Source organism: Drosophila teissieri, chromosome 2R (genome assembly GCF_016746235.2).
Source record: "Drosophila teissieri strain GT53w chromosome 2R, Prin_Dtei_1.1, whole genome shotgun sequence".
In the NCBI taxonomy this organism is placed as follows: Eukaryota; Metazoa; Arthropoda; class Insecta; order Diptera; family Drosophilidae; genus Drosophila; species Drosophila teissieri.
This window is the reverse complement of record NC_053030.1, coordinates 5,828,322-5,966,100: the sequence shown is the minus strand read 5'-3', so window position 1 is coordinate 5,966,100 and position 137,779 is coordinate 5,828,322. Positions and strand designations below refer to the sequence as shown.

The window sequence follows — 137,779 nt, the reverse complement described above, 5'->3', positions numbered from 1 at the left end:
ACAGATGCACTCGCCAACACACACATAAAGACAGTCACACCGACACTGGCACGTTTTAGAGCCCATTAAGGAGCAATTGCAATTTAAACTGGATCGCTCAGTTAGCAATTTGGAGCGTTGCTTTTATGCAACACACAGCATCGCAGTTGCAGCCTCTCCTGGTTGCAACCTCATCCCCGCACAGCCCCACTCCATCCACCCCCTCTCCCTTCAACCACCAAGCTGGCATTTTTTGATATTTTGGACAAATGTAGATTTTTTGCAGTTGTGGTTGAGTGGCCTATGGGTCCGGCGAGCATCGCATCGCATTTTTTAGTTTTTAGTTTTAGTTTGACTGGCACTGTTTGCACAGGAAAAAATAAACCCATAATTGGCCATTAATTTGTACTTTTTGTAGATGGTATTGGAAATAGATTGTTGAACATAAAGGCAATGGAAGTCTTTTTAAAAGCTGGATTATTACTTAAGCTGATTTCGTTATTTGACTGCCACTTGACACTCCTTATAAGCAACTTATTTATTTAATGAATTCTTTTTTCTTTCGTCTATGATATATTTGGGTAAAGAGAAGCAATTTTTAAAATTATTCTGTCTTTTTCAACGTACTACTACTTCTACGGGTTTTTACTTCCAGTCCTGATAGACTTGGTTGATGATCGAATTAGGTTTCCTTCAGTGGTCTGATGCTTTAGTTCTCCATTTGTTGGAATATTGGGCCGCTAAGGCTGCCGCCCCGAAAGTAACGCCACTTACGTGCAACTGCAACGGCGGTGGTGGTGCCATGGTGGAACGGTGGTGGTGCGGTGGTTGTGGAGGTGGCTCACAATGCATTTCATCAGAAGTCGGAGCAGCTGCCCGGCTGCCCGGTCCACTGGCAAGGCAATGTGCCTGGTGGCTCTGGTAGCCCGATGCCTTACCATGGCTTAGACACACTCTTGATTTTGCACAGCCGCCGCCGGAATTTTTTGCTGTGCTGCCTCCTAGATTATACGTTACGTTTCTTTGCGTTTGCCTGGACCAGACTCAGATATAGATACGTCTGCGAATGCACTGAGAAAACAGTTGGATGTACTTCTTAAGAACTGCCTTCGAAATAAGAACCATGCTATTTAAAAGCAAGCATGAAATACTTAAATTGTCTTTCAGGGATCCGCTTGATATATTTACTTCAGCAAAGCATTAGTTTCATAAGTAAGATTTGAATATGATTCCCCATATGATTTTGATCCCCTTTTTTCCGCGTGTAAGAGTGTTTAGTATTTCTGTTGGTGGCTAATAGCGAAATGTTGGCTATATGGCCCTGCTTCGTAAGATATAGATAGCATTCGATATTCACCCGGTGCCGGCTGCAGTTGCAGTTGCAGTTTGCAGGCTATGTGCGGCCCCTCCTGCCGCGGAAACCCCCCGGAGCCCCCCCGGAACTCCCCTCCGCCAAAGTCTGGCATGCCTTCCTTGAGAGATAATCAGGCAGCAGCCTCAGACTTGCGATTCAGTTGCTCTAAGCTGGCCGGATGGCAGTTGTTGCTGGTGCGGCTGTTGCCGCTGCTGCTGCTGCTGCTGCTGCTGCGCCTAATGCAAAAATTCGATCAGCTGCATTTTGCAGATCTCGACCCATATTTTTGCTATATATAAAGTTAGCTGGCTGTAGATGTTGTTGTTGCCGCGGCTTAAACTGGTTTTGATTTGCATACACGTTGGACGCAGGAGTGCGCGATGAGTGTGCTTAGTCATATTGGGCGGCCATTAGAATGCACCAAAAAAAATGTGCTGCAAAAAACGCTGGAAAAATCAGCAAAAAACTGAGGCAAGCTTCAGCTGAAGTCGGCGCAACAGTTGCAACAAAATAGCAGTAAAAGAATATCCATTGGACCCACCTAAACTAGTTTTATATATCGTTGATTTAGAGCAGCAGAGCTAGCCACATTCGTTTCGCGTTGATGTTGTTACTGTTGTAGCTGTTGTAGCTGTTGTTGCTGTTGTTGCTGTTGCCGTGTTGCATGTTGCAATCGATTGCGAAACGAAATGTGCGACCCACTGCGACTAATCTTCACGGAGCCTGGGCAGGCTCAAAATCTTAACTTTGCCCGACTCTTTGTTTTCCCTTGTTCGTAATTAAGCATACGCCGTGTGGCACATGCGCCGGTTGATTGTAGCCAGTTTCTAGTTGGCAGCTGAACACTGCTCAATGGGCACCGGGATGCCGACAACCCCATCCTCCGGCACTGGTGTCCATAGGTTACTTTCACAATCCGCCGATGCAGTTGGCCAGCTTCGGGCCAACAAGCCACTGCCGCCATTGTCGACAACTTCAAATTGTAACACACAAATTCTAAGGTGTGTCAAGACGGCCATTTAGATTGTGAACAAGAATTATCTGCCAGCCGAGAGTCCAAGAGACAGGGAAGGCCAAGAATTTGTCGGCTAATAGAGAACGGTGTGTGCTGGCACTTAATGATGCCAACTTGTGTCGCCCCGGCAAATAAATCAATAAAAGCACACCAAATCCGAGTGAACTCCACCACCACAGCGGACACAGGAAAATCGCGGCCAGCGTGCAAAGGCATCTGATGAAAACGTGCAAGCGATTCTTACACCCTTGCCGGTGGGAAATGGAAGGAGAGGCTCATAATCACCGACTTGTAAAGCCGATCACGCAAATACCCTGAAAATCTCCTAGATATTCAATTGAAAATAAAGAGTCAGCTCTGTTGGTTTTCCCATTGCCTAACTGCTTTTACTAATATGTGCAAAAGACTCCAAATATATAACTTTTAAATGTAAATCACAGCCTAGTGGGTGTTGAACATAGCTTGAGTGTTGAAAAGATAGCAATAATTAGACCAAAGTGTTTTGAAAGGTAAAAGAGCATAAAAGAGGCTAATGACCAACAATTAACAGTAAATCTCTTTTTAATGGGATCTTAAGAAATAATAAGCTATATCCTAGGAATTCTTGTCTCTGTCAGTTACATTTTTGACATAAACATAAAAAGCATTGTTTGGAAATAATTGTATGTACCACGTTCCGAAATCAGCTTACTGCAACAGCGATAGAGTAATAAAAAAAGAGAGTGAGCCAATCAAATACTCGTAGTCATAAAGCTGGCTCGAAAATACCTGCAATCAAAATGTGAGGTAGCACACATCGAATGCATTATTTGTATATATCAGCCCGATTCTCTGGCGGCCTAGGAATGCCTTTCAGCAGGTGGGCTTATATCGCTCGGCATGTCAGACCTCGGAAGGTTACGTGTATCGAAAAGTAACTGGCATCTCATTACAATTTACAAGCAATCTACGGTGGCCAGACGACATCTCCCCCAATAGCGGCCCAAAAATGCTCCCAACTCAGTCCGAATTGAATAGAGCAACTGATTTCAGTTCGATCCGATTTGATCGCCTGCTTATAAACAAGTCATAAGCGCTTTTTATGAGCTCCTCTCAATTAAACGAGCTCGCGATCGCCGGGGTCTCGAGCAAAGTGTCGCCAGACACCGCTGATATATCCACATCTATATCCCCACGTCTATATAGATACAGATGCATCCCTCTCTGTCGGCGATCTGCTCCCCTCTCTTTCCCTCTCTTTCCCTCCGGCTATCGCCGCCAATCGAACGCTGCGTTTGACGCAATTAAATTGTCACTTTTCGTTTTGTTGGGCGATATTTTTTGCTCGCCACTTTTATTTTTTGTGCGATTTTTGTTAAGTGCACTGGTTTTTCTTGAACCACCTTGTGTTGCTGTTTAATCTGTAGCGCGACATCGTCTGATCTAATGTTGTCCACATATACATATCTATATATATCTATGTATGTATGTATATAGCACTTGCCGCCTTCCTGGCTTCTTATCGGCCGTCTTCGGTGCGCCTGTGCATTTAATATATGTGCAATAATTCTCGCGCAATTGGCAAATTCTTGCTAATTATTTAATCACTTTATATTTCAATATGGTGGAGTTGGCTGTAGCAGAGAATTAATACCTTGTTTTAGTTCATATCTCAGTCGTTGGATCTTTAGTGTGCATGGCTGGCTGCTTTTATTGAAATGCTATTCAAAAATAGTTTATGGGAGCGGGCTATGTGGAATAGGACTTCTGTAGAGCTTTATACGAGCCATGCATGAACGACCTTCTTTTAAAGTATGTATAGTATATAAAAAGTAATGTTTCAAATAGTTTATTTCTTTATTTATATTACTTCTCACTACTCATGTTAAAATTACCCGTGATTAGCTTTCGGAACCCACCTCCCTCGCTTTACCTGGAAATCACCTGCAGATCAAGTCAATTAACAATCTCCAACTCCCACTCCGCTTTTCTCCTCCTTTCAATCATTTCGGTTATGTCACTTACTTTCGATTTATGGAGTCACCTACTTTTTTCAGCTATTCTGGCCCGCGGCTACTTAGCCATCTCAGTTACCATTGCTATTAACAAAGCCCTAAAAACCAACGCAGCCCGAGGCGAAGAAAAACACGCATAGCCAAAAGTTATTACTTGGCACCACATGGCTATTTAAAATGCCGTCGGCAGTTTTAAACGCCAACCGATCTTTTGTAGTCGCTTTTTATGGGCGTGCAAGATCTGTGTGGAGCGGTTTTACGATCACCTACAGAGCTGAAAACTGAAGCCGAAAGATCGCTCGACTTGGGGCTGAGGTTGCCTTTGGCTGCTGATGGCCACTGGTCCAGGGCTTAACGACTACCGAATTCTAAAACGAGCATACAGAGAAAAAAAGTATGTATTAAATGGTAAGAGCAAAGGACATTTTAATTCTAAAGCATGGGTTAATAGGATATGTAATAAGTCCCCCGACTGAATTTGTGTAACATAGAACTGCTTTTGTACTTCTGTGTGCGGTTTTTGGGCCTACATATACCATAGATTTTTCTTCGGGTGAGCGGCAACTTTGAATGGCAGCCTGCTGGTTGAGATGGATGGAGTAGGAGCAACTGACACCGTGACACCATGAATCATCCGTCGACGGGCGCGTGGGTGATTGGCCTGACATGGTCTGTGTCTCAGCCCGAGTCCGAGGCACTCTGCTCAGCATGAAGCTGTTAAAAATTTGCACGAAATTAAGTTGGCCTAATGAGTCGACAGAGGCTCGCTGGAGCAATTACACAACCAGCTAGCAAACAGCAGCCAGCAAACAAACAAACAAATAAACATATAAATGAACAAACAGATAAACACAACGCTGGACTTTCGGGCGGCAATCGCCAAACACGTGGTCGATAAGAATCGTCAAACAAATTTGCGTTACGTATACGACACGTGTGCAGCCATTGTATGATCGCTCCCTTCCCCCGTCTCCCCTGCCATTCAGTCCTTCACTCTTTGTGTCAGCCTATCTGAATATGTATAACGGACATATATCAGGCCAAAGCCCACGGATTACTCATTCATATCCGCAATTGTGTAACAACAAGCATCGGACTTTAGGGGGTGGTGGTCGGAGGATATCTGGAGCTGGAGCTGGACTTGGAGCTGTTGCTGTAGCTGGATCTGAAACTGGAGCTGCAGCACACCACGCAGTCATTAAAAAGTGAATCCAGCTGAAGCCAGCTGCCCCACAGAGCCAAACCAATTTCCACACAAAATATTAGAGCAACAATTAATGGCCACGGTAAATAGAGCAAAAAACAGATGGGAAGACATGAGAGGCATAAATGGCTGGAAGTGGGAATACCCTGGCAGGTGGGATTTTATGGATTTCTAAGCGGGGAGCTAAGTCTACTAATGGTGAATGGTGATTGGGGCTTAAAAGAAAGCATGTGAAAGCCTTGTGGGCTGGAAAAAGGTTTTACGATTTACGATTTCAGGAAATTATTAAAAAGTGATTTTATTCTTGTGGGAATTGGGACGTGTGCAGTACTATTTAAGACATATTTAAAATATAAAAAAGTAGCAAACTGTAATGCTATTTCAATTGAAAACCATATTTAATTGACAGCATATCGAATGACATCAATTTGATGCTGGCAAAAAGTGCTGAAAAATTCGCCAACATGGTTTTTGTATCTATTACATAAACGAGACTACCCTCAACTCTCTAGAGGGTATAATCAACTACGCCTGGCGACTTTCAATTAAAAAAGAAGCAAGCAAAAACAAGAATGACAATCTGATGTCGTCGTTGTTGTGGTCCAAAGAAAAGCAAAAGCTGTCCCAGCCCGCTCGATGCATCTGTGCACTCCACACACAACCACAAAACCAACCGCCACACACAGCCGCACACACCACACCGCATAACACACACCAAATACTGTCTACTGTCCACCGTCTGATGTCCGATGTCCGATGGAAGCCAAGCCCGGGTTTTCGCGTCCAGCAATACAATTTACTAGCTTAGACGCTTTGCCATGAATAAATAAAATAGCCGAGCCACATTAACGCCCCGCTGCAGCTGCCATCTGGGGGCTGGATCCGAAACTCGAATCAGCCCAGAAACCGAAACACACTGAGAGAAAAGCCAAGGCACTAGCCGATATTAGTAAGAACACACCAAGGATTATTTCTTGAGTTGTGATGTAGGTTGAATGTAGCAGTCATTTCAATTTGATTTTAGTAAGTAATTCACAAGTGATCCTTTTACCAATTCATTTTGAAAAAAGGAGGGAAACGATTTAAGTGATCTTCACTTTACACACTTCGGAACTATCTAAGGCTCACTGTACATTAACTCACTGTACAGAATGAAGTCCGAACCGGACCGCTGTGGAATGGCCCACAGACCCCTCCGCGAAAGAAAAGGCAGAAAAAACAAGGCTCAGAGTCCGAGGCTGATCAAAATAGCAAAGGCACAATTACAAAAGGAGCAGCTGCCCGGGAAGGGGGCTATCGAGGGGGGCGGGCGGTGGTGGTGCTTCAAGGCGGTGCTGGGTGGTGCAGCCTCTGCGGTTTCGGCGCGAAATGGCTAAAAGCAAATTGACGCCGCAACAAATGCCAGATCTGCAGCAAAAGCAAAAGCAAAGCAGCAGCATCTGAGGAAAACACAAGACCAACCACGCGAGTGGACCAAGGCGATCTTGGCTTCTAATACTCTAATGGGTATAGAAACTATAAGACGCGCTTTCCACACAGAATTCTAGTGAGATTTAGGTATTCTGCAATAAAGTAATTGCAGATCTCCTGCAACTAGACGAGCCATTAATGCTTTCATACTGCCAATTCAGTTATCACCTCTAAAAAAGAATCTATACATATGTATGTATGTGCGGTATACCTTGTTCTGCTCATATCGTCCTCAGATAATCTCATTCTATCTTTTCCCCTAATAATTTCTCGCCATATGCAGATTCGCGGTAGGGTATTCTTGGCTTCGCTCTGAAAACCAGTCCTCCGCTCGCGTTTTTCCTTTTGGTCTGTAAGTTTTTTCCACTTTTTTGCAATCCAGTCAAGGGTGTGGTGGCGTCGCAGCTGCTGCGCAGCCTCAGTCGCCGTCGGGAATCTCGTGCAAAATAAGAAATAGAAAAAAGGAAAAAAGCGGCTATAAGAGCCACCAGAAACGAGTCACGCTCAAAGCTAAAGACAAAAGACTGGCGACTGGCGGCTGGCGGCCTTTGCTACAATTGAGCCACATTTATGGTGGTGCTGCGGCCACGTACGTATACGTACAGTGGTGCTGCGGTGCCTTGGTGGTTGGGTGGCTCGGTTGTTCGGTGGTGTGCTGCCCGTAGTGGTGGTGTGGTGTGCTGTGGTTTTCTTTGGTGTGGGCACCCGCCCAAGCGGCTACTGCCCATAACGGCTTTGTTAGTAAGCCAAAAGTCGGGCTTTGCGCATGCGCAGACGCCGACGTCGACGTTGACGTTGACGTTGACTGCGCAGCCGATTACCGTTAGCGCCAGTCGCTCGCCTGTGTGTGTGTGCGCGCGTCTATGTGCATGTGTGCGTGTATGGGTGTGGACTTCATTGGTGACCGCTCTCCTTCACAATCGAAAATGTTCTCAGCGCTCTCCGGAAAATCAGTACTTCCCTCTCCTTTTTGGACTATTAAAAGCAAAAGTTCGCAATTAAGAAGAGGTGGGGGGGGGGGGGAATGGCGGGCACAAAGGGGTTAAGGTGGCCAAGGGGCCCATATCAAATGTGGCTCTGTAGCTCTGTGGCTTTTGTATTTATGCAACATGACATATAACATGAAATATTAGCAATAAATTTGTTCAAATTTTTACCCAGACGAAAAGCCATGTGGGCTGGCACTTGTTACAATTTAATCAAAAAGCACAAAAAAGAAAAGCCCGTATTTTAAAAGATAAATAAAGTTTTGTTTTGTGGGCTGGTTGCGATGTGTTGAGATCGGGTCTGCAGATTAGATGATATACGAGTGTGATCTGCACGTGGTTGGTTGGCTTTGCTTCACATTCGCTTCAGTTAGTTAGGGGAAGTAGTAGGTTTTTATGATCTTTTCATTATTTTCGTTTTAATGTTTCCACTAACCATATGTACCTATGTATGTAGCCTATATGTATATTGGGCGTGGGTGGTAATTTATGCCAATGTTTGCTTGCCATTAATCGATTTGCATGTTTAACATTGGCTTAACATTTATTGCTTATAAAATAATGCGCTATATTGTTTTCTATTCTTTTTCCAACTGAATTCCATGGTGCAGGGCGATATTTATTACTCGATTTTGCTAATTAATGTAGGGAACGCTTTATTGCCCGACAATTGTTAAACGGGTTATTTGTTTACTTATTTTTATAGGGAAATCAATACAAAAATTAAGAAAGCAAATTACTTCATTCAAACAGTTTTTCCAATTGTTATCATTAAATTCGAATTAAATAAGACATTTACAAACATTTCAACTAAATTTAACTGAAATAAATATTATTTTAAAGCTAAATGGCACACCTACTTCTGATTGCAAAGTGGGTTGACATCCGAACCTTCTTGATTTTCCAAATCAGCTCTTGTGCTTCCATTTAATTAAAAGTTTTATGAGATCTAATAAGTAGTTGTGTCTATATTTTTCCTTCTCCGTCTGCCCGACAATAGGCAAATTGAATTAAGACTTGCCCCGGCGCGGCGGTCTGAGCCTGAAAACGTGGCTGCTAATGCAACTGCAACTGCAACTCCGGATCGGAACGGAACGGATCGGATCGGATCGGTGGCCATAACGATGGCTGGCGGCCAAGTCAGGGCTGATATCGTTTCTGCACAGCTGTACGACTCGTTTGGGCGTGTTCGCCGCCGGTCGTGGTGGTCCCCGTTTGCATTCAAGCCCCCGAAAGCATCCACGAAAATGGGGAATGGGGGGAGAGACAGAAACCTAGAGGTCTGCAACTGCAATTGTTGAAATTGGGTGTAACTGGGGACTCTGGGTATTCTGGGGGTGGGGCTGCTCTATCAATGCCAAGTCAGCGGCTACTTTATAGACGCAATCTGTTATCTGGCCGGCGAACGCATCATGAGATGGAAAACCTGGCCTAGGAACAAAAATTATATGGAGAACACGACCGGAGCGACGCATAAATAAATTAGAAAGTCCACGGCGACCTCTAAACTTTGTGTCGGGGCTCTCTTGCCGTATTATTGCATATTTTATGAACTATACAGCCACAACTACAACTACCGACAAACAGGCAAATGCACAATTGCGACCACGCCTGTAATTTAAATTAAATTTGTTTCGCTATATTAGGTGCCGCCGCATATACCCATGCAATATGTGTATGTGGTACGATATAGGAATATCCGTAACTAGGCGTTGTTGGAGCATTTTCTGTTTTGTTTTTCAATTTACTGACCGCTTCAGTGATGAGTGGTTGTTGTAAGACTGGAAGCGAAATAAGCGAATAAAATAAATCTATTGCCATTTGCATTCCTATTCCTATTCGATTTTTTTCCGGCTTAGCGGGCTTTGTTTTTCGGTTTTTCTAGACGTGTGTGTCTATGGCAATTTATTTATGTAGAAATGCTTCACTTTAATGGGCACTTGGACACGAAATCCGACATCGACAAATGATTTATATCATTTTGCGTAAAGTGCGAAATCTCACAGCTGATGTAATGCAAGCCGAATTGATTGGCTCGACTTTTGTTGGGGGAGTTTAGCCGGAAAGTGATCGCTCAAAGGGGCCTCAGAGATCGAGGAGGGGGAAGCCGGGGTATCCACTCTATATACAGCTCCGTATGTGGGCGACCCTGTTGTCGGATCTAGACGGATGCAGGAACTTGACCACCAGTCGTCAGTCAGAAATTAGCATAGAGAATGTGTTGACTGCTCGGCCCTATGACAGTGAAAAATGGGAAATGTTTAGGTGGACAGGGGTCAGTCAGTGTGCTGCTTCATTGCTTAGGAGGATGTAAGATTGACTCAAAATGGTCTTCGATCTAAACCTACAGGTCCGCTCATTATTCGTTGTCAGGGATGTGGAATAACAATATTGTTAATGTTTCCAGGAAAGAGTTCAATAAGTTATTTATAAATACATTAAAGGTTTAATTAAGATGGGAGGATCAATCTGGTTTTATTATAGTTAGGAATTGAACAATATTTATTTTCCTCCTAATCAACCGTTCGGTTTATTCACATGATGTAGCATAATAGAGCCAGAGAATGCACATCCATATTTGCATGCAGAAGAAAGGAAACCTTCAAGTCGAATTTCCCTCCCGATCATTTACTGACCACGTTCATTAGACCTTCGGATCTCTTTTTCCCAATATCAGCCACATCACCGCAGTCCAGATCGGGAAAATAGAACTCCAAAGTGCGACCCAATTGCATGGCGAAGGCATCGGCCGAAGAAGACTCAAGACGTTCAGTCGTTTCCATTTCCCATTTTCCTATTTTTTGTGGCCAGACCAGGGCAATCAGGTGGGAAAGGGGGAATCGGGGGAAAAGAGATCACCACGTAAGTACTAGACACACACAAAAAGGAAAGCACAAATTGCCAATTCGATGCGATGCGATTTCAGGAATTTAGCATAGTTTGTGGCTTTCATTTGCATTCAATTTGGATTTGTTGTTGCTCGGCTTGCATTTTATTGTCGTTTTACGTTGTCTGGCTGCAGCGAAGGCAACAACACAACCAACAACAATCAAGGCATCGGCCACAAAGACAACAATAATCGACAACAATAATGGTAACAACAACACACGAATGCCACGCGCCTACTTATGTTTGCCATGTGGCATGTGGAGTGCAGCTCTACAGCTCCAGCTCCAGCTCTAGAGCCAAGACTCAAGATCCAAGATCCCGTTGCCCTCACACAGCCTATAATATCCCCCATTCCCATCCTCAGCTCTCTTCCTCTTCCTGGCCCAAAGACGGATCCCCGTCCACCAAGTTGCAATGCTCAAGTTGAGGTTTCTGCCTCGGCGTTGCCAGTTAAATTGCAAAACACCTTTGCAGCCACAGCTGAAGCTGAAGTTTTTCGGATGGTCTTTTTTGGGGGATCCCAGGAGGGGATATGGGGGATATGGGTGGTTCGGGGAGCCAGTTAGGCGATGTAGGGGGCTCGGAGCGGGTGATCAGCTCTCTGAGCCAGAAATTGCACTGGAGCCTTACATATGAGATGCGGGGTTTGGTATAACATGGTATGGTATCGGATCTCTATGCTGGTTTGTGGGCCTTTTGATCCGTTTAACTTTGTTGTAGATGCTGTGGGCCAAAAGATAATGATGAGTGGGTGGATCAAAGATTTTTAAAGATTGTGTTATGAATACGTATCGATTAAATCATTGAAATGTACTTTAAAGCGATGTAAAATTCGAATATTTATGTGTAGAAAACATTAACCAAATGTGTTAACATATATTATTTTAATTACCGCAGTTAGAAACAATTTAAGTAGTGAGTTAAGCTGTAATTTGAATGCTTTAACAGTTGTAATTAATGAAGAATAATTCTTTAAGCTACCCAATTCCTCTATGCATATGGCCAGATATATGTACGTACTCCTCCCCTTCGCCTCAACCTGGCTCATTGTCATCATCATCGTTGTCTGTTGTTTTTGGCCTGGCCCGCGATTCGAGCCAACAGTGTTCCAGCCCCCAAGTCTGCAAGCCTTTCAGTCTTCCAGCCTCCCAGTCTCTGGCCGCAATCTGCGCGAGATCTCAACTGATAGAGCAATGATGTGTAGCCTGGATGTGGGGCTCATACCCCCAGATGGAGCTCCTCGGCCCGGCCGATTCGCATACTCCAGTTTTGGTTTCGTTTTTTCCTTTTCTTCGATCTCTGCCCGCTTTTGTCTTGAGCTGTTGTCTGTGAGCTGCAAGCGCGTTACCATTTTTGGAGCTGGCAGACGTCGCGTCCACAAGGAGAGTGTGGCGTCTTTCCAGCCCAGGCACAACATGTTGGTGAAAATTTATGTCATCCCTTGTTGTCGTGTTGAATCTTACGATGACATTTCCAACATAATTTAGGCCCACGCATGGAGAGATCGCCGAAGAGAGAGTGTAGATTGGGATAGCCGACTGATTTCGGAGGGGAGTGGGACAGGAATCTGGTGGGGACATCCGCATCCTCATCCCAGCCATCATGAGTCTTCGGTAATGGGTGTTGAATGGCGAGGCACATCTCCACCGGCATTTGATATCCATTACTAATGGGTGTATAGAGCTTTAATGAAGCTTTACATAGCATCAGTCTATGGCATCGAATTGGCCACATTAAGACTTATTTTCAATTGTAGTGCACATTTTAGACTTACGACGTGTATTAACAATTTCAAAATCCAGCTCCATAAAAACATGACTTAAATTAAATTGTATAAATGTCGGCAGCAAATTACAGCAGCATGTGGTGTCGGGAGAAAATTGATTAAATCCAATAAAGCCATTTAAGATTTATGACAGCCAATAAAGACGTAAAGGTGCCCGACTAGCGGGTATCGTTTAGCCCAATAACTTGCCTATTTCCCAGTCGCCTCGATCTTGTCTCTTGTCTGCCGTTTGGCATTTTGGCAGCGTTGACGATGACACCAGCTACGGCCACAGCTACGTCCTCAGCTCCAACTTCAACTTCAGATTCAGGTTCGGATCGGGCTTTAGCTCTGACACGGCGATAAATTTGCAGCGTGCGTGGATGGCTGAGGCTGCGGCTGATGTCGGATGTCGGATGTCGGATGCCTGATGTCTAAAGGCTGATCTCCAGGTGACGCCGAAGACGAGGCGTGGAGTCGTGTACAAATCGTTGGCATTGTAATTTAATGTATCAATTGCTTTGATTTGCCAATTTCAATGCTTTGCGAGTGCGTCGGAGGCGACGAAGGCACGAAACTGGCACGAGCAGAGCGGCATATCTGGGCTGCACTGAGCCAATAAGTGACTCCCTTTGAATAGTACAGCCACCTAGGCGCATTGAAATCCCACCCTAAAGTGTTACTTTAATACCTTTGTACGTCTGAATTCTTTCCATAAGGTAAAACATTAATTAAATGCTTGATTAAAATCAATAATCTTTACAAACAACTTTCCCAACTCCAGGACATGTTCGTCTCTGTGCCTCATGATGTTTATGGACTTGGCTTGCCGCGCTTTTGGGCAGTAAAATGTTTCGAGTGCACTCGAAAAGCAGCACTTGGGGCTTGATTAGTGTGATTTAGTTACAGGCCGTGTGCCAGGCGCATGACACAAGCTCCTCAGCTCGGCTTCGAAACTATCAAACTACCAGGCTAGCAAAAAGCTGCGGAGCCCCGACTGGCAGATACAGATACAAATGCGGAGCTGACTCGTCTGACTTACATTCAACATCCCGTTGAACGTTCGATGCCCCTCGGATGGCTCTTGTAGTTTGCACAATATTTGATTCCATCAGTGGCAGTCGTGGCGAAGAAGGGGGCTTGAGCGGGGGCGGTTCGGGGGCTAGGCGCCCGGGGGGTGGCGGGCGTTTTGCTGGGCCCACTGTGCGCAATTTGCTACACGAAACTGTGCCAAACATCTGCGCCTTGAGTACCTTCGGCTGCTTTTCGCCGCTTTTTTCCGCTGCCGATGCCGGAGTAGGAAATGAAAACATCTGCTGACTGATTGCCCCCTGGTCGCAGATTTGCAGCCGCAAAAACGCCAGGAAAGGAGGATCATCCGCTTCACGACGAAGATCCAATGCACTCTCAAGTCGGTCTCTGGGGAATATTAAGTTATCTTATTGAAATGGCAAGGATTTGCAGTTTAGTTAAATGCTAAATCTTATTTTACAATCGAGGCTGATGCTCGAAGATTGATTTTCTGTTATGTACAGATTTAAAAAGATTTATTTTCGTAATTCAATCTTTGACTTCAGAGATTACAGTATAATGTATAATGAATGTGTATAATGAAGTATTTTCAACCACTTTTTATGTTCTCAAAAAGAGGAATTTTCTTTTTTAGACTTACGAGTTAATATTCCGTAATACTACCTATTCGATATCAAAAAAATCCACTTTTTATAATTATATTTCTTGACGCCATTTCATTTTCTTAACCACAAGCATTAATAAATATCGTGTAAATAAGCTTATTTCGTTTTTATTAAGAATAAAGAGTTTATTTGGCGGTTAATTAGGATATAAAGCCAATAAGCCGACTCGCAGTAAGAGCATTTGAAAGCCAAAAGTCTGCCCAATCACTCAGCCAAGTTATGAACAACAGTTAGTCGGAGTTAGCCTGGCCGAGTGCCCGGCAATCCGGCAATGTGGGTCTTCATGGATCAATGGGATACGCGTGATGTCCTTCGGCTAGATTCTGTTTGCTGCTCTGCGCTTTGCACGTCTTCCGTTCGCCCGATTTCGTTGGCCATAATTGTGCCATTAACGTGGCCGACTGCAGTCTGGGCCTCCCTCGCTCCCTACCCCTACTCCCTCTTTGCTCCTTTCCAACCCTTTCCCCTTTTTGGCTTGTGTCTACATTTGCATCCGTTTAGGCAAGCATTTCCCTGCCTTTCGAAAGTCGCATTTAACGGTCCCTCCTAATGTGCACATTGATGCGCTTATCCACCCACACTTGAAAATATTTCGTTAAATGGACTTAAATGGTTTGGAATTCAATTCGACTGGATCTAAAGCTATTCCACATAGATTAAATTAACATTCTTTCAAAAGAACAGTTTCTAACATTGCAATAGGAATCATTTAATGGGGGTTATATCATAGAATTCTCTTTCTACTAAATTTCTTTCGTGTCTATTATAAAATATTTTTGTGTTGTCAAATGAAATATGTTTTACATGTTAAAATATAAAATAAATATAATTAAATGCTTGTAGGATGCTTTTTGTGAGTTTTAATCACATGATTTTGTGACTTGATGATTTTTAAAATGGCATGCTTTGTAGAAAAACAGTTTCCTCTATATATTTTAGAAACCATCTAGATACATGGGACTTGTCGATTTCAAGGAACACTTTTTTCCAAGTGCCGGTCACATACTAGCGGAGGACACAGACCCGATTCGATCCGTTTTGGGGCGTGTAACTGGGGCGCAACAAAGCCCATTTGCGCAACTGGCACATAATCAACAGTTGCTTAGTCAGGGCGTTATGGATCGCGTTCCTCCGAATTTCCACATTTCGATCCAGGCCGCAGTCAAGGTTTCCTGCGCTCTGCGGCTTTATCCATGCTCGTTATCATAATGTGTTGGCTCATTTGGACGGGCTGCCTCAGATCCCCGGATACTGAATGGACTCGACGAGGTGGGTGGATCCATGTGCATCGGGATCGGGATCGGGAGCTGGCGACTCTGTAATCAGCGAGGTGTGAGTGACCTGAATAAGGTTGGTCAGCGGCGGGAGTTGGAGATGGGGAGGGGAAATTGCTGGGCCGGCTTGCCTAGGAGAATGTTGGAAAATATCTCGGCAAAAAGCTACTTGGTCCTCTCATATTAAAAAAGCATTTATATCAGCCGCAAACGGTTAGAAAGGTTGAAACTAGTAGAAACCACTTGCCACAACCGCTGGGCGGTTGGATGGCATTCCTTGACCTCGGTGATTGCATTGGGTGGCTATCTGGTTTTGGAAGGCGGAAAAGTATCTTAAGGAAAGAGTCGGAGATAAAAGTGAGTCAATTTCCAACAGTTACCTCTAAGTAGATCGTATAAGCCATCATGATTTAGGTTTCTTTATGCTTATCCAAGTTAATAATTCAAGGATTTATCTTTGATCAAAAATTCATCTAAACTTACACAAGTGGCCTACTTATAACTTCATAGAATGCTCTAATGATCACTCTCGTATTCCTAACTTGGTAATTGGCCAACATGTTGCCCAAGAATTTGTTCATCTAGTCATGTAGCTCCAGTCCAAATTATGCCTTCTTCAATTAACGCCCCGAGATCAATGTTCAGTCACAGACTGTGACCAAATAACCGGCTAATGCGCCTCGACAAGAAAGAATTCTGGCCGAGATCAGGGCGGGGCACTGGATGTGTAGCCAATTACCAATTATCTACTGTTTTCCACACAAATTTAACATAATTTGGCCAGTTTTGCGTTCAAATTTGTGGCACAATTTGTGGAAGTTGGCTGTGGTCAGGGCCAAGAAACGGCTCCATGGCCAAAATGAGATAGGCGGGCAGAGGGAGCTGGCTCCGGCTGACTCCAATTGTGGCCGAAGATTATTATTTTGGCTACTGGCTGACTGCCAAGCGTATTTCGCATAATCGAAAGTGACCGAACCGCAGCTATTTGAGTGATCTTTTGTATGCCAGTCGGGCGGGTAACGGTCGATCGTCGGTTATGCACAGGTTGGGGAAATATTGAAATACTCGTACGTAAAATTGGACTGCAAAAAAGTATCCGAAAAGGCTTTGGCAAAAAATGATTGATGCCAATGGCGAGCGCCCCGGCTAATACAATTTAAAATTCAGTTAAAAACAAAAGACCAAACAGAAACGAACGGAATACGGCTTCAAAAAATATAAAAGAAGGAAAAAAATGAAAAGTATTCATGGATAGATCGCATAGTTTTAACCGCATTTCGCCGAAGGCGTAACACACTCTAAACCGGAAGGGTAATTAACTCGCTTGCCGATCACGCCTTTGCATTCAGATCGGAGTTTGGAGTTTTCAGTTTTGAGTTTTGAGTTCGCAGTCTGGAGATCGGACTGGAGATGGATGGCTGGATGGATAGATGACTTGGGCTGGGTGCCCAGATGGATGGCCGGGTGTATTAAAAAGCTATAAGTTTCGGGTTTCGTTTCGTTTTGGACTCTTTCTGATCTGTTGTTTCTCCCATTTTATTTTTGCTCTGCGCCAATGATTAATAATCGGGCGAGTTGGTTTTATAGGCAAATGCGTTCACAATTATGTTTCGGGTTTGCGGCCAGGATTGATGGGTGTATAAAGGCTTCTTTTATGCGGTAATTGAGTGTGGATGAACCAACCTCTTTCAATGGCTTTATTATGCCCACAAAATTTGGCTTGGCTTGTGCGGTTTTCACCGATTTGGATTGAGAAGACATTCAGAAGACGTGGGCCAATAAACTGAAGAAACTATAAACTGGAAAATTTAAATGATCTTTTGCTTTTATGCTGGGTCGTTCAGGCAATTACTCCAGTTTATTCTTAATTTGCCCCGTCTTTAATTCCAATTTAAAACCCATAGCTTGTATGCGATTGTTTCTTTTATTGATTTTTCATGTTTCATAACGATCTTTTCTGGTTTTCATATATTTAATAATAATAATATAATTAAACGTTAAGTAAATGTTATAAAATTGATTTTGTTTTTCTGGTTTTTGTTGTTGAGAATTGCAGTAATTAGCTCTATAAATATGTTAAACTTACGGCATACGTTACAAATCGATTTACACACTCAGATTTGTGTATACATATAAAGCCTATACACGTACACAATCAAAATATCCATATATATCCATATATTTATATGTATATAATTCACAGAGTTTCGAAGTAGTTTAAATCGACCCAGTAAGTTAAGACCTTTAAATGTCTATGTACAGTTGTTTAAATTAGCTACACGTTTAAGGTGGTTTTAGAGTGGTATAGTATGTTGTTTATAAAGTTTTTGCCTTTAAGTTGTATTTATTGGTATTTGTATTTAGTTTAATGTTTGATGCTTCACCGTCTTTTTCCATTGATTGCATAGCTAATGTTTAGAGTTCCGTTTAGTACAAGTTGTGTGGAAATGGTAACTACTTAAAGATAGATTTCCCTCTCGGAGGCACGCTTAAGTAAGAGTTAAAGTAAGTTTATCATTTAACAACGAGGAAAGCAAGCTCCCTAATTTCTTACGATTCCTAAGAGCTTATTGTAATGGCCTTGGGGTTGTTGTTGTTGCCGCTGCTGCTGTTGTTGTTGCTGATGTTGCTGCTGTTGTTGTTGAAGCTGCCGCTGTCCTTTTCCAGACTCACGGACTGGTCGTCGCTATTGGGATACTCCTCGGTGTCGCCCTCGTTTCCGGCCAGACTGTTGGGCGTGTAGACGCGGTTCATGAACTTCCTTATGTCATCGAAGTACTCCTCCCTTTCGGCAATGCCACTGGAACTGGGCGAGTCCCGGAAGTTGTTGCCCTCCGACTCGTGCTTCTTCACGTGCCGATCGAGATTCGTCTGCTGGCCAAAGGATCTGTCGCAGAGCTCGCAGCGAAAGGGACGCTCCTTGTTATGGATGTTCCTCACATGCCGCTGCAGGTTCGATGATATACTGAATGCCCGATCGCAGTACTTGCACGGATACGGCTGCTCGCCCGTGTGCGTCCTCAAGTGCCTCGTCAGATTGGCCGATCTGGGAAACACCTTGCCGCAGAACTTGCAGCTGTAGCGATCCTTCGTCTTGAGTCCCACCACACTGCCCGCTGAGAATTTCACGGGCGGAAGCGGTCGCTTTGGGGCAGCTACACTGGCGGCTCCCGCCAGCAGCGCCTCAATGCCGCGCCGTCCGCCCGGTTGGCATAAAAAAGGAAACCCCGTGCGGTAGATCTCCTCCAGCAACAGCGGGTGGAAGGTGGGATGCGTCTGCGAGTGAGTCATGTGGGAGAGAGCTCTGAGGTCCGCGGCGCCCGGCGCTGCCGCCATCGTCGGTACCGCTCCGCCCTCGGATGTGCTGCTCAGCTCGCCGCCCGCACTGGTGGGTGGCGACGGGGAAGGGGTGAGGCCGGGCGAAGCGGTGGGCGTAGGCGTGGGACTGCTGCCCTTGTGCGACTTCTGCGAGGTGGACGACTCCGCCGAGCTGTGTGATTTCATCATTTTCAGCGGCGGCCCCCTTTCGGCTTCGAATTCGTGTAATCTTGGCATGAACCTATTGAGCATCATGGTCTCTTCTGCCGGCGCGTGAAAGAATGATTTCGCCGAGCGTTTGCGGCAAATGGAAAGGTCCAATGGGCCGTCTGCTCCGGAGGGTGTGTCTGCGGGCGGAGGTGTGCTCACGATGTCAATGGATTTCTACGGGTAAAGGAGACACGGGTTAGAAAAATGGATAACAAAAACAAATTAAAGTAATTAACTACTTTGAAAATCAATACAATATTGAAAAATGTATTTGGATTTCGTTCCATGGCTTGATTATTTGAAATTAATACTTTTAAGTTCCAATAATTTAAAAGTATTAATTTCAAATCAATATCAAAAATAGTAACTATGTTAAATTCTAAAATACATCTGCGTATCTCTTTCGAACTTACCCTATCATCCTCGGCCTGCTGCTGATCGGGACTGCTGACCCTCTCCGGTTCCTGCTTCATCTCGTCCTGCTCCTCAGATTTTGAGTCATTTCTGACGTCCTCCGATTTCTCCTTAATATCCAGGGAGTTTCGGCTGGCGTCGTCTTCGCCTTCGGAGACGTGCACAAGTGGCTCCTTCTTCAGCTTTTCGTCCGTCTTGAAGGCCAACTCCTCCTCCTTGACTTTGTCATAGACCTGCGATTCACTGTTCTCCCCATTCAGAAAGCCAAATGGAAGTTTCTGATCAAATGCGGAAACGGGAGAAGTGATTTCGGGACCACCGCAGCCCAAATCCATGGGATTTTTCGAGAAAAACATTGGAATGTTTGTAGGATGCAGTGGATTTTGTGGTAGAAAGGCGGAAAATCCGTAGGGCGGAAATCCGGCAAAGAAAGGCGGTGCAGTGCGGAACATGAGGAAAGGATTCGGTGGCGTCGACATGGCGGCAACTGCTGCTGAGGGCGAGGACTCCGAAGATTCCCTAAGTGGCGCTGGACAGGTGGATGTGGCAGTGGCGGCCAAGTGGGGCTGATGCGGAAGTGGGTGCTGGTGCGGATGCGGATGGTGGCGATTCACGTGCTGGCTCCGATACGGTCCCGGACCCGTTGAATCACAGAACTTTTTGTGCTTGGTCAGGGAGGTCAGTGTGCTGAAGCTCTGGTTGCACTTGTCGCACTTGATCTGCATCCGACATGTGGCGTGCATCCGCTTGTGCCGGCACAGATTCGAGAATTGCGTATACGCCTTGGAGCACACCTCGCAGGCGAAGGGCTTCACGGAGCTGTGGATGTGCTGGTGCTGCTTCAGGCCCGACGAGGTTCCGAACGTTTTCCCGCACTCCGGACACGGATGACAGCGAGCTCCGACGTGGTAGGCGCGAATATGCCGCTGTAGATTCGAGGGGTCACAAAATACCTGCAAAATACGGATCACAGAGCAAAGCGAGCGGTGTGAGTTGCGATTGGTTGTTGGCAATAAAACAAAAAATGCGTACACAGCTCGAAATACCGCAAGAAATGGTATAAAACTCTTAATAAAAATGGTGCAAATTATAAGAAAAGGGTCATACTTTTACTTTTTTGTAATAGTCAGTTTTAATGGGAAATTAGAAAAAAGTCATTCTCCTTATTTTAAGCTGGCATTTTTCAAATACAAGTTTCTTCCTGTGTACGAAATAGTGAACTCGTCGGGTGATCTGGTTCCAAATCCAAATGAAACGAAACTGAAATTAATCAATCATCTGGTGGTGCTGCTGCTTTTGCCGCTTAAACGGATCTCTTATTTGGGCTGGACAATAACCGACGCTCTCCGAGATTACGCAAAGGTAACCAGAGCAACGGCGGCGAATGGCGAACGACGAACAACATCATCTCCACCCACTTGGCAGCAGCCAAACACCTTCGTCAATTATTAACATCAATTGCTACAATTGTCATTGCCTGGCCCGAATCATCCATCACCCCCTGTAAGGTCTCCAAGCGGAGATCAGGGCTGGACAATAGAAGTACCCACCAAATGTGTAGCGAAAAGGGAAAACAGGGTAGCACAAGGCTAATCATGAAAGACACAAAGTAAAGTAGCTTTGAGTTTGAGATCATATATTAAATACAAAGGAATACGGCTCTTTTTTTGTTAGTTTCATATAATCATTGAGCAATATTCAATATTAGTTTTAAAATTTTAAATAAATTATTTAAGCCATAGCATTTTTAGGGAAATTTTTAAATTTTGAATTTAGAGTAGTAAAAGAAATGTTTTGTAAAATATTGCGACAAATACTGCGACCATCCACCAGCCCTAAGTCAGAAGTACTCCATCTGAAGCTCGCACATTTCGTATTGCGGAGGGGCGAAGGCAATGACAGATCGGGCATTGGATTGGGTGGGGGCGGGTGGGGCGGCGGGGGTGTTTACGTGGGGCAGGGGATCCAGGTTGGCATCCAGTTTTGTGTACCCACTTCAAACTTGATTTCGGTCAGCCGTTGCGACTCCCCCGTCGCCTTTTTACGAAACTGTTATGCCTAATCATGCTGTCATAATGCGCTACGAATTCATATCAAACGATGATCGAGGCAGCCTTTTTTGTCTATCTCTATGAGCCACACAAAAGGTGGAGACTCATGGGGCGGGGGGATTGGTGGGGATAAGTTGGGGCATCCAGGGAAGCCAAAGATAGAGAGAGAGAGGGAGAGGCGACATGCAAGAATAGCTCGTGCTATAACTACATCAAATGGATTAGATTCAACTACTCTCCAAAAAGGCGAAAAACGCCACAATAGACAACGACAACTACAGAAACATTATATGTATATATATACATATATATAAAACGACAACGACGATCTGTGTTACAGCAAAAACAACCACTGGGGAAAAAACAACTATCAAAATAGGGAAAAATTCAAGGCTACCATTTTTCAAGGAGCATATATAACTTAAATCATTTCATATATAACTCAATAACCTATATTCCTCATTGTGACTTTATTAACCCACAGGACCAAAAAAAATGTTTCATAGCTGCACATTTTTTTCTGTGTACTGAAAGATGAAAAGCAGTCGCAGCTTCGTTGGGTTAAGTGTAGGTGTTTTGGCATTCGGCGGTGCAGAAGTGGAGAAGGGGAAAGGGGGAAAGTGGCGCAGGGGCTCCGACGAGATCTCTGTTTTTCTGTGGAATGTGCCTGGGCTGGGGGTATTATCAAGGAGGTGGGCGCCAGGGGCTGGACGGGGCTGTGAGCCGAGATCTAGGAGCGTACGTGGGGTCAGCCAAGACATCAGTGCCTTTGGGCACTGATGGCCTGAAGATGGGATCGGACTCTGGTAGCATGGTAGCCTAATGGAGTTGGAACTTCTGGCTGAAGTTGCATGGAAATAAACTAATGAAAGCCTGATAAAAATGCAGGCACTGACTTGAGTTTCATGAAAGATGGTTATTTTTAATTGATTTAAATGAATTAAATTCAAGGCGGAAAAGAAAGTCACTTGGAGATGATAGAATATATAAAACTTTTATATAGACCAAATTCCTGGGCGTCAGATATCCCCCCAAAGACTTTTCAGTAATCCGCCCCCTTAACACCATTGTGCACTCAACTGCCTCATCACGGATGCCAAGCTAAGCGCTCGAACAAAGCCTTGTAGATCCGTGGCAAATCCCTTTGGAAACGCCTTAAGCCCGCTGCTTAAAACAAACAAAGCTGACAGCTGCAGCTCTTTTTCGGGCCTGTCAGAGGGCCCACAGAAGAGGTTAACAAAAAAAGCTCGGACCCCAGCGAAAGTCTGGCCCAAAAGATCGATCATCATTTGCTTGGGGCCGAGTGGCTCCCGTTTAGGGATGGGTTAGGGTTTCTTCGTAGAGACATGGATGAACTGAGAGCTGGGGAGCCACATTGCGTGCTACTTACATGCCACCGAAACAATTACAGAGCGCTAAGTAAACCAACTGTAATGCTCGATGGGCATTGAAATACCGTTCGATTTGGATTGGGATTTGGATTTGGAAATGTAAATGGAAATGGGAAAAGCCAAGAGAAAAGGCCCAATTGCGACCACAAGATCGTAATCAACATGCCATTAAAACATCTTTGGAAGATGTCGAAGTCGCAGTGCGACGATGACAATGACGCATGAAACGAATCGTTCGATGGATGGATGCCTGATTTTCGATGGCTAGATGGATGGATCGAATGGATGGATGGTTGGATGGTTGGATGGGATGGTGGGATGCCGATGCCGATGCCTCCACTCCAAGCCCTTTTGATTTCGCTTTGGCATTCAAATGCAGCCAGCGAAGATGAACTCCACAAAGAGCGTGGCAGAGGGGGGCAAAGGGGAGCTGCGACAGGGTTTCTTCATTACGGGTCGCTTAAGTGTTTCTGCTTTGGATGAGTACACGCCCTGATTTTCAGCTATTGCAAGTAAGCCGCTCAGCGCGTGCTCAAAAGGTGGACCAGGTGGATGAGGTGGTGCTGGGTGTGCAGGGGGTACACTCCTAAGAGCCAAGTTAGCAGCCCGCGGCTATTGATCCGCTTGAAATCAAAAGTCTTTTTGTGTTGCCAAGCCACCAGAGCACCACGAGCTGATACAATAATTAATGACGGCGTAAGTTTTGGCCCGATCGAAGGTTGTTGGTAACAGAAGCTATTGCCGAGATGCTCTCTCTTTATCTTTACCAGATGTTCATACCTCTCAGGGATATCTATGCCACGTTGCGTCAATTTTAACGTGTAATTTTCACCGTAATACAACTAATATTTTTGAAGGGTTTCAATGCTTACCTTGCTGCAATTTTCGCAGGAGTATTTGCGTATATTATTGTGGGAGATAGCTTCGTGCTTAATCAGCAAAGGACGATGGCAAAATCGCAGAGCGCATTGCTTGCAGGGAAACTCGTCCTGCTTGAAATGGTGAGTGCCTATCAGATGATCGTCCAAGCTGGAAAGGAAAGAAAAGAGAAGAAAATGCTTAGAAGTGGAGTTCTAGGAAAAGTCCGGGCACCAAGAGCCACTCTACCGCCCTTATCTGACTGGCTGTCATCGCAAGTAGGGAAATTAGCATTGTGACATTTTCGTGAGGCTCTCTCCGCCAAATCGCCGCGGGTCAATCAAAGTCATGTGCGCCAGTTCACACGCCTTTGTTTGCCGTCCACCTGGGATAACGCCCACCTCGGAAAATCCCTCCCCCTTTCCCGGACGGGCGTCAATTAGTCAAATGATGTTCAATATTTAATATGCGCGGCCAGCTGATAAGAGATCTTATTCCGAAAAAGGAAACAGCTGCGGCCAATGAGCAGAGGCGTCCTTGATGGAGGAGAACTTCGCCCAAAAGTGGTGCGTGGTGGTGCGATGCTTATCGACTTGTATGTGGGTGGAGTAAAATCAGGCAAAAAATTTATATATATATGCGGCAGAGCGATGTCGACAAGAGGCGGCAACGTTTTCATTTTTCTTTGTTTTGTCATCGTCATGGAAGAGTTGATAGTTGCGAGCCCCCAAACCCCCCTTTTTCGCTACCTTCACCTGAAGTGTGGGCGTTTGTTTGGCTTACAGTCCATGCATGTTCAACATCAGATAAATGGCAAAAAAAGAGAAAAAATAAAGAGACAGCCTGGACACGCAGACATTGCTCACATAGCTTCCCTTTCATACAGAGCTCCTCATGTAAAATTCAATAAATCACCGGCACTGATAAGTGCCCCCCAGGGGGGTTGGGGACCCACCACCACCCACACTAGTAACGGTAAACATATAGAGCGCCGCTCCACATCTCGGGGCAAACATCAAATCAAAGCTCGCTTTTAGCACTTCAACTTAAATATATGGGTATCTATGATTATAGCCATCGCTGGGTATATATGCGGGGATATATGCGGGGATATGGAAATGTCATTTGCGTGTTGCCTTCAATTGTTGCTTGTGGGTCATTTATTTATTACAACGCAAAACATTTGTAAATATTGGGACAAAACTTTTGCATTAACCACTTGTGTGGGAGGATGATGGTCGTGTTTGTTTTTGAAGAGGGAAAACTAAGTGGACAGATTGATGGTCAGATATTCAAGGGAAAGCCGCTAGCTTGGTTGGGAAAGTCACAACAGGCACAACAATGATGCAGATGGTGATTTACCTTGTCAATATGCGAAACTTACTTAATTTAAAGCGAGTAATTTCCGTTTTCTATTTGATAGCCGAGCGACTACTGAATCCCCAGACGTAAGCGAAAAACCAACTTTGGTGAAAAGCGAAATAAAACTGAAGGAAATCGAAGTGCCGCATCGATGCAGGAGGCATTAAGCCTCAATTAACACCTACAGATTGCACATTTGGGCCATAAAAAACCAATCATGGAACGGGCCAAGCCAATCCAAACCAAACCATTTCATTTCGGACGAGCTCGGAGCTCGGAACTCGGAGCTCGGAGATCGGAGCTCACTCTCACTTTCGGCTGAGCGTCTCTTGGATGTTTAATGGCACTTTTATTGGCCGCACTATTATCGCCATCAACTTTTAATTAAGATCTCCGCCGGAGTCTGGCATTAGACCGCATATCAACATGGATCCAAAGGCATTTAGCAACATTGGCGAATACTTTGTATCTCTGTCGGATTTCTCTTTCAACTTGTATACTTCTGCACGGATTTTATTCGTTGCGCACCCATAATTCTTGTGGGTAAGTGGGAAGCTAATTGGGGGCTTGTTGTACTTTTTCGATTTTTTTCTAGATCCGAAGCTGAACACAAAATTTGATTTAGATCATTGTCGCTGCTGCTTAAATGCCAAAGCAATTTCGGCTGCAGACATTCTCCTACCCGAAAATCGGGAGTAACTCTTGATACCGTGGAGGGGTTCTCCCCGGGGTCTGATTAATGGCAAATGGGTTGGCCAGTCGTACTTACAGATCTAAATCCGGATAGACTTTATCACAGACCTCACAGCGTATATCGAAACCGTTTTCGTCGTCTGTGTAATCGATGTCCCTCTGGCTGATCAGCGAGGAGTTTTTCTTATCTTTGGAGAATTCGTCGCCACTGTACAAAGAGCCTGGAATGAAGAAAATGCACTTGATTAAATTTAAATTGCATGAATCAGGAAATATTATACGCGCACAAGCAGATTTATGAGTAGGGTAGGACAAAGTGAAGTGCTTCGAGATGAACAATTAAAATCATTAGAAACTGCAGCATAGATCTCTTTTATTGTTTTAATGTTCACATTTACAAAATTCTCCAAACAACAGGATTTTGCTATATTTTATAATTTTCAGAAGTGATCTCACTAAACTATTATGTTTAACTCACTGAGAAGCAGGAAACCACAAAGATCAACTGCGTATATTCACTATATATTTCACTATATACTTCGATCCTTAAGTTATCAGTTAAGCTGGTCACTTGACACACAACCGTTCGGCTTCGCGTTTGATGAACAAGTGTGTCGTTTGCGGAGCATAATGCCGACGAGCTAATGTTCTGTTTGTCCGCTAACAATCTGCGGCAGGTCCTTTTTTCTGGCCAGGACGCACTGGCATATGACCAACACACACCTTTGCACACCAACACACACACATGCACGCTTGCTCGGGAGTAAACACGCAAACACTTAACACAAAATTGGTAGCAGAGACGAAATCGTGTGCACTCATATATGGCACTCGCATAGCTTGACGTTGAATAGATAATTGTCCCAAATGAAAGTAAGGTAAAGGCAAGACACCCCTACCCACCCCACCATCTCTAGAGGCACTCCTCACCCCTCTGATAACTTGGCCAACTCCCGACGAGTGCCAAGTGCACAGCTACAGTGAGGGAAAACTCGCAGTATGTCTTAAATAAGTTGTATGAGTTATATTGTAAGGAACGTTTAAACTTTTAAAATGAATATTCAAAATATGGTTTGGGATAAAATTATTATTCATTGATTAAATGGACTTGGACCATATTCTATAGTTTTTTAGGTGACTACAAAAAACTAGTGATCTTTAAGCATGGGGTATTTGCACGGTATTTGTTAGCTTTATTTCTCTCTCTGCATCTTTAAACAATTCCTAGGGGAAATGAGTGTTGAATATGAGCACAGAGGTTGAGGAGAAAGCTGAGGTGCTCTAGGGGGTGGCTGAGGGAACGGAGAGGGTGGGGGGTAGGCTACAGGCACTAGTAGTGGAAGTGGTATTGGTAGTGGTACTAGTTAGCAGGGTGGTGGGCAGTGGACAACCACCAGGTGACACCAACGCTGCGGCTAAGGGATGATGGCGATGACCAGAGATTATGCATGCAAGCACATCCGAAGGGTCAGCGTCAGTAGTCAACCCCTCAACCTCAACCTCTGCCACCCTGCCATTCTAGTTCCGTTGGACTGATTTCGTTTGAAAAGTCATATATGTAGATGTGGCACCTTGCCGGGTTTCGCTGCTTTTGGCCTAAACCTCTAAACAGGTGTTGCCTCTCAAGGCAGCCCACCCCCTTTGGCTGCCCACTCGAGGGGTGCTTACCAAACACCGAACACCCAAGCCTTCCCCTCTCTGAAAACGGAGTGGTAATTGCTGTTTGGGTCAAAAGTTAATTTCCAGCGTGTGCAATATGGCCGCAAAGGGCAGCGAAGATTCCCACGTCAAGGGTTTTCCTTTGTGGGCTGCACTTGAACTTTGCGCGGAGTTTCTACTGTTCTTAATTTTTGGGTGGGCAAGCGTGGGATAATAGGAGGGTAGGCGCCGTTTCTAGGGGGTGGAGATGACACGCAGGAGTCAAGGTAGGAGTGGGTTGACATATGGTGTCCTGGGCGAGTGGAGGGGTAGCTTTAGGTTCCTTGAGCCTGAGAATGCTTGGGAAAACTTATGCTTGGGTGGGTTGCTCTAACTAGGGAGGAATCCTGGAAACTAAGTTTGAAGGTCTTAAGAGCAGCTGGTCCTAACAAATTGAAGAAAAATTTAAAATATAATTTTACTTTCATTAAACTATTATTTTTTATAATACCAAAGGCAAATTAAAACATAAATTGCTTCTTTCTAAAAGCACTTCAAGCAAGTAATTAATCAAATACCTAATTACTTGTCTTTTCACAAAGCCATCTCCGCTGTCAGTTCCCCCATCGATTCCTTATCATTCGGTCATTGCCCAGCCCCCTTGTCAGCATCTCCCCCAAATCCTGCCCAATCCTTTCACGCCTTTCACCAGATCTCTTTGCAGCTGGATTCCCCCTTTCATCTGACAGATTGATTCACTCGCCCAACGGAGAACTGACAATTCAATAGAGTCATTGTGAGGCATCAGGATGCGGATTAAGCAGGGGAAATGGATGCCGACGAAGGCAGGCGGGCTGCAAACTCTTTGACATGCCAATTACATATCACAGAATATGCTGCTGGCTGCCAAAAGCCACAGACTGACCCTGAATCGGAGGCTATATGGCTAAACGGAAGCCGAAACTGTTGACAAATGATTGATTGAATTATTTACACCTTACAACTTGCTCAAACGAAATGTGAAAAAATCAAAGTTAGATCCGCCTGCTAATCGATTTGGCAGCAGCACAAAATAACAAAAAACAAAAAAACAAAAAGGGTTAGGTGGCACTCCTAATGATGCCCAAATTGACACACGATGATCATTTAGCGGAAGACGCGACACGAGCCTTCTATTCAATTTAATTCTTCTCTTTCGCTTTTTATTTTTCAGCTCATTAATCATCCATCAGCTTTGCCGGCGACAAAGTGTCAATCGACGGAGGTCTGTTGATTTTTTGCTTTTGGATTCGTATCTGAGAGTTAGTTAGGATCTCGTTTATGGGCTTGGTCTATGTGGCGTGTGTTCTGCCGGTCGCCAGTCGCCAGTTGGCGGTACGAACGTATCTAAATGTGCTTCGTGTATAGTTTGTTCCATTGTTTGATTGGTCGATTGAAGAGTTGCCGCGATTTAAGCCGAAAGCCATCTCAAAAGTGTCTTGGTTTCGTTTATTTATTGTTGGGAATGGTTTTCTGGCTCTGTGTTTTGGTTTTTCGGGGCGAAGGTGGAGTCAAGGTGAAGGGAGCTCGCTTTGAGTTGACACCTTTGAGGGTTGGCTGATTTTCGATTTTTGATTTTCGAGTGATTTAAGGAATGGTTAGAAGTCATTCTTTAATAGTTAATACCAATAGGTATTGGGAAATAAGCTGTTTTAAAACTGTTAAATACTTCATTATAGTAATTATTGTAGTAGGTCATTCAGAATGATTACTTTCATAACAGATCATTTAGGATATTTATTTAATTTGGTCTGGAATCTATCTAGTAAATTTATATTGTTCAGTCTTTTGTTTGATAGCTGACAATTTGCATTAAATGGTACGAGTATGTACAACCTTTAAAAAACATTCCCATGCTCTAGAGTGCACCCCTTGGCATTGCATTTTCCTTACTGAAAATTCTCGAACGCGAAAAGTTCCCAGCCCAGGCGCTCATTAGGTATTCCTCGACAAAAGTAACGGTCGGAACTTGGAACTCCCTCTCCTGAAAATCCAGCGATCCTTCGCTACCGTTGCGACCACACTTTCGATCGCTCCTTGCCACCTCTTATCCTTTCCGGGTCTCCGCGGCGGAACCTCGACCGCGTTGCCACCCCCGTGCTGCACTGGTGGCACTCGCTGCATGTCCTTGGACACACAGGACATCTGGGCCTTGTCTTCTGCCAGAGACTAGAGGGAAATTGCCTGCTCAGCAGCGCGTGAACTGCGAGAAAAGTTGCCCGAAAATACGTTAAAAAGTCAAGACACAGGTGTCCCTTTCGTTGAATGGGAAAGCGGGTTGAATATCAAGCTTGAAAACGGACTTACGCGGAAACTTTGACAGCTTGGCTTTAATTGAAAAACTCGAAAACTAGAATATGAATGCGAGACCATTGTAGGGCACTATGATCCGGCAGATAAGCATATGGAATTAACCATTATGTTCATTACATATTCAAATTTAAAGCCGACTCGCCAACGAAAACATATTCGTGGAGATTTAAATTTGTGATAGGCTGAGCGAAGAGAAAAGAGTGTGAAACGCCAAATGAGCTGTTCATAAATCCCACATGTTTATAATCAAACACGCCCCGGCTTCCCGTTTTACGGGGATTCGAGGGATGCAGGATTAGGCTTAAATTGAGCGTGTGCCATTTTGACTGTCAGCAACATATACATAGCTCATACCGTATATCGCTGACACAATCTCGGACCCTTTGTTTGCTGATGGATCTCTAATGAAATTATCAAACATTTTAATAACAAATGAAAACATGTGCGGTTGCCGCAATATTGCATGGGCGCATGCGCAGCGCACAAATTGATCGCATTTAAGGGAGGAAAAAGGGTGCCCGGCCATTTCAGAGAAGGGATGCCGGCTTCCGATTCTGTGAGCCCTCATAAGCCACTGCTCCTGCACCCGAGATTGTATCGCAGGACCGTCGCTCGTGCCAGGAGCTCTGTCACGGGCATTGCCACCGGATTCTGGACTCTCGATTCTGGATTGTAGATTCTAGATACTAGATTCTGTGTACCCGATTTGACCTGACCCACAGTGGTTGTGTTGCGCGTTAATTGCCTGGCACCACAGCTGCACTTATTAGCCACACCAGCATGGACACAACGCATACGTTATTATACTCTTATTCAATGTCACATCCTGATGGAATTGCACACGATTGGGCCAGGGTCATGGTAACTATACATTAGGTAGGGCATTGATATCTTGATTAGTAGGCAGAAGCCTAAAAGAGAATATCTTAGTAAAAGAGGAACAAATAAATAGAAATGTACACATACTAATTACAAGACTATTGATCAGAAATCCATCAGTTTTTCAATTCATTCAATTATGCTTGTGCTTGAAGTAATTTTAAAATATTTACTTTACTATTTAAGTTTAAATAGTCGAATACAACAATATTGTAATATTTGATCAACTTATTCTTGGGAAAAGCAATCATTGGGAAGCTAACTCACCGTTATCACGATCGCTGCGATCATCGCTGGGCGCCGAGCTGCCCTCACCCCCGCTTTTTGCTCCCGAGGAGGAGGCGGCGGCCACTGCGACGGCGGCTGCTGCTGCGGCTGCTGCTGCCGCGAGGACCTTGCCGCCGTTCATGAAGTTCTCGTTCAGTTGGACAGGACTCTTGGGTCGCCCGTCGACTACCATTTCACTGCCAGCATTCACGTACCGATTCGTCTCGTACCACAGCTATAAAGAATCCAAGGGAAAATAATGGTTAAAATTGTAAAAAGTTGAGTGGCACGTGCTGAAGGGTTTTTTATTGTAAGGGGTTGGGGCCGAATACTCACATAACCACCATTAATGTAACTCTGTAAATTAGCCTCGCCAATACATTCGTCCTGAACGCTTCGGATTTTTTTCAACCACGTGGACACATCCTCTGTAGGCTCTAGCCATCCATTATAGTGTCTACCATGGGCCTGCAGACACAATATAAGGGTAATCCATTTAAAACATATTTATTTTAAGTGTTTTCCTCTTCATTAAAAACGTTAATTAAAAAGGGTAATCAGTTTCTAAAAATATCAGCTGGCGTCATCTGTTGGCCCACGCTTGCTAACTGTGCTATTTTTACACGTTTGTCTTTGCTAAGCCAAGACTCAACCCTCAAAAGTGTTATACTGTGTGTACGTTATCATAAGACCAGGTAGATATAAATTTTTAAGATGTAAACTATGTTTTTAATAATGCTAAAAGCTACGAAAAAATATTAAAATTACAATAAAACTTAAAACATAATAACAATTATATATAGTATTAGACATTTAATGTATAGATTTGACAGAAGCTAAAAGTAGCAAATATCTGGGTAAATTAAAATGCTTTGTAATTTTATTAACTATTTATCCAAAATGCTAGGTTGTAACAACCCAATGTAAAATGTCAGCATATAAGAAGTACTCTTTTAGTGCCTTCTAAAGTCATTTCCCATTGGAAACCGCATAATTACTTAGCCAATTAATAAGGGTCTTCTAACACTGAAATAAAAAGCAGTCTCAGCAAGACGCCGCCCACAAGTCTGCCCGTAAAATCAAGGTCACTAAACAGTAAGAGGAAACTGCAGCCACAGTGCAAAAATACAAGGAGCGAGCAAAACAACAGAAAACTAAACAAAAACCGCCAACAGTTTTTGTGTACAAATAGAAGCAGCGGCGCCAAGCTGAATTACGCATAATTTACACAAATCGTTAACAGCGGCTGTGTATTTTTCTTTTGTAGGTTTTTTTTTTGTAGTTGCGGCTGGAAATGGGAAAACTGCCTTAGACTTTGCGTCGCCGAAAGTTTGACGCTGCCGCAACCACAAATTAAAATCGAAAAACCAAAAGAAAAAAATACAAAAACTCAAATGCTGCGGTTGACTGAATGACTTTGCGTATGCGCAACGTTCAAGTCGCCGCCGTCGAACTCTTGTCTATGAAGTCATTTGGAAAAACGGCATTTTGCAGTTGGCGATGAAGTGGTATGAGTGTGTGTGTGCTCCTGTGGGTGTGTGTGTGTGCGTTGAGTGGGAGAGTCTGGGGAGAAAGAGAGAGAGTGCGCCATGTGTGCACGCTCCAAAAATTAAGTTAACAACGCCTCAAGTGGCTCCTGCTGCCCGCAGCATATGCAGAGCGAAAATAAAATAAATACAACATTATACCCGCGCGCATAAATGAAATAAACTTTGCGTTTCCAGGACGAGGGAGAGGTTTCCTCGAGTGGTTTGCCAAACAAGTAGGTTGCAGTCTGTGTTGTGCATTCGGCGAGGGCCACGCAAGTTATAGTTGCAAAAATGTATAATTGGAAGGGCTTTGATTTGCGGCACACGGGGCAATTCGCAATTACAATAATTAGAAGGCGGTATATGTATATCGTAGTAGGAACATGTGGGGTGAAAGCAATCTCTTTTCAAAGCATACTGCTCTGATACAGCAAAGATAATTTATTTTCCAAAAATTTCATATGTATATACCAAAATATCTAGATTATCATGACTTTTGAAATATCTTTATATGGTTGTTCCTTGTTCTTTTTGGTTATTCAAGACGGCAAAGAAAACTGAAATCCGAGACAGTCACTAAAAAATGATATGATCATATGGATATGCCCACATACACGGCCAGAAATATCCGTAACAGTTTGGAAAATAGTTCCAGTTGCTGGTTTTGTCTCTCGATAATCCCCGGACACACATCACACATGTCCTTGCCTATTCATAACTTTATTAAAAAGGAGGCCACCACACTCACTGCTGAAAAACACGAAAACGTCAATGGGCAGGAAAAATATTTACGCGCCAGAGATAATCTCAAAGTGTTGGGTTCGGTTAGGTTCGCTTTGGTTCGGCTGGCAGAACTGGCTTCGAATTGCCAGATCCGATCCAGATCCTCCAGGAGGATCAGAAGGGAAACGGTGGCAGATAGGTACAGATACAGATACAGATAGAGATACGGCCAATGTATCTGTCAAAACGGAAACGTGAACGATAAAAGTGCGCTTGATTTGAGGATCATCCAGGAATAAAGGCCAGAAGGGATCCGATCCGAGCTCTGTTATTTTTGCAATTTTCGCTCGAGTGGCAGGAACAATATTTTTGTATTTTTGTAGCAATACCTGGCCGAGTAGGTAAAAAGAAGGGATCTCCTTGTGCGAATTGTCAACAGGACGAGGCGCGATAATTTGATTGGATTGTCTCTCTGTTTCGGAAGAGAAAAGTGGTAGCGGAGGGAGGAGGAAAAGTGTCAGTTGACTGACTGACTGACTGACAACCGATCGAAGGGTTCAGACTAGGATCCGTATATCCCTATACCCTAATTGGAATCATCAGCCGGCCTCGACTTAAGCCTCATTTGGGGTGCACTTTGTGGATTTTCGTCCTGGTCGCATGGTTTCCTGGTTTTCCACTCTGGCAGAAGCAGAAGGTAAATTAGCTCTGGCCGGGGATTAGGCACATTTGACTGACAATTGATACCCTCGAGGTAGAGCTCTAATCAAATCTCTTTCCAATCGTTTGATTTTCCCTGCGAAAACCACCCAAATAACTAGGATGACTCAATTCGGTTGCAATTTTCGCACATAAAAATTGGTACGGATCTGATGGGATTAAATTTCCCGACCAGCGAAAAACTAATATCGGAAATTTGAGATTGCCAAAATGCGCACACATGTGAAAGGCTTAAGGGCCGTTTGGTGATAAATGTGCGATATAAAAGTTTTGGGGTTTCAGGCCTGGGATTTGTTCTGCGATTGCTTGGGAAAATATTTATAATTGCCACTAACGACATTTTTGGGTAGTTTGGGTAGGTTACTGACCATAGAGAAACTAAACAAAATGTAACCCATCAACTTCTGACTAAACATAAATTTTTGGGAAAGCTGTTTAAAAGGTTATACAAGGCATCAAATAAAATCAAAGCCACAAATAAACGTAATACCTTGAGACTCCTAACTCAAATGTATTTCAATCTATTTTTTGATTCCTAATATTCAATGTTTTTCCTAATGACTCTCGACAGTTATATTCTCTATCTGGATATCAGGGATTCAGGATTGTCAAAAGGACTTACCTTCCATGCCAGCTGAGGATCGTTGGGCTGGTGGCTGAGCTTCATGGGAAACGGTCCGTAGCGAGTGCCCCTCTGGAGCGGCGTCTTAGCGTAGACACCACCACAGTCACGGATGTCCAGATCACAGACGGGTTCGCGCCTCCGCACCCACTCCTGCAGGATGTGCTCCGCCTGGGCGCGGTCCTTGAAGAAGGCATCCATGCCGCCGGCGGCGGTGGCGGCGGAGGAGGTGGAGGATTCCACGGAGAGTGGTAACGTGGGTGGCGGTGGCTGTTGTCGCTGGTTCTGCTGCTGGAAATGATGGGGATGGTGAAGGAGCTCCTGATCCTGTATATCAAGATGATCCCGCCTCGGCGGAGATCCTTCCACGAGATCCTGCTGCGGCAAGCGATGGCGGGCGGCGAATGAATCCTCGATTTGTTCAGACAGTGGATTGAAGGCCTGACTCCTGGCACTCAGATCCAGGTGATGGAGGTGATGATGGTGGTGCGCTGCACTCGCACTTGGATCGAAGTCGTCGCCTCCGGAGCCTGTTAGCAATCGAAATGAATTGGAAATAGACAGCGATTAGAAATGACTTTTCCGACCGCTGGCAAGCACTCAAGGTACTAATCCTAATCAGTTATTGGCTGTCAAGTCACTCCCGAAATAAAATAGATAAAGCCAAAGACTCTTCACGTCGAGATGACAATCGTAGCCCGGTTCATTTAAAGGTATCTTCGGGGATTTTGCAATGCACGGCTTGGACAGCTTGGACCGTCTATCACTGCCCACTCTATGTGGCTCCTATCTTCCCGGCAAGACAGGTGCCTCTACCCTTCCCACAGACAGGGCGTATCAGTTACCTCGTCTGTTTTCGTGGCCTGCCTGAGCAGGCTGAGCAAATAAAATCTGGATAAATATCGACGGGAAATATTTAAACTATTTTGTTGACACAATAATTCCGACTTAAATTGCTTTGATGTGTTATTTATCTGCACTTTTAATTGATGTGGCTGGCCTGACTTCTGCCGATTGAATAGATAGAATGATTAGACTACTAGACCAGTTAAGGAGTCAACTTAGTGACAGTTGAGTCAGGGGTAATTTGATTTTAAGTGGGACACCGCCTTGACAGGTCACAGGTCAGGGGTTTAATTAATTTAAATGGGTTGTGATGGTATAGTCAGTGCATTTCCATAGTGTCATTGGAAAAAACATCACGCACTTCTTTAAGATACCGATAATCGGTGGGCTCGGAACATAAGTATACACGGACAAATTACCGGCGATTATTGATATTTGAGCAACTACTAGTTGTTGTTTGCTGTGTGGTTTCTTGTCTTGTCCATCCGCCTTGTTCGAACACTTGAAACTAAATCGTAATTTGAGCTGTTAGACAGAATATGACAGGGCTCCGAAGATAACGAGTACACGAATGGTAACAGTAACTGCAGAGTAACAGCAACATTACCCCGAAACAGATAAGTATCGGCCATATAAATAGACCGCAAAGCAATAGCCCGCAAACAATGGCCAAGCAAATAGCAAACTGCGTTTGGAGTTCTCGACCCGAAACAACCTGCTGCATTTCGCACATCCTTCGGCACACTCTGTTTGCACAGTATCCTGAAACTTCGATCTCGAACGCCGACGGTTTCACACCATTTAGCGAAATCTTTTTGAAGTGGCCTACACTTCACAGACCGCCCTCGCAGCCACTCATCTCGCGTTTATCCTCGGCTCTATTTGACAACCCAATTGTTCAATTGTTAATCACTCCGGTTTTCTTTAGTTTTCGCTTTTACCCAAGCGCAAGTGTTTTCCCAACGGGACCGGGACCTTCGGCTAATTTGTGTTTTAGGTAATCACATTTGGGACTGGTCTGCTGATAAAACTGCCCATAAACGCTTGATTGCTTGTGTGGGGGCTTGATAAGTGGGGATCGATTTTAATGGGTTTACTTAGGGCTTACTTAGGCTTTAGTTTGGTCATTAAAAGTTGCGACAAGTTTGGTGAGGCAACTATATTAAAAGATGTTTTTTCTGGCTCGAGATACAGAGCTCTAAAAAAATGTTCGACTAATTTAGAATGCACTTGCATTTCCTATTCAATTATTTTCAATGCATTTAGTGTTTAACTGAATAAATATTTAAGTATTAAAAGGCAATAGGTATTTTAAATGGGATAATACAATTCGACCAAATTTCATTTGAATTGCAACCTTTGCACAGCCTAAATAAAATCCGTACGGAATAAACAGTTTCGTTAACAAATCCAAATGTTTTAATTAGGGCCGACAATGGGAGATAACTCCCTGATTCACTTATTTTAAGCACTTAATTCGTCACAATTCTTGGCATTGGTGTTTTCGGGTTAAAAAACAATCGACCAACTAATAGGTGGATTTATTCAAACTGATTCACTTGGGTTCTGTTTAAGTTGAGGCCGTTGTAAACTGTTCCCAAAGCAACTGATTCAGTTCAGGGAACTCCGATTCCCCGTAAGTCACGGCGCAAGATACCGATTTTTGTTTATTAACACGTCGTGGAACCAACCTGATATGACATATCGATCGAACAGCATGATTCCGCTTTCAAACGTTACTTGTAATTATCACAATAAACAGATCGCTAGCAAATATTTTCATAACACGCGATGCGACATTTTCCGCGGGGCCAACACTGCGTATGCTCGATGTCGCTAAAGGCGAGTTCGATATTGTTTCGATTTCAAGGGATATTTATTTATTTGATGGGTGTCGTCTCTATCTGCCGGTTGTCTTCGCAAGACTGCTGCCAGCCAGCCAGGAAAAGAAGCGGCGATAGCGCAAAAAATATATATGTGAAGAACACAAACAGAATTGTGTGGCAGCGACGTCGACGTCGACGGCGACCGAGAGTGCAGACGGCGGCAGCGAAAAGCGAGTGTGATTTTCCGATTCCGATTGCCAGCACGCTCAGCAACGAACTGAAACTGAATTGTCTGGAGGCGATGAGGATTCTCGGATTGCCGGATTCGGATTCTCGGTTTGAATGGGAATTTTTCGGGCCGGCTGGCTGGTTGGCTACCCATTCGCCATGGTGGTTGTTTCCGCTCCTCTCTCCCAACCGAAAATCTCATCCCATCATCTCGCAGAGGATCGCCCTGATGTCCTGGCTATCTTTCGTAAAGCAAAAGCAAAAGGATAGGGGATGAAACTGGAGAGTACAAACTGTGTGGAGAGTGGGAGAAAAGAGAGAAAGGAAGAGTGCAGCATCTGTATCTTAACAGTGCGTTTATATATATATCTCCAGCCTGCGCTCACACACTCTCTCTTGGATTCTGGTCCTCTTTCTCTTTCTCGACGAGAACAGCTCTCTTTCTCGCCCCTTGAAATCTGTGTCAGTTCGCAGTCATTATTATTATCTGAAACTTGGTGATTCTGATTCGAATCCTCAGTGCCAGTGGCCACAGAAAGGATAACAGAGGGAGATGGCCATCAACGAGACAGGGACGGAGAGTGAGCGAGAGAGAAAGAAAGAGAGAGAGAGAGAGAGTGCGATGGCCTTATTTACCCCTCGATTTTTCCTATCAGAATGCGGCTATGTATCTTTGAGATACACAGACAGCCAGCTTGAGTTGAGGGAGGAGTCAGGATAATAGGGCGGGCACATCTTCGCATTCATTATGCACTCGGCTACATATAGACTGCGCTTTATATATCTGTGCATATCTATATAGCGAAATGGAGGCAGAAGCAGACTACGATGCAGCTGTAGATACAGAACCAGATACAGATACAGATACAGAGATGCTGTTGCTCTCTTCTTCTGGCTGCCGGTAGTGTCTCCGTCTCTGTTGCGCTCTTCTGTTTGTTTGTTTGCGGTTGGCCCAGAGCAGACAACACCCACCGCCCCCTCCTCTGCTTTCCCACCCCCTTCTGCACCCTCCCCCGATCAGACAAAGTGGCAAGTTGCGGTTGCCTTATCCTTAGCATCCATTTCGGTTTGGTTTTCGAGGGGGACTCGGCTTTTGGTTTGGGGATTGTGGCTTCGATAGCTCAGTATGCTTTTTCACAACCAGCACCCCCCTTGAATTTCCCACTCCCTCTGAAATTTTCCCCCAAATTCAACCTGCGTCTGTTCCAAAGCGTGCGCAATAAGCACACACATTAGGCTAATGGCTGTGTGTGGGTGTAGACTGCCCTGCCGCATCTGTGTGTGTGTTTGTGTGTGTTTATGGCTTCCTGCCAACTGTATAGGTGTGCATATAAGTGTGTGTATGTGTGTGTGTTGGCCGGACAGAGAAAACTCACGGCTATAATTGAAAGCGACGACGACTTTTAGCCTGCGGCAGAAAAGGCAAAGTGTGCCGGGCTGATTTCCTCGGCTTTCTCCACTTTTTCCCCCTCGCTTTTCCTTACGGTTGCTCTTTTTCCCTGCGCAAACAACAACAACAATCCAGGGTTTTTTTGGGGAAGATGGGGGTGACAAGTACATGGGCTTTTTGGTCTTTTGTTTGCAACTTAATTTTGTATCTGTCGTTAAACTTTTTTATGTTTTGGCGGAATTTTGTTGGGCCTTGGCTTAGACTTAGTGGGTGGGAAATTTGCTGATGTTTTGGATCAGATGACTGGCTATTACGTGGAGTTTTTAAAGCGAACTTAGGAGACTAGCTATTAGGTCCATTAAATCAGGGGATTATTAGTTTCATTTAAGACTATTTCTTATATTATCACGAACTAGGTAATCTAAGTATGTTTTTGCTCGGGCTTTGCGTCAGCACAGATATTCCGCACTCTAAGATAGTATCATCTACACATATATATATAAATCTTAGGAATATGGCATTTTTCCATTAGATAATGATAAAGTAAAGGAAATTATTGTGAGAAAATAAAGATTTTACATTTTCTTTATTCTTATCCAAGATGCATAAATTCTATTCATAATATAAATTGACAAAGAAACACAATTTATTTATCAATTTAACTCTTCTTGAGTGTTACAAGTGTTATAAAGTTATTATTAAATGCAACAATTTATCTTTTGTGAGCGAGCGTCAAAATCATGTGGCATTATCAGAACACTTTATAATTGTTATATATAAAGAACGTATCAAGTGTAATTATTATATTTTTAAACAAGACTAATATTTAGTGTTATAGCATTTTCTTATAATTGGCTTCTATATTCATATTTCGCAAACAAAATATGAAAGCATCATAGCAAGATACAACTAAAACGGTTGCATTCCGAGTGTTTCCTGTCAGGCCCAAAAAAGATAGCAGATTCCATTAGGATGGGGTCATAAATTCCCTCACTTGTTATTTATTTGCATGATCACTCGAGGGTCAGAAATATGGGCTTTCGAGTTTCGAACCGAAGAGGTGCTAAATACGGTGCCCATAAAGTACACAAATTTCTATCTATGTATATCCGTGTCTGTTTGCGTTTGTCTAACAGCAGGACTCAATTAGGAGTTCACAACATACGGGTGAAATATTGGTGGGATGTCATCGCCGGAAAAGGGGCGCTAAGGGTTGAAACGGAGGGTTCCCTGACTTTCAGCTCTGACTCCACTGCTAATAGCGTTAAATTAAAACAACATAATCGACAACGAGTCACCCCTTCCACGCCGCTGTCACATAATTTAACACACGCGAGGGCCCAAAAGATAGAAAAAGGATGTGTCTTTATTTGCATTTCGCTCTGGTTTCGTTTGCTCTTCGCTTTGTCGGCGGATTGTTCCGCATATGATAGCCCATAATTCATTAGCCAACACGCCTCGGAAAAAGTCAATAATTCCTCGAGGGGCGGAGGCCTGGAAATGCAAAACCAGGAATAATCAGGTCAGGTCACACAATCCACTGACAGTCAGTGAAAGGTGATAAAATTTCAATTAAAGGATTGCAGTGCATTGTGGCGGAAGAGAAGCAATACATTTATGGCTTTTGCCCCGCTAACGGATGAAATAAATTAAAGGAAGAGCACAAGAGGGTCTTGCTGAAAATTCCTTTATCTGAACTGAAGAAACATTTGAAAACTAATTATTATATGTGAACGAAAGTACGTTCGAGATGAACAAAATGCAAAAGATAAAAAGCACATACGCAAACTAAGAAGGCTTTGAATTGCAGCTGAAATTCAAATTTTAACGCGCCAAAACTGAAACGAAAAATGCTTTTCAGATCGACTGAATATCCCGAGGCTGGGACACTTCCTCTCTGGCAAAAAGGACTCCATGCGAGTTCCATTCAGAGTCAGTGACTCCGGTTTGTCTCTGTGGAAGTCCTGTCGACTGTAATTAACTCAGCTGGATGGCTGATCTTTGACTCCGACTGTCTGAGCCAGGACAAAGGACTTGCCCCGGCTTTTGTGAATGGCTTTTACAAGCTGGGTAGTGCAGGGAAGTAAAGTTCTTGAAGGAATCGGAATCAAAAGTCGTCTCGGTCCACATATCGCTACCATTGTTCGGGTTTCGAGTGGAGGACCGAGTGTGTAGGAATGCCCTTCTTTTGGCATAACACAACATTCGAGTGGTCCCGACTTGGATGTAGAACGTCTACGATTGCGGAAAGAATACTAGTTCCACTGCAGACAAATAATGAATTTAAGTTGTGAATTTCTTTTCTTTAAATAAATACAAGGTGCATTAGGTTGGTATTTAAATCAACATTTTCTCAGCATCAACATAGTAAGTATTTTTCATATAGATTAGGTAAAATATTTTACTGTTAATATTGAAGTAAGTGCCTAAAACAAGCTCCATTTGAGTAAATGCTCATAAATATCGAGCGAGAAATGCTATGACATTAGTTTACCCTCCACTGTGCGAATTTGTATATCAACCTCTGTTGATCTTGTAAGCCTGGTAACTTCAACTGTGTGCGTGTCTCATTGACAGGACAGGACTCACTGCGATTGCCGTAGCGATTCCCGTTCAGATGCCGATGCCGATGTCGATTCCGATTCTGATTGCTATGGCTATGGCTATTGCTATTGCGAGGACTGCTGTTCCATTGTTCTGCATTCGAGGCGGAGCGGAAGTCGCTCTTCTCTGCCGAAAAGGACCCCAAAGAAAAAGTGATGCAGGGCAAGTTTTCAAGTCAAAATGCGCGAGACAGACGCGCGGGGTCAGGACTATAATTATGGCAAGGTCAAACCGTTACGAGTGCCGTTGAAGATCGCGTCTGGGAGTGAGGCGGGAAGGGAGGCGGGAACCCAGAGATCGTAACTTAATACCAGCCAAAGCTGCAAACTCGAATCTGGAGCAGGATCCGAACCCATCCGTGCAACACGCGCCCTCAAATCGAGTTTACCCAAGTGCAATTTGCAGTGTGCAACGGAAATGGAAGAATAAGGAGCAGATACCCTCGATACCCTCTGCTTCCTGTCTTGGCACACTTTCCACTAAAATCACATCTGCCAGGCTCTTCGATTGCAGCAGGGTGGTTCAGGTTCAACCGGAGATCAGACACACTGGTGATCTGACCTCAAAAGATGCACAATTAATTGGAAAATGTCACTCACGTGTAACCCTTCTTATTTGCGGTTTTCTTTGGGATTTTCCAGTATTTTGCCGATTTTTTAATTAATTTTTTGCACTTCACTTTTAATTAGCGTGAGAATAAGATCGCTATTTCGGGGATAGTCTATTTATTTGGGACTCTGCTGATTCCTCTAATTCATCAAGCGAACTCGAAGGCTATCTTTTTCCATTTTACCGACGCTACGCAATCTCGCACGCTGCGGACCAGCAAGAGATTGTCATAAACTAAGCCCGAAGCTGGCCGTTCGACAATTAATTGCCTTTCTCGGAAGTTGGCGCTAAGCAAGCGCATTCGGAGAACTTTTGAGAGAAACGGGGCAGTAAGAGCGAGCTGTTCAGTGCCCGTTAAAAATAGAAAAAGACCGACAAGTGAATCTGAATCCGAGGAGAGACCTCCAAAAAGCAGCACCAGCACAACCTTATCGATAAAGGCACTTCGTGTGCGAGGATTGTACCCAACCAATCGCGCCGAGCACTTGATCGAAAGTATAATACACTCGCTCTTGTAGTTAGTATCTGTGAAGGGGCCCACATTGTAGGCACGATCGACATGTGTACTATGCACCCCGCGACTGATATCTGCAGCCTATTTACTATCTATTCTATGACTTGAAAACAATTTATGGAGCAGGGAAAACAGCGAAATATAATGTACACTGCGAGAAGGGACCTGTTACTCATGCTTAGTTGTTAGCCAACTCGGATACATGAATGAATGGTGGGAAATCGGCGCGATAGGGCCTATCTTTATAACTGTCTATCAAAGCCACTATAAAGTTGATTACTAGTTTACAATAATGGCATAAATATGATCTAAGCCTAATTGAACTTTGACGGAACGTACTATAAATAATTCTGTTTGAAAGCGAAACATCAGGGTACAACAATGTAATATTTATATATTTTATATTCGTAACATGCAGCATTACTAGAATTAGGTACATCTGTTTAGGTATTGAAAGCATATTGTTGCTAAATATTTTGTTTTTTTATTTATTTAATCCCCTGCACCCTTTCTTAACGGATAATACGAACTTCAAGTATTCCCCTTGTTTAGCAAACCATATTTATGAAGTGCAGTATCTGTACCTCCCGCATATCGGAACTATCCCCACTGACCACTAGCCTTTTTGTTCCACAACATAAACAAAGTTATAGGAGAAGGTTTACGTTGATAAACAATAGACCAGTGACAAGACACTGACAGTTACGCCGATAAATCCAAGCCCACTCAAACAGCGAGCTATGGGGTATCCATATTCCCATACGCCCTCCAGTGCGTTTCCATTTAATTCGTCATCTAAATAAATATCTTGTGGCATAGTCCAGACTCTTAGTATCTGCAACAGAAACCTTGACGTAATGTCGTAAACAAAAGACAATGCTGGGACTGGGTCGTTTTGATAAACTGGACATTCAGAAAAGTATATTTGCTTTAGAAATAGAAAGAGGCCTCGTATATATTTACAATAATGTTTTTGAGTGAGATGGATTTTCTTAAAGATATAATACCGTTAAAATACATATTAATCTAAGCAGCTTAGATACATTTTATCCACATATGTACCAAGTTACGCCTCACTGGAACCCCTTGTCTTCGACCATATAACGTATACGCCGGGTCTGTCCACGGCTATCATCGGCTGTTTCTATCTAGACAACAAGGTTGGCCTGCGTGCAATCGAGGCGACAAGAAAACACTTTTGCTTTCGGACAGTAAAACGTCGAACTTGGTGGAGTCCGAAACCGAATCGAAACGAAACGAATCGAATCGTTGGAAATTGAAACGAGCAAATAAATGTCAAAAGTGTGTATTCGGCAATAAATTGTCGAAATTGGAAGAATAATTCGGGTGTTGTAAATCCATAAAAATATCAGGTGCGATGCATGCGCCATATCCCCCGCCCGCTAACCCGCCTAATGGCCCACTCGCGATGATATTTTCCGTTCTTCTGCGATGAAGCAACGCAATCCAAAAAATATAGAAGCGTTAAAGGAGAGCTGAGAACGCACAAGTGCACAATAAAACCGTAGTGATACGTGCGCTCTGATAGATGATATCATCAGGAAACACGAACATACATAGGTTCTCTTTCTCAGTGGAGCGATTTCCATGTGTGCTTAACCCAAATTTCCCCGGTAGCTCCAAGTCCATTATCTGGGTTAAATTTAAATTGCAATGCATAAAGTACATGATAATAATCGGGATAGTTACTTTTCAAATTGTGCCCATTATAAAAAAAGATATCTAAAAATAGATAATAAATACATTATGCGATGTCCTAATGCAAATACGTTGCTAACTGTTGTAGAAACATATCAAACAATTTTTTGGATTTTTGTTCTTAAGCTTTAATAGTCAAATGTATTCTTTGTCTATTAACATATTAATTTGGTCAGCCAAGGCTAAAGCTTTAAAAACCCAGCAGAAAATGGGTTAACCCACTTTTGGCAGAGAGACTACGGCACCTAGCTCTATGGAAGAGATGAAAACAAAAGTCAAGTAGCGCTGGGGAACTTCATAAATTACTGCTTTATGGGAGTATCCAATAGCACCGACCATAAAGCGTGTCCCACTGATAACCCAGTACTCCACCGCCAGCCGCATAATCTTGATCCCAATGCTTATCTGGCGTTTATCTCTGCACGAGCGAAACAGAAACAAACTTTCGGGCGAAGGAACTTGTCTACTGCGAATTGTATCTAGCACCGGCGATCTGACCAAGTTACAGCCGAATTTAAGACGCCCAATTCGAGTCTCCTCCCATTATCTGCCCACGAGCCGTAAATTCTCCGTGGGCGACACTTTTATTTTGATGTATTTATGACGCGCTAATGTGTTGAGAAAGAGCCACGGCACAAGTGATTGGTGTTTGAGTCTTCCATTATCAGGCGACACCGAATGCTATGTTTTATGATCCTATATATAGCCGTTTCTTGCCTAATTGAATGATATGATAGCAGGTTTTAGAAAATATTTTAATAGCTCTTAATACAATCGATTCCACAGGTCGTAAAAGTGCTGATACTCGGCGCCGATAAGGATTTTACCATCGACCTGAGTCGGCACAACTCACTGAGTAGCCGATCGTGATGGAAAGCGGTCCGGTGATGATGGACGTGATAGTGGTATGATGATGGTCACGATTGCCCGAAACTTTTGGCTATCGATTATAGATTATCGGTGTGTTGGTGCTTTTTGGGGAAACTCGTGACAGGTGACTTGTAAACATTTGGTGGGGAGGGGAAAGTGCCTATTTCGAGGGTAAGCTAATCATATAAAGTTTCCGTATGCTCTGCAGAATAAGTGTAATATCCAAACCAAATTTTAAAAATTTTGATATACTTCTTCCGAATTCCGATATTGCCGTCAAGTTGTTCAATCTTACTCAGACCGAAGGGCTCAGCAGCAATTCCGAGAAGATTTGTACATATACAAGTATCTTCAACCTTGTCTAAGAAATGTATAAGTTTTGATAAATAAAACTTTAAAATATAACAGACGTGTTGAATTCTCAGCAATCGGATAGATGACGCCTGCTTTGGAAATAAGCTAAATCAGAAGCTTTGTATGCCTCCAGAAATCAATCAGCGATTTGAATCACTTCTCTATTAATAAAACGGGAACCTTGCGATTTAGAAAACGTCATTAGGAAATCCGGCACACATTGAACGACAATTGGCTAATCAAAAGCGTTCCAGGAAAGGTCAACGAAAGATCGGATTCACTTTAAATCGTTACATCAGCTTCTACTAAGAAATGTGTGCCCAATCTGCTCAGGCCCCCAAACCATCGTAATTTTCAGGCCTAACAGCGTCCCCTTTCAATGTCAAATGATAATTGTCAAAAAACTGAACATTAGCCGCCTGGCCTTAGAGCCAATTCCTGTCTGCGTTTCCGTTTCTAACAATCTGTTTACCCAGATTTCTGGAGGAAGCGGATAAGAGCCACGAGCTATACAAAATCTAACTACATTGAAACAGATGTCTTGGATATAATCTCAGATTATTTGAGGGCAAGAATGGAAACACGAGTCAAAAATGTCAGAAACTTTTGATTTCAATTCTTATTCTGTGACGGAATTCCGACTTCATAAAGAATAAACCTCTGGGGACTGCCTTAAATCCAGTTCGTAATTCTGTTTTTATGTTCCCCAAAGGGTTGATAAAAAAGTTTCTGAGTCTTACAAATGACTCAACAGCAACATAAATTTAAATTATTTGATATCTCTATTCTTTAAGGAGTAATAACAGAAATAACTGAGCTTGTGTTATCACAAAATATAAAAACGTGTCGGAACTAATCCTATTCATAATTACTATACGACACTTTGCATGGAATTCTTCATGATACTTCATGAAATTATGTAGATATTATGGTTCCTAATGGGTCTCCGTGGGGTAATTTTTGTGAGGCTGTTTAAATTTTAATGGGAAAAAACAATTACTCATGTGCTACAATGGTTTCATATCCATTTCAGTTTTAACCAAGTCGCATTTACGTTAATAATCATATATTATCTGACGCATAACATTTTATATAATTTGCTTAATGTGGAGTAAATGAAGAAGTTAGACCTACAGCCCGTCAGTTGGATCATCTGTGATGGCATTTGAAGAATCCTTTAATCTGAAGTACTTACTCACCCTGATTAAATTTCCTGGCAATCGCTTTCGATCGCATGATAATCTCCAGCAGTGACGTCATTAAACTAGACTTGGCCAATATCCATAGTCCAGAGAAATCAAAGACTGGCGGGAAATCCTTTAGCAATGCAGGGCCACTTGGGCCAATGACATTGACATACTCAGCTCTTTTTGTCTACCTCGCCTATCTCTATCTCACTCTTTAAGCCAAGAAGTCGAAACAATTAGAAATCACTTTTGCAAATCAAGAACACAAGTTTTTCCGGAGTGGACAACCGACACAACTGCATTTGCATAGGAATCTCGAGGGGTGGTGTTTGGAAGTTTGTGGCTAGGCTAGCAAAAATCTAGCCGATGTCTGTATTTTTTCGTCCTGCTTTTCCTGTTGCACACGCGTCTCGCAAAAAAGTCAGAGTTGGTAGTGGAAAAGCATCGAGAAAACCCCAATAAAACCGACGGAAAAAGAACGATGTTGTTGTTCTTGTTGTTGTTGTTGTTGTTGTTAATGAAAAAACAGTTTAAGGCACACACAGTTGGGAAATGCGAAATGCAAAATGCAAAATGCGAAATGGAACTGGAGCTGGAACCGGTGGAGCTTGGAGAGCAAAAACCACCTGAACACACCTGCCCCACAAAGCTCCTCGAAAGCGACTGACGACGGAACTCGAGGCAGAAAACGGAGAACAGAAGCGGAAAACTGAAAACGGAAAATAAGCTGAGCGGAGCAGAGAACGCCGACTATTTCGTCTATGCGCTATAGTTTCATTTTCCACTCCACCCAGCTTTTCCACCCCTCCTCCCATTTCCTATTTTCCATACCAAAAAGCAAAAAGCAGAAAAAAACTGAACGACCCGCCAAGGCAAGGAAAAAAGGAGACTGACTATCGCGGCAGCAATTATGAAGGAACGGGTGGAGCTCCCGAAACTTCGTCGCACCACCAACCAACCACACAGGCACGTGCTCACCGCGCCGCCAGTGGTGATTTCAGGTGTTTCTGGGGCTTCTGGCGTTTCAGGTGCTTGGGTGGTGCGGTTCTCAGTGTGTGTGTGTGAGTGGTGGGCAGCCAAAGGACACTAACGACTGGGCACGAAAAACGCAACGTAATTCATGCAAATGAAGTCACGCAAGATTCCCCACTCCGCCGAAGAGAGACACAAGGCACCCCAGGCCTCCAAATGAGTCCTCGACGATTGCCCATCCAATGGGCTTCCAGCTGGTCGAGAGGAGTGGGGGCTGGGTGGCGCCTTCATTGGCTGCGAATTGATTTAGATATAAAATGACCTTTTTAACTTTTGAAGGTAATACTGCCCAATTGATCTGAGTTAAAAATCTGCTGAATTATAAAGTCCACTGACAACAATAGAATCGGTAAATAATGTTTTTTGTGAGATTTGAAAAGGTTTAAACCGCAGCTATATAAACTCTTGTCTGGAAATTTCTAAGTTCCTTGAGTCAGCCTTTCGTTTTAAGATATCTTCATCCTTTGAATTACTTTTACTCGGTGATTTCCGAAAATGGTTTATCCTGCGCAAGCCAACTATTGGGAATTCTCTGTGAAAGCCTCGGCCAACCCGCTATCTTGGCCATCTATCTATATGGCTGTTATTAAAGCCCAACAGGCCGTGCACATGCCAAGTGGGATTCAGGCCTAAGTCCTTTAGTTAGCCTTTTTAGCTGCTACAGGACCCTCTGTTACTCTGCCCCTTTTCTCATCCACTGAGGAAATTTATGCAACACCCACTGGAGCTCCCGTCGAAAAAGTCCGCCCTGTGGCCAATAGGCAGGCAAAAGGCACCGCAGAGGGGGCAGGGTCGAGTGTGCTGTCACAGAGGGGGTGGTGGGTGGTGGCTGTGGGGGGTTGGGCTGGTTGTGGGTGGGAGGTGTAGATTTGTCGCCTGCTCAGTCCGCGTGTCAGTCGTTTGTCATATGGGACCGACAATGTCCGACGTCTGACGTCGTCGTCTGGAACTCAGTTCAAGTACATGCAATCAATATTTCGCTTGCATTAATTATTCATGCTAGGAGGGAACCACCCCCCTTGATTGCCCCCCTCGGCAGCGGCCCTCTCCCAGACTGGATAATAATATTTCTGGCTTTTGCTGCGTTCCAATTCCAGCGCATTGCTGGCATTTTTTCTTTATTGCCAAGCGAGAGGGAAGCAGGCCCCAACGAAAGAGAGGGTGCTACTCGGGAAGAAAGAGAGAGCAGGCAACCAAGAGGCAGAAGAAGAGGGGGCAGAGTGAGAGGCAAATAGGCAGATCGGGTGGGTGGCAAAGCCATAATAAAAGTAAGTCAGCCGAGGGAAAAACATTTGTTTTTGTTCCATCTCGTAAATATATGCGAAGATTGCTCGCCAAAGTCCGAATCTTTAACGGTTGTTGCTGCTGTTCAGTTTGGGTCAGATTTATGGAACGTATAATTGGCCCAAACGGATCTTGGCATCCAAATGCGCTGCGCCTTATTAATAATCGCAATTTTCATGGCTGTTTATCTAAGTCTTTGTACGTCATTTGGGGCGCCAATTGTTGGTCTTTTCCGGGGGAGGTGGGAAGGGTTTGCTGAGGAAAACAGGTCCGTTGTGCTATTTTTACGCTGAACTTGATCTTGGCAAACAAATATAAACTTACAAAGTACATGCCCACTGGACGGCAGAACTTTGTTGGGATGCCAGCCAATTATTCCAATGTCGCCCACTTGTGGGGCGGAAAATGCCTCAAAGAAGGCGTCATATCATCTGACTCCATAAAGTCCATAATAGGCCACGGCACGAGGAAATTAAATCATCCACCGGATGAGTATATATCACCAGACATTAGCGTTGTTTTGATAGAGGGAAGCCCCCCACTCGCAGAGAACTTCTGGTTCCCATTGATAGTAAAATACGTACTTAAGTCATGTACGTAATACAATTGTTATCGAGTTGTAGTTGTAAGTTGGAACTATTATGTAATTGTAAATACGGCTTGTGCGTAATAAACAATGAATTACACATCTATGATTTGTTTTGTGAGATAAACGTTTTTTAACGTATACAAATTCGTAGCTTATCGAAAATAGTACGCAGCTGTAGTAAATGTAAATGAATGAATTAAGTAAATACATGAATTAAGTGCAGTATTTTATACTATTAAAGATTTTTTTATAACTATTAGAAATTACTATCAAAAATTGTCCGTTATTTTTAATTTCCCCGAGCAGGCTTACAATAAACTAAGTGAAGCATTTTCATTATCCCAGTGAAGAGTTTTTCATTAATTTCTTGACCAGGACGAGGAGAAATGTATGTGAGTGGCCAGTGGCGAAACGAAATAATTTCAGCGCACTTTTAATTATCAGAAAATTACAAACACACAAACGGGTGCATACAAAAACACAAACGTTTATTTCGTATATAGTGGGAGATGCAGTTTTCAGTATGAGGTAATCGGGCAGCAGACTTTTACACCCACCCACCCACTCACACACTAGCACACAGTAGCACACACACACTCCCACACACGCGCACTAATACAGCCAAACGCTTGTTTCTGACTGGCGGGCATTGAATGGAGTTGTTGGTGTTGTTGTCGCCATTTCGCTGTCGTCTCCCTTATCTCTCTGTCATTATCTCTCTCTCTGCTTGGGGAAAGGTATGAGGGGGTGGTGAAGGAGCGGGATGGGAAACCAGAGAGCGACTGTCATTCGTCTGTCATCGCTCGCTTTCGACTGAGCGGCGAAAACTTTGGCGTCGCATCGACATCGACGCGGCAGCTGCAGCACTCTCTCTCGCTCCCATCCCCATTCTTGCTGCTGCGTTTGCGCTCTAATTTGGGGTGGAGCTTTGTAAAATAGAGAGTCAGAGCGAGAGTGACGCCGCGTTAGCTTGTTGCGCTCTCTCGTTGCTGCTGGCATTTGATTAATGAAGTGTGTTAAGAGGTTACCAGCCAAGGACAAAGGCTCTCCAAGAGGTCCTTGACTGTGGCAGCAACATATGCTCGTACGTACATAAAGATATCTCCCAACGAAACAGACAATTGGGGGCGTGGTCTCTGCCGAAGCTGCTGCCGTGTCGCTGTTGCTGCTGCTGCGGTTGTTGCTGCTGTTGCTGCTTTTGCTGCTTTTGCTGCTGCGGCTGTTATCATATCTCTCTGTCGCTGCTCATTTGGCGCTCTCTATCTCATGAGGTATGGCCATCCCGCTCGCTCAACTGTTGCTGTTGCTGTTGCTCTTTCGCTTTGGCCCACGTTGCGTATACGTAATGTGCGCCGAAATGTGTCGCCACACTGTCGTTGGTCCATTGATGTGCGCTGATAGCGACAGTGAGCAGAAGCAGCGGCGCAGCAGCAGCAGCAGCAGCAGCAGCAGCAGCAACAATTTTACACAAAATGGCGATTACAGGTATATATGTAACAGCGAACATCCACACAGACACAGAGCTAAACACCTTTTCAAAACACCCCCACCCGTACCTCCTCTTTATCATTCGTTGGCGATATCTCCAGCTCGGCAGCGCAACTTTCTTGTGACTGTAGAAATAAACAAAAGTCGAACAAAATACTGAGCAAACAAAAGCCCTGCCGCAAAAAGAGGCAACTCCTTGTTGTTGCTGCTCTTGTTGCTACTGCTGCTGTTGTTGCTGCTGCTGTTGATGTTGCTGCTGTGTTTATTGCCTTCAGCTGCCGTGGCAGCCGCGGCACTGGCACTGAGTTTTATGTCTTCATTAACTGAAAAAGTTATGAGCCATGGCTGCGGGGTTGCCCAAAGGAGGAAAAAGGGAAGGAAAGTGGGGGCCAAAATCAGCGAAAGGCAAAGGCAAACGAAGGACAGACCTGACCACAGCATCCATCTGTAAAAGCCGTAATTGGACTTGGACCGATGGTTGACAACATTCCCTTTCCAGTTACTTGTGGTACTAAAGACATTTTTGTGATCTGCGTCATGGTAATGAGTGTAAGTCATGTGCAGATTCTACGTGAGATTCAGCAGAGACAGATTCTGCAGTGCGACAGTGGTTGAAAACTGCTACATATAATAAATAAGTTACAAATACGGCACTTTTTGAAGAATCCTTACTATTAAACGTGAACTACTCCGAGTCACGAAAACATTTTAGTCCCGCCTTCTAAATACATATGTATGAGTTTGATTTACTCCACTGTAGACCGCTGATAACTCATTTCACGTGTCTAGATAGAATTACAAAACGCGTAACACCGAGCTCAACTTACCGCCTCCAAATCGTTCGGTTGACTTTCTGAGATATTGGTTTGTTTTTTATTTTACTACTCGGTACTCGTAAAAGTCAGTCACAGTAGCCGTCGTTGTTGTTGCTGTTGGTGTTGTAGTGGGCCCTGTGTTTTTGCTGCTGGTCAAGTCATCAGAAATCAGAAAAGCGTCGTGGTTGTCGTCGCTGTCCAATATTGTATGGTTGATTCCACACAGGTCTCACCAGTTAACTTCGCTCCACTGATGCGCTTTTTTTCAATTTGTCACGTACGCTGGGCTTTTTCGATTTTCATCTCATTACGTTCGGGAGACAGAGGGTGCAAGCGAGACAGTCGAGGTCTTTGGACCTTCTGAGAGCGGCAGAACGACCCACTTAATTAGTATTTATGAAATTCATAGAAAATGCCAGCTTGTTAGGGCTGCTCCTGTTAATCTGAGTCCTTTACTTTCGCTCGCATGTGCTTAACCAGTCAAATTATGCATTAAATGGCCATTACTTTGGGCTTACGAAAACAAACTTTGTGGGTTAAGACCCATGGTATGGTGACCTGTTAGAGACTTGACTTTTAGTTGGCCTAGGGTTTGAGTTATGGTTGATGGGAATGTGAGATTTGAAATTGCTTGAGTGAAGAAAAGCAACACCTGATGTATGAAAATCTGGGGGCATTTAATGCTTTAAAAGATTTTAAATAACCTATTTATTCCGTAGCCTAAAGAGCTTAAGTGTACAATACCTATCTATATATTAGGTAAACGTAGTTCTCTTTGGCTTCATCGGGTACTCAAAAATACCAGCTATACTATCTTCCGATCTTTGACTGTCATTGGACCAACGACTTATATGACAGTTTTACGAAAATCGGTGGATAGCTAAATTATGACGTTGGTTCCTGTGCAAAAGCCAAACTTCAAGTTGGGAAACGTGAGCGTGGCACATTTATCATTACCTTTGACCCCCCCACCCCACCCATCCAAATGGCAAAAGCAATAATAACTTTATGTATTTGACCTAACCAAAAGCAACAGCAAAAAAACAAAGGCGACCAAAGGCACAACATCAAGTCGAGTCCTCGAGTGGCTTCTATGATAGAAAATTGTGTCACGACAGGAAGCGAGATAAGAGCGTAATTTTCTTTCAACGTGCACGGGCCCAAAAGCTTTTCTTGGCCGCCTTTTCCCTTTTTTGGTATGTGTGTGTATATTCAGGCCAGGACTTTTGGCCCGGATGTGAGCTATCGTGGTTACCGTTAGTCATTTTCAGTGATTGTTCAACGTCGGACGTTTCAACGTTGTCGTCGTCGTCGTCGTCGTCGTCGGTTGACTTTTAATGATTGTCACGCTCCCGCTTTCTAACTAACCCCTGGAGGCCTCTATGTATCCCTCTCTAGCCGCTGACCACAACAGACAGGTGGAAGCAACCCACCTGAGGAAAATCGGGAGGGGTGCGGAAACGGGGTGGGCAGTGGGGAGGGGTAGAGTGAGCCCAAGACTAATTTGCATTTATATTCATAATCTTAGGCATTGCGTCATGAAATATTGCATGTCCCGAACTTGTGACACTTTAATTGCCCATTTGGTGCTAAGCCTACACTGGCCGATATTTCGGCCCTTACATTACATCCAAATGTCCTGAAAACCTTCATGATTCACGGGAACATGGGAACTGTAATGATTCTAAAGAACCTTTTTTTATGTATATATTGTAATGTGCATCTGTAATCTTTACTCAGGGATAAAAATTGTTCTGACCATTGTTTTTGGGTTTTATTTCTTTAGCCAACTTTTAATACAGCAATTTATAGACTGAGTTCTTTCGGTGCATCTGGAAGTAGACTCATTCTTGGGCTTAGGCACCCACCTACTCGCCCAGATCAATGCCACGTGCACCTCCCAACCCTCGGAACCTGCTATATTCCCTTCTCGTTGCTGCTCCAATATATTCTCGTAAATCGTTGTCTATATGGGTTGTCTGTTTCGCTGACTACGTGACTTTTCGCATTTTTGCGCACTCTGCCTGCGACGTGCAGATCGATTTTCAGACGCGATCCAAAAGATCCATGCGGGTGCATAAGGAAAGATACAAATACAGATACAGATACAGCTACAAATACAGGGAATCGGACTGATCTGAATGGCAGGGCAGACAAACCACAATTTGAGATGTTAAGTTGTTTGTTTGTTGTGGGCACTTCGGCATCGGCTCTGTTTGGATTGCTGATAAATGTCTAAAAATACGCAAGGCAGCCACAACATGAAAGATACAATGTGTGCCGAGTTGGAAGGGTTCCACGGAGTCTGCTCTTCGTCTGCCTTTATCTCGTTCGGAATTTTCTGAATTTTATCGACAACATAAAGCAATTCAATTGCAACATAAATCAGAGACCACAACATGTGTTGAGCACTCGATGATAGCGGCCTGAAGTATTTATATTCAAAGTAATATATCTGCGGCCGCCATTTTCCCCGCAGTATCCCCATCCACTTGCCGGGTTCTACCGGGTTCTACCGGGTTTTTAATCCCCAGCCCCCATTTGGCGGCCATAGCCAAGCGTAAAGAGATGTAAAGACATGCTCGAGAGTGCCACTCAATGTGGCAAGCCATGGAAAATGGGAAATGGGGCTGGATTTTCTGGCAGCAACAGGACAAAATGTGAACCGAGCGTAAACTGCCATTTTGCCATTTCAAGCATGAAGAATGGGGAAAAAAATAACGTGAGAAAGGTATATGAAAATAAAAGTACAAATGAAAATTCTCGAAAAGAAATCACAACTTTATTGTACGCATTTTTATTATGGGGGTGGCTACCGTTTTGAGTGGTCTTCTCCCCACTGATAAAGGTTGGCTGACTCTCTCTCCGTCTCCTCGTAAACTGGCTTAATTAAAATGTATTAGTTCTGCCTGCCTTAATTCTTAAAAACAATATTTTCACAAACAATCGAGTAAAGCCAAAATGGAAATTTCGCTACATTGTAGGCGGCAAAAGCGGTTCTCTGAAGTTGAAAATCTGGTAAGGTAATTAGAGGAAATGGTGGGTTCAAAACCAGAACCAGTTATGCACAATTATCAAACTCAGTTCCTTTCCTTTGAGTTCTCAAGTGCCCTGAAATTAACGACCAACATGAATTTCGTTGTGAAAGACCAACCACACATCCGATTATTCTTCCTCCTTCAAGAAGTTACAACTATGTCCAATTGCCTCCAAGCCAATCAAAGTTCTTCGTCCTTTTTCCGCTGTGGAACCCTTGAAGTCCGTGGTAAACATGCTTGCTATGATTGCGGCTAGGGGAAATCCAGGACCCGAAAATCAAGAGTCAAGCGTCCAGAAAGGATAACAACCAATTGCCACATGTCTGAGGACTTATCAGGAAATCAGGAGGATTCATTTAAATAACGGAGAAGCCAACATCCGGAGCTGAACAAATTATAACTCAATTTATACGCTTGTTTGCCCAGCCAAACTCGAGCTCAAGTCCCCAAGAAGTAACGATGGAGATGGCTGTGTCCTGCCATCCTCACAAAGGTCCAACTGGCAGGACACGAAAAGAAAACTCATTTTTGTGCTGCGCAAACAGTTCTCGTTCCGGACATTCGTCCCTTTGATTCCCCCATCTTGACTGACTGCCTCCCCACACATTAGGACTTCCTTTCCTTCCGATTTCGTGTCCTGGCTGCGATTGTGCGCATTATCCGCAGGGGCGACTGGGGGTTTTGGGGGTGCTTCGCAGGACCTGGGTTGTTCCTTCGCTGTTGCAAAAAAAAAGTATGATTTATGTTGTTTTAAATCCAAGTCCAGGCGGGAACAATCATCCTGAGAAGCCCTTTTTACAAACTATTTCCCAGGACCAGAGAGGTTTAAGATGTGAGGTCGTGAGCTAGCCGTGAGATTTCTTAATTTTTATTATTACACCATATTAATATATATAAAAAATAATTTTATTGTCAGCCCTTTTTGTTACTATCATAAGGCCTTTTCAACACCGAATCATATGATGTAGCATATGTTTACTGATCTCCGCCTAATGATCTCCACATACATAATCACCCATGCAAATCGCTCAAAATCTCAATTGCGTTTCCCATTCGTGAGTCACGCCCGCATCTCAGAGTGTGGCATATCTCTCCTGGACTTTTGTCCTCCGACTTCTGTCCTGCGGCGTGCATGTGTGCATGTGTGTGGTTTCCACAGATTACACACAAAGGCAGCGAGTGTGTGTGAACGGGCCCCGCCCACCACATGCAACCGCCCCTAACGAGAATCCAAGAACGGAACTGAACAGCCCGAACAGAACTGAGCTGGGCTGAGCTGAGCTGGCCCAACTGCGAGACCATTTAATTTGCTGTGGAGGTAATGTGGCATATGCCAGCGGTTCGGAGGAGCCGCCTCAGATTGAGTGCTAAACAGGCCGAGCACCACCCAACCGCTCAACTAAAACCACGCAGCCAGTGAACCACACTACCACCCAACCACTTGCAGCCCAAATTGCTGGCCAGGCGGCTGCACAGCGGAAAAATAAAGCATCCACTAATGGAATGAACCAATTTCCATTGCTACTTATTTATTTAGTGATATATATCTTAGATATTCCATACATTATATAAGTTTATGGGCTCATCATAAGCTTAGGATATGTATTAACGCATTTTTAGATCGTAATAATCGGAATCTTTTATGGAATTCTTGATATCTAGCGGCTCAACTATTTAGTAGGGGTTTCTTTGAGTGCCAAGGTAAAGCCCATGAGCGTGAGCTCGAAATTGACCCGCAGCCGTTGGCCATGCATCTGGAATTTATTACGCCCTGGCATTTGCATATTTATGAATAATGGAGGATAACCAGTGTGGCCAAGAGCATGTCCAGAAATTAAGACTAACCGGTGGGTGGAGAGGGGTGGAGATGGCAGGGGAGGGGAGGAAGTGAGGGAAAACGACCCCCGACCTCGCCGGCCTTTCGACTTTTCCATTTCTATAACCTTTGCATGCCAACTGAGATCCGTGGAGTGTGCGAAACTGATACACCGAAAAACGCACACATCTGCACTGGAAACAATACCATTACACACTGGCCCTGGTCCTTGTGTTGGTATGTGTGTGCACACTCCAAGACATTGGTCACGAAAAGCGGAAATGCTGATAAGGAACTTCAATGTTTTTTTATTTCGCTGCCGTGTTTAATGTCTTTTTGTCGTGCTTAGTGTCTTTAGTGTGTGCTCTACTGCCAAGCACCCTTGTGTTTCTCTGTGTTTCTCTGTGTGCGTTGCCCCGCCATTCAATCTATATACTATATAATACTTAGTAGCGATTTAGTCGCCCCGAGGAGCTGGGGCGGATCGCTCGGTGGTGGTCGAGCAGTCATAAGTCAAGTGGTTGGCCCTGGGAAAATGGGAATTTCATGTAAATCATTCCATTTAGCGGGAGTGGGCTCAGAACGATGAAATTGGGCGGGGACCAACATCGCTAGATGTAATTCATATTTGTAATTGCCAAAAATTAGGCTCGATTTAAAAAAGATCTTTTTGAATGAGTATTGCTGCAAAATGGATTTCACACTTTCAATTCACTTTCGATCTCAGAAAAAGTAAAAAAAAAAGCGAATTAATAGTTAACAGACCAATTTTTATTCCAGAAACACGAAGCTAATTTGAATTGCCATCGTAAAAGTCACATAAAGTAGAGCGTAATTCACAATTCACCCATTATAGTTTCGTTTTTGACGATTTTAGTTGTTCGTAAACAAAAATCCCGACTTCAAGTGGCAGTTTGTGGTCGTCTGGCTCTCAGACAATGCCAACCACTTATCGAATTTCACACTCGATTTGTTCTAGCCGACGGATGATGAGTTTCCCAAGAGCTCGAAATGAAGACTTGGCGCAGCTTCCTTTGAAGAGGAAAGCGATAAAATCGATGAACTCTGTGACAAGCGCATAGTTGGAAAGAAATAAATTGAAATTTATGCGCTCATAACAATTAGGAAGAAGTCAAGTGTCGCGGAGAAAGGCCAAACTCTCACTTTAGATGAAAACTTATCTGTGGCGTTGGATAGACAATTTGTTTTCCAACGGCGTAGGTTATCTATGATAGGCTCATATTTGCCCCAATGTTCGAACAGCCCATGCACGTGACTTGCGTACTCACTCACCTGCCTGGGAACTCCCCCCGGATATCATCTTAATTGGATTTAAAGCCTAGGCCTGCGCCCAATCCCTTTGTGTTTGTGGAAGGGCAACCTGCAACGACACTTAACCGCGGGCATATTTAATTTAATTTCTACGTATTTAACCCGAAACCAAGCCAAACCGGTGAGCAGCTGATATTTATAGTCGGTGGCATACATACCCTGTTAAGGGTTATAATTATTTTAGCTGATATTATAGTTACTAGAGAGAGACAAGTACGAAAAAAGGTGAGCAACGTGCAGAACACAATGAGCAATGAGCAACGTAACTTTAGTTTTCTTATTGTATTAAGCGGATTTGAAAGTATAAAGCAACCTTAATACTTGTAAGATCGACTTACTTCAAATAGCAAATGAGTGATTTATTCATATCTCTGTAATAGACAGCAGAGTGCCCTTTGCTAGAGTATAGCTTACCCAACCAAACCAATCCCAACCGATTCCGGGACATGGCCGGGGACAGAGGTCAGGGGTCAGAACAAAGAGGGATTGCAGGTTGCACAAGGCTGAAACGCGCTACGCTTTAAAAATTTATGCAATTATGAGCCGCAAATATTATTATGTAAACATACAAATACAAGCTGGCTGGGGTGTTCGGCAAATGAGCAATGTCCCGCCCCCGTACTGTTCATGTTGTTTCGGCAACATATTGATAGACAATAATTTGTCTTAATGAAATTTTCCCTTTATTTATGAGATGGCCGAAACGTGTAGGAAATCTTTCACAACCCGAGGCGACGGCGTTGCTAGGAAAACAACAATCTGCTGCCGGAGATTTTGAGGACCAGCCTTGGGGCAATTAGTGAGGGTTGGGCTCTGGGTGGTTTAACTTTCACCGGCTTTGCTATTGTTGCCCTTCAGGTTGCTGTCTTCAGTGGCCTGTGCATAATTTATGGCTCCGGCCACCCACTTTGAAATCTGTCTGGTTCTGGGCGATGGATGAAGCCCTATTTCAATTATCAACAAACTTTTCGAGCAAAGAACTGAAATCTGCGATGTAATTGCTTTTGGTTTCTCACCTTTTGTCGCCGAAACGGGAACCGCAAAAGCCAAACGTCCGAGCGAGTTTTCCTCACTGAGAATACGAAAAAACTGTGGAAACCCTGTTAATGGGGCTTCCCCGCTGCGTGTGGATAGGTTTTTCACTTGGCAAAAGGGAGTGGGAGTGGGAGGGGGAGGGGGAGGTGCTCAAAAGATTTTCCAATATCAATTGAAATTAAATTGAATTTTAAATTGGCCAGCGTGGCCAGAAGACATTGCCGAGGAGTACGAAGGAAACCCCTGGAAAATGTCGGGATAATGGGCGTGTGTGGGCTGATATGGGCGTGGCCCGAAGTTGGCCACACTTGTTTGTGACAGCCCAAGAGGGCAATAAAGCGAATGAGAAATGTTAATGGAGTGAGAGTGGAAAGGTGGAAAAGTTTCATGTCAGACTAGTGTAGTAAAACTGGGGGATGGGGAATGCACAAAACGACTCTGCTGCCCAGTAGAAAACAATTTCTTCTTTTATTTCTTTGGGGGAAATCTAATGAAAATCTGTTTTTTGGTGGTGATAGCTAGTAAGTGATCTAGTGAAGTTAGGGCAATGTTCTATATAAACGATGTATTCCTGAAGATTAGCTTTATTTCCTTATGATTTCTTTTTCATTTTACATATTTTTAATAGCAGGAATCCCACCAACCGCCTTACTTCTCCCTACCAACCATTCCTGCAATCCTGCAATCCTGCTATCCCAACTCGTAGACTTGACAGCGAAACGCCTCCCGACCGCCTTTAGTTAGTTGCGCTCTGAACAAAAGTGAAAGTAGGCATCGCTAGGGGAACTTGCATCCCAACAGGAGTACACAACGTATCCTATATCCCAGATCGCATATTCCGCATATTCCGCATATCCCATTTAACGAGCACTCCGCATCTCATTCCCTTGCTTTTGTTGGCTCGCCATTGTGGACTTAAATGCACAATTTGCGCACAAAAAGCGCGGATTTGAAGGGAGGAGGGAGTCGGAGATGCACTGAAAGAATTACTAGTCATAAGAGGTTTCAAAAGAATTAAAGATATTTTATTGAAATTGTAAAAAACAATATAAATACCTTTAAATATAAAGCAGCGTAATAACGAGCTTCGTTAGAAACAACTAATCACGGAAGAAGAAAATTCATATTTCGTTTGCACTGAAAGTAAGTTATTTTTGAAATTCGCAGACTGATTTGTTTGCGGTGTGCACAATATACCGATACACACACTTACACACTGGCACATTCAATGTACTTCCGGTGGCGGAACAGGAACAGGAGAAACTGCGAGCCGCGACTGGATTCGGTTTTGAAGTTGCTTTCAAGGCCCTTTGACAGACGCAGCGACGGATAATACACACTTAATTGCTCAAAATGATGCGATTGTGGAGCGTTGCATATGCCACACACACTCACACACGAGCCCGCCACCACCACACACACACATACGCACGCACACTGGCGAAGAGCAGTACATCACCCATCTGCACCACCCGACCAGCGAATGGAAAGCTCAGCCACGACTTTTTGGCGCGCTCGCTTTGGGCAGGCTGCAGGAACAGGGGGAGGGGAACTGTCGGAGAAGGGGTGCAAGGGGGTGGTGTGAGGGGGGCAACAAAGAAGAGGGAGTTACCCTGCTTATGTATTTAAGCCACAACAAAGACACTCCAGAGCATATCATTGGCGTTTTGTGACGACCTCTCCGCACTTGAGCTCACGTGAGCCGCAGGCCATAATTGCATTTAAGGGATTTGCACTCTGAACTCGCAAGCCCCGTTCCCTTAACCTTTCCCACATGCGGCTGTGCGTACGAAAACATGCTAAATATGGTTCTTAAAGGGCAGCACTGTGGTGAAGAGGCTTAGTGAGGCCAGTGAGGCTTAGCAACTCAGCTATAACTGAAAAATAACAGCAAGGATTAAAGCTTATACATCTTAGCAAGGTGGAAAACTCTGAATGTTCTGGACAACAAAAAAACCCTATTTAAGAGTACTAGAACTTGTATTGAATGAGTTTAAAAATATATCGATGGCAAAAGTATTACAAAATTTAATACATTTTTATTTTACCATTAGAATTATGGTTTTTGGTATTTCCGAATTTTTGACTCCCCAAGCTAAAACTCGCATCCTTAGCCATCCCAAATTCAAATTATCGCGAGACGGCCCACAAAAAAGCAACCGCAGCTCTGCGTTTCACTCGAGAACCACTCCACTTTCGTTCAATTCTCCTCAGTTCGAAGCTCGAACCACTCCAGTGTGGAGTAGAACCCCACCCCCCACGGAAAGTGGCCTGCCCTCTACGCCCCTGGGCACAGAATGCTACTCGCCTTGCCATTGTTTCAATTTTCATGTCGATTTGGCTGTTTTCGTTTTGATGACCTCGCCGCAGCCGCCGCAGAATTGCTCGGAATCTATAAATACTGGCAATCATTACAGGGTCTCATATTTTTATTGCATATTTTATAGGATCTCAATCTGAATCCGAGTGCGGTGCAGCAGTGGAACAGGGGCAGCAACTTCAGAATTTTTGTTTCTGCAATCCAATTGTCATTCATGACAGCTGTCGATCAGGAATGGCGGCTGAAAAATGTATCGGCAACAATGGTTGCTTTTGATTTGGATTCTTGAATTTTTCCCTCTGCGATTGAATTGAGTTCATGGTTCTCTGTTTTTCTGTGTAATTGCCACCTTTTGTCAGGGCGAATGTTTGGCATATTTTGTAAATTATATTCTCCGCAAATGTGTATTAGCATAAGTTTATGAGAGGTTATGTGATATGATTCATCACAAATGTACATATACGGTGTGATGTATTCAAATCCAGGGATCGATAGAGATGTTTACAATTGACAGAAGAAAGTCTGCATATCTCATCTGGTTTGATGAGAATATAATTGAAGGGGTGCGTTTGGAAAGCGAGGATAACCTAAAGATACGAAATTAATTGCCTGGAGTTGGGCTTATCACAGCATTTGATGTCAATGTTTGCTAGTCAAAAATATGAATATGGTAATAAACAAACTTGAAGGCAAGCAGGTAATAAAATATTCCATAAAACGCTTGGTCTGTTTCGTATTTAAATCAACATCAACATTTAGTGTACTAGTAAGGGGTTTACCATGTCTTAAATAGCACTTTTAGCTGTTTTTAATGTTTCCCTTTTACAATTCACTTATCCACTTCGTATCTGCCCACATCTTGAGCCAGCTGATTCTGATCGAATATCATGTAAAACCTCCTGGATTCCCCATCCTCGGGGCAATCAATTTCAAATGCGTCACACCTTGCCAGCGATTCGGCATCGAGTGTGTCTGCCATGTGGCGATGACATTGTCATGTGCCAAACAGGAAGGCAAAACACCTTTCCGAGATGTCAACGCCCGTACATTATCATCGAGTACCTACATTCAAATGTAATTCGCATCTGAATCGACTTTGAGCATTTGTACATTTCAACTGCTGCTGGCGGAGACATCCGCGACGGGAAATGTGCCGACAATTGTTTTGCAAGCGGGCGCAACTCCGAGCCAAAGTACTGCAAACTCGGCAATCCGGTGGTTATCCTGTTGGCTGCAAAACATCTGTCGGATGTCATCGGAAGTTGTATCTGACGGCACGCCCCAAAACAAATTTGCCTGGCAGTTCGGCACTCACGAATTTCAGAGGCGTTGGCAGGGACTCAGTTGAAGTGTGGGCATGGCCGCCCTCTTCCACTCTTTCAACGCAAGCTGCTCGGGAATATTTCACGGCACTTTGGGCGTGTATGGTGTGCCTCGGCAGAAGTTACGGATATTATTCATAATTTCCCAACGTGCCATTGTGACATATGCCATTAGAGGAAGGAGTTTGGGGTCTGAGGTGCGGGGTTGTCTTTCAGCGGAAATCACTTTTCAGTTGTTGATAAAGCCGAAGACTGATAAAAGGAATTTTGGAAACAGGAGTTAAATATCCGTACAGTACATGATTATTATTATTTTTTGACCGCTTAGTTAAGACCGCTGCAATAAGAAGGGAATTACCGTATAGATCAACAGTTTCAAGCATAATAATATGATATTAATTATACGAATTCTGTTTAGAATATGCCAAGCTGCTTAAAATAAACATACTTGAACCTCAAGTTATCCTACTGAACATCTTATTTGCAGAGGATAAAAACCTCCATGAGAAATTATATATTACAGCGTACTAAACCCCCATTCTCTATAAGCAGCAATTACTGAAACAAAAATCAAAACCTCCACAGTTGTTGTGGGCTTTCCTTGATAATGACGTGATAATTGCTTCTGTCTGATAAATCAGAGAGCGTTGTCCCGTTTCGGAAGCCTTGCAACTGACACATTCCACACCAACGAGCAAACTCGGGCTGAGACACAGTTTATATTCGTGGCAAAGTTCAAAGGACACCTGCGGAGCGGTTTTAATTGCATCGCACAACACCAAAAGTGACAAGGAATCTTTTGGGTGCTGAGGACCGCCTGGCGCTAGGAAACAAAGTAATTACAAGGCCCAGTACAGACAGAAGCTGTGCAGGATTCGACTAGATGAGGCTCACTAAGGAAAATCTTGGTGTGTGAATTTATTTTGATTTATATGGAAATCGTATTTATTAGAGCCCATCTCCATTTACTTACCTAATAGTACTAAAATCAGTTTAATATCGAAATGGTTTGAAAAGAGTTAGCTTGCGCTTGTTTTTTGCAGTGCAAACTACATTGACAGCAGCCAGAAAAGAAAACCCGAAAACGCCACAACATTTATTCTTTGACGCTGGGAAGGGACTGGCGGAGAGAGCGAGAATTCTATTAGCACCGTCAAGGAAATCGCTTTTCCTAATAGCCAAGTGCCACGTGTCCTGCGAAGCTTGAGTCCCCTGCTCAGTCGTGTGTCACGACCGAAGGACAACCGCAGCATCCTCCCCACTCCTGCTTCAAATTGAATGCTTCCCAGCTCGGCAAACAATACGATTGAAAAATTATAAAAATTTCGCACTTTCCAGACATATACAGTCGAACGAATCCTCGTAACGAAAACCGGACGTCGTCCTTTTGCGGCTGCACTGGGAGATACACTTGTTCCCGGCGAAGGACACGCGCCACAGGAGGAGAAAGGGCAGGGGAATCGAGAGGAAAAGGGGATGCCAGACATCATCAATATTGCAGGAATCGCTCGGCAGATTGAGGCTGTCAAATAAGCGTAGCTAATGCGTATTAAGTGCTCTCCGTCCGGATTCATCGAGGGTTGTCCGTATGGCCCGATAGAGAAGTTGGCTTAATCACGCTAATAGCCGCAATTCATGCAAATGCTGCAGACAATAAAATATGCGTTGGGTGTCAGTCAAGTCAATTCGAGTCAACGGCAAGGTCAAATGACAATGAATATTGTTAGGTAGCTGCACATGGGGTTGTCTTTCAGATGTAAAAAGAATTTAATAACATTTTGGACTTTGAACTTAAAGTTTTAGTTAGAGATGATTAGTCCCGCGATACTCTTCCACCGAAATAAAAAAGGGTCTCTTTTTGCGCATCACTTTCTGAATTAATTTTATTAGCCAATTGGAGTATTATTGATTTCTTTCTTTTATCACATGGCAATACCTAAGTCTTTAAAATGGCTTACAAAACTAACCTAAGGCGAGCCCATCTGAACAAAATAGAAAGAACAACGTTTACAGCCCCCCGTTTCTCCATTCCTCAAGGCTCCCCACATTCCAGTAGGATTTACTACAGCATCTAGGAGAAATGCATCCCATTGAACTGCTGGCGATCGTTCTTCACCATGTTGTTGTACTTCCACTTGTCAGCACTCGAGGCTTGACTGCTCCAAGATCCCGATCCCGATCCTGATCCTGAACCCGATCCAGAGCCGCTGCTCGACTTGGAGTGGTTCTGACCCTTCGTGGACTGGTTGTCCTTGGTGGTGCTGCTCAGGCACTTGTCGGTACGTTCAGTGTAGACCATATTGTCTTTAGATATTCCTTGGGTTTCTTTAAAAATTTTCTGCCGATTACACAAAGCTGCGCTTCCAATGCGTTTGTAGAGAAGTCAAAGTTCACGGTACAGTTTGCAACAGGGTGAGTACTTTAAGTTCCTTGTTGTTGGCCGAGTTTCCAGTACGCGATCCTTTTTTCGATGACAGGTGTTTGCCCAATCTATTCAAAGCAAATAAGCAAGGATTTGTATTAGTAAACAACTACCAAGAATATTAAATCGGGCCATTACAAATGTTTTCACAATTAACCGTTTTTACATTTTAACTGGCAATATTTAGTTTTTTACCCACCTTGCTTGCTTCAACAATTTTTGTTTGGAATCCGTGTGGCTAATTTTTGGCATTGACACAAAACTTTTGCAAATTGCACATTGGATAGAAAAGAAAGGAAATTTCACAGCTCACGCTCCGGACAGCTCGTTGCCGATCTGCTCTGCTCTGGACTTTCTACTGACCCTCCAGCGACTTCCACAACTGGTTTAAATACGCCGATCCAATACGATCCGTTCCGTTCCAATCCGATACGATACGATACGATCCGTCGATCCGAGTGCAATGTCTGGCCGAGCAACTGCGTCACCGTTCTACCAGCATGTAGCGTCAGTGTCGCTGTGCCAGCTGCACCACCTCCACGCCGCCAGAAACCTCGCTCGCACCGCCCCCGCACCACTCCCTCCACCGCTGACCTCAAACTCGGTCTCCGTCTGAGGCTAACCCGTTCCAGCAGACGACAATGCAAATTAGAGCTATAGAGCAACTGGTTTAATCCGCGAAAACGAAACGAAACCTTTACTAGCAACTCCAGTGGCCTTCCATGAATCGACTACACGATACCTTTTAAAATAATAACAACACATGTCTAAGACATTGTTATCTATACGTCATGTATAAACTCATATTAAATTTTAAGAATGGGAGGTGACACGTTTAGTTTAACAAATTCCTTTTATATTTTGAACTATTATACAAGATTACGACTGGAAAAAACGTATTATGATTATTCAATATAACCATTTTTGTGAGACTTTCAACGCTTTGCCAAACGAATCCTCTCTTATGTAGGGTATAAAAACCACCCCCAGAAAACCTGCTAAGTATCACGTAGTATTTTCCTTTGTCTCCTCTGAACAAACATGATTATTAAGACTCGAAAAATGTTTAGAGTTGCCGGCCGGCGGTTTTTGACACGTCACCCGAAATTCCGCAAAAATTACTTTTCCTATGAAGAAGTCTCTAAAAATCAGCTTTTCCGTAGCATTGCGATGCATTCGAGTATCTGCGTATATATGAATCTATAATGATTAACAATATCGCCCGATAACTATTGATATTACGAATTATGCATGAACCGATAGCTGATGAAAAGTCTTGGTTCCATTGCATCAGCCAATTCGATCAAGAAAACAACTCGAAAGCCTGTTGCCGGTTAAAAGTATTTTAATCTGTTGTTTGTGGATATATAGACATTCGATCAGAATTATGCTCATATCCAGAGAATAGAAATCGTATGGAATCTAAAACTAGGAAATTTTTCTATCTTCTAGATTGAATATAGCAAAAGAAAACAATTAAAAATGAAAAAAATACAGCCTTAGGATTCCCCACGCTAGTGAATATTATGATGCATAATTTAAATTCCCCAAAATCTCGTTATACGTGTGAGCATTATTTTTTGGACTTCGGCTTATATTCAAATGTACAAATCCCACAAAAACAGTTTCATAGGTTTAATGACATCCAGGACCCCCCCATCTTATACACTCTTCTCCTAGTGGTTATTAAAAAAAAGTCGTTTGAAGATTCCCAAAGCAACAAATCGGATATTGAACGTCGAATTCGCCGTTTTAAATGTCAAAATCTGCATTTAACCTGCTAATATATAGCCAAGTATGTCTGCCAAATATTTTGTTCAGACTGCATTATGCAAATGGGCCAGACACACGGTTCAATAATTAAATAACGTTCCCAGACAGCAAAGAAAGTAAAAAAGATTGTATTTTTTTAAGCGTGGTGAAACTAAAAAATGCGTTATCAAAAATCTATATAAAGCCGGAGTGCTGAATACTTTAACACTTTACCAGATAGCGTCAAGAAGAATGCCCAGCAGATCCTTGGGGAAACCACCTGCATTTAAATGGCTCCAGAAAATCCCCCTTCCCAATTTGTTTATTTGTACATTTGTCTGGTGTTTGGGTTTGTTTATTATAAAAGAGATGTTTACCGTTTAGAGCTGTCAATGGAGGCCCGCGTGGCAAACTTGATTTCCACTCGATGGCGTAAACAAGAAATTTGGCACAAGTCTGCTCCACCGATTTTGCATCAGAGCCTCCCAAAAAACTAGTTTATCTCGATCACGCTCTCAGCTCGTGATGATATCAGCCAAGTCCGGGGCGCTTTCTGATATAAAAGCGCCTCTATCGGTTCGAAAACCAACAGACTAAAGTTCGAAGGCCTGGCAGTCGATACCTAATCAGTGATTTTCAAAACTATTTTCCCCAAAGTGCATAAACAAATGTGTCAATGAAGACACCGGACACCAAAGCCAAGTTGCTGAATAATATAAGGTGAATATCAAGACGGCATCCAACTCAACGGGATATTTTTCCAAAAATGACAACTATCACCTTAAGGATACTCAGTTACGCAGTAACTGCTTTAGTGCATTCTTATCCAACTTATCCTGTTTCTAACCACAAAACTAATGTGCCTCGTTCTTTGCTTGCAGTCTATCTAAACATCTGTCTTCCAAGAAAGGCGGCTCTCGCACTAGTAACTGCGGCAATTGTCTGGAATTCTCCGTGCTGACGCGTCTCTCCAGCGTGCCCTGAATCCGCCAGTCGTCCAAGCTCACCCAAGCTCCTGTTGAAACTCGAAAGAAATCCTTGACAATGGTTCACCAAACTCGCACACCCAGCAAGGCCATCCCCGCCAAGCACCTGAGTCCCATGCGCAGCGTGGAGGGTCTGGGCGGGAAGTACGCCGTGTCCAGCAGTCCGGCAGATAGCTTCCTGCGGAACACGAGGCTCACGGCCCAGAGCAGCTCCCAGCAGTCGGCCGCCTTCAAATACAACCAGATGGTCACCCACAATCGGGAGCAGTTCAATAGCCTGCACTTCTGCTAGGAGGCGGATACGGAGGGATTCGGATGGCCTTTGCCACTGGAGAGACCGCGTCGGAGGAGGAAAATACCACTACGATGGCGATTGTTTGTCACAATAGTCGTACATATGTAAAAGCAATAAATTAATTTGCACAAAATTTCCACATATTAATTGAGTTTCATAAATCGCAGCAGTCACGTGCGGGGCTCGGGGAAATTTATTTATTGCAACTTTTTTATTTTGCCAAATTAAATTACCCCAACTAAGCCTGCGAGCATTCGTCGCAGTCATTTTTCATTGTTTGCGGCTGTCTGCCTCACTTTGTCATATGCAAATGTGGCTGTGCGATTTTTGCACATTTGATATTCGGTTTTTTTCCACACAGGTGCCATATTTTTACATTTACGCCAAATCAAAAGCTTTAACGTTCGCTGCCCGGGATTTGCATAAATCTTCATTGGCTTTGGGGTTTTCTTGGGCCCCACATTTGAGCTCTATGACGGAAAAGCCTTCCAAGAAAAGTTGATAATCTTGCAACATAGCGAAAGTTATTTAGCACGTTCTTTGTAAGAAACTTGACACCCGAATCTGTGTATCTATGGTTTTCTTAGGCACAGCATGTGAGCTCTATGATGAAAAAGTCTTCCAAGGAAAGTTAATGAGTTTGCAACATAGCGAAAGTTGATTAGCATGGTCTCAGCAATGAATTGTATATCCTAACCTAAAAAATTCAAGGCTAAAAATGATATGTTTATGTTTATTGTGGGATTTAATTGACTCACGTGTTTTTCACGTGTGCCCATGACTTTGTTATATTCCTATTCCTATTTTGGCATAGCTTAAAATAGTTTTATCAACCCTGGAAAAAAACTTCCCCGAAATGCCGCTGTCTAATATTGTTATTGTATGTTAAGAACTAGAAATACTAAAAGTCTCACTCAAAGCGAATTAATTAGTATAGTAAGGCACTCCATCCCTCGAGCGAATAATTTCACCACCTGTTCCTGCAACTATGGGAAGAAAGAACAAAACACTCGGGGGTCTGGCCCAGTAATTTATGCAAATAACTGGACTGGCATGCTAATTTAAACGTAAACAATGAACGTGTTTCAGATCGGATATAAAAAACCTATGCTGGCGGATCGGTTGACTAGTTAGGCTGGAAAATAGTTAGCCGACCGAAGATGACTAAACTGTTGCCAGGCAGGAAAGCCACAAATGTAGATCTCATAATTGCCACCCTGTCAGATCGGAGATTTCTGGGTATCACAGTTGGCTGAATCGAAGGCATTAAAAGACAATCTGTTACATCGGAAGTGCACAAATCATCGCCAGCCACAGATTTATATGCCCCAAAAACATTTTTATTATTCCACTAAATTAGGCGTTCAGTGAGTGAGGATTGAGTTATATAACGAGGGGTGGGTGCTTTTCCACGCTGGGAAGGGGGGGCGGCCAGATACAGTGTGTGTCCTTGTGACCGATGCGTCGCCAGTCATTAAATTATCACACATTTAACTTCAAAAACAATTCAAAAGTAGCGCCCAGAACAAAGGGCAACCCTCGACCCGAGAACTCCCTTATTTTCACCACCCCCTGTTTTCCCCCCGTTTTGCCCCGTTTCTTCGGACCTGACTTCCACCCCCGCCAAAAGTGTTCTTGTGGCTCTGCCGCATTACAAGCTGAAAACATGGTTATTACATCAGTAAATCGCAGGCGGAGGAAGGGGGGTTTGGCGGGGTCAGGGGTTACTTGTGGGCGTTGCAAAATGGGCGATGGATGGATGCTGTCTTGTGATGATTATGACAGCATGACGACTTATCTGAAACGACCTATTTGCCACCCCCTCAGCAGCTATTATGTCTAATTTAGTTTTTGTTTCTGTTTTTGCAATATGTCGACCATTAGCAGGGGGTGGGATGAACGGGCTGGGAATGGGGATGGCCCATGACGCGGCAGTAAGTGACGATAAATCATAAACGAAACATCAATTCCAGCACTTGACCCTAAAAGGACTCCCGTTGCGTCAAAATGGACAGTAATCTTGGCGCTCCGTTGTCCCTAATGTGTTTAAAGAAAGTTACTATGTATGTTGATAAGCACTGTAAGAGCACGATTCTCTTAAAAAATTCCTTCAATACGCCATGTCCTGGTCACGTGTCCTCCGCTTTGTTGCAAATTAATTAATTGCCAAGAAGATGAAGCGGCAGTAGAAGAAGATTGATTAAGAGACAGCCACGATAACCCTTCAAAGCGCCTATCAACTTATCTATCACGCCAACACACCGAAAGGTTTAACCTACCAGGACAACAGAGAAAAATATATATAGTACATGTTGAATTTTTATAAAAAATACAGAAATATAAAAATGAAATAAAACTATGTACTAATGAAATGGCAAATTCATAATCCAAACTTAATATATATGTTCTTTTAATATTTTCTATGTATGTGAGTCTACGCTTCATTAGTTCAATTTTAACATACATTCTGAGTAAAGTACTCGACATATTAATTCGAATTAATTCTCCCTGTGCACCGCCCTTTCTCTAGTTTTTCCTCTGACTCTTTCGTTCTGATGATTTATCGACATTTGTGCGGAAATCGCTGTGCCAAAAGCCAAAACGAAATGAAACGTTTTCCGAAGCAGACAAGAGAGAGTTTTCGCTGGCTAAAAGGGGGAGGGACTTGGGAAAAGCGGTGGCGAGAGGTAGGAAAATTGCAGGGGATCAGACTTCTGGTTCGTCCATGTTCTTGGAGCGGAAACGCAATCGGCGCACTGCCAAAAATAAATTGATTACTGTCACGGAAATAGCTACTACACACATATTCCGTGGGGCCCAACTGCTCCAACTTTGTTTGTTAATCGATTTATTCGAAAAAGCACGAAGACGCGACTGCCTCGAAAATGTCTTAGTAAGCGGCTTAAATCACAGGTGAAACTGTACAGGGTGCGGAAACTGGGGGCTGTCTTCGGTTGGCGTCAGCTTCATAGATCACGTGACATGGCAATAAATAGTTCGGGCTGTCTATTAAAGACACCTGCAAGTTGGTAATGGCTAAGGTAGAGAAGTTACTGAACAACTAACAGGGGGAAAGCTTCCGGAGGAAAAGCGTTGAAGCTTAAGGCGATGAGAATGCACGCAATGTTCACGCCTTTAATTTGTGCGTGAGATACTTTTTTGCCATGGATATTGGATTAAGCAGACTATTGAGTTGATAACGATAATCTGATCAGACATCTGATCTATATTGCAAAATATAGTAGAATATGTACCCTATTGAACGTCTATAATTTCTCTTAGCTGTCTAACTGCATGGCTCATCCTTGAAAGCCCAGACATCGCCTGAAACTCAAACCCTTTTCAGAAGACAGAGGACCTGGCGATTGAGTGGCGGTAACAAATGTATTAGAAACTTTCTCTGAATAATTTCCGCATTTGCAAAGAAAAGCGGACACGGTTATATGGATACTTCACTTTAAATTGCACTTCCGTGCGAAAAATGGTTTATCGGAAACTTTCGTTTGGACTTTCAGCCACCTTTTAACCACCACCCTGGAGTTTCGTTTTCAGACAGTGTGAGTAGAACGTCGTTCGCAAAAAATACTCCCCAACCCCGTCCCATTATCGCAGTGGCGTGTCGATAAAGTTTGCACCTATTGTCATTTTATTGATTTCACACACTATGCACACACGCTTATCTTTTCATGCGCTTCTATTAAATGTAAATGGCTGGAAAATTCCGAATGCCCAGCCCACAATTTGAAACGGACACGCGCCGCCCCAAAGGAAAACCCTTTCTGCAGCTAATCTACGAATTTTCAATAAGATTTCCTATCACTTTAAATTCCATTTTATTGCCAGAACGAAATAAATGATCGGGTTAGAGAGTGGGAAAATCAAAAGCTTAAATGTCTGAACGTTAAAATAAATTGATACCGGGCCAGTTCTCTTTCAGCAAAGAGTTTCTCAAGTACGATTTTCCCCACCCGCTCTCCTGATGCTTATCGATTTGGCAACACCTTGAGGAAAATTGGCAGGAGAGTGGAAACAGCTGCGGATGCTGCCCGGAAAAATTGTGAACGTCTCGGGTTTTCCTCTCCCATTTACACTTGATTTGATAATCTGTCGTAAATTCTAACTTTCCACTTGTGAAACGCTCACAATTAAGTCACACTTTTAATGACGTGACGCAAATATTAAAACCCAAGACTTCCTGGGAAAAACCCACCCCCTCAGATTTTCCACCCCCCCTTGCAGCTGTTGACAGCGTCCAGTAGCTGCCTTTGTTTTTGTTGTGACTGCTGCGCTAATTAGGCGAGACGTGAAAATTTTTACTTATTATTTTCCCTAAATTTTAACGACCTTCCTTCAAACGAAATTTGAACTGAGCCCATTCAAAAGATATTTTATTTGGTGCAACATTTTGGAATTAGTATCTTGAGAATTACGGTAATTGTCAAAGTGAATTTTAATTAGTAAACTCCCAAAGTGCCGAAAGTGAAGAAGTGACGAGGTCCGGAGTAAACGGGCATGTCGAATCTCTGAATATTGCAACTTGAAGGCTGTCCGCTAAGTAAATTAAAGTTAATTCTCCAAATGAATTTTGAATCTTAAAGCATAGTCCAAAAGAACATTTATAAATTCTTGTCTTACAAGAATGACTACGGTTAACTAGGAGCATGACTAATATTTGAAAGTTGCAGCGTATGTAAATAAAACCCCTAAATGTATGCTAAGAAAATTGGGTTAATCGGACATGTCAAATACGCAGAGGAAACGTGTAACATATGTAAAACATAATTCTACAAATCTTACCTTGAATTTCTTTTTCCCTAGAGATCTTCTTATCAAAAGATAATAAAATATAAGACTTTATATATAAATTTGAAAGCACCTTTAGCGAAAAAGAAAAAATTACAAGCTACAAATTTAGTTTTTCATTTATATATGTTATACTTTTTTAAAAATATTTAATTAATTGTTTTTTTTTTAAATCAGGGATTAATCTGGACGAGCAGATTAAGACTGAAAACCGGTACAGAACTGTAACAACTTAAAACTCGTTAGGCTAAGCATTACTCATCCCATAACACGTAATAAATCTGTTAGGCCCGTTGCATTGTTCTACTCATTAAAATTTATCACTGGAAACAAAATCCCCTCCAATCTTTGCAATTGCAGTTTCGATTATATAATCTGCATATTCATCCGGCCCTTCAAAGGTGTACTCCCCTGCCCCCTCTCATATGACCCCTTGATTTGGCAATCTAATGGCCCACCGCAAATTGCTCATGACTGGCGGGGAGTGTGTGTTGGTGTTGGATTGCTTTGATTAAGCGTATACTAGTATATCGGAAAACTCTGTCTCGGCTAGAAGTAGGAAAATGCAACAGGGCAGTTTTCAACTCACGGCAACTGCAGTTAGCCAAGTTGGATCTGAGTTGCGGCTGCCTTGGCTTTCAGTTGATCGCGGATCGTGGCTGTGTCAAGTTGCATTTTGAATTTTTATAGGAAATCGAAAGCTAACAGTGGATATAGCTGGTACTTTACTCTTGAAATATACCATTCGCCAATAAACTAAACAGAAAATGACTACATAAAGTCTTTGATCAAGCTATGTAAGGTCTAAAACGTAAATTTAAAAAAAATGGGTCACAAAAAATGCATAAGCATTAAATCCATTTCGGATTAAAATAATTATAGCTCAAGAACAGTGGACAAGACAGCAGTTATTAAAAAAAATGGTGTAATAAAAATTAGTATATTAAGTTTGCAGCCCAAACCAATAGTTAAATAATTGGGCGGAAACCTCCTAATGATCGTATTTAACAAAAATGGGTCACAAAAAAGCATAAGCATTAAATTCATTTCGGATTAAAATAATTATAGTTCAAGAACAGTGGACGAGACAGCAGTTATTAAAAGAAAAGGTGTAATAAAAATGGGTATATTAAGGTTGCAGCCAAAAAAAAAAAAAAAAAAAAAAAAAAAAAAAAAAAAAACAAAAAAAATAGTTCAAGAACAGTGGACGAGACAGCAGTTATTAAAAGAAAAGGTGTAATAAAAATGGGTATATTAAGGTTGCAGCCCAAACCAATAGTTAAGAAATTGGGCGGACACCTCTTAATGGTCGCAACTTTGTATGCAGCGCTTGGGAAACCTGTCGCTAAAAGGTCTGTCCAAAAGACAATAGCCAGTCAAATTCCGGTCACGATCTTAGCATATTCACAGATTAAGCGTTCAAGTTGCAAGTGCAACGAAGTGCAGCGCTGCAGAAACAAAGAATCTGAAACACCAAGTGCAATAGCGACCTTCTGTCTTCCCGGTGTTAACTTTGATCTTTGGGGCTCAGATGGTGCTTCGTTGCACTCTGCTAAGAGATTTTGAAGACATACAAACTTGATCAAGATATGGGATACAGTGTAATAGTATATAGTAGTGACACAAAGAATACTATATATACTCTATTATAAATTCAAACAAGATGAGGATGTAATCAAGACAGTTATGATTGACGACGTGCATTACCCTATTGCGTCAATATAATAAGAAAAATAAATCATATTTATTGTGATACATCCACAACAAAGATTAAGTAAATATCGTTTCTTGTTACCAACATTTAAGCGTGAGAATTATTAAGTCTATTTTAAAGCAAAAAGTTTTATCTTTCGTTATTTTCATACGAATAAAGTGATCAGTAATGAAGTTGCTACCCTTGCCTTTATTGGTCTTTCTATTGACACCGGAACCCAATGACGCGGCGCAAATTTTGGGCTTGTTTCAACATCCCGGAAAGAGCCACTTTGACTTCTTCCGACCCATGTTCTTAGCCTTGGCTGGGAGGGGTCACAACATCAGCATGTATAGCTATTTTCCACTGGAGAAACCGGTGGCCAACTACACGGATTTCGTCTTTCAAGGAATGCCGCTGCTCACGGACGTGGTTGACTTAAGGGTAGGTGAATACAAGTTCAGATATATTTCATTACTTTGAACTATCTATTGAATTGTAGAACTTTGAATCGGAATGGAAGCCCCTTGGACTTCCGTTCAAGGTGCCCACCTACTTTATGCTTCACGATTGGGGTCTGCGATCCTGTCAGGTGGCCCTGAACTCTCCCCTCATCACCCAACTGCTCCGGTCCCCCATTCGATATGACGTCATACTGCTGGAACATTTCTCCAACGATTGCATGGCAGTGGTGGCCCACCTGTTGAAGGCACCTGTAATCGCATTGAGTAGCTGTGCGATAATGCCGTGGCACTACAAACGCATGGGCAGTCCGTACATTAACCCCATCATGCCCATGAATTTCCTGCCCTACACTGATGAGATGAGTCTGATCGATCGGCTGAATAATTTCATTCACTTCCACACCGTAAATACACTGTACAAGTGGGTGTCGTTTTTCCTCGATCCTCCAGTGCTCACTTATCTGACTCGATTTTCCCTTGAACAGTTTGATTACCCAGCCAGCCACCGATGCCCTGATCGGTCAGAGATTCGGACCCGGACTGCCACCTATCAATGAGATCGTGAAGAATACAAGTCTGATGCTGATTAATCAGCATTACGCCCTAACCGGACCACGCCCCTATGCTCCAAATGTGATTGAAGTGGGCGGCCTGCAAGTGGGACCGATAAAACCACTTCCACAAGTAGGTTCAATCACTTCTTATACTACAGTTACAGTTACAGTTACTAGTAAAAGGATATTCTAGATTCGTTGAAAAGTATGAAACAGGCAGAAGGAATCGTTTCCGACCATCTATAGTATATATATTCTTGATCTGGATCAATAGCCGAGTCGAACTGCCTTGTCCGTCCGTCTGTCCGTATGCACGCCTCGATCTCAGGAACTGTCACACCCACACTTTTAAAAAATGTTTTTATATTTTTTTATTACTATTAATGTTGTGTATACACCCGCAGCCGCCTAAAACTGTCACGCCCAAATTTTTGGAAAATTGTTAATTTACTTTTAATATTATTATTTGTTTCCTCAATTTCTACCGATATTCCACAAAATGTTACAATTTTTCACTATTTGAGTAACGTGTATCTGATAGTCGGGGAACTCGACTATAGCATTCTCTCTTGTTGTTCTTGTATTGTGGATTAACAGGGCAGATAATTCACTTTAGCTTATGGCAAATAAGAAAAAATTCTCTTTGGATTTGCCTTATTTGCCCAGACAACTTATTATCTTTAAGAATCGCATTACCTGTTTGTCTGTACGTCACCAAACTCCTTATCAACCAATCAAATTGTATTTGAATCGTACAGAATATGCATACAGCAAACAAATGATAAAATATGGAAATATGGAATGCAGAACTATATAAATATGTATGTATATGAGCATTCGTCATTTCATTGCTTACGCTTTTTTGTATCCCGCGATTAGCCACTGTTAATCAAATAATCGCTGTGAAAAAAAAAATCAAAATAGTCGAAGTGAATCTGCATTTTAATGAGATTACCGAATATTAAATGTATGGGAAAGTAGGTCAGAATTTCATGGCATGCGAAAATGTTATACAAACGAGTGCTGGCAGCATAGGTTCAAATTAACCCAAATGTTCAACGTATACTTTTTCATTTCAGCACCTGCTAGATCTTCTAGATCGATCCCCCAATGGAGTAATCTATATCAGCTGGGGATCCATGGTAAACAGCAATACCCTCCCTTCGGCCAAACGAAGTGCTCTTTTCCAAAGCATATCCCAACTTAAGGAGTACAACTTTGTGATGCGCTGGAAAAGCCTAGAATCTCTGGAAAGTAACAAGCCCTCCAACCTCTACACCTTCGACTGGTTGCCCCAAAGAGATCTCTTGTGTCACTCGAAGGTCAAGGCTTTTATCTCCCATGGAGGACTTTTGGGCACCACGGAGGCGGTTCACTGTGGAGTTCCCATGCTGGTGACACCTTTTTACGGGGATCAGTTTCTCAATTCCGGCGCAGTGAAACAAAGAGGTTTCGGACTTATCGTTGACTTCGGGGACTTCGATACGAATCACATAACCAGAGGACTTCGTATTATACTTGACAAAAAGTAGGGGTTTCTAAGGAAGCAATCTATTCCAATTTCTTTGTGTATTGTTTAATATTGATTGTGGCTTATTGTATTATTTTACAGATTCGCGGATAGAGTTAGGCGATCCACCGAAGCCTTTCGCCAGCGCCCCATTCCCCCTCTGGAGTTGGCCACCTGGTGGATCGAGCATGTCATAAAGTATGGGGGGGCTCCACTTATCCAAAGTGAAGCCAGACATATGAACTGGATCGTCTACAATTCCATCGATGTTCTCCTGTTCTGGCTGGGAATCTTATTTCTACTGATTGTCGCCCCGTGGAAGCTTGCAAAAATATTCATATCAGCGCTTGGTCGGGGAAAAATCTCTAAAGATACAAAGGCAAAGACGCAATAAGTGCTAGGTTCAATGAACTTGAAATTGGGACACAGCAATTAATGAATGTCAGGAAAATGGTTCGCTTGTCGAAAAAGCTTATTGCAAATAAAATTAACTAAATATGTTACTAAGGCAAAGTATTTTTTTAATATATGCATAATTAAGCACATTTTTAGTTAATGTTACCCAACTAAGCTTTTTGTGAACGAAAAGGTCAGCAAGCCAAAACTGATACTGAAAACTGCTTTCACTTTCTAATTTATATTATCAGCTCTATTATTAACAGTGCCATTTTGTGGCCATTACATTTTTCATCAAATAATTTCGGAATATTAAGAAATTAGAAGTTTGCTAGACATGGACTATTTCAAAGATCCCTAAAAATATGTATGTTTGTCGATTGCCCATATATGTATGTATGTACCTTCCGTAAACCCCAAACAAGCCCCCTCAATTAAATGTAAACAGCCGGGGACCTTGGGGCAAACCACGCGTGCATCGGCTGATAATGAATCGGCAGACTTGTCTTAATAGACTTTCTACTGCCGGTAGTTAAGTCTCGTGTGCGCGAGGGCAAGTTCCCGCTCTTCGCTCTCCCCAATTTTAATTGTTGGAAAATTAGTACGAAAAAGCCCGAAAAAAGCTCCCTCAAGGCTCGTTGTTGTTGATTGGAAACCAAAAACAATCTAAAATAAGAGAGAACGCTATGGTCGAGTTCCCCGACTATCAGATACATGTTACTCAGCTGGAAGTGCGAAGGAGAATTTCCAAATTTGTATGGCATAGAAATTGGGAAAAACAATGATAAAATATAAACAAATTTAAACATTTTTCAAAAAGGGGTCATACGGATAGACGGCTTGACAGACGAACAGAGACTTGGTTATTTATCCAGTCAAATATATATAATCTTTATAGGGTCGAAAACGCTTCTTCTGCCGGTTACATACCTTATCTAGTACACTCTTTTACTCTACGAATAACGGGTATAAAAATGTTTTTTTTTTGGAAAATGGATAACGGCGTATATATTTAAAGCAATTAAAATAATTTAAATAAACTCTGAAGCCAGATAGGTTGCATTAGAATTTATTTATAAATTATTGCATAATTGAGTTTCGGTTGTCTTAAGAAGTCTTATAGATTTATAAAAAATGCTTTTCAAAATCAAAGATAAAACGTTGGCTATAATATAGCCAATTAATCAACACCGCCGAAGACTGAGATTGATTTCCGATCGCTGACTGAGCATTTTCGGTTGTGGACTCGCTCTTCGTCGAGCGTTGACCGAAAAGCTTTCATTCGGATGCATTCTCTGAATTTAGTCAGTCGCTCGTCGGCAGTCTAACAAGTAAGTAGGACTGGAGGTGAGCCAAAACAGGATTTATGTTCGAAACCGACGACTCCGCGTTTTGGATATTTGTGTGTGTATCCAGTTCAGCGGTTCAATTGAATTCCGGATGAAAGACCCTCACCAGGCGATAATTGGAAATTTTTAAGCGAGTGCAGTGCCGCTTGTGATGCAATGGCTGTGAATTTTGTTGTGCTTGTGTTTTCCTTCGCTGCTTTCGCCCGCATTCTTTACATAATTTCCCTGCATTTCTTGCATCCGCGACATGCGCATTGCCGCCCACCGCCCCACTCAAGGTCGAACGAAAATACTGAAAAGCCAAGAAATCAAAGAGTCAACAAGTGTTTCTGTTTCGGCACAAGGTGCTACGCTCAGGATAATCTGTTCTATGCAGATTCCATTTCTAAATTCAGTTTTCGGATTTCTAACTAAATGTAATCAGCATATACTTAAATTCATGTTTAAAATGTACATCTGTCGTTTAATGTGATTTGATTTATAACTTTATAACTAATCGAGTGTATTTTACTTAAAATAGGGTACAATGTGGTCGCCGCGGGTTGTCCTCCTTTTCCTGGCCCTTGCCCTTAGCCAACCGGACGAGTTGGTGGAGGCCGCTGGTCCGCTGAAGGTGCTGGGTCTGTTTCCCCATCCCGGAGTCAGCCACTTCCACTTCTTCCACCCCATCATGAAAGGTCTGGCCGAGGCGGGACATGACGTGAGCGTGGTTTCCCACTTCCCGGACAAGCATCCGGTTGCCCACTACAAGGATTTCCCCCTCACCGGGATGGACAAGCTCACGAACAGTGTTGATCTCAAGGTAAGTGAAAAGGGGAATCCCAAGTACGTGCCGTAAACTATTGTCTGTGTTTAAACTAACCGATATGTTTGTATTTATTGTCTTTTGAAGAAATTTCTCCGAATAGTCTTAGATCAGAGATTTATTTATATGTACATATATTTATCTATTTATACCGACTATTCAGAGAACTAGAAATGATTTACTACGTGTTTTTTAAACAATTTTATACCTTTAGTTTTTTGAGAAGCGCACATTCTACAGTCACTTCCAGGAGTTCTTCCTGCTGCACGAGTGGGGCAAGCAGTCCTGCAACCTAACACTCCGTTCGGAAGCACTGCAGCAGATCCTCAGACGTCCGGGACGCTTCGATGTTATTATCATGGAGCAATTCAACACCGACTGCATGATGGGGGTGGCCCACCAGCTCCAGGCGCCGGTCATCGCCCTGAGCAGCTGTGTAATGATGCCCTGGCACTACGAGAGAATGGGAGCTCCTCTGATACCCTCCCACATCCCGGCGCTCTTTATGGCCCAGTCCCAGCACATGGACTTTGGCGGACGACTGGCCAATTGGTTTAGCACCCATGCCTTAAATTGGATGTACAAGTGAGTCTCATAACTTCTTTAAGAATTTCATGATTCATTCAAATCATGATTAATCGCAGATTACTATCGGTTCCCGCTGCCGATGCCATGGTTCAGTACAAATTTGGACACGACGTGCCTTCGGTGGGTGAGCTGGTGAAGAACACATCCATGTTCTTTGTAAACCAGCACTACTCGCTGTCAGGACCCAAGGTAACGCCGCCCAATGTCATCGAGCTGGGTGGGGTACACATCCAGAAATCGAAACCCCTGCCCGCTGATCTGCAGCGCATCTTGGACAATGCCGAGGAAGGAGTGGTCCTGATCAGTTGGGGGTCAATGATCCGGGCTAATTCCCTGTCGGCGGCGAAAAGAGATGGCATTATTCGCGCGGTGGCTCGATTGAAGCAGAAAGTTATCTGGAAATGGGAGAACGAAACCCTGCCTAATCAGCCACCCAACATGTACATTATGAAGTGGTTGCCACAACGCGATATCCTCTGTCATCCCAACGTCAAGGTGTTCATGTCCCACGGAGGACTCATGGGTAGTTCGGAGGCAGCTTACTGCGGAGTCCCAGTTGTAGCTACGCCCATGTATGGCGATCAGTTCGTCAATACAGCCGCCTTGGTCGAGCGAGGCATGGGCACTATCCTGAATTTCGAGGACATAGGGGAAAACACGGTGATGAGGGCACTGAAGAAGGCATTAGACAAGAAGTGAGGGCTCTATGCCATATTATTTTATAGCCGAAACTTAACGTTATTCGTTTTCAGGTTCCATGATGCTGCCAAGGTCGTCTCCCACTCGTTCCACCACCGCCCTCAGCAGGCCCTACATACAGCCATTTGGTGGGTGGAGCATGTGGCCCACACTGGCGGAGATCCTCTGCTGAAGCCCAGTGCCGTCGAGATGTCCCGATTCGTGTACTACTCCCTGGACGTGTATGCCGTGTTGGCCCTGGTCCTGGGCAGCATCATTGCCAGTTGGGTGTGGCTCCTTCGACTCTGCTGCGGATCCAGTGCCGCCCAGAAGTCTAAGAGGGACTAGCTCGGCTCTTTCGTGCACAGCTTCGTTTGTGGTCTATGTGATATTTTATATGTTCTGTGTAAGACATTTTTAATTCTAAAGACGCCTCCCCCACGGACTGTATCTAGATGTAATCCTAGTGACGCCAAATTAAATTAATGTTTGCTACGATTTGGTTTCTGAATGTTGTTCCTAGTACGGAAATGAAATCATAAAATGTTATAGTAATTTACTCTCTTTTCAGAAATGTTAATCATTTTAATGATGTCCAAATAAATTACTTAATATTATATAAATGGTAATGAACCATTTAGTAGAAAGAAAATAAAATTGTTTCTAATACGGATATATAATTAATATTTAAAATATTAATATACGGTTTTTTTAATATTTCCCTCTTTTTGAATGCTGTTCGTATCTGTACTGGTGTAAATGCTTGAAAATGTGTAGGTCAGAATTCCTGTTATGTTTTGAGATTATACTCAAATAAAGAGAGATATTTCTAATGAGTTACTCTTAGAAAGATTGAATTATGTATGTATGTATATATAAGTATATGTATGCTTTCGCCGCCTAATCGAGCTCTTTTTTACTCGTCGGTGTCAGTTGGTGCTCGCCTTTTGATTGTTCCGGGTCTATCTCCCCGTGTGAGCGAACGAGTTGATTATTATTTCTGTTTGCTAATTGTAAAACGAAAAATAGCCGCATTTGTTAAATTTAGAAGTGCATTCCACAGCATGTAACACTCATATCATCACGAAAATCGATTTTATAAGGGCTTGTCTCGCTGACTCAACTTGAACTTGACCCTTTCCCCTTGCTTTCCAGCAAAATGTGTTGTTGGAAGGCTTTCTGCCTGCTGGCGCTACTTTCTCTGGCCGTTTCCAGCGACTCCCTGCGAATTTTGGGTCTGTTTCCGCACCCGGCCATCAGTCACTTCAAGTTCTTTCACCCAATTATGCGTGGATTGGCCGAGGCCGGTCACAGTGTGGATGTCATCAGTCCCTTCGAGGACAAGGACCCTCCAAAGGGATACAAGGACCACCTGCTACCGCCCTCCACCTTGACAGACACTATCAACTTAGAGGTGGGTTGTAGAGTCATCCCAAAATAAGTGGGTCAATAAGTCGACGTAAAAGCAAGTAGTGTATATTAAGCATGCCATAACTGATGTGACAAGTGAGTGGTGGTGTTATTACTTTTCAAACGATATGAACTCTGAAAGGTGTTTCGTCACCCCCGACGTACTATTGATGTATTATATTTAGCTTTCGTCAGCGCTTATCTCAGTACGAGTATTACTTTGTAAGGAACTAATGTTTTCTCTCGATTTACCAGGACTTCGAACGGCCTTATCGCTTCCTATTTCACTATATCGAGTTCTTTATCCTGTACAACATGGGAAAAGAGGACTGCAATACCACACTGCACAGCAGAGCCCTAACTGAGATCCTAAAGAATCCTCCTGGCTACTACGATGTCATTTTACTGGAGCAATTCAATACTGACTGCGCGATGAGTGTGGCCCATGTGCTTCAAGCTCCGGTCATTGGAATGAGCAGCTGTGCCCTGATGCCATGGCACTACGAGCGATTTGGAGCCCCTCTGATCCCGTCATATATATCAGCATTGTTCCAGGGACAATCCCAGGAAATGTCCTTTGCGGGACGATTGGGCAACTGGATTACTGTGCACTCCCTCAATGTGCTGTACAAGTAAGTGGTCTATATACTCGTATAATTATAGGTTTTGACCATATCCAGACATTAATCTTTTTCAGACTATTTACAGTTCCCGCCGGAAATGCCTTGATTAGGCAAAGATTCGGTCCTAGAGTGCCGTCCACGGAGGACTTGGTCAAGAATACTTCTTTGATGCTGATCAACCAGCACTTTTCGCTCAGTGGACCAAAGCCACTGCCCCCGAACGTCATCGAAGTGGGTGGTGTGCACATAGCTCCACCCAAAACACTGCCTTCCGATCTTCAGAAAATACTGGATAACGCATCCAAAGGAGTCATTCTAATTAGCTGGGGCTCTCAGCTGAAAGCCAGTTCCCTTCCCGCTGCCCGGCGAGAAGGAATCGTTAGAGCGATTGGAAGATTGGAGCAGGAGGTCATCTGGAAGTATGAAAATGACACGCTGCCCAATAAACCACCAAATCTCCATATCAGGAAGTGGCTGCCTCAGCGAGACATCCTAGCTCATCCAAATCTAAAGGTATTTATGTCCCACGGTGGCCTGATGGGCACCACGGAGGCGGTGGCCAGTGCTGTACCCATTGTGGGTGTCCCAATTTACGGAGACCAATCGCTCAATATTGCCGCACTGGTGCAGCGGGGAATGGCCCTGCAACTAGAACTTAAGAAACTAGATGAGAATACTGTCTACGAAGCGTTGACGAAGGCACTGGACCCGTCTTTCAAAGCAAGAGCCAAGGAGGTGGCCTCTGCGTACAACAACCGCATCCAGGCTCCCTTGGAGACGGCCATTTGGTGGGTGGAACATGTGGCGGAGACGAAGGGAGCTCCTCTGACCCAACCCAGCGCCGTGCATCTACCCCGCTTTGTTTATTACTCCTTGGACGTATACTTGGTGGTGGCCCTAACCCTGCTACTACCTGTGATCATGCTCTTGGGATTAATTCGAATGTGCAAGAGAAGAGAGCCCAAGGGTGACCACAAGCTGAAGCGCAAATAACCCACTCAATAGATTACTGTTTTGGTCTTCAAGGATTATTTTCGGTTTTAAAATATGAAATGAACTATTGATATTTCTTAAAATATTTCTAACCATTGCTTAGGCAATCTTAAATAAATATATGTGATATATTATCAGATATTAAAATACATTTTACCAGAACACAAACCCACACCTCTGTGAAGCTTAAAAACCCTATTAAGATTTATATAAAACAGTTCACTTTTAATAAAATATATACAAAATCAAGATCCCATCCCTTACAATTTTGCCTTATTGGCACCCGGAAAACCCAGACGATACAGAGTAACCACTACAGCTCCTCCCAGTCCCAGATTGTGCTGCAGAGCCAACTGGGCATTGGGCACCTGGCGCTTCTCAGCTAATCCACGGAGCTGCCAGCAGAGCTCAGCACATTGAGCCAGACCCGTGGCGCCCAGAGGATGGCCCTTCGAGATCAGGCCACCACTTGGGTTGACCACGAACTTGCCACCGTAGGTGTTGTCTCCAGCGTCGATAAACTCGCCGGCCTTGCCCTCTCCACACAAGCCAAGTGCCTCATACGTGACCAACTCGTTGGCCGAGAAGCAATCGTGCAGCTCCACCACCTGGACATCCTGAGGCTTGTACCCACTCTTGGCGAACAGACGCTGGGTGGCCAGACGAGTCATGTCGGTTCCAGCAATCTTCATCAAGCTCTTGTCGGCGAAGGTGGACGCCGGGTCGCTGGCCATCTCCATGCCCACAATCTCCACAGCCTGCTTTTCCAATCCGTGGCGACGCACGAAAGCCTCGGAGGCGAGAATGGCAGCTCCAGATCCATCGGAAGTGGGACAGCACTGCAGCTTTGTGAGCACTCCCTCCACAACCTGGGGCGACTTCATAATCTGCTCCAGAGTGTATTCATCGCGGAACTGCGAGTAGCTAAAAGCAACAAATGGGAACAGATAAAGCGACATGTGTGAGGATCAGCTGCATGCAATACAGCCATAGGAGTGGATGATGGTCTATGGTCTACTTATTTCTCTGTTTTTACCGATAAGATAAGCGCACGCGTAAGGTGAACTTTCGACTAAACTTACGGATTATTGACGGAGTGCTTGTGGTTCTTCCAAGCGATCTTGCCGAAGTGCTCTGGCTTAGTGCCATACTTCTGCATGTGTTCCTTGCCGGCATTGCCGAAGATCTGGGCAGCCATGGGTCCAGCTCCGATCTCGGTCAGCTCACCCATCTCGGTGATGTGGCGCTCCATGGGATTGGCGCGATCAAAGTACTATCCGAGAATGAAATAATGTATCAATATTAGGTTTAGTAAGGACTCCGCTCTTGTACCTTTGAGGACAGGGAACCACGCTCCATCTTTTCGAATCCTAGAGCTAAGACGCAGTCAGAGTTTCCGCTCTCCACGATCTGCTTGGCTAAATACAGGGCACTCGATCCCGTGGAGCAGTTGTTGTTGACGTTATAGACAGGAATACCGGTCATTCCCACCTCGTAGATGGCGCGCTGTCCGCAGGTGGAGTCTCCGTAAACGTACCCGGCCACAGCCTGCTGCACTTCCTCGAACTTGATGCCTGCATCCTGGAGAGCTTTCGTAATGGCTTCTTTGGCGAAGTCCGGATAACAAACATCTGCTCGGCGACCGGGCTTCTCAAACTGCAAGAAATTTAAAGATGATCGGATAGATTTCAATAGCCCAAGGCGGCACAAAGGTCAATCTTTCGCGGACGAACCTTGGTCATGCCCACTCCGATAACGTAAACTCTGGTCTTGGTCATTTTTCGGCTGTTTGCACTCTGCGGGATCACGGATCGGACTTTCTGTATCGACTGAGGTGGATCAATAGGTTGCGGACTTATATACGATAGATATGATAAGACCAGCTCTGTCGGATCAGCTTGTTTCCCGTTAAATTTATTGTACACTTTGTATGCAGTTCAATAACTTGAAACCCATGTATACCACATCGTCCAGATTCCCATCTAGAATCTGGAACTTTAAGAAAGTATGTCTATATATAAAAACTTTTATTGTTTGTTTATTAATTTAAATCCGCTAAAAATAAATAACTCATCACTATCAACAGGGCAACCAGCTAAGATACCATTTTTAAATAATTTTCAATGCTTTCAAAACTGTGGACTGATAGGATAACTCCAGCCATGTTAAAAAAGGAACTGATTTACATATACATATTAATGACACTTTTATTGTGTTTTTATGGATTATCCGATTTCTTTTAATTAATCATTATTAAGTCCGAAATACATTTTACAATATGTAAAAAACAGTTTTATTTTTCCAGGGCTGCACATTATTTCAGGAAGGGTGCGCAACTTGAAATGTAGCCGCTCAATATTCAAACGAAACCTGGTCACCCTGTGCATTTCGGTATCGATAACCCGATAGGTTCAGTCGGATAAAGGCTTAAGCCTCCTAATATCGCCAACAATCGCCTTTCATACTAACATTTAGTTAATTGCTCTCAAGCACTAGTTGCGGTATTACGTGTTTTACTTACGATTCTGCAGTTGCAAAATGTCGAAGACCCGTGTGTACGTTGTCGGTGTGGGCATGACCAAGGTGTGTGTTCGAAACACTATATATCTGAGGAAAAAACAATAAAACAAAAGAAAGTATTCAAAGAGCGGCTTCGTCGGCCTGCAATTAGCTTTTATATTGAGCAATCTTAAGCAATTGACGGACTTTGAACTGCGCTGCACTGAGTACGCTAATCTGCTCTCGAATGTTTGTGGCTCCATGCTATTATCATAAATATAATTATTATAACGACTATCAGAATCGATCTTTTGCCCCCTGAAGTGGCACGATTAGAATTTTAATACTTTTTGCTGCCCATTTAAATCTCTGAGAATCTGGTATCAATCACTCCTTTTTCTGGTTCCCTCTGCAGTTTGAGAAGCCCGGTCGCCGAGCTGATGTATGCTACCCGGATTTTGCCAGGGAGGCGATCACAAAAGCTCTACAGGATGCGGGCATCAAGTACGAGGAAGTGCAGCAGGCGGTGGCCGGCTACGTTTACGGAGACTCCACCTGCGGACAGCGGGCCATCTACGAGGTGGGAATGACCGGTATTCCTGTCTATAACGTCAACAACAATTGCTCCACGGGATCGAGTGCCCTCTATTTGGCCAAACAGATCGTCGAGAGCGGAAACGCAGATTGCGTCCTAGCTTTGGGATTCGAAAAGATGGAGCGTGGATCCCTGTCCTCAAAGGTACATGAATGCAGTTCTTGCAAAACCTTATATTGATGCATTATTTCATTCTCGAAAAGTACTTTGATCGCGCCAATCCCATGGAGCGCCACATCACCGAGATGGGTGAGCTGACCGAGATCGGAGCTGGTCCCATGGCTGCCCAGATCTTCGGCAATGCCGGCAAGGAACACATGAAGAAGTATGGCACTAAGCCCGAGCACTTCGGCAAGATCGCTTGGAAGAACCACAAGCACTCCGTCAATAATCCGTAAGTGGTAACTATAATCATTGCAGTACTGTCTTATCTAATCTTGGGCCATATTTAATCCGCTTAGCTACTCGCAGTTCCGCGATGAATACACTCTGGAGCAGATTATGAAGTCGCCCCAGGTTGTGGAGGGAGTGCTCACAAAGCTGCAGTGCTGTCCCACTTCCGATGGATCTGGAGCTGCCATTCTCGCCTCCGAGGCTTTCGTGCGTCGCCACGGATTGGAAAAGCAGGCTGTGGAGATTGTGGGCATGGAGATGGCCAGCGACCCGGCGTCCACCTTCGCCGACAAGAGCTTGATGAAGATTGCTGGAACCGACATGACTCGTCTGGCCACCCAGCGTCTGTTCGCCAAGAGTGGGTACAAGCCCCAGGATGTCCAGGTGGTGGAGCTGCACGATTGCTTCTCGGCCAACGAGTTGGTCACGTATGAGGCACTTGGCTTGTGTGGAGAGGGCAAGGCCGGCGAGTTTATCGACGCTGGAGACAACACCTACGGTGGCAAGTTCGTGGTCAACCCAAGTGGTGGCCTGATCTCGAAGGGCCATCCTCTGGGCGCCACGGGTCTGGCTCAATGTGCTGAGCTCTGCTGGCAGCTCCGTGGATTGGCTGAGAAGCGCCAGGTGCCCAATGCCCAGTTGGCTCTGCAGCACAATCTGGGACTGGGAGGAGCTGTAGTGGTTGCTCTGTATCGTCTTGGCTTCCCAGCTGCCAACAGCGTGGTTCGCAATCTGACCGCTGCCGGCAAGGCTGCTACCAGTGAGGATGGTTTTAAAGTGGCACCCCTACTGAAACTATTGGAGCAGGCCATGCAGGAGGATAAGGACAATCTGATAGAAAAAGTGCGCGCCATTTATGGCTTTAAGGTTAACAACGGACCCAATGGCCAGACCGGATTTTGGGTAATTGATGCCAAGCAGGGCAAGGGAAAGATCATCTTTAATGGAACACGTAAGCACATTTTACTCTTATAGAGCAAAGTACACGATACTAAGTGTTTGGTTTTCTACTGCAGAAAAATGTGATGTTACCTTTATCATAAGCGACGATGATGTGTTTGAGCTGCTGACAGGAAAGCTGCCACCCCAAAAGGCCTTTTTCCAGGGCAAGATCAAGATCCAGGGCAACATGGGATTTGCCATGAAACTGATGGACCTGCAGCGATCCGCCCAAGGAAGGATCGAGGAGCTGCGCTCCAAGCTATAGGCTCGTCTTCTTGTGCAATGCAACACCTTGGTGGCTTTGGATCTGTTAAACCTAATTATATGAATATATCCAGCATACGCTTTTTATACGACTTTTGTATTATATCTGTAGAGATTAAACTGTTATTTTCGCAATCGAAAGATTAAATTATTTTATTGGGTTTTCTAAATACCAATCAAGTCAAAAACATGTTCTAATTTTGTACGATCCGAATCTTTATTGTTTCTTCAACGTGTAAGCTGGCTTAATTCTATTTATATATGGTATATATATAGTATAATTATCAATGTGTGTATTGTTCTACGCACTTTTAAAACACTTTTCAAAAAAGTTGTTGAGAAGGAAATCAAACTGGGACCTTTAAATTTATGGTTTTAAGGAGAACGAGTGTCTCTGGCCAATATGTGCATGCCATTTAAATATACACACTATAACAGCTAAGTGTACCAGCCTGCATTAAAAAACTTTCAATTGTTGTTTCTAAAAAGTGCTTGCGTTGTGGTTGGTGGTGTAAATAAATAAAAAACTACAATTCTATCAAGTGTCGCATTTTGAGCTTATGAATCTATGTTTCGTTATCAAATATAAGGGTGTTTGTATGTGAAGTTTAGGACTACTACATGTAAGCTTTTGGCTATATACAAAGGAAGATCTCTGGGCACTGGATGAGATTTTACGCAGTTAACACAAAACTGTGGTTGCTTGTATCGAACAACACTGAATAACAATTCTCATAAAACTGGTATAGCTACACCCATACAGAATGTGTAACCTGATATACGGAAGTTTTGCCCACCACTAAAAAACTATATAATTGTATGTAAGTGGTAAAATCCCTTTCAGAGTTGAGATCTTCCTTTAAAGGATTCAGTTACTCGAATTCCGTTAAACGAAATTCCGAGTGCTTTTAAATTTACAAAATATATAGTTTCACATAAAGTCCAAATAGGAGCCTCTACTTTCGCCCTCCTTCCTTTTCTTCTCCCAATTTCAAAAGCTATTATTGGAACCGGCGTATGAAGAAAGCGAACTATTCGTTGTTGCCGAGGATGTCGATGATGAGGAGTTGCTATTGGGGCCACTTCCCGCTGGCTTGTCCATGCTAGCTATGATGGATCCCAACAAATCAGGTCTCTTCGTCGTGCCTTTCGCCATGGAGACGCGATTTCCCGAAGCGGAGCCTGCGATAATGATCTTGTGGGAGGGTAAATTAATGGTTTTGTAGGTGGGTTTCAACGGAGAAACTGCGGCTGATATGGGCATTGTGATACCACTGCTTTTGGTGCTCGGAGGAGGCGGTGGCGGTGGTGGTGCAGTGGCCCGTGATGGTGGCAATGGCGGCAAGGGTGGCAAAACCACTGACATTCTGGTTAGAGGCGTTAAAGAGCCCGGAAGAACCACTTTTACAATTTGACTTGGTGGCGGAGGAGGTGGTGCAGCTACAATTGGTACTGGTGGATGGATAAAAGATTTTGGTATGGGCGCAGAAGGCAGACTGGAGTGAGCACTTATAAGTGGTGAAGAAGTATTAGGCAATAGTGTAGAAACAACAGCTGGGGCTGGTTCTTTTGGAATCGGTATATCCATCTCTACAATCTCCTCGGTACACACTTCAGAGACCTCCTCTTCGTGATCAACGATTAATTGTGGTGTGCTCTCCACAATAAGCTCGTTACCCACATCTTCAACCGGATCCGGAGGCGGCGGCGGTGGTGGCGCTGTTGCTGACAGAGCTGTATTGGAGGTACTGATATCACTTTTGCTGTCCGAAACGATCTTCACTTCTATCTTGATCTCGGGCTCCTTTTGATTTAGACGATGGATGAAAGGCGTCTGAGGCACAAGTGGCGGAGGCAGTCCTGACAGGATAGATGGCGCAGCTACAGGAAGAGTGCAGATAGGTGGTGCAGAAGAGGGTGTGGCTATAGATTTCAGTGTAGGTGCTGCTGTAGCAACAATTGTAGGATTTGAAGCATTGGGAGCTGTGTCATTGTTTAACCTGGGAATTTTGGCGGGCGATGGCTCACTCAAAGAGCTCTTTGCTGGCGTTGCATGTTTTTTTGGAGTTTCGATTTTCTTTTCTTTTTCCTTTTCCTTTTGTTTGCTTCTTTCCTTTTCCTTGTCTCTATCCTTCTCCCTAGACTTTTCCTTCTCCTTCTCCTTTTTGAGCTTCTCCTTCTCAGGAGTTTCAACTACCGCCGCTTTGGTGAGCTTATATTTGTGCTCCAGAACCATTTTCCGCATATCGATCTTGGAATCATCCTTGCTGGTCTTTTTTTTGGGTGTGCTAGCCCCACTAGTGCCGCTCTGACTGCTGCTGTTGCTGTTGGTTTCCTGACTTTGGCCCGGCGACGAACTTCCTGCAGCTGGCTGCTCGTCTATGCTGCTCTCACTAGATCGCCGCTCCTTGCCGTCGAGGTCAATTAGTTTCTTCTTAGTCCTGCCATCATGTGCCCTCTTCGATGGCGTCTTTTTGCCGCATTCGTCGTGGCTAATTGGGTTTGGCAGGATCGTTTGCTTTTCCTTGTAGTGAGGCGTTTCGGCCAGCACAGGGTTATTTTTCTCGTTAATCACCTCCTGGCCGGGATAATACTGTCGCAATCGCAGGTGCCAAGCTTCGGAATTGAGAATTTTGATTTAAAAGAACGATTCAAAATATAATAATTGCATTCAATCTCTTACCTACGCTCGTAACCGCCGTCACTGTGCGAAACTGGTGAATTATGTTGCGGGGTAAGAAGTATATGTCATTGTCGCACAGCTGAATACGGGCGTATCTGACGCCCTCGCGGCGTAGCTGGTTAAGTTTGGCGTCCTCGATCCACTGTACGCACTGTGAAATTGGCGGCTCGTGCAGGTCCAGCTGCAGCATTTCCACCATTGTGTTGAAGTCCTGGGCGGCAAAAGCGACCACGTCTTTGGTGATGCGGTTCTGCGAGTCAGTTTGTCCACAGTGTACGGCCTTTAGTATGCCTGCAGAACGGGTAATGAAAACATAGAGCCGATTAGTCGATTTCAGAGTCAACATATGAATGCGATGCAGCTCACCAACTGCTGCGGTGGTGATGCGTTCGTGGCCATGGCCTACGTGATCCGCATGCGCCTTGGTCCGATCCTCGATCATCGTCTCTCGGGCCTCCGACAAACGGGGCAAATATTGAAGGTTTCTCAACTCATTAATACGAGTTCTGCATTTAAATTGTGTAAGTTAGTGATTTTTAAGAATACTTTTCCAAATGCAACTAACCTCTGCCTTTTGAGTGGAGTCTTGCTGTTTAACTCTGCTGTGGGGACCAACTGCTCACCAGCTCGGATCCAGAGGATTGGACCGTCGTTCGACTGACGAGGATCCGTTTGGAGTATGGAATTACAAGCCCAAGGCATGGTCTACGACAAGAGAATTACATTAGGCAAGTGTTTTTTGCATTTAGCATTAGGTAGGTTTACCTTTCGTAAAAATGGATTCATTTCAATACGACCCAAAAGGTCTGGGAAGTATCCGCCCACCTCTTCGTGCACTTTGCCAACCAGACTGATCTGATGCAGTGGTCCGTATCGAAAGGTTCCTTGGCAATAGTTTCGAACCACCTAAAGGTGAGATATGAGCCAAATTTGTAACATATTTTTCTTGCCAACATGCCATGTATATTGATTTACCTGCTCGTTGTATTGCGACATCGTACAGGTCTCGATGTCGGAATTTCGTCCGAGAACTCCCGCCTTTACCGTCAGCGTTGAGTAGTTCTCGGCCATGTGCTCGAGGAGATCGGGTAAATATCTCGCCGCATCGTGGACAATACCCATTACGTGGTGGGCATACCCTTGTTCATCCTCGGCAAAGCACACCTCAAAGAACTCATCCACTAGCTCCTCCATTTCCTCTGGCGACAATCCGTCGATTTCATGCTGGTACAGGTGAACAATAGAGGCCCCGCCATTTGGATATTGCTCCACCTGAAAGTAGCAGCCGTACTTTAGGTTCTCCAAGCCAGCCGGCGGTTTCCGGTTGGGCCTCGGCGGCAGGCTCTGAACAGTTTGCCAAGGTCCAGTTGCTGGTGCATGCTGCAAGCACTGAACGCCCACGCTGGTTCGTCGAATTTTGGAGCGCTTGTAGCACTTGGAGCACTCCCGAGATGAAGATGAGGAGTGGCGAGAAGATGACGACGAGGAACTCTTGTGATGGTTGCTGGAGGATGAAGAGGACGAAGACGATAAGTAGGATTTGCGGCTGCTGCTACTTTGGCTGGAGGAATGATTGCTGGCCGTGGAGTTCGATCCCGAACTGGTTTTCGGTGCCGGTGAAGGCATTAGCTTGGAATTTGACCCCTTGTCTCCAAAATGTAGCTGTCTGGAAACCTCATCTCGGGTTTTCGCTATCGCCTCGCCATTTACTAGAGGTTTGTTTGGCTTCTCCGTCGATTCCGTTTTGATTTCCGCTTCAGTTTTTATGAGGTTACTAAGTACTAGTGATGGTTCTGTTTCCCCTTCTAGTTTGGTTTCTACTGGTTCTTTTTTGAAGACCTCCTCCACCTTAACCTGCTGCTCGAGAGCAGCAACCACCGCCTGAGGCAAAAGAGGATCTGCCCCCGGATCCTTCGACTTGGAGGAGCTGTTCTGACTGCTCCGGCTGCTGTCAGAACTTCTCCGTCGATGCGAGTGCGAGGATGTGCTGGACGACGAGGAAGGAATCTGAAAAATATAAATTTGTAGTGCTTTCTTATTTGTGCTTTGATGGACAGCTGTACAATCTTGTTGAGGCTGCTACTGTTTACTTAGCACTATGTACACTGTGAAAATATATTATAAGCATGTAGTACATCAAATATGAAAGGTTCTGAGAATTTTGACTCGTTGTATTCAAGATCACGTCTCTTGCTATCAGCGATTTATTTGTAGTAATATGAGTATGTGGGTGGTAATACCACGACAATACTTTTATTCGCAACTGCCCAAGTTTCACTGGAATTTGACTTTACTTTTTAAAGTAAAGAATGCTTCCGTTTCCGTTTGCTTTTCGCACTTTCGGAACCGTTCCTGGACTTACCTTCTCCCGATCGCGCTCCCTTTCGCGTTCTCGTTCCCGGTCCCGGTCCCTATCACTACGGTGATACTTCTTCTCCTTGCTTCGCGATGAGCTGGACTTGTGGTCGGTCTCCTTGGAGGGTTTGGAGCTGCTCTCGCGATTCCTGTCGCGCTCCCGCTCCTTGTCCCGCTCCCTCTCCTTGTCCTTGTCCCGATCCTTGCTGCTGCTGCTGTGGTTGCTGCTGCGCCGATTCTTGTCCTCAGCCCGCTCCTTATCTCTCTTCTTCCTTTTGTGGCTGCGCTCTTCTGCAGGCGGCGTTGGCGAGTGGGTGGGTGTGCAAATCACATTAGTTGACATTGGATTTGTGCTCTGCGATTTTCGCTTTACTTTACCTGTCTTCTCGTCCGAACTTGTGCTTGTTTTTGTTGTCTCTGCCGAGGCGGTTGTTGTTGCAGTTGTTGCTGTGGTTGTTGTCGCCGTGGGTGCCTCTGCAGTTGTTTTTGCCGCCGATGATGCTGCTGCCTGTTCCTCTTCAGCTGCTGCCAGCATTGTAATTGCATTTGTTGTTGGGGTATTTGCGTTCCCATCGCCTGACTGCAGTTGTTGTTGCTGCTGTGTGGGTAAAGAGTTGCCGTTTGTAGTTGTTGCTGTCGCTGGTTCCCCTGTTGTATTTGTTGTTGTTGCTCCGCCCTCTGCGCTTGTAGTTGTTGGATTGGCATTTCCGCGGGCATTTGCGTTGTTGTTTTCCACTGCCGCCCCGTTGCTTACGCCCTGCTCGGGCGCCTCCCGCTGCTCGGAAGCTGCGCCCGCTCCTTCCAGGGGCTTCTCCTCCGGTTTTCGTGCATTTTCCGGGGATTCCTTGCCGCCGTTGGCCAATTCTACGTTATTTTCGCCACCTCGAGTATTCTCCATGTGTTCGTGTGTGTAGTGGCACACACACGCGCGTAGGGGTGTGTGTGCGTGTGTTGCCCTACGCCTGTATTGAATATCGATCAGTCGGCCGTCTACGTGACGCCTCTCAGCTAGCCGTGTCTTTTATCTTACGCTCCGTTTGCAATTCACCCGCGCCCTCTTCCACGGGATTTTCATGCGACTGGCAGAATTTCCGCAGCGGCGTTTTCAGCGATTCGCGAATAGTTTTTTTTGTTCTAGAAGCCGTCGCGCACTGTCGTTTTTCAACTCTACTCTTCAGATGTAGAGCGTTTATAAACACTGGTCTATAAACAGAGCTGTGTTAAGCGCCACCTAGCGGCAACCCGCGAATCAAGACCTGTGAATGAAAAATCGATGAAAATATCGAAACATCGATTTCAGCACTTAAGTGCGCCGTCTATAGGCGATACTTATTTGGCGCGACATTTAAATAAATGACTCGTATAGTTGGTAATGCTCTTTATGTATATTTATTAATGTAAAGAACTACTATTTGCTATTGCTTGTCGCTAAATGTTACTGATCAAATATATCAACACTACATAAACAGAATTGAAATGTGCTTCTAACATTCCGTTGGGCTGTTTTGCTCCTTTTCATCGGTTGGTTGCTTATAAGCTTTTGTGATTAATGTCGGGACCTTAGCCAGATACTCCATGAGGGTCATTTCGTCTTTCAAAGTGTTCAGATACATGCGTTGAATGTTTCTGATAACCGGATCGAGTATTTTAGCTACCTCACTAGTACTGTCACTTAGATTGACGAGTTCTAGATCGTCTGGCGTTGGGATACTTAATGGGGGACTCCCAGCTGTGGGAACCACTGTTTTCTCAGTTATCGTATCGGACGTAGTTTTTCTGCTCTTTTTCGGCTTGCCACTGGAGGTTTTCTCTTCGGGTGGTACTTCCTCCCTTTTATTCTTCACTTCAAGTGTAAACGCGTTCAAGGCCTCTTGGACTTCAATTTGAGACCGAACTGCTGCTCTGAGATCGTCTCCGCTTTTCGCACTGATCACTGTTGCTCCGGACGGTTTCGACGGTTTGGAGTCGTTGGAGGAGGAGCACTTACTGCAAGGAGCGAACTTCAGGAATCGTTCGCCAACAGCCTGGCAATGAGCCTTGGCCGCTTTAAGGTGGTCAAATGAGTCTTTCTTTTGCTTCTGGTGGCTTAGCCGAAGTGGAGTTTCCTTCACATTACCACCCTCCCCCTCACCGTGCTCACTTTTACTAGATGGGTACGCTTCAAAGGACAGATTCCTATAGAGGAGGAGGTCCCCACAGCCTTTTTCAATGGCTGCCTTCTGCTTCTTGCTATCATTAGGGAAATATACTGGACGAATTGGCTGTTTCGGTGTGCAAACTGGACTGGGTTGCCTCTCCACCTTCAATTTCGACTGCTGTTGACACTTCGGGTGAATAGGGTATTAAAAATTAAAAATAAAATACGCCAGAAGTGCTTACCTGCTGATTTTGGGTCTGTTGATAATTACCATTGGAAGACTTTTTGGCAAACGAGTTTTGAGCACGATGAAAGTGCTGTTCATGGTTAACAGGGGACTCACGATCTTTGCACGAATGTTTTTTATGATCGCAATGATGGTCTTGTCTTCTCTGGTGTTTATTTGTTGTACAATGATGTTTGCAGGACTTAGGCACATTTTCTGTAGATTTAATTTTCTCCTTACGCGAACGGCATTCTAGGTCCCTGAATTTAAGCTGCTTATGAGCGTTAAGTGGCTGCGTTAAAGGCATTGCAACTATCAAATTAGACCTTTTAATTCAAAAGACTCACTGGTGGATTTGGCGCCCCAGGTTCCTTTAGTTGTTTACAACATTTGTTGTTTTTCTCCATAGTCAAGGATTAGGGTAAATGGACCAGGTTTACGAAAGTTATATTTTATATTGTCATGTATAACCCCGAGTACTAGACCAAGACTAAGCTTAACGCTACGAGCTGAAACCATTTTGAACTACTGGATAAATAGTTTTTATTTCGCATAGGTGATGCATATACATTCCCCTTCAGTCCAAGAGTAGGGGCAAGATTCATTCCTATTACAGAGTAATTGTTTCCATATATTGTTCGAAGGATCTGGTGATTACTGTGTGATCGGGGGCCAGGTGGGTATCCGCCATCACAGCCAGTCTATAGTTGTCCCCGAAGCGATGAAGATTTAGGGAAAGGCAGGTCTTCGATTGTGGTGGCCGGAAGAGTAGAACATCCTGGACTTTCTGACCCCAGACCGCTTGAAACTCAGCAGTGGCTCCGTAGATTTCCGTGATTGTGATGGGAAAGTTGTATGAGAAAAAGTTAATGAATATTTTGGTGATAACATGAGGCAAAAGGGATGTGAGAAGGCTGTACTTTGTCTGTCCAATAGAAGCTAAATAAATAATGATCTGTTGCTTTCTGATTCGTTCAACAATCTGATGGAGTTCTTTGGTGTGATTTGCGTCTGGTTGCCTTAGAGGCAGTTGCAGAAACACCACACCCCCGATATTTTCAGATTTATCCCCACTACGATCTGTGAAGTACCCCTTATCTATAGTCCTACAAGTGGTGTTCAAGTAATTAGGGACTTTGAAGTCCCCTGAGAAGGTATTAAAGTAATCGTGAACAGCCCCGGCCAAGCAAGTTAAGCTAAAGTCGGATTCTCGGAGATCACTGTTGAATTTACCCTGATTTCGGGTCCTCAGTTGGGCGCCATCTATTGATCGCCCAAAGGAGACTATTTTCCTGCCGGCATAGGACTTTTTATGCAAAATATTTAACTCCTTAGTGGGCTGTTCGAAAAGCACTTCGTAAATATTTCGTGGGGCCTGAAGAAGCTCCCAGATAATTTTGAAGAACTCCAATTGGGCGTAAAGTAGAAGGGGTACGTACAAGTGGAGTCTGGCGCAATAGGTTGAAGTATACGAAGTTTTGCCTTTGATCAAAACATCACCAAAAGCCAAAAACTCACAGTAAATGTGGTAGGGTAAGAGCAAAACGTGATTCAGATTTAGTCGCCAAAGGAAACGAGTACCGACCTTGGCCAAATTAGTTGGCTGCAAGCTCTTATAAACCGCATTTCTGGCCACATACCAATTCAGATTTCTTTGGTCTAACTCCCTATGCAGAAGCAATCGCATAGTTTGAAAACGACCCACTTCATTTCGATAGCTGAGTGAACGCCTTTTTAGTTTCTTGAGCATAGTTCGACTTCTCATATAGCCTAAGATGACATTTACCAGCACAATTACGACCAAGGAAGCCAACTGGCTTAGGTTTCCCACCTGACTACTGGACGTAGAGCCATCGGGAGTTTCGAGAGATTCAAATTCGTAGATGAACTTTTGCCAACGGCAGATGACAAGATGGATTATGTGATTGATGAGTCTGCTGATGTGTTCCGGCTTTCGCACAAAGCGGGAGAGTTTTGGACTCGAGCTGTCCCCCAATCCATCGCTAAGAGTCATCACGGTTTTCTTATGTGGATCCTGCAGCAGGAGCATCTCACTCACATGCAGGTCCTCCTCCTCGGCAATTATCAGGTGGTGTAGCTTAATGAGTATGTAGTAGGGATGAGTGCTATCCGAGTTGGGGATCACAATCACCTGCCACTGGGGAAGATCTGATGGGATGTACTTCGTGGCCAGCTCGCTGACATACTCCTGAATATTCGATTCACTAACTGGACGACCTCGGTACTTGTGGGTGCTGAGCAGTACGTGGTTGTTGATGTTGAAGCCACTGCAAGAAGAGAATTGTCATTTGAATCTATCATGGTTGTGTACTGTGGCGCACCCACCTGCTATCATTCACCCACGCATAGTGCCCCCAACAGGTGACGAGTTTTTGACGCAGCTTGGGGAACCTGAGCATCCCAGTCTTGTCCCTCAGATCAGTCAGATGCTGGGCATAGGCCATCCGTATCCTGTCGAAGTCACAGTTGCCCTCCACTTGCAGCAGGAAGTGAAATACGCCCGCATTCTTCGGCGTGTCGATTAGAGTCCGGATCTTCTTGGACTTTGAGATGGTCAGGTTCGGGTACTTGATGCTCAGCACATAGTTGGAGAGTTCGTTGCCGAAGTGGGCACCTGAGAATATGGATTGGGATTAAAAGCGTCGAAATTAACTAGCCATCTTGCCACCTCTGATGTTGTATTCAAATCTGCGATTAAAGTCATAACATAAAAGAAGGCAATAACGTACAAGTAATGATAATATGTTTAAACAATGAGTAGCAACTAGATTCCCTCACACATGATACCCTATATTGGGAAAGTTAGCAACGAAGAACAATACTCTGTGATTAAATCAATTGAATTGAATGGATTGCGCGGGGGCCAGATTGTGTCAGCTCCTACGCCAATAATCCTAATCAAGCGCAAGAGTTTCCTATACAACATCATCCCCGACGATTAGCGGGTATCAAGCAGCGAAGACTGGTCTTATCAATGGTGAAATTTTTATGAGTAATTCAGTTGGTCAAGGTTCGCTCGGTCGCTTGTCTGGGTTCCGCAAAGGTGCAACAGGTAATCTGTATTATTTATAAACAAAAACCTTATCTACACCACTTTCTCTACGACTCTCTCGCTTTCCTTCTCCGCTCTTCTCTCTCTCTCTCTCTCAGTGTCCTCTATCTCTTGGGTTTGGCCTGGGCTTCCGCCAGCGGATGATCCTTTGGCTGGCTGAGAATCCCGTCGGTTAATCAACCCATGGGTCGTTTATTTATATGGCCGGCCCCTTTTGAAGTTATTGATTTGTGCGGCTTATCAGTGGGGCAGCGCGTGTCGCGGATCGCCGATCATCGATCATTGATCATCGATCACTGCAGGGGATGTATGTCGAGCACTTACACAGGAATGATAACAGCAGCAAAGGCACTAGCATCAGAGCAACCACAAAGCAGAACAGGGTCTTCAGCAGCGATTTCAGTTCCTGCCAGAAACTGGGAGGTACGAGTATATTGTTAGGAGCTTTCGTAATTCAGCCAATCATTCCAGATCTGCCTGTCCCACCTTTCCATTTTGCCGATTAAAAGTTGGCAGCAACCGCCTTCTAAGCAATCTGTATTTTAGCTGCACTATAGTATGTACACCTCCGATTCTTCGATCTGTCCAGCAGTTTTTTCCAGCAGCTCCCACGTTCGAGTCTCCCAAAGTTTCGAATACAACTGATCATTGGGGACGAAGCCCCGCGTGAGATTCGTTTTATTGAGCGGCTTATCAGCAAATTGGAGGCACTCGCTCTTTCACTTGCACTGCAATGCAAAATTGAAGCGTAATCAATTTCGTTATCAGAATGTTTATGTTTGAGGATTTCGAATCAGAGCGGGAGTTATTTTCTATGTTTAATTGAGTTTTATAATAATTTTAGCAGGTGAGAATAGGGATTTTATATGAGGTTATACATGTTTTTGAAGCAATTACGCAATTATGTACAAATAAAAATTTGTAAAAGTTTATATAAATTTGAAATCAAACCTAATGATATCTAAAATTTGGGCGTACTTTAGAATATATATCCCACCCAAAACTAAAATCATTTTAGGTTAAAACATTGAGGAGTATATAATTTTTTTGGAAAGATTGGTTTTAAAATTAAATAATATTAAATGCCTTAATAATAAAATGATTGTTTATAACTTTTCGTATATGATTTCGTGTGGGTATTGGTAGCTCTCTGAGCTGGTTCCGCGAACTTTCGTCGCCTCTGCAAAGGATGACTCTTTCTCTCCCTCTCTCTCTTTCTCTGCCCTTAGTTTCTCTCCTTTCTCAGATTCCATTTGGGGCTTTGGAGCTCAGTCGTTTGCTGGCTTTCAACGCTGTCGGTTCGTTGGTTTTCCGGACTTTCCCGCTCTCGTTCCTGTGTTGGTGTCGCGTTGTTTCGACGTTCGTTCTGCTGCTTTGCATTCACACGCCCCCCGACCAGCCACGCCCCCTCCCAGCCGCCCCAATAATATCTCCGCCGTGCGAATGTGTGAGTGTTTTAGCAAATGTTGAAAGGCAGTGGTGGCAGCATGGCCCAAATGGCGGGGCGAGGGGCAAGGGGCGCGGTAGTTGGCAAATGAAAAGCCCGTGGAAAGCCGTGCATACTGAGTAATGATTTTCGTGCGAGTGTCTGAAAATGAAAATTGTTTTGCTGCGCGAGTTAAATAAAAACGACAAAGAGTATAATACAGCTCAAAAAATAAAGAAAAGCTGAAATTTTGCAGAGAAACGAAACCTGGAAATCACAAATAAAATGGCAGCTTCCCGTTTCATACACACACAGTCGAAAGGAAAACTGAAAGCTGATTTTGGCCCATGAATGAACTGATATTAGGTTTGGCAGAAGGGGAAGACCATCATCACCACCCCCGCCACCCACTCATACAAACACCATCACACACAGATGTGCACACATAAGAACACAAGCAATTTTCAAAAGATTTTGCTGGCCAAAAAATAAAGGAAGCAGAAACGTGCCGCGCATTCGGAGGAGAAAAAGTATAAAAATACATACAGCTGCGAAATAAATAGGTGGGTCAAGTGTAAATTTATTTAACTAGTTGTATACACGAACACTCCACCCCCTCCCCGTCAGCCCCCCAAATAGGCCACCCAACTCCCACACAAAAATCGTAGCATGCTTTCCAGCGTTTGCCCTTCGCTTGCCCACAAAAAATATATCTCTCTTCGAGTGTGTGTGTGTGTGTGTGTGTGTACGTGTGATGTAGTTGCCTCCTTCCTGCTGTTGTTGCTGGCGCTGCTGCTTGTACATAAAAATAAATTATGGCCATGCCCCTAAAAATAGCAGCAGGAATTACAAGGAGCAAGGATCGCTGGGCTCCTGCAGCAGCATAAATCATTATGTAGCCAAATGTCAATATAACACTTTAGGCCGCACACACACACACATACACATACAGCCGCAGAGAAAGGATACTATGAGAGCGGACTATCCGAGGCTGTGTATGTGTGCGAGCTAGTCTGCGTGTGTTGGTGCAAGGTTCACCATCTGAATTGGTTCAATTGAACCAAGTTCACTGCTAAATAGAAAAAGGCATTCTATTTCATCGGGCTAAATTTGTACTTGGATACAAATTAGCTAACAACAATTTGGATTTAATCTGCAATGCATTAGTTCTTATTTTCAATCACAAATCTTTCTAATAAAGCACATTCATTAGTGTAGTCCTGCCCGTTTTATTTCATAATCTGCTTACGAATTATAATAGGAAATCATATGCCTTACTTGTATAATTGATACTCCAGTTCCTCGAGTAATAAACGCGAACTTTTATTAATAACTCTAATAGAAGGTAGTTTACCCAAATTAGACTATTAGAAGGAAATTCCTATAATTAACCACAGCTAGTTATTATTCATTAGGTTCGACGAATCTTCAAGTTTGAGACTAAGCACACACCTATTATGCTATTGATACAATCGAATCACACTTAGTATACGGATACCACCTAAGTGATATAATTGATGTATGTAATATTTGATTACAAACTGATTATTTCATAGCAATCAAACCAGAAATCTATTATTTTCAGTTCTCAATACTGAGTGTTTTGAATCTCACACGTTCACACTCACACAAATGCACTGATTCACAGGAAGTGACAACAGGGAAAAGCCAGCAAGAAGAAGAGGAGCGACATGGGGAGGGGGAAGGGGGAAGGGGGAGAGGAAGAGGAAGAGGAAGCAGATAGGAAACTTTGTCTGTGAAAAACTCAGTCTGCAGCTATTTCACTTCCTTGAACTCCTGTGGCAGCCACAACAATAACTGCGGTGGCTCTCTCGCTTTTCCTCTCTTGCCTTCTCTCTGGCTGCTTTTCCATCTCGGCGCTCTCACTAGTTTTCCCTCCACGCAGGCGCTCTGTAGCAGCCTCAACTCGTCTTTCAGTTTTTCCGTGTTTTTGGCTTGGCTCATTTGTTTATTTTTAGTTCGCTGTCATAGAACCTCATCTTATCCCACCCACACATGTGCGTGTCTGTGTGCGTATGTGGCTGCGATTAAATGGCCGTTAGACGCTTTGGGCCTTATTAATATGCCGAGATATGTGCAAAAGTTCTTAGTTGGCCAAGTCTTCTAATGCTTTCCCTTCCAGTGCGCCCCCTTGACTTTTCCCCTGCTGGAAATTTTTAAAAATGAAACTGGTTCAAGGTCGGCGAAACGAGGTTGTTGCACCGACCGTTTACGGCCAAAAGGGAAAGGGCCACGGGATAATTAAATACAGACCATAAATCAGCCATTTGCAAGGCGGTCAATACATCGATGTGCCTCAAATATTTATGGCCAATGCTTAAGGCTAAAATGAGTTTAAATAAACTTAAATTGTACATTTAACAAATTTAGGTGGTCTAAAAAATAATCATGATAAAAAGGATGTCCCCATAGTAGTTTGATAAACTTCATACTTCTTAGTAATTTGAGAGGCTTTTGTCATTATCTAATTACACCGTACCCAATACCTTTTTTTATTACCATTATACCATCTGAAATTCGGCTTATCGAATGCAAACTGTAGTTGATAGCTAGCAGAGTCGGTCAGCATTGGGGTCAGTCCGCATTTAATAGCTGTGTTTACGCAGCGGAGAAAAGCGGCAAGGAAAATCCGAACAAAAGTGAAAACGGCGGGAGGGGAGGCTTGAAAGCCAGGGGAGGGAGTGGCAAGAGGGTGGGGCGGGGCTAGGGGACCCCTCGCGTGCTGCAACGTCCATGAAATGACGAGGCCTTCTTGCCTTTTTATGGAGCTCACGTGTCAGGGGACGCCCCGAAAGCCCAGGTAAAATGGCTTAGTGACGAAGTGGGATGGGGGGGTGTTCATTTCAGGAATCTCATAAACACATGATATGCTCAACAGACACCCACACTCAAACACACGCAAACACACACCCATACACACACACACACACACAAACAAATTTATATAAATGCTGTGGGGCGCAGATGGTTAAGTATCCCTGTAGGAGCTTACGTAATCCCGAAACGTGAGCCTTAATCACTTTCCACTAAGGTTTCGTGGACGAGGGGCAGGCGGGGGCACAGCTGAAGTGGAGTTTATGCAGGAGTTTCGCATGGAGGATCAGGAGTTGCCACGAAAACGAATCCCTTTTCAGGCGCTGAACACCTTCTAATCGAAAGTTGAGCTGAGCAGGACATGGTTCTGCATTAATTGAGTCAAATGTTTTGTTGAAGCACAAAGAACAGAAATAATTGAAGTGTTTCGTTAAGTGAATCAATTCAATTGAAATTGGTTAAGGTTAGTTTATTGAATATTAAACATCAATTGAATGCACCATTCGTTTGGTGGATTTTCTATTTTTAACCTAATTGAATAAGGAAACTCGGCTGAAAAATCCACTTCCTGAATACCCGCTCCGCTTCGCATTTGGAATTCCGAACACTGCCGACTGGCAAACATTTCATTTCTCCTGTGATTTGGCGTGCCATTACCGTTCGTCACGTGCTCGCACCACTGAACCACCCCACCACCAAGTCCACCCTAGTCCACCCACTTCCGTCCGTTCCACTCCACATACCAAAGTGGAATCCCTGGAGTCGGGACCCGCATCCAGGACTCGTTGTCCTTTTTGTGTGTGGCCTGCCAGCCTGGCGTTGCCTTAATTATCCTGGCATTGGTAATTATGCGACACAAAACAGAAGTGGGGCCATACATTAAACAGCAGTTTAAAGAGGCAGCGAGGAAATGGGAAAAGCAATGGGAAAAAATCAGCAAGTCACTTGGAAAAATATTTACTTCGTTTCTGGCAAATGAATCAGAAATGGACAACTTGGATACTCTATGACTTCAAAACACAGAACATAACTAATGCTAGATAATCTAGATCCTGTGATCATTCCAACATTTTGATATAATGAGCATAAGTATATTCCAAATTATTATACTGAAAGGTATGCCGCCTTTAATTGAAAAGTGCCGTAGGGTGTCGCGAACCGGAAACGGATGTCGGCAGGCGACAGGTGCCAGGTGCCAGGCACCTCAGCTCCCACCATTTCCCGCTTTTCCCAAGCCAACTCGCCTCGCCTGATGAAGTATTCATTTGTAATCGATAATTCCGCAAAAGAGCAAACATAGAGAAACATGCGGCGGCATAATAAGTAGGAAAAGGTCCCAGTTTTTCGTTTTTCCCTTAGTAGCCCCTGCATTTCCAGCCGCATTGAATGCCGCCACGAATCGAGGACGATAGTCAACTTGTCTGCACCAAAAAGCGGACGAGAAGGATGAACAAAAATTCCAATAATTCTAGCCAAAGTGTGCACGCAGTTCAAAGGTCCGAGGACTGTCCGACTTGTGCCCAATGCCATGTTTTATTGTTACAGATCAATTTGGCCGATAAGTTTTCCTGGAAGTCCTGGCGGAGTTTCATATACATACACACTTCGTTTATTACGCTACTAAAATTCTTTTCTGCTGAATATAGTTTGATATTTAAAAAGCTTTTGATGGCCCTCAAACGAAAGTCTTTTAATAAATATTTGTATTTTATTAATCTTGTGATTACTCTATAATATTATACAGAATCGTCAATAGTAACTAATATAAGCAGACATTTTGTAGATAAAAATCAGAGTTATGCTATCTTTTTATGTCATAAACTCCATCAAATTCTTTTAATTTGATAGATTGGAATTTATTCATTTTATTCCTGACCACAACGCAACCCAACCGCATTTCAACTGCTCTCCATGCATTGACAAATCATCATGGTAATCTATATTAAAGCCAAATTGCCGTACATCGGGCCCAAAGGACATCGGACGACCGAGCGAGCCCCATTAAAAATTCTATTAAAAGTTATTTACGGCAAGTTTGGTCCATTGAATGCCACCACGTTGCACACGGCCTGTCTGCCATTATGTGTCTTTGTGTTTGGGGAGGCACTCAACTCAAACAAAAAGCAACAAGAACCAAAAAGCATTGTCTATGCACGTTCATAAATAAGAAATGCAGTCGAGCCCACGTCGAGTGTCCAACCCTTGAAGCCCACCCCTAAATCGTTTCCATACAGCCCCTACTCGGCTCCGCTCAGGTCTCCACGCCAATTCCAATCCCCTTCATTGACAATAAATTTGCATACACAGCACTTGCACTTCCTGCAGACTTTGGCTCGAATGGGGGCGAAAGTGGGGCCCAACAGGAAGCCCAGTCAGTTTACATGCAGATCAGCATAATTGATTTCGGATGGAGCACTGGCAAAAACGGCCACTTCTAGTATAAGTGAGGAGCTTAAAGTAAAAGCCCATCTAGTTGCACAGGATTTGAGAGAATGGGGCTGTGAACTGGGGTAATTTAGCTTTGCATAGATTTAATATTTATTTATTAAACATAACCGATAGCACTTCAAAGTTATCCCATAAAAGCAATTTCACGCTTAAATGTGTTTTAAATCCAACCCGATTTTATTTCTAACTCAAAATGTATTAATTTATTATTTGTATTTCGACGAGAATGTGTTAAATCAATGTTTATTATTTGCAATTTGATTACGCTTGATAACAAGAGTGCAAATGTGTAATATACGAGTATGTGTAAAATACACATAATAAAAGTGTCTGATTAACTGGGTAAAGCTATCCAATTAATTTCTTTCTGTGTGTGAAATTATGCGTTTGGTTGTGCGACAAAAACTGGAAAAAGAGGGGCTGCAGGCGAAGAGTTTAATGCCTCTCCATCGATGGGCAAATTGCTTAAGATAGGGCATGTCCTCTGCGAGAGAGATGTGCCGACAAGGACTCTCATTAGGCCCTTCAGCAGCGTAGGGAGATTATGTGCACCGATAATAGACAGAGATAAGGGCGTGGATGGGGGCGTGGATGGGAATGGTTGGGGTGTTGGGTGGCCACGAGAGAGCGGGGAAGGCTCTCCAAGCGCAAACCCCAAACCGGAGGCTGAGGCCATTCGGGCCACTAAAACTGGAGCAAGGACAACCCGAACAGCGCCACCAACAAATACTTCACAAGCCCAGAGTGCGAGAAAGAGAAGGACAGGATATTTGGGCAGAAAGAGAGAGAACAAATTGTTACATTGCACTATGTATTGCCTGTCCTACTCACCAATGTGTAATGCTGTGTGAGTGCCGTTCTGACCCCCATCCTTGGCTCTTCCTGTCCAGCTGCACTTCTCGTGTCCTGCTGCGAGGAGTCCTTGCGCTGCTAAAACAACAGGCAAAACAGTGGGAACAGCAGCAGGACGTTGTCAGATGACAACAAGGAGCATAAGCTACCTTCAGCTGTGTCCTGATTATGACAGCTCAAGGAAAATGCGGCCGGACAGCTGAAAATTGTTGAAATTCTCCACGGAGTTCGGCTTTTGTGTGCTTGCACATTTGCACTTTTGCACATTTCCACATTCCGCATGTCTGTGTTAATTGCCAAAGTAATAGTCCGTGTGTGTGTGTGAGTGGCACAAAAAGTGCTCCGCAAAATTTCATTGCATACAGCCAAGGGCAAGGGAAAATCCAGGGTGTTGATGTCGAGATGGGAAAATTGAAAAGCGAGGAGATCGGGCAAAGGGGGCCACACAAAACCAATTCAATTTAATTTCCAGTTGGCAGCCACATCAACTGATACGTAGACTATCAAAGCTTCGCATCAGACGCAATTAAAAATAATAAATGCTGAAACTGTTCAGGTGCTCCAATGGGAATTTCTCTGATTAAGGGATGAGCGAAAATAGTTGCACCGGATTTTATGGAATGACAAGACATTCTTACAAAGAGAATTTTATGGAATTAGATGTGAATTACAAATGAGTATTAAAAAACAAGCTCTTTCATATATATTTGTTTTGTAATTTACAAGTCCTTTACCATTTACCCATATACCTATGCCTTGCTAAGCTTTTCCATTCACCTCAAGTGCAGAGACCCACCCATTCATTGCCGTCATCATGTGATTTACATTTGTTCCTCATTCATATCACACCATTAGGCTACCCTTCCGCTTCGCGTAAGCTCCTCATTTCTTTATTTTCCCATAAACAAATTTCCGCGGAAAGTTGTCGCCTGCCGCAGCCAGGGAAAGCGTATTCAGACTGGCAGCTCCCAGGGGGATTTCCCGCGGCGCGTTTTCACAGCGGCCCACATGGCGTATGAGTGACAGCCAGGCGATGGCGACGTCTAAGTCGTCGACGGCTCATATCAAATTACCGTTATGGTTATGCACAGGCGGTTGAAATGGTGGGGAGTGGGGGGAAGGGGGTGCCACATAGAGGGGCCGAGGGGACAGGACATCTAATGAGCGCCGAGGGCCAGCAGCTTGGCAGTTATCAATTTCAATAGCATAGCAAATGGAGCGAAGCGTTCAGACCTCATTTGGTTTCGTTTTGCCTCTCAACGCATGTGGATAAATAAAAAACAAGGGAGAACGCTATAGTGCTCGACTATCAGATACCCATTACCCAGCTGTTACGAGTGCGAGGGATTTTAGTGGCATAGTCTGCATGCTGCATGCTACTCTACGAGTAACGGGTAAAATAGTAAAATCAAAAAAATTTAACAGTGTGGCGTAGAAACTGTTTTGGCGGCTTGCGAGAGTTAGAGTGGAAATCTTCTGAAGCATGCCTGCGCGAAGCATGCGTCTCTGGAATCTGCGTGCTTCATCTTAACTTAAAAGCTTTAGTAGCTCCGGAGATCTTAACGTCCATACGGACACATGGGCGGACGAACGCACAGACGCATGGTCAGATCGCTTCGGCTAGTGGTCCTGATCAAGAATAATTGTTTCTACCTGTTACGTACTTTTCAACGTTTCTAGTATACCAGGTATAAAAAAGAAATGTGGAAATAATTACAAGCAATTTTTACGAGTGCTACGTATTTCTATGCTATGTTCAAGTACTAGTAAACAGTAATTCTTGGGTTGAACAATATTCTAAATATTTATAATAATATCGCATATAATAAAATAAAAAAAAATATAATATCTTTTCAGCTACCAAATAGTTAAGGGAGGAAAAGGGACAAGAGAGAGAGAGAGATAGAACGAGACGTGGGCGCAGTTTTTGAGAGTTGAGGGGCAACCATCGGTGATGTGGGACACATCCCGCCACGGGCAATGCAACAACCCCAACGTTATATACCGTCTGTATCTGATCTATATGGCACGGACGAGATAGAACTGCTGCTGGACGAGATTCGGGAGCTGGAGCTGGAGCCGGTCTGCTGTCAGCTGGACGATGAGCAGGACTTTGAAATAGCTGGCAGCAGGGCCGGCGAGCTCTCCCACTCGCACTCGCACTCGCTGTCCTTGGAATCCCCCCTCGGAACCTGCACCTCCTGGGACTCCCATGCCAACTACAAGCAGAGGGGCGGCCACACCCCCCTGCCCTGGGGCGTCGCCCTCCACTGTGATCCGCAACACTTGAAATCGCCTACAGGGATTGTGCGCATACTACTGGTGGTAAGTCGGGCGACCCATACCGCCCCTGGCCATAAATTCTGACCAGAAACCTACCTTCCACCTTACCATCTACCAGTTATCCTCGGCCGCCTGTCTGGCCTGCGAGTGCTCCGCGGGCACCGTGCAGGTGGGCCTCTTTCTACTGCCACTCATCGGACGCCTGAGGCTGATGGTCTTCTGCGCGCTCTTTTCGCTACTCATCACGTGTCTCATGCTCTTTCTGGATATATCGCATATAGCGCTCATGTTCCCATTCAACTGGACTAAAGTGGTGGGTAAATCATTCAATTAATAACGCAGTAATGGATATTCAAAGTGGATCTCTTTTCTGACAGAATACGTGGATGTACCTGAGTGTTGGTTTGATATTTATTTTGAGCTCCACGCTGCTTGTCCACATGGTGCTGTATGCCACTGAATACACATGGGTATCAAAGCACTCCAAGGACACGCTCCTGGCCACTGGGGTAAGTTCGAAACGTCCGTCTTGTTTGCCTAAATATTCCTAACCGCTTCCCAATAGATAATTGGCTATCTGTGCGCCCTGGAGGCATTTCTTCTGTCGGGCATCGCATCCTGGCCGTGGACTCAGTACCGTCAGGTGCCCGACGATGCCAGCGAATTGTTTATCGAGGACCGCGAGATGACGCCGATGAGTCCCATTAATTGTAGCACAGATCTGCAGGCGACGCCATATCATCACAATGGCAATGCGACCACGTCGGATCTGTATAACCAACAACAACAATCGTCCTATAATCAAAAGCCTTATATACCTGGTAAGGAGCATGGCAGCATCCATTTTGCGTCATGGGATGGTAACAGGTCTCCTCCTCCTTTCCAGCCAAACGACCCAATGAGCTCAACAATCAGCGTCCAGCATTGGGTCACACACAAACCGCACGGTCGAAACCCAATCAGCGCTATAGAGAGGGCTACCACTATCACACATCCCGCCAGAGTCCCACATTCGTGCTGGGCGATGATCAGGGTGCCGGTCCATCCACGTCCCGTTCCAATGATAACTCCAGTGCGTGATAGTTCTTAATGCCTCAGCCAGACGAAGGACAGGCGACCGAGGAAGGGGAATAGTTACAGAGATCTCTCAGCCATCAAATTCGGGAAAATCAATTGGAAGCATGTTGAAGCACTTTGGTCGATGTAGGAGGTGAACAAACACAACGGAAGCCACACAAAAGCAAAAGGAAAGACAAAATTGTTAATTAGTTTAAACCACAAGCGAAACTCGTCGGGATTAGAAGTTGAGACACCAACAGAGGAAATATTTAAGCAGCCGAGCAAAGCAAACAATAATAAATTTAATATATATTGTGTGTGTATGTGTACTACAAGCCGAGAGAGAAATTTAAAGAATTTAAGCCACAAGAAATTTGAAGCGCAGATCAACCTGATCTACGCCCATTTGGTTAGTTATACGAACACCAACACCCTTGAAATTGGACAACGTCGAGCTATAACTAAAAACGATATTAAATTGGTAACTATACGGTATCAAGGTAACGCGCGAAAATTGCAAGCAAAATTTAAGATTTGAAATGGAAGAGCATGGGCATAAAAATGGAAATGGAAATCAACTTGTTATAAACGTAGTTTTGCTTATTTTTTAATAAAAACAAATAATTCATGAAAACGAAATCAACCTCTTTCGAAATCCATTTTATTCTTTTCATCGATATAATGCAACAAGGGTACAGTTCAATTTAGATCTTCGAAAATGCATGCATCAAGCTCAAATTTACTTCAGCCCCAGATCCTTTTCAATCGTGTGCGAGCAGACGGCCATCATCTGATCCTTGACGCTGACGAAGTTGCGAATAGCAGCGGGCTTGGCCTCGGGCCAATCAGCCAGGTCGCGGTAGATGGGGCGACAGAACTTCATGCGGAAATTGGAGTTGGCGAATTCGAGGACCTCCTCCAGGCGCTTTATCAAGCGAGCTCGGATAACCAAGCGATTCAGGCGGAAGCGAACCTCGGCGTTCTTCGAATTCTTCAAGTTGTATGTGGATTCCAGTAGGTTAATCTTGCTTTCGGTCAAATCGACAATGTCCTTGCACTCAATCAGTTTGCCCAGGAAGTCAATGAGCTGATGGATGGAAATGGTCTTCTTGATTTCCGCACTGTCAGTCAATTCAGCCACGCTCTTGGAGCTCCAGAGACTGGCCAGTTCCTTGGTTACATTAGCGAGGGATTCGTCGAATTTCGGAATAACGGGTGGCATTCCCTCGGTTTTCAGCCACAAGTCCCAGTCGACAGCACTCAGTTTATCCTTCTTGTCCGTATCGATAAAGTAGTCATATAAAGCACTCTGGAAATCTTTCGTCTCAATCGACTTGTAGGCGTATTTTTTCAGGTAGTCCCTTAGGAAAGGCTCAAAAACGGTTGGTCCGCCAAACAAGTCCTCCAAGTAACGCAGGAACGTTGATCCCTTGATGTAAGGCACTGAAGAGAAGGCATCATCGGGTCCACAGTTGGATAGATCCACCACCAGCTTAGTCAGCTCGGGTGTCTTGTTGAGCTGAGTGCGGATGCACTCCTGCAGATCCGTGAGATTGCTGAGCATCTAAGTAAAGCGATAGAAATGGTTAAAGGCTCATGACTTAACTGCAACTCAAGTGATACACTTACTTTGAAGTCCAGCTCCTTGGCGCCCTGCATTCTTCCCACGATCTTGGACTCCACGAACACAGTGAAGCCCTCGTTCAACCAGAAATGCTCGAAGTTCTTGTTGGTCACCAGATTACCAGTCCAGCTGTGCGCGATCTCGTGAGCCACAACGTCGGCCAGAGACTTATCGCCGGCCAAAAGAGTTGGAGTCACGAAGGTGAGGCAAGGATTCTCCATACCACCATAGGGGAATGATGGGGGCATCACCAGGAGATCGTACTGCTTCCAGACATACGGTCCACACAACTCAGAGGCAGTCTTCAGCATGGTGGCTGTTTCGGAAAACTCCTCGGCGCAGGCATCTACGATGGCTTCCTCTGCCCAGACGCTGGAGTTCTCTCCCAGCGGACGGGAAACCAATTTTCCAATGGCAATGGCCACCAGATAAGCGGGAATGGGCACCTCCTGCTTGAACAGGGTCTTTCCCGCTTCCTTCTTATCGATAAGGGCGCTCATCAGAGCCGTCAGCTCAGTGGGATGCTCCACTGTGGCATCGTAGGTAAACTTAACAGCTGGGGTGTCCTGGCAGGGAATCACCGAGCGAGCGTGGATCGCCTGGCACTGGGAGAACATATAGGGATGCTCCTTGCCCAAAGTCTGGGCGGGATTCAGCCACTGCAATCCACTGGCGCTGCTTGAAGTCTCGTAATCGATGCGAACGTTAAGGCTAGAATGGAGTGTATGGAGATTATCAATGGCCATATAGATTAGATTATCTATCGTCGTGCTGTTACCTCCCCTTAGCCGTTCCAGATGGCAGCTCCAGCGTTAGCTTCTGGCCAATATCATCGACGGCATCGCTGATAAAGAAGTTGATCGGGAGCTCACTGCCTCCGGCCAGTAGCGTGGCATTGGTTACATTGATATCGCGCACATCCAGGAGCTAAATCGTATAAAAGTATGAAATGGTCAAATAATAAAGCAAAGTATTTATATGTATATTTATATTTATGAGCTCCTGTGAACATGCTATGCTGGATCCAGTGCGATCCCCCAAGTACTTACGATCTTATCCAGATTGGCAGTCAGCACCTTGAAGCGATGGAGCACGCTTCCTTGAATCTTGGTGGCTCCGAAGTCGACCTTCCAGTTGAGAGCACTGTGCTCCGTGGTGATCAAATCGGGCTGCGAGTAAGAACTGGGATCCACGACTCCTAAGCGACCCATGCTGCGTTTTTGGACCTGGTAAATCGGGAGTAGTTTGTGTGAAGTGCACAAGCCGCGGGTAGAGACTAAAAAAGAATAAGAAATATTTGTAAATTGTTAACTTTCTGCGATAGTGCTATCGTACGACAATATAAATGGGCACAGATAAGCCAAAAGCTGTGGTTAAGTTTTACCAGCTGCTGTTGGTGGTTTTAGACATTTACGTTCAGTGATGACCGCACTTTCCGTATAGTATATTTTTGTACGTACATATATTTAATTCGTAGGCGGCGTCTTTCGATATGGGTGCAAAATGAAGCAGATACAAATGAGATGAATAAATTGCAATTCACTGCCACACAGCCGGTAAACTGCAGGGTTGTCGAGGCTCGCAAGGTGTGAAATACAAAAATTTAATATTTATATTATTTATTTATGAAATTGGAAACCTTCTTCAAGTAGATCCCTTATTAATTTTTTCAATATCTGTTATTCTAATATAAATAGTTCAGTCTATAATAAGTAACCTGAAGTTTAACTGCCTGGCATCCCTTTTTGCAGCCTTGCCAGCCCCAAAAACTCAAGCTGTTCGATTAGCGAAGTCGGCCTGTTGATACCGTGTTATGAATAATATAATATTTTAAGACTTTATATAAAATAGAATACAGTAAAACTTTGATGAGCTTTTTTCATGTTTTGTATTTATCTTAATTACAATGACTTCCTAACAGCATATCAACGCAAAATGTAGTCCTTGGGATAATCCATAATGTTCGGAAAGTTCTCCAGCGTTTCCTTATCGATATGATCCAGTCGCTGGGGAATCGAGCGCGGTGTGCGGATCTGATTCGTAACATTCTGCAGGATCTCCTCGGGCACTTGATCGTCGGCGAACAAATGCAGTCTCTGCATGGTGTGCCTGCGCTGCAGATTTCCGCGCATCGAGTTGTACACGGCCTTCTTCATCACCATCGTGGGATCCTTCTCGTGCAGCTGCCACGCCAGGGTCCAAGAAGCGCCGCCTGGATATCCGGTGTGGTGGAAGTAAACCCTCTTGACCCACTCGTCTCCGGGCAAGGCGATTTCCCGCGTGTTGATGAGCACCACATGATCCCCGCAATCATCTGGAAAATTACATGGACGGTTTTATTGGATGGCCATTGGGGACAACTTGCTTAACCTAAAAGTAATGATCACTGGTCAAAAATAAGGTGTGGAATAACCGAATGCTCATTCAGCTGCGGTCCAATTAGTAGTTTTAGCAGAGGAAGTTAGTAACTTAGACGACTTTGCAAACCATTTTGGCAGTTTTTTACTAGTATGAAGAATGTTAAATAAATATATTTGTACTCTTCATTATTGGGCAATAGTAGTGAAGTTTTGTTCTCTGTCATTGCTGAATTAATACTACTACTTGAATCGCAGGCTGAACGGTCAAATAATTACCATTTTCGAATTTCTATTATTTGTTTTCATTTTTACTTGCGGCAGCAACAACAACTAAGGAAACACGCCGGTGATGTAATGACACCGAAATGCCCAAAAAAAGGGCTTAACTCAATCGATTTCGACACAGAAACGTAACCAAAACTGGGCCGACGGATAATACTTACTCATGGGGTGATAAATAGGCTTCTGCAGGCCCATTAAATGCGTTTTAACCAATTTTGCCGACTCGAATGGATTCTGCCAGGTGCAATCGTAGATGTGCCAAGTGCGCGCGAACGTTGCCCATTGCTGGATTGGCGGAAAAGTGAATGATTACCTATTGCACATTGGGGGTATTAAGCTTACGCACCTGCACACGCTTGGCAATGGACATTTTGTTTGATTTTTAATTGAACAAATTAACGTTGAAGAAAATAAATAATTTCTCAGCTGGCAGCCAGTGTGACCAACGCATAAAATCTGAAAATATCGTTCAGCGGAACGATACAAACTACTACATTACCAACACATTATGTTCTGATTGGGAATATCCGCGACTCGAACCACATGCAAGCAGTTTACGCATAGTGCAAAGCAGTGTCACGTTTCAACCATGCAAGCAGTGACTCTACGCATTTCAAACTTGATTTGTGTATTCAATATTTTCGTTTAAAAATAAAACATGTTATTTTTGTTATTTTGCGTGTTGTTTTTTTGTGGTTTTATTTTCGTTTGTAATTTCATTTAAACATTTTCTAGTTACTAAAATTACTTATGTACTGTTTATTATTAATATTAGTTAAATATTATTGAAAATACATTAGTTGTTTTACGAAACAGTTCATAAACATCCTTGGTACAGTACACTTCACTTCATTTCTTTCTGCCTTTCCGCTGCCGGATTTGTTGTCTCCCTCGCCTTGTAATGCGATAATAATTTCGGAAATGTTTAAAAACTAACAAATACAAATAAGTCTAGATTTAGTTACAGTTTTGTTTCTCACTTACATAAAATTCCCCTCCTCTTTCCGCATTTATTTATTTATAATAATTTTGTGTTTCTTTTGCCATACAATTTATGAACTTAACGTAGATGCTTTTGTAGTTGCTAATTCGATTTACAAGTTTGCCAAGTGCGCCTTTAAGTTTTTGAGTTACCCCTCGGATTTAGCATCCCATATAACCATATAATACACACGAGTCAGATTCTCGATTCGCTTGTGAATGCTTTCGATCGGCTCTTTTGCATTTTGAATGAAAATATATTTGTTTATTATTAATATATAAAAGGTATTTACAAATTGATGTTTAATGAAATTCCCTACTTGATGCGAAGTAACTCTTTTCCTTTTGTTATCATAATTTTTGTTTTCGTGTCGGAAATTATTGTAATAACTTTTCAAGTGTGTGAGCAGTTTTGTTTAGCTTACTTTAATTTTCTCTCATGATCATTTTTGTGGAACTCAACAACAAAAGTGTATGTTACATAACGAACCAGAGCCAGAGCCAGATTATCCACAAATTGCCAACGGCCTACAGACTATTTTTTGGCACCGAATCAAACAGAATAAAATTAAAATTACAAATAAAATTACAATTAAATTTAAAATTAACTAAATTTACAGAATACACATGAGTAGAATTTGAAAATGCGGACAGAAAGAATTGCACAACCCCGATGCAGTCGAACTCCACTAACTGGATACAACAGGATAAATTAACGAAACTTCGAAACATTTTCATTGTCGACGAAAATGATCAAAATATTGAGTGAAGTACAAGTGATCAAAGGATATGGTGATTATATGCGAGGTTTTCAAATGTTGACTAGACATTCGAATTTCAGCGCGGGTGTGGTTTTTTTTCAGTAGAACATTTCGAGTTCGTGAAGTTCGACTGCAGCTCCTCACGTTCGAGCTTCCGACCACGCCCTCTGCGCCTCCTTTGTTTTTAGAGAACCGCATGTGAGGCCGGGGAAGCCGAGCCTGTTACCTTTTGGAGCATTTGCATGAGCTGCTCGGTGGCCGACTGATTGGCCACCACGCCTACGCCCACGCCCACGCCCAAGCCCAGGACACCTGAACCACCGCCCACGGCACCGCCACCCCCTGCTCCGACACCCGATGGCGGCGAGGAGATCGATGTGCCCGCCGAGGCCGAGGAAGAGGACGACGGGGTCAGCGCCAGTTTGGATTCTGGGAGCAACAAAAGAAGCTGGATTAGATTCGGTTCGATTGTCTACGGACTGCCCTGCATACTGTCATCGCTCTCCAGGTAGGTGACGTAGGAGTCGGTGCTGTCCGGATGGTGGTGCGAGGTGATGCCGGAGTCCAGGCTGCTGCCTCCGGGCTGCTGGTTCGGATGCTGGTTCTGATGGTTGTGCGGTCCGCCGGGGGGCGGGGGGTGCTGGTGGGGAGGTCCCTGCGCCGGATGCGAGTGCGGATGCGGCGGCAGGATGGGCATCCCGTTCAGGTCGTAGCCGTGCATCTGCGAGGAGAGAGCGGAGAGAGGAAATGGGTTAGAGTGAGCTGGGATTAGTTTATAATGAAATGATTAAACGAGTCGAAATTGCTTTAATGCTATGCAGATCTTGTAAACCTTCATCGTGGATTGATAGACGGAGATATGAATGGAATACAAGTCCGTCATGGTGATAACAGCTAAACAACTAATTTATTGTCCATTCATCGCCTTTTCAGTAGTATTGCAAAGATATTTTGAATAGGTTTATTCCGCGCATATTTATAACGTGTCTTAACCAGTTTTCAATTGGCAAGCAAACAGCCATAGCAAAAATGATGCATTCTGGTTTCCAGCTCCGCCTCACATTAAGTTCAAAATAAACTCGTTTGCGATCATAATTTGAAAGGCATGTAGGGATAATGCCCATATTATAGGGATATCTATCCCGCCCAACGTTGTATGTATATCCCTACCTGATTGACCAACTGCTGAAATGCGGGCGTGTGGGTGTTGATCGCTCCATTGCTGTCGAGATCGGCGTGAAGGGCGAAGTCGCTTAAGGCTTTCCACGGCGGTTGATATGTCTGCACATCCAGGCCCTGGAGATTCAGTGGGGAGTCATGTCGCACCGGGGAGCTGGCGATCATGGGGATGCCCTGCATGGCGCCGTAGCCGAGCTTGCGACCCTCCTGACAGGGGAGAATTCCAATGAGGCATGTACGGCGACGTGGGATGGGGTGCTCTTACCTTCTCCTGCTGCATCTGCAGCTTCATCTGGATGGTCTTCTTCTTGTCCTTGCAGCGCTTGTTCTGGAACCACACTCGGATGACTCGCGGGGACAGGCTCGTCATCTCCACCAGCTGCTCCTTCATGAGCGCATCAGGTCGCGGATTAGCGTTGTAGCAGGTTCTAAAGGGGCACATTATATTTACAAATATCGTCCAGAGTAAGGCCAAGTAGAGTAGGTTCTACTAGGAAATAGACCACTCACCTGAGCGTATGCAGCTGTTTCTCATTGAGCACGGTCCGAACCCGCGTTGGCTTGCCATCCGAGGGCCCCGAGGGTCGCTTTTCCCTAATACTTTTGTGTGAGCCCGATTCGCTGCCGGAATCTGCATAGGAGAGGGAAGAAGACAGATACTCCATCAATTCGTGTGCTATTTTTGGCAAAGGAGAAACGCTTTGAAGTGCCGATGAGGTAGATTGCTCGTTTGCTAGCTTGCTCGTGTCTTCTTGCTTATATTTCTGTTCAGTTCTGCTTCACTTTTGGCCCACTACAATTGCACCCAAAATATCGCCAAATGCCGAATTCTACGCACTGGAAGATCAAAGGCCCCGCTCGCATCGATCCCTGGTAATTAAGTCGTGTTTCACAACCCCCGAAACACGGTGTTATCTAGTTCTCGATCGCACAGATCGATCGGTGATTTTATCGGGGCGGTATGCTTCTTTTGAAGGAATTTTCTCTCATTCTTTTCTTATCGGGGCTCGCAAATTCGCAAAAACTATTACCAATATTGGGACTACTTTAGGGCATACACATGTGAGTAATTAGCACTGTTGGCCGCAATGAGGCGCTCCATTTTTGCAATTGAAACAGTTAACACCAATTTCTCCCAGTGCCGAACTTCAAAGAGTCGCGACCGCTGCGGTTTGGCAAACACTCGTCCAGACTGCATGCCGTTTTCGAGTTGAGCACAAACAAACAGTCCGGCAAGTGGAACTATGAATGGTGCGCCCTGCTATCCACTACCACTACCCGATTGATCATACGACCTGTCGATCCGGCGATCCGGCAATCCGGCGATCGAAGCCAGTCACACAAAGGTAAGACGAGTGAAATTCCCAAGAAGTTGCTTGTCAATGTTTGCCCGCTTGAACGCATCGATGCAATGCACTGCGGAGGTTTTGTTTTTGTTTGCCCTGGCAGCAGATTTTTCAATATATTTCCCCTTATTTGAAACCCTTTTGCAAAACAGAAGGGGGTGGGGAGGGGGTTTGCCGCCACACACGTTTGGCATCCATCGTTTGACATCGCCGCCGCCGCCGCCGCCCCACGTTGATAAGGTGACTGACTGACTGACTGACTGACTGGCTGCGGCCCAAGTAACCATTCCGTCGATTCTCTCCGTTCTGGTTAAACAATGAGATTATGTCGTCGATATGGTTTGACAATTGTCGTACATTGTTTGACGTTTGCCGATTTCTGTTTGCTCTGCTATATCGCTTACAAGGATGTAACGCTGTCTTTCTAAGAACAAAACACGAGCACGTCGCTTTTGTGCGGTGCCGAACTGTTATTTGTTGCTTATTTGTTGGTTATTTGTCGCCCAGAGTCGCAGCTCCGACCGACTCCGCTTCCATTCACAGAACCAGACCAATTTGGGCTAATTAGGATTGGCAATCTTTTCGGTGGAAAGCGAATGGAGTTGAACAGGCGGGGATATGGTGCTCCGGATGGGTTGACTTTTCGCCTCGGGGAATTCAAATGGTCGCTAGTGGATGTGGCATGGGGCCTCGTAAGCTCCACAAAATATGGGGCAGTGTTGCAGATGTCACCGGTGAGAAGCTTTAATTGAGAACCGATTGTACTTCAATTCGGGTAAGAGCATAGCTCTGGTGGTTTGAAATTTAGTTATAGTAAAGACTGTCACGACATTAGGATGTCCCAGTAACTAATTACACTGAGTAGCGATGCGCTGCAACAATGCTGCTGAATGAGTCATAAAGATAGCTAAACAAATGGCACGAAACCAGAAACTACGAGAAAATATTTGGTTACAGTGTCAACTGAAAGGGCAAGCTCGAGAACTACCATCCCCGAGCTGAAGAGCCCTAGCTGAAGGGTTGTTATGCCGAGTCAACAATCCTAAACAAAGCCCTGCGAGAATCCGTGCCCCAATAGCGTGGCATCCCCCACTCGAAGCTCCTCTTGGGGGCCAAAATCAAGGGCCAAGTGGCACACTCACCTGACATTGAACCCAATTCGCTGGAATGGTTGTTATTGCTAAGGTTGGTGTTGTTGTTGTTACTACTGCTAATATTGTTGTTGCTCTCCACCGACGAAGAAGTGAGGCTGCTCTGCGACGATTTCTCCAGCACATCGTGATCCTCCTTGCAGTACAAAGCCCCGGCATCGCGTAACGCGAATTCATCGCCTAAAATTCCAGGTAAACAGTCAGTTGTTTGGTGGGCAAATAAGTGGTGGGATCTGTGAGACGGGGGTTGGGGGGCTGGGGCAAAGGGGTCTATTAAGCAAATAATAAACTCACCTGGCAGCAATTGTCGGGCACACGCGGAGCATCGAAAGCACTCGATGTGAAAGATTTTCGTTTTGGCCCGCATCACAAAGTCATTTTTGCTGAAGGAGTTGCCGCATTTATCACATTTTGTACCAAATAACCTGGAAATAATACCACAAATATTATAAGATAATGATTACTTAACTTTATTTTATTTGCACTCAAAACAATGCAATTTAACAGCACAGTGCTACCTATCCAAAAAAGGCTCCTTGTTTTCAACAGTAACAAACGATGGGTTTAAATTCTTCTACTCATCATTAGAATTATTATGTATTGCTTGGTTAATAAAATGAAAATACGTGGTAGCATTGAGCTACAGATGCCCAGAGTCGAATTAAGATCCCATGATTGGAGCTGTAAACAGCCTTGAATGAGTTCACCAGCGGGTGAGGATCAGGGGGTGCTGTTGGCAGAGCTTGTTTATGGCTATAAAATAAAATTCTTTTGTCAGTGCCGACATCGATGAGTGAGCCGAGTGTTCGTCGTTCATCAATCATCGAGCGCGCAGTGTGTGTGCCGGTGGAAAAGTGTTAATTTATAGCTTTGCACGTGTTAATCAATTATTCAAAGATTTGCATGGCAAATAGTTGCGACTTTGGTCGCCGGTCGCCGGCTTTACGATGGCAAAAATAAAAAAAAAAACAACACACACACACACAAATAAAACGATCCAAACACAGATTTTATTGCACGTCATACATTTAGCGATGATGAAACCCAAACCCCAAACCCCAAAACCCAAATCCCAGATACCAGATACCAAATTCCCCGAGTCTCCGGCTACCGAGGACCAGCTGTTGATTAGAACATAGTATTTGCCTTTTTGTATTGGCATCGCCGGGCTAATTGGCTGGGCTAACAAGGCTGGCTAACAGAAGAGCGGCCTAAACGTTTGCCGAACGCTACAATTGGAAATGAAAATGAAAAGGCCAAGCGCATGACACGGAGTGTGTGCCTAGGGCTGAGCAAATAGCTTTCGAATGCGAGTTGCGCTCCGAGTGGAAATTAGATAATGCCCCGCGGCGCACGGGGGCTTAGTTTCAATGTTCTGGCCACTCAAATTGAGATGCGGCAGTGGGAAGTGGAGCAGATACACGGCCCAGACGTACAGGACACCTCAGCCATACTCAGCCATAAACCCAAACTCACCTAACATAATCACGCTTGCAGTAGGTCTTGCCATCGCGCACAAAACACGTACAGCTTTCGTCCAGGAACTGCCTGCACTCCTGGCACTTCAGACACGCCGCATGCCACTCCAGATCGGGGGCAACCCGCAAGATGTACTGGTCGTGGATCTGGCCGCCACAGCCGACGCAGTGAGATAGTCGTTGTTTTTCTGGAAACATACCAAGATGTAATATTAGTATTCGATTTGTATGGGCTTACAACTCACAAGGTAAAAACATGAATCTAGTTATCTTTTCTTTTCTTAAGAAATGATTATGTTGCGATATGCAATACCCAAAAGGCTTTGCCAGAAATGAAGGTCCTTAGACTTTAGAAGGATCAGGAAGGATTTCCTTTTTACGACATTATAGAGCTATTAACTTATGAACTACAACCAAACTAGATGTGAATACAGAATAATTAATATTTGCCGACGGGAAAAGCTGCCACCACCAGGCAACTTGCATCCCCAACAACTTTTCCACCTTGCTTAATTAGCTTTGCGCAGCAGTTTGCATGTTTTTATTTTTTTGGCACAAACTTAAATTAATTTTGCCAATTATGCCTTTGGAAACGTAAACAAATAGCAAGTGAGACAGCAAAGACGGCGCTAATTAACAAACTGTTATCAAATAATCCGAGCTTTTCCTGTTTACCCAAGTGCCGCACTCCCTTTTTGGAGTCGAGAGACTGCTGCGATGGAAAAACTTTTCCTGCCACAAAAGTTTTCCTTTTCGGATGGGTCTTCGGCGTTTTTCTGGGGGAAAACATTTGAAAAATTCATAAATCCTGGCCAAGCCAACTGAAACGCAGCAGCCATTTTCAAGTATTTAAGTTGAACATTTTCCTCCACTTCGCCTCGTGCTTTATTTCTTTATTTCCTCCGTTGCTTTCCTTTTCCTTTTCCTTTTTTGTTGGCCAACCTTTGGGTGGCAAGCGAACGAATGGGGAGAAAAAATCAATGCAATCATTGCCACATTATGTACATGCCACTCCCTCCCCTCCCCGCCCCGCCCCCTTCCTCGACTATGTGACTATGTGCTGCTGTAATCCTTGGCAGAGGAAAACTTTTTCCCGGCTGCTGTTGAAAAATTAAGAAAAACTTTGACGCGCGTTTAGCACGTTTTAAATGTTTCGCTTCCCTCTTCCCTCTCCCCTCTGCCCCCTTCCGCCATCGCTCAGCCCCCCACACACACACAAACAAACACACACATTGGGAGGAGAGGAAAAATCGCAAACACACACATTCGTGCACAGATAAAATCTGTATCTGTTGCCTTGCTTGTATCTTTGTATCTTTAAACGTGGCCGGGTATCTGAGTATTTCTTTTTTCTTGTTTTTTGGGAGTGGTTAGGGGCGGGAGGAGGGCGGTAAGCAGCGGAAAGGGGCGGGGCTGGGGCTGGGGCCCAGGGTGTATGTGTATATATATCTGGCGTATCTTTCTTTCGCACTCGCTGTAGCTACACATGAATTATTTATAAAGGCGGAGCAGACAAGTTGCTGCTGCCGTTGTTGTTCGTGTATAATCTTTCTTATTTTTTCGCCAATTTTTGTAGGTTTATATTTCTCCTATACCCTTCGAAGGGGAATTGCAACTGATAAGCCTAGGATGCGTGCAATAAAAATGACCTACAATTGTCGATTCAATTGCTTTCATGGCAATGTAAATACATTAATTTGCAATGCACAACTGAAAATATTTATTTCTTGCTTGCAGCAAATTAGCACTTTGTTATATTAAACTATTATACATAAAACATATGTGTATTTCCTGAATTGCAAAGAACAAATTATTTATAAAAATTAAGCTGCTTTCGATACTATTTTGTACATTTGTAACCCTTTCTGAAGCGGTATTTCTAATATCCCTTTAGTTTTAAGGCACACTTGCACTTTGATTCATTTAACTTGCGTGCATTTTTTAGGGTATTTAAAAGGAGCTTTAAGTATCTGGCAAGCCATCGTACTGGGCTTGTATTTGTTGCTCTTCAAGCTCCAAGTACTGGGAATTCGGATGCGGATTCGGATTCGGATTCAGACGGGCGGACTCGGACTCGGACACACTGACAGCTGGAGGGAATGAAAGACTGACAAACGGACGGACAGGCGGTATTTACTTCCATGTTTCAGCCTCCAATTGCTGGCAGTCTTTTTCTTTTCTTCACTTTTTCTTGGCTTGGGGGCATGTGCGTCTTTCCCTTGTTTTCTTTGTATTTTTTCGCCTTCAAAATGTTGCTATATAATGCTACCCTATATGGACACATGTGTGTGCGCTTGTCGGTGCACAGCCACCATTTTTGCCTTTTTCGGCAGTATCTTTTGTTGTGCGTTCTTTTGGACAGTACTTTGGGGTTTTTTCCCTTGCTTCTGCTCCTTTGGTGTTTGTATGAATTTCTGACAGTTATTTGTGAATGTGCGTGATTTTGGGATGTGCGAGTATGTATTGCTGGCTCCTGAATTTTTTGGCCGGAGAGACTGGGACTTGGGGCTGGGGCTGGGGCTTCTGCTGCCTTAATGATCCTGCGCAGTTCGTTTTCATTTTTCTTTTGCGCCCATACACCCGCACACCCACACACCCACACACCCACACACAGATACAGATACACGCACTCACAGAGCCGCAGCCATTATGGCTGTAATGGGAATTTAAGCGCAACTCCTGCGCCTGTGTGCTGCTTTTCCGTTTGGGGGGTTTTTCCGCTTTTGTGGCGTATCTTTTGCATGTTATGTTGCCATTTTGTTGGCCTCCCCACCACCCACAAAGTGCCACCCACGCTCCTCTCATTTTCCTGGGGGTTGACGCGCCGTGGTTCTTTTATTTTCCTCGCTTTTTTTTTTTGGGTTTTTCAGTGCGGCACACATTGGACCAAAATGCAATTTTGTCTCGTGTTGTCGTCTATGAATTTTTCGACTGTGTCGGCGGTTTCTCTCGGTGAGTGAAATAGCTGGCGGTGGGGGTTAAGGTGGGGCGTTGGGGGGTTAATGCGTGGTAAAGGGGCTTGTGTGTGGCACATGCGGCAACTGCGGCTTTTTCACTTTTAACGAGGAAAACGCTTCGCAGGCTGCGTGTTTCCCATTTTTGCCTGTCACTTCTGTTTCTTCCTCATTCATTCACTATTTTCCCGTCTATTTTTTTTTTCTAGCTATTTTTGCTCGTTCCTAGTCTGTATATCTTTTCCATTTAAATAACGAAACATTTTCCCTGACTCTGTGGCAGCAGCACTTGATCTTGGCGGGCATGTTCACGTTTTTATGCTGAGAGGTATTCGAGTTTTAATGGCCACACCTTTTTGGCCATTGCTCTTGACCTCGGCAACCTTTATGTGAGTTGCATACGAGTATGATATGTATGATGTAATTGCTCGTCGATCGGAAAACCGTGTTTGCCATTGTCGTGGGGGTTCTGTGGGAACCCAGACAGTTGGGCTCTAACTGGGTTTTCTGGGGCTTCACGGCTTTAATTTGCTCAAATGAAAAGGGATTTTAAATAGGAGTGAAGCGACTTCTTCAAGGTGTAGAAACTGTGAGGGGTGAACTGATTCAAGAGTCACTATATTAAAATAAAGAGAAAGAACATTTAATAGCACTCAGATGAAAAGCATCGTGACCAATTAAATGCATCTTTGTCTAAATTACACGAGTAAAGTCTCGTATCTGTGATGGACTAGCAGAAGTGCCTGGCTGGGATCTGGACTTGATCTATTGATCTGCGGGAAATTGATGGCTGAGCAATAAACATATCAAGGAATTTGTGCCAAGAAACGCCCACCAAGAAGTGAATCGAAGATTGTGGACAGAGTCTCTTGGCCTCCTCCTTGGTTTTCTCTCTCGCTTCCTCCGTGCTACCCATCTCTCTCGCCGTCTCCACTTATCAATGTCGGCAATCTTTCAAAGGCCACATAAGAGGGGGGCTGGAAATGAGGGAACAAGTAAAATTGCAGTCAAATCAACTCGGGCTACTTCACAGATACAGATACAACAGCACGCACGTTCACAGATACAGATACATTGCAATGGCTGCCCAGCATCTCCCTACTCCGCTTGCATGTTTTTTATTTCTCCTCACTGTTGCTCGACAAGAGGCAACATGCAAAATGCAAAGCATCGATAAGATACGTTTTGGCCAGGCTCGCCACTCTTGGCCACAAACGCAAATGAGGGGCGAGAAAAATTATGGAAGCTCCGCCGGATATGGGCGCGATTTCAAAAGCCACTACTGTTTGTGTCTGCGCCAAGGGACGGGGGCAGTGGAGGGTTAAGGGCACCCTTTGATTTATGGTATATTTGTTATAAGGTAAATACAAAGCGCAGTCACACAGCGAGTTTCGCTTTTTAGCGGCACAGCAAGTGCCGCTTCTTTTTCGGACTTAACTAGGAATTTCACATGACTATAAACAAAGGCTAGAGTACACCCAGAAAAATGGAACTCAATTTGAAATTTGCCATCTCGTTCGAGTTTTCTGATATTATTAGATGGTAGAATTTAAAAACTGCGACTAAAACTATGAAGAAGTGAGTTATATATTAAGTATTCAAAATGTAAAGTATTGGTATTGTTTTCACCACCATGAAGATAAACCAGTTATCCACTTGAAGAGCAGTTTGCACGGGAGGAACACGCGGCTCGTGACTTCTGGGAAAATTTGTCAATTTTCCTGGAAGCTGTTGTGGGATTCTTAAACGAGTTGAATGCGAGGTTCATTCGGTTTTTTTTCGTTACCTGTGGAACGATTTAAAAAATTAATGATGACAGGCGGCGAGGACGAAACTCCGGAACACGTGCCCCTCTGGATGTTTTTGTATTTTTTCTGCTTTCTGGTTGCTCCTCCGCTTGGACAATTCGAATTCACATTTTGACAGACTCATCAATTTTGTAGATACGATGCGAGAGAAGGACAGCGATTCCGGGCGGAGGAGAGGAGGCAGGAGTGCGGCTTTTGGCCACTGATTAGGCCATGTTTTGTTGGCCAGGCTATTGTCTTTCGAGCGTGGGCTGGGCAATCCCTGGTTTTCCCTCACTCCAACGACTTCAAAGGAAGTTTTGCGGTCTGTGATTTGTTTGTCCCCGAGACTTTGATACACTCAATTGTGTCTGCAGTTTTGGGAACTTAGCATCTCCGGCTCTGACTTAAGTTGGCTTAATTAAGTGCAGTTGTGCTGTTGTGCAGTTGTGCAGTTGCTCTGACAATGGGACTGCATTATCTTAATTCAGCCGTTGGCAGAAAGTAAGTCGGGGGAAGTGGGTGAAATACCCCACCGATATCTCGATCGATATTTTGTGTGTCTATCTTTCTCTTGCTGTCTGTCTGTCTGGGTACAGATTTGCCTAATTAATTACACACAAAACGCAATACCAAAGGGGTTAACGGAAGTTGAGTTTTGAACGTCGCTTGGCAGGTCAAAAATAAGGGAGCAAACTCGCATTACATTAGAAAGATACTTTGGGCATGATTTGGGAGGGATGAAGTCAGTGGATCTAATGAAGCATATAGATGCAGACTTAGTCAGCAAATAACTTAAGTAGTTTGTAAGTTAAGCGGAATTGGCTTAGAGGATAGTTTAAGATAGTTTAAGTAGATTTCAGCTTGTAGTAAACCCAGAAATGCAACACAATCGCATCTATTATAGTTAGCGTGTGTTTAAATTTTGAAAGGGCCTATGTGCACATTTTGATTTGATTTACCCTTTGATTATTTATTTCTTTAACCAGCATTTTCGTGTCACGCTGCCATCTCGAAGCGAACGTCGGCATGTGTAACCCAGCAAGCGCAGCCAATAACTGATCAATGCAAACTGACTCTTCTGCTCTTCTGCTCAAATATGCATATAAAAAAGAATCAACAATGGGGCAACAAGGGGAATGGGGAATGGGGAGAACACACATCCAAAAGAAGCCGCCGCCAGGCAATCACTCTGAAGTGTTTGATTTTCGAATTGGCCGTCGCAGTTAACTGAATACGTCTGTCGTGGCTGTTCTTGTTGTTGCTGCGGCTGCTGCTGCTGTTGCTGCTGCTGCTGCGGATACTGATGCTGCTGCTATTGGCGATGGCAATGGCGATGGCGATGGCGATGGTGTTGGCTGTCGCTTTATTGAAGCCAAATTTGAATACTCGGCCGGGGAGATGCCATCGGCCGGCTGCTGAAGGCGCGACATCAAAGAGTGCCTGGACTCAAAATGGACATGGGCCCGCAACAATTTATGCCACATCCCCACTCCGCCGAGCGGGACAGCTCGATGTTGCCGCGGTTGCTGCTGCCGCTGCTGCTGCTGTTGTGTGCTGTTGCATGTTGCAAGCTGGCTGAGTGAAGAACGGAAATGACCTTTTTTGTGTGTCGGCGGCTGAAAACAAAATGCCGATGTGCCCGAGAATCAAGACTCAAATCTCTTCGAGCACTCAAAAAAACAAGGGGCACATTACAAATAACTAAGGCATTTTTTAACTAAGTTTGATTTTATATTTCAAAGAGATTGTTATCGTATACGAGATATATATTAGAAATGATATATATCATTAGAGAGGAAACCTGATGGGCTTGAATAGATTGAGAAGTAATTATTAACAACTACAAACTAACAACTTTTCGAGGAAACCAGATTTATTAGTTAGACGGACTTAGAACAAATACTGCAGAATACGGGATTCTGATTCGGATATGAAAATTCCCTGCACATTTACGAGTATGTGTTTTTTCCGAGTGCATTTCCCTGTCTCCCATCTCCCTGCCCCTCTGTGCTGCATGTCGCCGACAGATGACAAGAACCGATAGTGTCTTTTTTATTCGAGCCCGGCTGCAGCCAGAATCGCAGCGTCTGGCTCTTTGGGCTTCTCTTTGGCTCGTTGGCTCTTTTTGGGCCCGGTTAAGTGATGATCATGATGGGTTATTAGGCAGGTTGCGTTGACAACGCATTTGTCTTGCGATGGGGACGCCGACGCAGGATTCTCGGCCGGCGATAAGCGGGCGACATTTATTTATGGTGTTTTAACACAGGGCGCCCCTCGACGAACAAAGTAAAGTGAAAAATCAAAGAAAAAATCGAATAAATCGAAAAACTCGAAAACAACCGCACCTCAGGCGCAGGAGAAAGCCGAGTCGAGCCGTCATTTCAAAGTGTCAAATTAATGTCAGTAATGAACAAAAATCTCCTCAAAAATCTGACTTTGATTCGACTGCAATTAAAGTGAGCCTCACACAAAGAAAAATTACGGGTAAAAAGCAAGGCAAAACAAACACGAGAGAAAACTGCGTTTTCCAATGCAGTTTGGCCATTTTGGGGCAAAACGGGTTTGTGGTAACAAATTGTTTAATGCATTTGATTGTTGATTTTTCCCAGTGACCATTTTAGTTTTTAGCCAGCTGCGTTTTGCACGTTTTGCGCATAATTCGGTATTTATTTTGCATTTTTTCCACATTCCCATTCAGGTTTGCATATCCATATTTTGCCATTTTAATTTGTCTAATTTTTTATGGCTTTCGGTTTATCATAAATTGCTTTCGCCTCTTGGCTAATTAGAATGTGTGCGATTTGACCACATTTTTGCATTGCTGTCACTGTCGATGGCCCGCTTTTGTGGCTGCCTTTGGTTGTTGTCTCCTCGTCTCCTCGGTGTTTTGTGTAAATATTTGACCTGATGCGTGTGAACTTTAACAGTTCTTATGCTTTATTTGTCGCAAATATTGCGCAAACACGACAACGCCAAAGGGTGCACCTGTGCCCCTCGTCCCGCCAATCCGCCGCCTCCATTTAAACCAAACTCCTTGCCCGGTCTTCTGGCCTTGTTTGCCTTTTGCCTCTTGGCCAGGTTGTGTTCTCCTTTTTTTGGTTGTTACTGCGAATGCGTGCCCCTTTGCACTTGAACATTGTCGCTGGCTGCGGTTGTTCTCGTACTTGTTGGAGGTGTTGTTCTGCCAGTTGTACCTGATTCAGTCCACCTATTTTTTATGTCGTTCGACATAAATAAAGCCGCAGTTTTGTACTTTTGGAAATACTAGCTTGTGGCAAGACTAGTAAGACATTGCCGTCTGTCGTTTTAACTTGTATAAAAAGCATACAGTAAACGTCTTTCGTTTTAATTGAATTTGAAGTGTTTGACTATATACAATTAGCAGAATATAAAATCTCTAATCCCTAATCCCAGGCTCCTTACAACTGGTGGAGTTGGGCCATACCCTTGTCGAAAATTCCTTCCCCACACTCTGCATTTGAGGTGTGTCCAGGTCCAGATCCGAGTCGGAATCAAAGCCACCTTAGCAGCTTAGCAGCATACCCGTCTAGGAGGAGCGACTTTGCCTCGGATGCAGCAACTCCGTTATAAAAACTTAAGACCTCATTAAAGACGCCGCCTGCTTTATGGCACTCGAAGATCGAGTTGCCCATTTAACGCGTTGTCGGTGCCGATGCCCCCCGTTTGCCCCCCAAATTGTTGGGGTCCTGTTGCCATAGAGTATTTAAAACCCCGGCCGATTACGCACACGCAACTCCACACCAAAAAAAAACCAAAAAAAAGAGAAGAAAATAAGAGGTAAGTATCGAAGACCGCCGACCGCCAAAGGCTTTGGGCCCGTGTTCATGCAAATTTTTAACTTCATTTCGGCTTCGTTTTGTTAATTAATTTATATTATTTTATTTGGGTGTCGTATACGCACACACACACACAGCCTGCATCTCTCGACTGACTTCACAGTTTCTCCGATTCTCAGTTTCTCAGTTTCTGTCTCTGTGTTCCAGTTGGAGAGTCTCGAACGACAAATTTATATTTAATGAGCTTCATAAAATTTGAATTTCAAAGGAGCCTTGCACCGCAGCGGCATGTTTCGATACCACAGATCAGAGAACCAGGCACCACAGACCACAGACCTCAGACCACAGACCTCAGACCACAGACCCGAAGAGCCGAGATCAACTCGGACTGCAATCAACGCGTTTGCAGGCTGGAAGTGGGGGCTTGGGGGATTCCGATTCGGATTCGGATTCGGATACGAGTACGATTCTGGATCTGAATCTGAATCCGATTCCCATTGCGATTCCTGCCGGCCTGGCTGCGTTCCAATAAATTGCTCGGCTTTATGGCAATTTAAGTAGGCTGCTTTATGGCCCCACAACCCGTCGCTCTTATTCTCACATTCCCCGACTATCCCGGGCTAGTTGCGAATCGGGTTCGGACTCTCAGTTCTCTGGTCCCGACCTCCATCGCCATCGCCATCGCCAATTCCATCTTCATCTCCATCTGCAGACGGAGATGCGGCCAAGCCGCATGATTCACTTGCTGATCTGTGTGGTCGGCCAGGAAAGATGTATTACGTGGTCTACCCACTTTTAGGCGGCGACAAAACGCTCGCCGCCAACTTCCTCATAAATTAAAGAAAAATACAAATACGAAGCAGGCGGGCAGTCACAGTCACCGCGAGATCTGCAAACTCCTCAACTTGTTTGGTCGGTTTCCAGCTCGCCTTGTAGGCAACAATTCAATTTGACATAATGAGCTACATTTTGTTTACAACGCCAAACGCATGGCTGCCAGTTTGCCTTTGTAGTGGGAGGAATTAAGATCTGATATGATTGTTACATTTCCCAGTATGCAAGTTGTAAGTATGGTACATTCTGGAGAGCACATGCTGGAAAAGAAAACTGATCTTATTGAACATCGGTAGTGTTTGCAGATAGAGTTCTTCCCACTCAGAAACAGCTTTTGATGTGCTCTAATTTGGGAAGCGCTATGACTTCCTATGATTCGTGGCAGCCCAAGAAACGCCGATCCAACGGTGTTTTGGCCATAAACCAGAGGCAGCAACTTGTTTGGCCTGTTTCCCAGCCTCATCCCATCCTCATCTCATCCTCTCCTCGGCCCTAGGTGACTGACTGCCTCTCTTTCTGTTTCTGTTTCTGTTTCTGGCTGGCCGTGTGGCAACATTTCAATTTGACATAATGACATAATGAGCCGCAAGCCCGTTGCTGCAGGTAGCTCTTCTCGAGCTGGCTTAGTGGCTCCGACCATTACCATCCCGTCAAAATATTGGCAGGCAGGTAACTACAATTGCGGCTACCGTCTGGCGACGTGTCTGCCCAAAGCCGCGATCCCTAATACCTATAATAGCTATATGCTCGAGTGTATATCGGACATATTTAATAACCGAATAGCCGAACGAGTCGCTGAATGAGTCGCCCCGTGGCGCGACAATCCAAATTGGTCTCGCCTTTCGAGACCGGGGTTTTGGGTTCGGTTCGGTTCATAAGTCTGGACCTCGGCGGGCGGTCCAACCTGTTGAAGCTGCCACTTGACATTGAGTGGAGTGGTTCTGAGCGGGCACACAAGATGGATCTCAGGGGTGCACCCTGAGTGTAATGGGATATGGGCACTACTGCTCTTCAATTCGATCTCGATTTTTGGTCGGATTGTGCAATCTGCTCAAGTGGCGTCTGGCTAGTGGGGCTCTCCACTTCCACATACACTTCCAGCTGACGCCAGCGGCGAGTATTTGAAGTCCTCATCCTCACTTTATGGATCTCGCATTAAAGTTTGTTTTTCTAGGCGGCCCGTGGTTGTTTCTGTTTTTTAGGGGTCTTACCTAGGCTCTTTTATTGTCTTTCATGCTTAATTAGTCATTAAAACAAGGGTTATAAAAGTGACACTCATAAAGGCAGTGGCTAGAGTGGGCATGGGCCAGAATAAAGCTTTAAAAACGACGCCATTAAAGTGGCCAGCGCATTGCATGCAACACGCCAAAATGCCACACGGGAGCTTGGCCATATCCCTGTTGCACCTGAGCGGGGCATGTGCGTATGTCTGTGTACTGTGTACTGGTATTACGTATGTATTTGGCCAGGTGTCATATGGCGCAGCGGGTGCTCCGCCGAAAATCCCAGCGGGAAATGCAAAACGCTCGCCACTCTTAATGAGCGCCTGGAGAGGGGCACGAGTTTCCCTCATCTTCCCCCATTTCCCCTCGATTTTCCGGCCCTGGCCCTGGGGCTCCTCCTGCTTTCCGAGCCCTCACGCGATAACCGGGCGTGGCCGTCAGTTGTTCCCTTATTTTCTGGCCGCGTTAGCTCCCAACTAATTTCTGGCCTGCACATTTATCAGTTCTCCGATTCTCCGCTTCCCTGGTTTCTCCCTCATGGCTTCTCGCGGCGATTTCCCCAGCTGAAATTTAATATTTTTCTCCAGCCGAGCAAACAGTAGCCGCCTCTCACCTTGACAAGCTGCTGACACCTTGAATGAACTTTTCAAAAATGCGAGAGAAAAAAAATGCGGAGAATTTAAAAACATTTTAATTGCACTTTAATAGTCAGGCGGCTGCTTTAATATGCCCAATTCCAGCAGGCGAGGGCTTTAAGAATATCTTAAAGTGCATTAATTAGGTTAGAGAGCTTCGGAGTGACGGAGTCACTGGGCTTTAAAGGGGGCTTTAGTCTGAAACAACACGATATATGGATATGGAATATTTCGAAGCCTTTTCGGAGCCAGTACTTTAATCAGGTCGAGGCTGTGCAATCACATCGATACTTAAAGTTTGGCGCTTCCACTTCCCTTAAAGTGCTCGTAAAACCTTAAGTTTAAGGCCGTGCCTTTTGAGAGTAAGCCAAATAAATGCTTTTGAATATAGATAAAAAGAAATATTCTTGAGTTAAGTTCAATATTTAATGTAAAGATCAATGGAAGGTTACTTCGAATTGTTATTGCCATGCCTGCAGAGCTGCATGTTTTAAGTTCCACTATTTCTACCCATCTGTACTATCATACGAAGCTCTTTCTAAGCTAATCAGCTAATCAGACCTCCAATACAGCGGCTCATCTGCGAACGGAAATTCCAGGCATAATTCTCTAATTCTCAAATTCCCTAATTTCTGGACCCAGCGAGCTGTTAATTAATGCAAAGCAGGCAGAACTCGAAGCTGGATTGAGAGAATACCTGGACGCAGGAGGCTGCGAGTGGTTTTGATGGCTGCCAACTGTCTTCTAGACCAGGTTTTTTGGCACACGGACACAGGCACTGGCACAGATTCCAAATGATGCCCGGGAACATGGAGGGTGGGGGACGGGAGGTGACACTGGGCGCAGGCGCACAGCTGTCTTGGGTCCGAATCTCAGGTACGGGGTACGGGCCAGAGCAAATCTCCGGCCATAACATATTGATCTAGTGCCGGGGACCGAAGTGCAAAATCAGATAAGCTTTGGGATTTACGTTTCTGTCTGCGCTGTCTTTTTGGGCCTTTGGGCCTTAAGGCCTTTGGGTTCAGGTCGGGAATTTATGGATTGCGCCTAAATAACTTTATCACACCCGAGCAGCAGCAGGGATTCCGAAATAAAAAGCACACCGGAAACGGGAAGGCAGGGAAAATGTCAGCCGGGGACAACAGGAATTTGGATAGGAACTCGTAAAGTATAGATAACGTCCGTCTGCCGTGGACAACTAATGGGTGTGGCCCTCTCCTGACGTCACTTTTTACCTAAAGTTAAGTTAGGCGAAAACGATGTGGGGGACTAACAAACCGAGGGCTATGACTATTCAATCAAATATCTAATCAATTTCCAGCCTTAACCCAGTTGGAAGAATCTCCAATGGCCCAATACGAACTACCAAAACAACATGAGATTCGATCGAAGCACGTTTAGAATGGCAATATAACTAATTTTATGGCCCTCTAAATCGAATCGCGTTGCGTATTCGAAACATCTTTTCCTTTCACTGACGTTTCAGCAGCTCCATAAATAAACAAGAGATCTGTTAAATAACGAGCCTCATCCGAAAACTGAAACTGAAAACTAGGTTCCATTCTCTTTGGCCGCTCGCAGACAACTTAACCTTATATGGTCGCCGATTGACACTTTACAAATTATTCGAAAAATTATTTCAACTTTTTGTGCATTGGCTAAACATTTGCCCAATCCATTTTTCACAATTAACTTTCGAAAGGTTTTTGTTGTATTTATGTGTGTATTTTGTGTTTATCATCGAAAATGCCAATTAGCATTCGGCGAATTTGCTGGCGAGAAATTTAAATGGAATTAATATGAATTAGATTTGGGAACATGTGTAAGGGGGAAATCCGTGCCGCACACCCGCTCCGCATTTTATTCAAATTTTTGGCTAATTGGTAAACTATAAAAGTAAAAATCGATTGGCTTTTACGGCCGCAAATAATTGCCAATTTTTTATGGTCCTCAACATAAAGTGGTACAATTTTATGGCAACCGCCAGCATGAAAAGCTGAAAAACGGAAACTAGTTCAACGCCCTGATGTATGCAGCGATCTGCGACTTAATTTTCTATAGAGCATGGAGAGTAAACAAAGGCCTGATACTTCAGATGGCGATTTCTTTTTGTTTTTACTATATTTAATTAATTTAACGACTACTTGAGAAGTTGGCAACGACATGTTGACTGGAGGCCTGGGTCTGTGACATGGAAAACTCATTAAAATGTTTACAGCGCTCAAAAATCAACAAACAAACAAAACTCGCCTCGGAACCGAGTGAACTAACAAAAGAGAGAGGAGCTGCCAGATACTGGAGGGGAAAGAAAAACTACAAAAATTGTTTTCATTTCAAATATCAACTTGAAGCTGCAAAACTCTAACTTAAAATTTTGCAGCTAACTCACAGAGGAACTAAACAGAGCGATGGGGAGGAAAAGTTTGTGAAAAGTTTTCAAATTAAAATGTTCAGACATTAAATATTTAGCAGCGCTGCATGGCCGACAACTAATTTGAATTTAAATTACAATTACTACATTTCAATGCAATTTAAATGATTCGCAGTTGGCTACAAAAGCATACGAGTATATTGCATTATTCCCCATTTATAGCCTCATTTATAATTCAATTTTAGCAAACCATTGTGTATGTGCTTATGATTATGATTTTTCATGTTTTCCTTTTTTCGGAAATTTTGTTTGGCTTTTTTGTGTTCTGCGGTCGTTCGTTTGGTTAGACAACTGTCAGCCAAAACATTTGTCACAATTTAGCATACGAAATAAAATTTGAATAAAATATATTCCTCTTTCTGTCACACACAGACAGCATTTTTTAATGACACTCCTGGTTTATGAATTCATAAATGCATTTTTGGTTAACAAACTTTAGTCTAGTTAAAAATTTGTCACATTATCGCATGAGATACATTTGTGAGCATTTTCAGTTGCTTTTTCATGCAATTGCTTGCCCGCGCGCTTAATTGCTCAACATTAAAATGTCATTCAACCGTTAATTGGCTTCTATATTATATGTAAAGTGTGCTTAAAGTAAAATACGACTATAATTTAACAGTTATTGCCATACGCAAACAGGTCGAGATAGGGTCTAAGCCCATTACAAAGAAATCTGGACCTAGAGATAGAATCTCCGAGAGTCGTCCAATACTCGTATATAAAAAGAATCGTCCAATTTGGCAAAGGAATGGCACCATAAAGATTATTTATGGATTCGTATTCTTTCGAATTATTCCCCGCTTTAATTTGTTTGTAATTACTTTAGAGCAGCCTTGCTCACATCACATCGGATGGATGGATCACATTGGCAAAATAAAAAACTCAAGGTACGAAAGAGTTCAACGCGTGCCTGACCTTTTTAATGGCTTTGGTATAAAAATAACTTCGACCTTCATTACAAATAAACTTGACTAACAGTTCATGGTTTTAAAGCTCGGAACCTTTGAGACCGAGCCTTGATCTCTGATATCTGGAATGTCTTGGCATTAAAATGTTTAAAAATAAGCAAGACAAGTTTACAACTATGATTTGGGTGCGAGCATTTGTTAACACGGCTTTTACTTATTTTATGGGCTTTTAATGTCTAAAACGGGCTTTCCTCGTTCCTTTTCCATATTTATGAATCGAGAAAGTTACCCATCAGTGACTCTGGTTTAATGACAATTTAATTTGCCAATTTTTGTTTGGTGCCTAGGACAATAGCCATAAATAAGTCATTAACTGCTTTAAATAGCTTTATTAGCGGCAAATGATTCTGATGCGTGATCTACGTAATGATGTTAATTGGGGTTTCAATTGCACGTGGAAACTTTTTGAAAAAGTTGACTTAAACGCTATTTAGGGACTGTCTATAGCAGATCAACAAAACTCTTTCTTACATTAAAACCCTATAAGCCTTTAAATTTTTAGGGTAAGGCACTTATCTAAAGCCAAATTCCGGAACTAAGGGAACTGTTGTGCCCTTTGAACTATTGAAAACGGACCGAAAGTACTTAGAACCAACAAATGTATCTATAAGATACAATAGATTTATGTCCCAAATGGTTCATTGTTCATTTTGAAGACTGTCCCTCGGTAAGTGATCCTGCTGTCCCCAGTATTAAATATCGTCCTTTTCAAGGATGCAGCCCAAGTAGCCCGAAATCGGAAAGCAAGCCTTGGACATCGGTACTCACTTATCACATCGTGTCCGTGGCAATCCAAATCCAGGTGATGGTTCATCACCAGCGATGGCTGTAATCCAGTTTGATTGTGGTTGTGATTGTGCAACGGTAGCTGGTGAGCCAAATGGCCACCAATCTCTGCCATTACCATATATTTGGCTGACAGGACACTCGGCGAAGCACACTCGAGATTTTTGTGGGCTGGCAATCTTGAGAGCGGGCGCCTTTTCTTTTTGGGCCGGACTCAAGAAGTTTCCGGCATTGAGCAGGGATATTTGTGTAAGGCACTTGCAGGGTTACTTATTCCGTGAAGTTTTCTTGAATTACTCAATATGAGACCGGGACACAAAGCACTGGTTTTTCGTCGAATTTAGCTGGATTATCACGGCTGTGATCTGCGATCTGCGATCTGGGATCTGTGTACGCACACGCGTTTTGTTCGCAGGGATTTGTATTTATAGTGAGGGATTTAAGAGTCTCGCATCCGAAAAGGCGACGGCTATCGAGCCAAGGCGGTCGATGTTCGCGATACGACGGCTATATAGTAGCGATGACGACAACCGACCAACGACGATGTCTGGCGCACAAACATGCTCACTGCACGGAGACTGCTGAACGACTAAACCGGTCGTGGCTTCGTTCCGTCGACTGCCGTACGCCAGCCAGCCAGCCAGCCAGCCACTCACCCCGAAAAGTATCTCGCAGATACTTCTGCCTGCGAGAGCAGTGCGACTAGCTCGTCGCTCCGCAAGGGTAAGGCACTGGTATGGCACTGGTGCAGCTGCAACCGGTTCCGACTTCTCGCATTGCCGATAGTCGTTAGCTGTTAGCCGTTAGCCGACAGCCGACTCCACGGACTGTTGTAGTGACTGAGCGCAGATCTGCGGGGGGAGTTCGAAACAGGAACAGGTGTTTTTGTCGCACTCGCTCCGCGGGCTGCGCTCTCTCGCTCGTTTGCTCCGT

The 137,779-nt window shown here is 44.0% G+C and overlaps 16 protein-coding genes across 24 annotated transcripts; 7 read left to right on the top strand and 9 right to left on the bottom strand.

The window, feature by feature from the left end:
• Positions 1-17,939: 17,939 nt before the first annotated feature.
• On the bottom strand, positions 17,940-50,904 carry LOC122612721 (transcription factor hamlet). Of its 3 annotated transcripts, none has more exons than XM_043786507.1 (8): positions 50,799-50,904; positions 34,655-35,184; positions 31,397-31,528; positions 31,061-31,295; positions 26,001-26,145; positions 23,884-24,040; positions 19,569-20,522; positions 17,940-19,329 (listed from the first exon to the last, which is right to left on the bottom strand). In XM_043786507.1, the coding sequence occupies exons 2-8, from the start codon at positions 34,853-34,855 to the stop codon at positions 18,187-18,189; spliced, it is 2,967 nt and encodes a 988-aa protein (XP_043642442.1). In that variant the 5' UTR covers positions 34,856-35,184; positions 50,799-50,904; the 3' UTR covers positions 17,940-18,186. The 3 variants fall into 3 exon arrangements, with proteins under 3 accessions (XP_043642442.1, XP_043642440.1, XP_043642441.1); XM_043786505.1 differs by lacking the exon at positions 50,799-50,904 and adding an exon at positions 46,814-47,311; XM_043786506.1 differs by lacking the exon at positions 50,799-50,904 and adding an exon at positions 37,192-37,540.
• Positions 50,905-64,727: 13,823 nt separating this feature from the next.
• LOC122613840 (serglycin) lies at positions 64,728-65,171 on the bottom strand. Its single transcript, XM_043788239.1, has one exon. It carries the CDS (start codon positions 65,169-65,171, stop codon positions 64,944-64,946), a length of 228 nt encoding a protein of 75 aa, XP_043644174.1. The 3' UTR covers positions 64,728-64,943.
• A 49-nt stretch (positions 65,172-65,220) lies between these two features.
• On the bottom strand, positions 65,221-65,663 carry LOC122613841. The gene is made up of 2 exons (XM_043788241.1): positions 65,494-65,663; positions 65,221-65,362 (listed from the first exon to the last, which is right to left on the bottom strand). Exons 1-2 carry the CDS (start codon positions 65,544-65,546, stop codon positions 65,263-65,265), a joined length of 153 nt encoding a protein of 50 aa, XP_043644176.1. The 5' UTR covers positions 65,547-65,663; the 3' UTR covers positions 65,221-65,262.
• Positions 65,664-67,625: 1,962 nt separating this feature from the next.
• Positions 67,626-68,069, top strand: LOC122614271. The gene is made up of 2 exons (XM_043788810.1): positions 67,626-67,766; positions 67,928-68,069. The coding sequence occupies exons 1-2, from the start codon at positions 67,723-67,725 to the stop codon at positions 68,028-68,030; spliced, it is 147 nt and encodes a 48-aa protein (XP_043644745.1). The 5' UTR covers positions 67,626-67,722; the 3' UTR covers positions 68,031-68,069.
• Positions 68,070-68,090: 21 nt separating this feature from the next.
• Positions 68,091-68,457, top strand: LOC122614270. The gene has a single exon (XM_043788809.1). The coding sequence runs from the start codon at positions 68,091-68,093 to the stop codon at positions 68,322-68,324; it is 234 nt and encodes a 77-aa protein (XP_043644744.1). The 3' UTR covers positions 68,325-68,457.
• Positions 68,458-73,733: 5,276 nt separating this feature from the next.
• On the top strand, positions 73,734-77,858 carry LOC122615226 (UDP-glycosyltransferase UGT5). 2 transcript variants are annotated; one of them, XM_043790184.1, is made up of 6 exons: positions 73,734-73,850; positions 75,004-75,267; positions 75,326-75,708; positions 75,773-75,971; positions 76,921-77,369; positions 77,454-77,858. In XM_043790184.1, exons 2-6 carry the CDS (start codon positions 75,013-75,015, stop codon positions 77,743-77,745), a joined length of 1,578 nt encoding a protein of 525 aa, XP_043646119.1. In that variant the 5' UTR covers positions 73,734-73,850; positions 75,004-75,012; the 3' UTR covers positions 77,746-77,858. The 2 variants fall into 2 exon arrangements, with proteins under 2 accessions (XP_043646119.1, XP_043646120.1); XM_043790185.1 differs by having other exon boundaries at positions 73,814-73,927.
• Positions 77,859-79,037: 1,179 nt separating this feature from the next.
• LOC122615228 (UDP-glycosyltransferase UGT5) lies at positions 79,038-81,831 on the top strand. Its single transcript, XM_043790186.1, has 5 exons — positions 79,038-79,078; positions 79,617-79,898; positions 80,116-80,486; positions 80,546-81,184; positions 81,242-81,831. Exons 2-5 carry the CDS (start codon positions 79,623-79,625, stop codon positions 81,513-81,515), a joined length of 1,560 nt encoding a protein of 519 aa, XP_043646121.1. The 5' UTR covers positions 79,038-79,078; positions 79,617-79,622; the 3' UTR covers positions 81,516-81,831.
• Positions 81,832-82,094: 263 nt separating this feature from the next.
• LOC122615177 (UDP-glycosyltransferase UGT5) lies at positions 82,095-84,442 on the top strand. Its single transcript, XM_043790113.1, has 4 exons — positions 82,095-82,141; positions 82,323-82,581; positions 82,833-83,209; positions 83,275-84,442. The coding sequence occupies exons 2-4, from the start codon at positions 82,327-82,329 to the stop codon at positions 84,191-84,193; spliced, it is 1,551 nt and encodes a 516-aa protein (XP_043646048.1). The 5' UTR covers positions 82,095-82,141; positions 82,323-82,326; the 3' UTR covers positions 84,194-84,442.
• LOC122615178 (sterol carrier protein 2) lies at positions 84,392-86,083 on the bottom strand. Its single transcript, XM_043790114.1, has 4 exons — positions 85,927-86,083; positions 85,526-85,849; positions 85,276-85,466; positions 84,392-85,117 (listed from the first exon to the last, which is right to left on the bottom strand). Exons 1-4 carry the CDS (start codon positions 85,969-85,971, stop codon positions 84,454-84,456), a joined length of 1,224 nt encoding a protein of 407 aa, XP_043646049.1. The 5' UTR covers positions 85,972-86,083; the 3' UTR covers positions 84,392-84,453.
• A 533-nt stretch (positions 86,084-86,616) lies between these two features.
• Positions 86,617-89,027, top strand: LOC122614920 (sterol carrier protein 2). Its single transcript, XM_043789668.1, has 5 exons — positions 86,617-86,776; positions 87,108-87,431; positions 87,491-87,681; positions 87,749-88,632; positions 88,697-89,027. The coding sequence occupies exons 1-5, from the start codon at positions 86,732-86,734 to the stop codon at positions 88,885-88,887; spliced, it is 1,635 nt and encodes a 544-aa protein (XP_043645603.1). The 5' UTR covers positions 86,617-86,731; the 3' UTR covers positions 88,888-89,027.
• Positions 89,028-89,154: 127 nt separating this feature from the next.
• On the bottom strand, positions 89,155-95,095 carry LOC122614918. Of its 3 annotated transcripts, none has more exons than XM_043789665.1 (8): positions 94,955-95,095; positions 93,932-94,886; positions 92,545-93,576; positions 92,335-92,475; positions 92,135-92,274; positions 91,936-92,075; positions 91,570-91,860; positions 89,155-91,502 (listed from the first exon to the last, which is right to left on the bottom strand). In XM_043789665.1, exons 2-8 carry the CDS (start codon positions 94,820-94,822, stop codon positions 89,878-89,880), a joined length of 4,260 nt encoding a protein of 1,419 aa, XP_043645600.1. In that variant the 5' UTR covers positions 94,823-94,886; positions 94,955-95,095; the 3' UTR covers positions 89,155-89,877. The 3 variants fall into 3 exon arrangements, with proteins under 3 accessions (XP_043645600.1, XP_043645601.1, XP_043645599.1); XM_043789666.1 differs by having other exon boundaries at positions 93,932-94,215; positions 94,303-95,089; XM_043789664.1 differs by having other exon boundaries at positions 93,932-95,091.
• A 232-nt stretch (positions 95,096-95,327) lies between these two features.
• LOC122614921 lies at positions 95,328-96,790 on the bottom strand. Of its 2 annotated transcripts, none has more exons than XM_043789669.1 (3): positions 96,635-96,790; positions 96,304-96,579; positions 95,328-96,248 (listed from the first exon to the last, which is right to left on the bottom strand). In XM_043789669.1, exons 1-3 carry the CDS (start codon positions 96,692-96,694, stop codon positions 95,409-95,411), a joined length of 1,176 nt encoding a protein of 391 aa, XP_043645604.1. In that variant the 5' UTR covers positions 96,695-96,790; the 3' UTR covers positions 95,328-95,408. The 2 variants fall into 2 exon arrangements, with proteins under 2 accessions (XP_043645604.1, XP_043645605.1); XM_043789670.1 differs by having other exon boundaries at positions 96,304-96,558; positions 96,635-96,751.
• A 23-nt stretch (positions 96,791-96,813) lies between these two features.
• Positions 96,814-99,983, bottom strand: LOC122614919. The gene is made up of 4 exons (XM_043789667.1): positions 99,847-99,983; positions 99,685-99,776; positions 98,634-98,922; positions 96,814-98,575 (listed from the first exon to the last, which is right to left on the bottom strand). The coding sequence occupies exons 1-4, from the start codon at positions 99,852-99,854 to the stop codon at positions 96,898-96,900; spliced, it is 2,067 nt and encodes a 688-aa protein (XP_043645602.1). The 5' UTR covers positions 99,855-99,983; the 3' UTR covers positions 96,814-96,897.
• A 726-nt stretch (positions 99,984-100,709) lies between these two features.
• Positions 100,710-110,810, top strand: LOC122614922. The gene is made up of 6 exons (XM_043789672.1): positions 100,710-101,349; positions 108,779-109,246; positions 109,323-109,517; positions 109,582-109,713; positions 109,770-110,025; positions 110,091-110,810. The coding sequence occupies exons 2-6, from the start codon at positions 108,902-108,904 to the stop codon at positions 110,282-110,284; spliced, it is 1,122 nt and encodes a 373-aa protein (XP_043645607.1). The 5' UTR covers positions 100,710-101,349; positions 108,779-108,901; the 3' UTR covers positions 110,285-110,810.
• Positions 110,811-110,907: 97 nt separating this feature from the next.
• On the bottom strand, positions 110,908-115,017 carry LOC122612645 (39S ribosomal protein L13, mitochondrial). Of its 3 annotated transcripts, XM_043786390.1 has the most exons (6): positions 114,876-115,017; positions 114,691-114,814; positions 112,937-113,163; positions 112,666-112,814; positions 111,893-112,598; positions 110,908-111,827 (listed from the first exon to the last, which is right to left on the bottom strand). In XM_043786390.1, exons 1-6 carry the CDS (start codon positions 114,897-114,899, stop codon positions 111,003-111,005), a joined length of 2,055 nt encoding a protein of 684 aa, XP_043642325.1. In that variant the 5' UTR covers positions 114,900-115,017; the 3' UTR covers positions 110,908-111,002. The 3 variants fall into 3 exon arrangements, with proteins under 3 accessions (XP_043642325.1, XP_043642326.1, XP_043642328.1); XM_043786391.1 differs by lacking the exons at positions 114,691-114,814; positions 114,876-115,017 and adding an exon at positions 113,348-113,545; XM_043786393.1 differs by lacking the exons at positions 110,908-111,827; positions 111,893-112,598; positions 112,666-112,814; positions 112,937-113,163 and adding an exon at positions 113,809-114,201.
• A 316-nt stretch (positions 115,018-115,333) lies between these two features.
• LOC122613368 (insulin gene enhancer protein isl-1) lies at positions 115,334-137,420 on the bottom strand. Its single transcript, XM_043787511.1, has 11 exons — positions 136,829-137,420; positions 121,424-121,613; positions 120,242-120,372; positions 119,939-120,127; positions 117,961-118,081; positions 117,716-117,878; positions 117,442-117,657; positions 116,764-116,992; positions 115,831-116,700; positions 115,514-115,745; positions 115,334-115,461 (listed from the first exon to the last, which is right to left on the bottom strand). Exons 1-9 carry the CDS (start codon positions 136,965-136,967, stop codon positions 116,456-116,458), a joined length of 1,623 nt encoding a protein of 540 aa, XP_043643446.1. The 5' UTR covers positions 136,968-137,420; the 3' UTR covers positions 115,334-115,461; positions 115,514-115,745; positions 115,831-116,455.
• Between the last annotated feature and the right edge of the window lie 359 nt (positions 137,421-137,779).

Bases quoted from the DNA above. Each gene is read 5' to 3' on its own strand.
- LOC122612721 (XM_043786505.1), bottom strand. From the start codon at position 46,874: ATGACGTCACTGCTGGAGATTATCATGCGATCGAAAGCGATTGCCAGG. The intron at 35,185-46,813 runs GTGAGTAAGTAC...GATTGCTAACAG, and splicing joins TGCCAGGAAATTTAATCAGG to GCTCCGGAGGCGACGACTTC. The intron at 26,146-31,060 runs GTGAGTTAGCTT...TCTTCATTCCAG, and splicing joins TCGCAGCGATCGTGATAACG to GCTCTTTGTACAGTGGCGAC.
- LOC122613840 (XM_043788239.1), bottom strand. From the start codon at position 65,171: ATGGTCTACACTGAACGTACCGACAAGTGCCTGAGCAGCACCACCAAG.
- LOC122613841 (XM_043788241.1), bottom strand. From the start codon at position 65,546: ATGCCAAAAATTAGCCACACGGATTCCAAACAAAAATTGTTGAAGCAA. The intron at 65,363-65,493 runs GTGGGTAAAAAA...TGCTTTGAATAG, and splicing joins AAATTGTTGAAGCAAGCAAG to ATTGGGCAAACACCTGTCAT.
- LOC122614271 (XM_043788810.1), top strand. From the start codon at position 67,723: ATGAAGACACCGGACACCAAAGCCAAGTTGCTGAATAATATAAG. The intron at 67,767-67,927 runs GTGAATATCAAG...CTTTGCTTGCAG, and splicing joins AAGTTGCTGAATAATATAAG to TCTATCTAAACATCTGTCTT.
- LOC122614270 (XM_043788809.1), top strand. From the start codon at position 68,091: ATGGTTCACCAAACTCGCACACCCAGCAAGGCCATCCCCGCCAAGCAC.
- LOC122615226 (XM_043790184.1), top strand. From the start codon at position 75,013: ATGAAGTTGCTACCCTTGCCTTTATTGGTCTTTCTATTGACACCGGAA. The intron at 75,268-75,325 runs GTAGGTGAATAC...ATTGAATTGTAG, and splicing joins CGGACGTGGTTGACTTAAGG to AACTTTGAATCGGAATGGAA. The intron at 75,709-75,772 runs GTGGGTGTCGTT...TCCCTTGAACAG, and splicing joins ACCGTAAATACACTGTACAA to TTTGATTACCCAGCCAGCCA.
- LOC122615228 (XM_043790186.1), top strand. From the start codon at position 79,623: ATGTGGTCGCCGCGGGTTGTCCTCCTTTTCCTGGCCCTTGCCCTTAGC. The intron at 80,487-80,545 runs GTGAGTCTCATA...GATTAATCGCAG, and splicing joins GCCTTAAATTGGATGTACAA to ATTACTATCGGTTCCCGCTG. The intron at 81,185-81,241 runs GTGAGGGCTCTA...ATTCGTTTTCAG, and splicing joins AAGAAGGCATTAGACAAGAA to GTTCCATGATGCTGCCAAGG.
- LOC122615177 (XM_043790113.1), top strand. From the start codon at position 82,327: ATGTGTTGTTGGAAGGCTTTCTGCCTGCTGGCGCTACTTTCTCTGGCC. The intron at 82,582-82,832 runs GTGGGTTGTAGA...TCGATTTACCAG, and splicing joins CAGACACTATCAACTTAGAG to GACTTCGAACGGCCTTATCG. The intron at 83,210-83,274 runs GTAAGTGGTCTA...AATCTTTTTCAG, and splicing joins TCCCTCAATGTGCTGTACAA to ACTATTTACAGTTCCCGCCG.
- LOC122615178 (XM_043790114.1), bottom strand. From the start codon at position 85,971: ATGACCAAGACCAGAGTTTACGTTATCGGAGTGGGCATGACCAAG. The intron at 85,850-85,926 runs GTTCGTCCGCGA...AATTTCTTGCAG, and splicing joins TCGGAGTGGGCATGACCAAG to TTTGAGAAGCCCGGTCGCCG. The intron at 85,467-85,525 runs GTACAAGAGCGG...ATTCTCGGATAG, and splicing joins GTGGTTCCCTGTCCTCAAAG to TACTTTGATCGCGCCAATCC.
- LOC122614920 (XM_043789668.1), top strand. From the start codon at position 86,732: ATGTCGAAGACCCGTGTGTACGTTGTCGGTGTGGGCATGACCAAG. The intron at 87,432-87,490 runs GTACATGAATGC...ATTCTCGAAAAG, and splicing joins GTGGATCCCTGTCCTCAAAG to TACTTTGATCGCGCCAATCC. The intron at 87,682-87,748 runs GTAAGTGGTAAC...TAATCCGCTTAG, and splicing joins AAGCACTCCGTCAATAATCC to CTACTCGCAGTTCCGCGATG.
- LOC122614918 (XM_043789665.1), bottom strand. From the start codon at position 94,822: ATGGAGAATACTCGAGGTGGCGAAAATAACGTAGAATTGGCCAACGGC. The intron at 93,577-93,931 runs GTAAGTCCAGGA...TATATTTTTCAG, and splicing joins GGGAGCGCGATCGGGAGAAG to ATTCCTTCCTCGTCGTCCAG. The intron at 92,076-92,134 runs GTTAGTTGCATT...ATTTAAATGCAG, and splicing joins ACTCCACTCAAAAGGCAGAG to AACTCGTATTAATGAGTTGA.
- LOC122614921 (XM_043789669.1), bottom strand. From the start codon at position 96,694: ATGGAGAAAAACAACAAATGTTGTAAACAACTAAAGGAACCTGGGGCG. The intron at 96,580-96,634 runs GTGAGTCTTTTG...CCTTTAACGCAG, and splicing joins CTGGGGCGCCAAATCCACCA to CCACTTAACGCTCATAAGCA. The intron at 96,249-96,303 runs GTAAGCACTTCT...ATTCACCCGAAG, and splicing joins AACAGACCCAAAATCAGCAG to TGTCAACAGCAGTCGAAATT.
- LOC122614919 (XM_043789667.1), bottom strand. The intron at 98,923-99,684 runs GTAAGTGCTCGA...CCATATTCTCAG, and splicing joins GCTGCTGTTATCATTCCTGT to GTGCCCACTTCGGCAACGAA. The intron at 98,576-98,633 runs GTGGGTGCGCCA...CTCTTCTTGCAG, and splicing joins GCGTGGGTGAATGATAGCAG to TGGCTTCAACATCAACAACC.
- LOC122614922 (XM_043789672.1), top strand. From the start codon at position 108,902: ATGCAACAACCCCAACGTTATATACCGTCTGTATCTGATCTATATGGC. The intron at 109,247-109,322 runs GTAAGTCGGGCG...ACCATCTACCAG, and splicing joins TTGTGCGCATACTACTGGTG to TTATCCTCGGCCGCCTGTCT. The intron at 110,026-110,090 runs GTAAGGAGCATG...CCTCCTTTCCAG, and splicing joins TCAAAAGCCTTATATACCTG to CCAAACGACCCAATGAGCTC.
- LOC122612645 (XM_043786390.1), bottom strand. From the start codon at position 114,899: ATGTCCATTGCCAAGCGTGTGCAG. The intron at 113,164-114,690 runs GTAAGTATTATC...ATTCTTTTTTAG, and splicing joins GCCTATTTATCACCCCATGA to TCTCTACCCGCGGCTTGTGC. The intron at 111,828-111,892 runs GTAAGTGTATCA...CGCTTTACTTAG, and splicing joins CCAAGGAGCTGGACTTCAAA to ATGCTCAGCAATCTCACGGA.
- LOC122613368 (XM_043787511.1), bottom strand. From the start codon at position 136,967: ATGGTAATGGCAGAGATTGGTGGCCATTTGGCTCACCAGCTACCGTTG. The intron at 121,614-136,828 runs GTGAGTACCGAT...GTATGTTTCCAG, and splicing joins CCACGGACACGATGTGATAA to AAAAACAACGACTATCTCAC. The intron at 116,701-116,763 runs GTATGCAGGGCA...TGTTGCTCCCAG, and splicing joins CTACCTGGAGAGCGATGACA to AATCCAAACTGGCGCTGACC.